The sequence below is a fragment of the Geotrypetes seraphini genome, chromosome 2 (assembly GCF_902459505.1).
Source record: "Geotrypetes seraphini chromosome 2, aGeoSer1.1, whole genome shotgun sequence".
In the NCBI taxonomy this organism is placed as follows: domain Eukaryota; kingdom Metazoa; phylum Chordata; class Amphibia; order Gymnophiona; family Dermophiidae; genus Geotrypetes; species Geotrypetes seraphini.
Genome location: NC_047085.1, coordinates 445,927,835 through 446,072,013, shown reverse-complemented (window position 1 = coordinate 446,072,013; position 144,179 = coordinate 445,927,835). Strand labels below are relative to the sequence as shown.

The 144,179-nt window shown below is 44.3% G+C and overlaps 1 protein-coding gene across 1 annotated transcript; it reads right to left on the bottom strand.

Annotated features, from left to right (window-relative positions):
* Window positions 1-54,825: 54,825 nt before the first annotated feature.
* Window positions 54,826-128,573, bottom strand: MTPAP (mitochondrial poly(A) polymerase). The gene is made up of 9 exons (XM_033931450.1): window positions 128,264-128,573; window positions 114,884-115,056; window positions 107,295-107,528; window positions 105,814-106,038; window positions 99,121-99,332; window positions 86,677-86,903; window positions 79,081-79,173; window positions 67,608-67,681; window positions 54,826-55,690 (listed from the first exon to the last, which is right to left on the bottom strand). Exons 1-9 carry the CDS (start codon window positions 128,400-128,402, stop codon window positions 55,292-55,294), a joined length of 1,776 nt encoding a protein of 591 aa, XP_033787341.1. The 5' UTR covers window positions 128,403-128,573; the 3' UTR covers window positions 54,826-55,291.
* Window positions 128,574-144,179: the final 15,606 nt, after the last annotated feature.

The following is a 144,179-nucleotide window of genomic DNA, read 5'->3' as shown; positions in this document are numbered from 1 at the left end:
AATATGCATGAGAGAGATTTGCATATAATGGAAGTAAGAGGCAGGAAAAAATGATTGAGTATCTGAATAAATTCATGTACAACTGTTCTGAGCTTCCTGGGGAGAACGGTATAGAACATTGAACAAAATATCACAGATTTTACATCAGCTTCATTGGCATTGCTGCTGAAACTGATGGCGTTTTAACTTTTGCTTGGGGGTGTTTTTTTTAAATAATTGGGAACAGAAGTTGGACCACCAGCTCAATTCACGTAGCTCATATCAAACCACTTTCAGAGGGAGTTATTTTAACTGGTTACACAGAGGTGAAACAACGGGTAGAGCTTTGGAGGAGAACATTGTGTCATACATTCCTGTGTAAATCATGCTATATTCATTTTGGGAAATACAAATTGTGGCAAGATTTTTGATGGTTTGAGTAAACTTTAGTATGAACTGGAAAACACCCCAGGGCTATTTCAGTATTGTCTGCAACCTGGTGCTGGCTGTGGTCCATCCTGTCTTTCCTTTCTAAAAACAATATACAAAACCAGGTTAAAGCTGATGGATTAACTGAGGATGTTTGAAACAGACTGCAATCTGCTGCATTCTAGCTAGGTTAGAGGAGGTTAACTTTTTCTTGCTTTTTCATCAAGTTTCAATACAGATTCTACAATATATCTGTGAGCAACGAGAAGGCGTGTCTCCTAGCTCTGAGCATTCATTTTCCCCTGAGGTTTGAGGGGGCAGTTCTTTAAAAAAATTTCAATTTCAATCCCTCAAATTTAAGTTCATTACAAATATCCTATTGGATTCCACTGGTTTTTTTTTTTTTTTTAAAGGTCCATATTTGGACATCACTTTATTCTACTTATATTAAAATACTTGTATCACTCCATGAGGAAATAAACACCATCAGATCTATCCAAAGCTAGGAATGAGCCGTAGTTTGCAATGGCATGGGAAGTGTCTGACATATTCCGTGTCAATTACATATCATTGAAAAACAAAAACAAGCATACCTAACATGGCATTTTGGACTGGATTCAGTAAATTGCGCCCAAATTTGGGCACCTCCCCAAAAATGAACTGAACACTATTCTATAAATTAGAGTATTGCAAATTGTGTGCCGTGGCAGATTCCAGGTGTGCCATGAGATGCCAGCGAGAGGGAGAGGCACTGGCACCGGCTACTACATACAGCAGGGGTGCCCACACTTTTTGGGCTTGCGAGCTACTTTTAAAACATAGATCTCAAAGTCCCTCCTTGAGGGCCGCAATCCAGTTGGGTTTTCAGGATTTCCCCAATGAATATGCATTTAAAGCAGTGCATGCACATAGATCTCATGCATATTCATTGGGGAAATCCTGAAAACCCGACTGGATTGCGGCCCTCAAGGAGGGACTTTGAGATCCCTGTTTTAAAATGACCAAGTCAAAATGATCTACCAACAATAAAATAAAATAAAAAACACAAAGCACACCGTACGTAGAAAAAATGTTAATAATCATTCCTATTCCAGGGTTTTTTCAAAGAGGTCAAAGCAGATGACTCTATGCACTGTCACCTCAGTAACAACCATACAAAAATAGACAAATACCCCCCCCCCCCCCGCCCCGGTCCCTTTTTACTAAACCACAATAGCAGTTTTTAGCGCAGGGAGCTGCGCTGAATACCCAGCCCTGCTCTCGACGCTCATAGGCTCCCTGTGCTAAAAACTGCTATTGCGGTTTAATAACAGGGGACCATAGTGAAAAATATAGACTGCAGATATAATTTCAGACACATTTTGATCACTAAATTTAAAATAAAATCATTTTTCCTACCTTTGTTGTCTGGTGATTTCATGAGTCTCTGGTTGCACTTTCTTCTTCTGACTGTGCATCCAATCTTTCTTCCCTGCTTTCAGCCTGAATGCTTCCTCTCCTCCAGACCTCATTCCCTCCTCCAACTTTTTCTTCCTCTCTCCCTGTCCTTTCTTTCTTTCTCTTTTCATGCCCCCTTTCTTTTTTTCTGTTTCCCTTCTGTCTCCCTGCCTGCCCCCTTTCTTTCTTTCTTTCTTTCTGTCTTCATGCCCTCCCCCAAGCCACTGCCGCCGCCATTGGGGAACAGGCCCCCAAACCGCCGCCGCCATCGGGGAACAGGCTCCAAAGCTGCCGCTGCCATCGGGGAACAGGTCCCAAAGCTGCCGCTGCCCCAAGCTCTCCCTGCATCGGGTCAACCAGCATTCCTCTCCCCAACGACAATTCTGCCGTCAGAGAGGAAGTTCCGGCCCAGCCAGACAGCGATTGGCTAGCCTGAACTTCCTCTCTGACGGCAGAATTGACGTTAGGGAGAAGAAGGCTCATTGACCTGGTAGATCGCCAAGGCAAAGTGAGTCTATCATGGAGCCCGGGATGGGCTCCGCAATCGATTCACTTTGCCTTGGCGATCTACCGGTCGATCGCGATCGACCTATTGGGCACCCCTGGCATACAGGATGTTCCTCTCGCAGCAAGAGGCATGTCCTTTAGTCAGTTAGCCTGCACCTGTGCCTCTCCTCCTTCTCCAGCACCTCCCACCGGTGGTAATAGAGGTTCAGGGTTGCGATTGGAGGACATCTGTGCATGCACGGATGTTGATATGATGACATCACACATGCACATGACATCATCGCATTGACATCCATGCATTCCCAGGTGTCCTCTAGCCGCGTCCCTGAAATTAGTGTGCCACAGTTTAAAAAGTTTGCGACACACTGCTATAAATTGTGCCATTTATAGAATAGCATTTGGTGCCAGGATCTGTGCCCAATTATGGGTGCAAAGATTTATACCAACTGAACCCTGGTGTAAATCTTCAGGCCAAATTTAGGAATGGACCTCCCGTAGTCTGAAACGCTGCGTCAGTGGCATACCAAGGGAGGGGGTGTGGGGGGCGGTCCGCCCCGGGTGCCAAGCCCTGAGGGGGTGCTCCTGGTCCGGTCCGGTCCGGTTCCACCCCCCCCTGTGCCGAGTGTCGCGTCTGGAAACAGCCTGCAGCAAGATCGCGATGCCAGCGATCTTTGCCTGCTTCGGCTCTTTCCTCCGCCACGGTCCCGCCCCTCCTCTGACGTCAGAGGAGGGGCGGGACATCAGCGGAGGAAACAGCCGAAGCAAGCAAAGATCGCTGGCATCGCGCAATCTTGCTGCAGGCTGTTTCCCCAGAGAAATGAAGCGGGGAGGCCGGGGGAATAAGCAGTGCTTCGTGGTGGTGGTGGTGGGGCCGAGCGGTCGTTCGAGGTAGTGGGGGGGGCAGCAGGCCTTCAGGGTGGGGCGGGCAGGCAGGCCTTGTGGAGGGGGGGGAGACAGGCCTTCAGGGAGAACAGGCAGGCAAGCCTTCAAAGGGGGGACAAGCATTCGGGGTGGTGCAGGCCTTCGGGGGGGGACAGGCCTTCAAGGGGGACAGGCAGGCCTTCGGGGGGATGACAGGCCGTCGGGGGGGGTGCAGGCCTTAGGGGGGGAGACAGGCCTTCGAGGGAGGGGACAGGCCTTCAAGGGGGGACAGGCAGGCAGGCCTTCAAGGGGCCTTCGGGGGGGGGGGGTGCAGGCCTTTGGGGGGGTGCAGGCCTTCAAGGGGGGCAGGCCTTCGAGGGGAGTGTAGGCCTTCGAGGGGGGTGTAGGCCTTCGGGGGGGGTGCAGGCCTTCAAGGGGGGGCAGGCCTTCAAGGGGAACAGGCAGGTAGGCCTTAAAGGGGGGGACAGGCCTTCGAGGGGTGTGTAGGCCTTCGAGGGGGGTGTAGGCCTTCAGGGGGGGTGCAGGCCTTCAAGGGGGGGCAGGCCTTCAAGGGGAACAGGCAGGTAGGCCTTAAAGGGGGGGACAGGCCTTCGAGGGGTGTGTAGGCCTTCGAGGGGGGTGTAGGCCTTCGGGGGGATGCAGGCCTTTGGGGGGGTGCAGGCCTTCGGGGGGGTGCAGGCCTTCAAGGGGGGGACAGGCCTTCAGGGGGGCAGGCCTTTAAGGGGAACAGGCAGGCCTTCAAGGGGGGGTTAGGCCTTCGGGGGGTGCAGGCCTTCAAGGGGAGCAGGCAGGCAGGCCTTCAAGGGGGGACAGACCTTCAGGGGTGGGATAGTCCTTCAGGGGAGGGGGGGCCCTGGTGTAGAAGTACACGGAGGGAAGGGGGAGGGGTTCAAATAGACGTGCATATGTCAGACTTTGGGTGGGAAGAAATAATGGGTCTGAAAATAGAGGAGAGAGAGAGAGATGATGGACATGGGTTTTAGGGAGGGAAGGAACAGAAAGGGAGATAAGTTGGACACAAGGGATGGTGTGGAGGGGGGGATAGAGATACTGGTTAGGAGGGTAGTTGGGAAAAGAAAGGGAGAGATGGTGGACCCTGGGGTGGTGGGGAAGGAGGGAGAGCTGCTGGATGAAAGGTGTTATGCCTATGGCCAGGGGGTAACTGAAACTCAACATACTACGTAATATGTCTCCTCAAGTCTGCTTATCTGATCAGGGTGTTGCCAAGACAACATCAAAAGAACAGTAAAGACCAGATGGGCAGCTGATTTCACACCTCCTTGACCTGAATGTTGTCCAAACAACATCAAAGGTTTCCGCAACAAGTATCTGCTATCTTGACCTTTTTGACCTGGGGGTTGCCCAAACAGCATCAAAAGGACAGTAAAACCAAACAACATCAAAGGGCTCTGCAACACCTCCTTGTTAACATCAAAAGGACAGTAAAGCCAGGACCGGGTGTGCCTGAATCGCAATAGCAGGACCAGCTGTTCTTACTATGAACTCAGCAGTCTTTTATCCTATATAAGACCAGAATTCTGCCCCTAACATAAGAATCCATTTTCGTTGCAACCAAGGGACAGCCCGTGTCCACCTACCTATCAATTGCAGGGATTCCCAATTGTGAAGGAGGTCGTCTGGGATTACGGTGATGTTTTTTATTCTTATATTCATATTTATATATATATAATAAAGGGTTATTGTTTATGCTTTTATATTGTCTGTGTGCTTTTCTGAGTGTCACTGATCATCCCATTTGACAGAAATAAGTGGCGGAACAAAAGGGTAGTTAAGAAAAGGTGGATCTGTGGAGGGAGACAAAAAAAGGAAAGATGCCAGACATCCGGGGGAGGGAAGGGAAACGGAAGGGGAGGACAGAGATGGCAGATGGATGGTTAGCACGGAGAAAGAAGGAGACCCTGGCAAGCAAGTTTTCAGAAGACAACCAGAGCCTTGGACCAACAAGATCTGAAAAATAACCAGACAACAAAAAGGTAGAAAAACTAATTTTATTTTCTGTTTTGTGATTACAATATGTCAGATTTGAAATGTGTATCCTGCCAGAGCTGGTGTTAGACCGCAAACGTGAGCTAGGATTTAACAGAGAGAGGAAAAGTCCTTTTTGTTTCTTTATTTTATTTACACCACAGCGCCAGTGTGGTTAGGAGAAGCCAAAGGGGGGTGAAAAAGCTATAAAATAAACCCACCAGGATGTTTGAAAAAAAACACCCAATTAGGTAGGAAAATCGAATCGATAAACCAATTCAATAGGCTGAATCGAATCGAAATTTTTTTTCCTGAATCTGGCAGCACTAGTTTGCGCTACTGTCTTAGACTTTAGGACCTGGGATTGGGGAGAGATGGCATCCTCAGTACTTTATAATGCAAGTGAAATGAGGATTTGGTCAGATTTTTGAAGGGTCTGCACTCTGCAGAAGAAAAATATTGTATAGGCCGGGGACATGAGACAGCAGGAAATGGGAACTTTTCTTCCTTCTATTTTTGTGAATGGAAAGGCTGAGGATGTCAGAGAGTTCAGTTAAAATATGTGCTTCATAAGAAAATATAATAATGTGTTTTATAAAGTTTATAGCATTGCTGGCCTACCCGGTGAGGTGTTCCTAGTGGTGGTGGCGGCAGCAGCGTGTCAGTGTGTTGAGAGGAAGAGGTGATCTGGGAAATTCTGCTGAGCAAACTCCGGGCCCATTTCCACCCCCCAGTTAGTCCACTCCACTCAACTGGTTCAGACACTGAGTGGGTCTTTGGGTGTTGTTCCTGGGTAGTTGTTTTGGGATCTCTTCCAGTGGTTTGTTAGTATCTCCTTGTGATCCAAGGAAGGAAACTTTGTTAACCTTAGCACTGACCTACAGAATATGTTTGTAACAGACCTTTGCACATTTTTGCACTATATGGTGGGTGTATGAGGAGATTCACACTTCCTGCACAGCTAAGTCAGTGTGAAGTTACCTTGTGCTGTATTTGACATCTAGCAAAGTCTCTGGAAGGAAAGATCTCAGCTTAAAAATGAAGTGGCCAGAAGTTATGGTAAAAGCAGATAGCGTAGCTGGTTTTAAGAAAGGTTTGGACAAATTCCTGGAGGAAAAATCCATAGTCTGTTATTAAGACATGGGGGAAACATCTGCTTGCCCTGGATCAGTAGCATGGAATGTTGCTACTCTTTGGGTTTTGACTAGTGACCTGGATTGGCTTCCATGAGAATGGGTTACTGGGCATGATGGACCATTGGTCTGACCCAGTTAGGCTATTCTTATGTTATGTTCTCATCTGTAGGGGCCTTTGTTTTCACTTATTTTAATGTATTTTTTTTCTGAGAACTTATCAGTGTTTTTTATAATGGGAACAAAAATGGAAGAGAATTAATGTGTGTGGAATGGGGGGGTAATAATTTCTTCAGCTAAATAATTCAATCCACCTCAACCAGACATAGGAGAACTCACGCACCATTCACACACCTTCCAACCAAAAGAAAAATCAGTTCGACAACCTCCAAACATTCGACCCCCAACTCTACAACCTATTGACCTCGACCACAGACTACAAAACCTTCAAAAAAGAAATAAAAACCCTTCTATTCAAAAAACACATAAAATCGAACTAACACAATCAGAACTGTCCCAAGCATCACCTGCAAGTACTCCATATGTACTTCTGATGTCATGACAATTCAGACATAATTTATGTTATGTTATGGTATGTTTGGAATAATGGTTACATATATGAGGTTCAATAAAAGAAAATTTTCACTGCCTGTTTCTATTATGACCAATTATTCAGTTTCATGGTTATTACAAAAAATATTTTTTTACATGGGGGGGGTGTCAAAAAATTATGGGCCCCGGGTGCCACATACCCTAGGTACGCCACTGCGCTGCGTTCATCTGTAGTGAATGGGCCATGACCTGCCCATGCTTCTCTCATGGCCAAGGCTCCCTTCAGCTGAACGCTGAAACATTTACATGCATTTTTTTATTTTCTTTATTTATATTTTGAACATATTATCAAGAATAAACTTCTTGTACAGAATATGATTGAGTCAACATGATATAAAACAAATGAAGTAACATCTATATGACAAAATTACTATTTACTCAATCAAAATTAAAGTCCCAAAATTGAGATCCAAGATGTTCCTGAGTGAGAAACTATTAAAAAGAAAAAGAATAAATTCAAATTGCAAATTAGGCGGTCAGATGAAAATGGACCAAGAGTAAATTTATACATTGAGATTTTCTTTATCTCCTTCAAGGCCCCTCCTGGAGAGAAATCCTGTCAGCTGAGAGGGTTCGAAGAAAATATAATTGCAAGATTTATACTTTACAATGCATTTGCAAGGATATCGTAAAAGAAATGATGCCCCCATTGCAGTGACCCCAGGCTTAAGAAGCAAAAATTCCTTCCTTCGTTTCTGAAATTCCCTTGTCACATCCGGAAATATTTGAACTTTATATCCAAGAAATTCTTTATGTCTATTCTTAAAATAAAGCTGTAATATCCAATTTTTATCTGGTGATAAAACCACCGTAGCCAATAGAGTAGCTGGAATAGCTACCTCCCTCATTGAAGATTCCAATAGTGATGTTATGTCCATTTGTTCGCCCTGACCTTGTTGTTCTGGTGGATGCTGTTCTTCCAAATTTTTTGATGTTGGCAAATAATATATTTTGGAAAAAGGAGGAAAGGCGTCATTAGGAACATTAAGAACCTCACAAAAGTACTTTTTCAAAACTTATTTTGCTGATAAAGAAGGAATCTTTGGGAAGTTCAAAAATCTAAGGTTATTCAACCGCATATTATTTTCCATCATTTCCACCTTTCTCCTAAGGTTAAGATTGTCCTTAATCAGTGTCGTTTGGATTTGAGTTACTTCACTTATCTTTTTATCTATTTTTTCCACATTATTTTTCATCGATATATTTTCCTGTTTAAGTCCATTTATTTCATTTCTTTGTTCTAAGTATTTCTCTTCTAGTACTTTAATTTGTGGTGACAATGTTTGTCCCAGAGTAATTACCAAGTCCCAAATAGAGTCTAGGGTAACATTCATGGGATTAGGAACAGAGAATATACTTGCTTGCATTGTCCCAGCTTCCACAGCATTGGCAGTCTTCTCTCTCTGGGAACCTTGCTCCATTTCAAGTCCCCTTGTTGTTCTCACCGCAGTCTCGTCTTCCTCCAGTGCTTCGCCCATTTCAGCCTCCCGGGAAACGAAGTCTGCCTCCTCGGACTGACTACTCTCCCGTGGAGAGCTAGCACGCTGCGGCTGAGGGGGCGGGGTTCTAGCGTCGGGGCTCAGAGTCGACTCTAGCCCAGGGAAGCTTGCCGCGACCTCACTCCTTCCCGGCGATTCCAGCGGACGACTCCCCGATGCAGCTGCTGCCTCTTGGTTCAGACACTGCAAAAAAATCCTCCATGGACATCTGAAGAGGAGTCTCCAGGCGCCTCGAGGCTCCAGAAGAGCCTTTCCCTCTCCTTTTCGGCATCGTTAAGGCTCTAGGTAAATATTGTTTCGTTAGAAACTCTGGCGGCGTCTCGCTCACTTTCATCATCACGCGGCCATCTTGGATCTTCCCCATTTACATGTGCATTTTTATAGAACAGCGCCTAGCAAGATACATGCATAAATTCAAATTGTTGTCAATTGGCACCAACAATTGACTGTTAATTCACTGCATTTACTAATATCCTGCTCTTTGGTACTGCCTCACAGAGGGTTCTACCCTACTGTGCTTTGCACATATGTCCTAAGTTTTGCTCTACACCTAGTTTTTGCTTCATGCCTAGGGTTACCAGAAGTCTAGGAAAACCCATTCATTTACTCTTTTTAGAGGACTGTCCGGGCTCCCAAACGGACTTTCCAAAACCCTGCATTTGTCCGGATTTTGGAGAGCCCCGACAAGGTCCAGCAGCATCTGGAGGGCCTCTGAGCATGCGCGGAGGATATCACACACATCCGCGCATACTCTAGGCCTTCCAGATATGGCCACAGCTCGTTAGGGAAGAGAGGAAGCTTTGTGGGGGCAGGGCTGAGAGCAAAACAGATCAAGGCACGGTCATGTGTCTGGGGTTTTCCAGACTAAAATGTGGTAACCCTATTCATGCCTGGTTTATGTATCACACTTACACTGAACCACCCTTCCCTGTACTTGGCTGCTCCATCTAGGCAGCTGCTCAGGGGAGGTTCTGTGATCTGGCTTCTCAGGGCAGTAAACCTAAGTGCAATTTTATAAAAGGCTTTATCCACATACAAAACGTGCTTTAACATTTACTATTTATCATTTCTATAATGCAGATACTTTCTCTTTCTGTAGTGGGTTCATAATCTAAATTTTTGTACTCGGGGCAATGGAGGGTAGGTAACTTACTTAAGGTCCCAAGAAGTTAGTTCCTCAGCATTTCAGGACACTGCATTAACAGATCTGAAAAGGTTATCATGCCGTTGTACTGGGCCATGGTACACCCCCACCTGGAATACTGCGTCTAACACTGGTCACCATACATGAAAAAGGACATAATACTACTCGAAAGGGTCCAGAGAAGAGTGCCATAAATGGTAAAGGGACTGGGGGAGTTGCCGTACAGTGAGAGGCTAGAGAAACTGGGCCTCTTCTCCCTTAAGAAGAGAAGAGAAGTCTGAGAGGGAACATGATCGAAACAGTCAAGATATTGAAGGGAATTGACTTAGTAGATAAAGAGAGATTGTTCACCCTCTCCAAGGTGAAGAGAATGAGAGGGCACTCGCTAAAGTTAGAAGGGAAAAGATTCCGTACAAACGTAAAGAAGTTCTTCACCCAGAGAGTGGTAGAAATTTGGAACGCTCTTCTGAAGGCTGAAGGCTGAAGGCTGAAGACTCAATTAAGGCACTGGTCTTTGACCTAAGGGCCACTGTAGGAGCGGACTGCTGGGCACGATGGACCACTGGTCTGACCCAGCAGCGGCAAATCTTATGTTCTTATGATCTTAATCTACTCCTCAACTCCACAATGAAAGTAGCTTTCATATCATCATACCTGCCCCTGTGTGCTGGTAAAGTGATACACAAACAGCCTGCATGTGTGTTACTTGACCTGTAGTGTGAGCAGCAATTCCCAAAAGTGGTTTAGAGTGGGGTTTTCACTCACACACATGCTTCTGAACTTTTGCTGGAGCTCTCAAATTCCCCTGTCCCATCAGGCACAAGTAATCAGAGAGTCAGCAAAACAGAAGCTGAGAAATGCTGTGTTTATGAATTGTCACGTCTGTTTTGCTGACTCATTCGTGACTTGTATTTGATGGTAAATGTGAATTAGAGGGCTTGAGTGACTTTATTGAATGCGTGGGACGATGTGGAGCCTTTTCTGAAAGTTGAATATACTCTCCTGTTTAATCATACTACATCATGAATTATGAAGCAATTCTTTTTTTTTTTAACTTTATTTAGTTTTTAATGCCAAGAAAAAGTGTAATACAATTTACATACAAATAATAATCAAATAAGCACTTATAAACAATCAGAATCTATACAAAAGATAAAAATTCCCTCCCCATCCATCATTACCATCAAGAATAATACCAAAATTAGACATCCAAGAAAAAGGTCCATAATTGAAAAGACGTCCAAGAAGAAGTAACTAAACATTTACAATATCGCCATATAAAACCCATTCTACTGGATGCCTAAAGCAGTTTCATTATACAACCCCCTACAACATCTAACTTGGACATCCTACAAGCTTTGATTATACCCATAAAATGCCCAAAGTAAAAAGTCCCTTTAAAACATCCCTGATGAGGTGAAAACGTCACCGGGGTAGTAACAGGACATTCCCGACATCCTGTACACCTATATATAGCAGCCCTACACATGGAATGACAATTCCTTGTGGGTATGGTAAGGAGTTGTGATAGGAGACAGCAGAGGTGGTTGTACAGATTGAGAGAGACAAAGTGCTAATGTGAGACTGTGAGAATGACAGCTAGAGAGACTGTGAGATAGTGAGAGATAAAGAGAGTGAGAAAGGGTGTGAGAATGAGTGACCCCCAGAGTGTGTGATTGTGAGCGAGTGACTGTGTGAGTGAAAGAGGGTGTGATGGGGAAAAGAAGGGAGCCCAATTACACCCTGAGGTAGGCAGAGGCTCTAGTGGAGGTGTGCCTCCATTACAGGCCTGGCAGTTCATTAGGAGCACCCTCTAGAGGTAAGTGTCAGCCAGTGGCCTTCACTCTCTAAGCCAAGCCTTAGACACAGTCAGCCTGGGCTCCTTAGGGCCTCATGAGCTGTCCGGGGGCCCACATAACACCTATGGCCTCCTAATATGAGGGGCCCCAATGATGTCAGCCCCCACTAGCCCCCCCATCCCACACCTCCCTACAAGCAGCCTGTCGCTATTTGTCTAAGGCCATGTGTGGAGAATTGCACAGCATGTCAGAAGTAACAAGCATATATGTGAAGCCAAGACCCATCACTTGTGTCTTGCAGATACGTCAGGGTCCAAAGGGATTTAGAGTCGTTGAGGCACCAGTATAGGCGAGTTCAGAGAGAGATCCCAGACCTCATCTGGTGTCTGAGATGGTGCCTCAGAGCTCAGGATAAGTATCCTCAACACAATAACCCTACAACCTTCCTGGTCTCCCATCGTGCCCTAAATGTGATGCGTCTTCTCTGTACCTGCAACCACCAGGACCTCAAACAATGAGATGACATGGGAAGGATCGGGGGAGGGAGGAAGGCATTTATCCACCAGTGCCCATCAGTTCTAAAGGATCCATTCTCCCACACACTCATATACAGTCCATTGCTGCAGCTGAGGAAAAAAATAAACACATTCATCAAACACCAACAGTGGGTATTGGCATTAAACTACTACACCATACAATCAGAAGGGACAGGGATGAAGGACAGTACAATGACAGAGGGCACTCACTATATTCCTGACCCCCCCCCCCCCCAAAATTAACCACTTAACCCCCAAACCATACTCATCACATGCACCAGTCAGCTCCACAGGTTCGGATGCTGCCTTGCAAGACATACCTGAAAGTCCCAAACCAGCAGCCCAGTACATATTCTTAGCACAGGGCCTCCCCTCAAATCACTCTCTCTCTCCTTCCCCTTATCCCATAGAATCTCACCTAGGGTTACCAGATTTTCAGGAACGAAAATCCGGACCCATGGCCCTGCCCCTGGGCCCGTCCTGTTCTGCCTCCAGCCCCACCCCTCAACATGGTCGTTTGTCAGGAGGGCATTTGCGCACGTGCCGGTGTGATTCAATGACATCGCGCATATGCGCATGGTGTCGCCGCGTTACATCCATGCATGCGCAGATGCCATCCCAATGTTGCTGCTATCTGGAAAGTTTTTCAAAACTCAAAGTGCCAGGTTTTGAAAAGCCGTCCAAACCCCCGGAAATGTCCTCAAAAAGGATGACATGTCTGGGGAAATCCAGGTGTCTGGTAACCCTAGCCCCACCTATAACCATATTCGTTTCTCCCCACCCCCCAAAAAAAAAATTATTTCTCAGTAAGGACCTACATTGCCAACACATATACCACAGCTGGTCAACAGTTAGCATGACTTCCAAACATAGACAGGTACCCATAAGCCATATGCCCTACCCTCAAACCACAACCGTGCCATCTTAAAGGGGTCCTCCATAGTTGGGGCAATGCTCAAGCAGTAGCACAAGTTCCCCTGGTGGGCTTCAGGCAGCATTAGAATATATGTGATTCCCAACATGCCTGCTCCCACAGCCCTGTCCACACACAATGTCCCCATCTGTGTTTCAGCTCTGGACCACTCCACCATCTGTCACACACTGCCAGGCCACTTGTCAGGGTTCTGTATTATGTCCCTAGTGCCTTAAAAAAACCCATACTTGTGTCATTCCCTGTATCCTGGTCCGCTGCAGCACTAGTATGCAATAGAGAATGACACGGGGGAAAAATTTGTCCCTGTCTCTGCCCCGTCCCCATGAGCTCATCCCCACCCTGTCCCATCTCCATGAGCTTGGTCCTTGTCCCCGCAAACCATCTGATCCCATCCACATAAGCCTCAAATAGTTTTATACTGAACTTATTTTATTAAAGTATAAAAAGAAACAATATTCTGTACAATTGTCATTTTATAAATCAAAGTTCTGGCTGCTGAACTAGAGAAAGAGATGTTCAGCTGGCAAGACTTTGTTTACAAATGTTTATCAACACAACTAATATACTACTTTATCCTAAAGCAAAAAAAAAAAAGAAAATAAATAGAAATTTTTTTTCTACCTTTGTTGTCTGGTTTCTGCTTTCCTCATCTTCTCCTCATTCAATTCTTTCCATCCACTGTCTGTCTTCTCTCTGCCTCTTCCATATGCTCTGTTACTGTGTCTCTCTCTTCCATCTCTCCCTCCACCCCCCACCACCATTGGTCTGGCACCCATCTTCTTCCCTCCGCTCCCCCTATAGTCTGGCATCTCTCTCTTCCCCATTTCCCTTCAGCGTCTTCTCCCCTCTCTCTCTTCCCCAGTTCCCTTCAGCATCTTCTCCCCACTCTCTCTTCCCCAGTACCCTTCAGCATCTTCTCCCCACCCTCTCTTCCCCATTTCCCTTTGGCGTTTGTTCCTCTCCACCCCACCCCCCTTCAGCACCCTTCAAGTAATCCAGCAGCCCCCTCCCTCCTGCCATCCATCCAGGCATTTCCCTCCCTTCCCCTTACCTTTGTGGTGATTTCTAATTTTCTTTCTACAACCAGCCGGAGCCTTGAAGTCGCGTCTGGCTGCCGGAAGGTTCTCCTCTGATGCAACCGGAAAAAGGAAGTTGCATCAGAGGAGAACTTTTCGGCAGCCACATGCGACTTCAAGGCTCTGGCTGCTTGTAGAAAAAAAAATAGAAATCGCCACGAAGGTAAGGGGAAGGGAGGGAGGGAGATGATCGGATGGATGGCGGCGATCGTTAGTATGGAGGGAGGGGGCTGCTAAACAACATGTGTTCCCTCCCTTAACTGCAGAGACAAGGCTATTCACCACTCGACCATTTTTTTTTGCCACCATTTCGGCGGGTTACCCGTGGCTAGCGATGAGTAACAGCCACCGTGTCATTCTCTAGTATGCAACCCATATATGATGTGGTCACTTTAATTTTATGTCTTTACCACACACAGACCAATGTCAGCAGGAATAAGAGGGCCAGCAGGCAGAGAAGGAGTGCCAGCAGGAAGAGAGCCAAGAGGAGCAGGAGGCCCAGGAGGTAGAAGAGGTGGCTCAGGAGGTGAAGGTGGACCTGGAGGCCTGGAAGATACCATTCCAGGCCAAGGAGATAGAGGAGAACACCTGGGCAAACATGCCGCCCCTGGAGGGGGATGAGGGAGAGGAGGCTAAGAAGCCTTGGGGGCTTGGCCCTCCAGAGTCTTCTGCAATTGCATCAGAGCTACCCGAATGACCCTCAGTTTCAACCACTTGATTGACCATTTCCTCTGAGAGGGTGTCCAATACCCCTGGGTGGGATAACAATTTCAGTAGGCTCCCCAGCCCCGAAGGCTGGCATCAGTCATCACTATGATCCAGGAGGCAATCTGCAACAGAATGCCCTTGCAGAGCAACTGCGGGAGGAGCCACTAATCTATGCTGACCCAAGCCTCCAGAGTCTAGGAAGACAGGTCTGTATAGCATCCCTGTGCAGAGCCTAGCAAGAGAGCAATGCATGCTGGAGAGAATGCATGTGCACCCTCACCCAATGAACCACATCCAACGTGGCAACCATGGAGCCCAGGACCTATAGATAGTCCCATGACGAAGGAGCCGGTTGTTCCAGAAGACAAGAAATCTAGGCACAGTTTCTGTCTGCATGCCTCTGGAAGATAGATGCAGCTCACAGCTGTGCCGAAGAGAAATCCCAGATATTCCAGCGACTGTGTGAGCATAAGATTGCTCTTTATTTCACAATCCAGCCCAGGTCCTCTAGCACCTGGATCACCTGATCCACCATGCATTGACCCTTCAGCCAGTCCAAGTAAGGGTGTACCTACAGTAAGTAAGCTGCCATGACCACATCACCTTGGTGAAGGTATGGGGAACCATTGCCAGACCAAAGGGCAGAACTGAGAACTGGTAATGATTTTCCAACCACAAATATTTGTGAAACCACAAATATTTGCAGTGGCTGTAAATATTGGAATGTGCAAGTAAGCTTTTGTGAGATCCAGAGAGGTGAAGAACTCTCCCAGGGCCACCGCTGCAATGACCAATTGCACTGTCTCTATGCAAAAGCGTGGAACCTTGAGAGCCACATTCAGGTGCTGAAGATCCAGAATAGGCCTCTAATCTTCGAAGCCTTTCTTTGGCACACTAAAGTATATAGGGTATCTGACTTAGTCTGAGAAGTCTATAGCTTGATTATCCAGCAAGCGTTGAATTTAGCAAGCTGGTTAGTTGGGCTGAAAATGTTTCAGCACCCCCTCGCATAGCCATCCATAATCAAAATGGTTTAATTGGCCAGCAACAGAATGGTGAGACGGTACAACTAATGCTCCCTTCCATGGGCAGGTCTCAATCTCAGACCTTGTGCAGGTCCCCTGAGGTAGGTTTCCACATGTGACACTGGCTCAGCTCTTGTTTGGCCAAGTCAGAGGATGCTACTTGTAGTTTTCAGCCTGTACTTTCCCTGCCAAAGCTTACAGAACTAGAGGCACCTCTGTGGCTTCCCGCATGACCTGTCGCGGATCTCAAAGCTTCCAAAGACTACAGTTTGGAAAACACTGCCTCAGGTACTCTGTCTTTCGCAAATATTATTTCTATTCTGTAAGCTAGCCTAAGCAAATAACCAAACACCTGGTGGTTTGGCTGCTGGACAGCAGACCTGAGAGTCATGTGAAGGTTTGAAGGTTGTGCTGCCGTAGGTTGCTTCCGTTTACAGAGGAAAAAGAACAGATGGAGAATTTCCCAGCTGCACAAGAAAGGGAAGTTCAGCTCTAGGAGTCTCACAATGCCAGCCAAACAATTACAGGAAATGACAAAAATAACTCCATACATTTGGATAGGGGCTTTTTGTTTTTGTTTTAAGAAAGTGGACTAAATATTGATGCTAGGTCGTGAAAGTAATTTTATAAAATAGTGAGCACAAATAAATAAAAAAAATATTTTCCTATGATACTAAAAAGTGCAAATCAACCAGTTTACAATGAACCAAGTAAACACATAATAGGAAAAAAAGGCACATATGGGATTTGCTGTTACCAAGACAAAGGTCAGTAGTACTCGTATTAAAGGTCATCTAAAGTTGATGGTTTTGTTCAGTTACCTCTCAGCATAGTTGTGAGCTGTGAAATCTTGATATCTTAAATATTGTACTAAAAAATTTGCATACAGAAAGGAGCAATAAAAGAATTCTCAGATCTCTATCATTTCAGCCATGTGTGTCGTTAGCCGTGTAACATTATGCTTCTGGAAGAAGAGACACAGAAAGGCAGTACCAGTTACTTTGCAATTTCTTTTCTCACTTCTTCCTCAAATTCCTTTGGATGATTGCCTCAATGTGATCAAGCGTCTTCAGAGCTACTCCTTCCTTAGCAAGGATTGGCACTGAGAAGCAATCTTTTCACCAATGCCCTGAAAAAAAAAAAAAAAATCACCTTCCAAGAAGCTTATACACACATATCCAGGGTAGTATCCTGTAGTCAAGTGACAGAGTGATACCACAAAAGTGGAAACAAAGAGCATAGTGAGTAAATAAGTGGAAGTGTTTTAAAACAGCACACCTGAGAGTCATGTAGTTTGGTTTGGGGAGTGTGTGGTGCAGTGGTTAGAGCTATAGCCCCAGCACCCTGGGGTGGTGGGTTCAAATCCCACACTGCTCCTTGTGACCCTGGGCAAGTCACTTAATCCCCCAGGTACATTAGATAGTGTACTCCAGGTACATTAGATAGTGTGTGAGCCCACCGGGACAGACAGGGAAAAATGCTTGAGTACCTGAATAATTTGTAATTCGCATAGAATTGTAGGATTTGTGGATTATAAATAATAAAATAAATAAAAATAAAACAGAGGATAGTGAGGTTTCTAGAATCCAATGGGTTGCAGAACTTGATTCAGCATTTTTTTTATTTTTATTTTTTACCAGAGGTAGGCCTTGTCAGACAAATCTAATTAATTGCTTTGACAGGGGGAACAGAGAATTGGATAGAAGAAGAGAACTAGAATTGCTGTACATAGACTCTGCACATGGTCCCATGCTTTTGGCTTGGCCTGACAGCATAGCACCTGAATTTGCTGTATCAGCTTGATACATCTGCAGTCTGTGAGGAATAATTTCTCTGCCCTGGTGTTGAAAAAGATGCCCACGTATTCCAGTCTTTGAGATGGTATCAGGTTGCTTTTGGTCATGTTGATCACCCAGCATAAGGAATGGAGCAGTTGAACCACCTGGGCTGTCACTAGTTTGCCATCCCAAAATGAGGAGGTGCGAACCAGCCAGTGGTTCATATAAGGGTGAACACTGATCTCCTGACACTGAAGGAAAGCTGCCACTATCATAATTACCTTGAAAAGGTCCATGAGGAAGTTATCAACCCAAATGGCAACAATCTGAATTGGAAGTGGTGGCCAAGTACTGCAAAACGAAGAAATTGTTGATGGGAATGTGCAGGTATGCTTCCTTGAAATCAAACAAGATCAGGAACTTCCCCAGTTGCATCTCCATGTGAAAGTGGGATACCCAGAGACACTGATTTAGCCCTTTGAGTAGGGTTACCATATTTATGAAGACAAAAAAGAGGACACATGACCCCCACCCCTGGCCCCACCAACATCCACCTCCAAAGCTAAAGTATTTCAGTCAATAAATTCCTTTTTTTACTTTTGTCATCTCCGCCTTGAACTGCAAGGTATAGGCGGAATAGAAGTCCCTAATGTAATGTAATGTAATGTAAGATTTATTTTTCCATCAAGTTGGTTCCAGTTTTTCTTTTTTCTGCTTTCCTGACTTCTGCAAAATCTTCTTCAAGAGGTTGCAGTCCATTGGTTCCTCCCATGGTCCAGCATTTTTCCCTCTCTCTTTCCTCCCTCTCACTGTACAGCATCCTCCCTCTCTTCTACTCCTGGATCCATCTTTCTCCTTTCTCCTCCCCTCTCCTCCACCCCCATGTGCAACAATACTCCCTCTCTCTCACTGTCCACCATCTCTTTCCCTCTTGTTTCCTTCCTTGCTGCAAAGGAAGTGGGAAAAGAGAGTGAGAGAGGGATCGAGGGCACATCTCTCTCACCCCCTCTACAGCCACGTCCATTTCTCCCTTTCTCATCCCCAAGCCCTGTACAGTATCTTTTGTCCCTCCTCACCAGCCTCATGTCCAACAATTCTCCCTCCATTCCCTCCACCACCATGTCTAACATTCCTTCCTCTTGCATCACTTTCCATCTGTCTCACCCTTTTCTCCACAACACCAAATATTTATCTCTCTCTTCCTCATCTCCAACACCATGTCCAACCATTCTCTCTCTTTCTTCTTTTCCCCATGTACACCATCTCTTCCATGCAACTCAGTCCAAACTTTCTTCCTTTCTCTTTCCTCCCCCACCAGCATCTCTCTTTCCCTCCCTTTTCACACACCCCCAGCCCATGCTGAATCTCTTTCTATCCCTTCTCACACTCCCTCCCAACCTGTGCAACATCTTTTCAGATCTTACAGGCCTTTCTCTTTAGGCTGCTGGCAGCATTCCTTCCTATACCCTACTGGTGGCTGACCTAGAAGTCTTCCCTCTGATGCATTTTGTATCAGAGGGAGGGCTTCCCTCTGATGTGTTTTGCATCAGAGGGAAGCCCTCTCTCTGACACAAAATGTGTCAAGAGGGTAGGCTTCTGGGTCAGCCACTGGCAGCGTGTAGGAAGAAATGCTGCTGGCAGCCTGAAGAGAACATGTGTGGAGGGGATCCCCATGGATCTGAAAGGGTTCCCCGTGGGATTTCCATTGCCCCTGTTCCCATGCAGCTCTCTAGGGGGAGTCAGTAGAGCCGGCTAAACCCAAACAGACTTTCCATTTTTTTAAAAAAATTTTTCAGGCACTCAGACAGTCCTCAAAAAGATGTCATGTCTGGGTTTCCCCAGGCATATGGTAATTGAGGTCCAAAACTGGGTGTAGACAACCTTCCTTTTTGGCCACCACAAAATAGATGGAGTACCATCTTTTGCCTCGCTCTGCCACTGGAATGGGTACTATTGCTCTTAGGTCCACCCCAATCTGATCTGCCTTGTTGCTTCCCAGACAAGGAGATTGTAATAAGAGTGGAGAGACCAAGCAGGATAATTCCAATTTGTACCTGTCTCACAAAATCTCCAGGACTAGGGTTACCAGATTTTCTCTTTTTTTAAAAAAGAGGACACATAGCCTTGTCCCATTTTGTCCTAGCCCCAGCCCGTTCCACCCCTAGCCCTTCCCTCATGTCTCCTTCCCCGAGTTCTGGGCCGCATTTAGAGGGCCTCCGCACATGCGTGGACATTGACACAATGACATATTTATATGCACACATACATGTAATATCATCATGTCAACATCTGCACAAGTGTAGAGACCCTGCAGATGCAGCCTCGAGTTTGGGGCCTTCCAAAACTCTAACAAACTGCCAACAAATATCTTCCTACTTGGGGCCATGACACAAATAACACTTTATGAATAACGTGACCATTTATTTTTTTTCATCAAAATGGGACATCTATTAATTGTCAGTCCCGCCCCCAATCCTATCCCCAATTTCTTCCATTCATTTTTCATGAACACATAATATCTTAATTCATAATGGTAACCATAAAATTAAAAAAAATCCCACAAAGCACACTATACGCAGATAAAATGTTAATTATCATTTATATTTAGGGGGTTTCAAAGATGTCAAGGCCCTCAAATAAAATATGAAATGTCACCTCAGTAACTATAGAAAAATAGACAAATATAGTGCAAAATATAGACAGCAGATATAAATTCTCAAAATGACACATTTTGATCACTAAATTGAAAATAAAATCATTTTTCCTACCTCTGCTGTCTGGTGATTTCATGAGTCTCTCTGGTTGCATTTCCTTCTGACTGTGCATCCTTTCTTTTTTTTATTCTTTCTTTATTAATTTTTCCAAAATTACAAACAAGCACATTAATTACTTGAGTACAGATTTTCAATAAAAATCAAAGAAAACTAATATTCCTAAACACTGTTCACAAAGGCAATGTAAGGTAATTAGAAATAAAATATATATTATTTAGTCCACAAATAAAAGTAAAGATCCAAGTATTAGAATTAATATAAAGAAATATACATAAGCATACAGAACGTTAATTACAAGAGCAGCCCAGGAGACAGTGATATAAACCCCCCAAAAGCCTGTACTTTAAACTGTAGGAGCAGCTAACGGACCAGTCACCACTCTACCCCCTTCCTTGGCCAAAATAAATTCCAACAATTGCTTAGGTTCGAAAAATAAAAAATTTTTTCCCCTGAAATGATACAAGTTCAAGTTCAAGTTTATTTGTTCTTAATGAATCGCCTATTTAAAATTGCTAGGCGATGTACAATCATAAAAAATATACAAATAAAATATTGGTGCTGACATATAAAATAACTAATGTTTTGGGCTAAAACTTAACAAACAAAATACATACATATAAAATAATTTTGTTCCGAGTTAAAACTTACAAGAATTGTGAGGGTAAATGGGGAAAAAGTTACAATGTTTAGATAGAAGAGAAGGAAAAACATATAAGGGAAAGACGAAAAGGGGGGGTAATTTTAGCTGCTTAAATAAAAAACGCAGAGTAATGTGCTAGGAATCATAAGCATCTTTAAAGAGAAATGATTTTAGGGTTTTTTTTAAATAGAATTAAATCTTTTAAATCCCTGATGTATTGAGGTAAGAGATTCCATGAATGAGGGGCCATAACTGAAAACATGTCGTGCCGTCTGGTTCCTATAACTTTTAATGAGGGAATGGAGAGAAGATTATAAGAGGTCGAGCGGAGAGATCGTGTTGTGCTATAGGGAATTAGCCACCTGTTGATAAATTGTGGTTCATTCAAACTTAAGGATTTAAAAACTAAAAGCAGTAATTTAAAAGTTATGTGATGGCTTACCGGAAGCCAATGAGAAGATATCAACAGGGGGGTAACATGATCATATTTTTTAGCGTTGTGGATCAATTTCACGGCAGTGTTTTGTATCAATTGCAGCCTTCTTTTTTCTTTTTGGGTAATGTTGATAAGGAGAGAGTTACAGTAGTCTATTCTGGATATTACTAAGGAATGAATTAGAATATTGATGGATTCTGGTTGTAAGAATTTAGCGAGAGAACGAATTAAACGTAATTTATAAAAGCAAGCTTTGACAATATTACTAATGTGGTTATGATAGGTAAGTTTGTCATCGATCATTACGCCTAAAATTTTTAAAGCATTTGGCCGGAAATTTCAATAAAAAAGATATATCCAAAGCCAAAGTTCTGGATTTATACAACAGGAATTCTTTTTTGCCTCTTTTGTGTCACTTGAGCAATATCTGGAAAGATCCGGATTGTCAAACCAAAGAATTTATCATTCATGTGTCTGAAGTAGTCTAAAAATCAAGTCTCTGTCATGCTCTAAGGAAAATGTCACCAGAACAGTAATCCTTTCCATGACTACTTCCAAAGAATTCTCCAGAAAGTCTGTTAAGTTCATTCTTTCCGAATCAGCAGGAGTTGAACTATCCTGTTTCTTCCTTGAGGATATAGTTTGAGCTGCGGAGATAGGTGGTAGATTATCTTCCGGGATCATTAAGATATCCTTCAAGTATCTATGCACCATTTCCAATGGAGATATTACTGGAGATTTAGGAAAGTTTAACAGTCTTAAGTTGTTTCTTCTCTGTTTATTTTCCATAAACTCAAGCTTTTTTTTTTTAAATAAAAGATCTTTCTTTAATAATCTCAATTTCTACTTTTTTTATTTGCACAATCTGTTCTTCATGCTTTTTAAATTCATCTCCCTGTTCTTTTAACTTTTTCTCATGGACCCCCACCTGAGAGCCGACAGAGACACAATCTGCCTGTACCTTAGTCATTGCCTTTTGGAGGTTAGAGTCCATGACTTTAATAGCTCTCCACAGTTAATCTAAGTCAGTGGTTCCCAAACCTGGGACCCCCAGCCAGTCAGGTTTTCAAGAAATCCATAATGATGGTCTGCTCATGCGTCGTGATTGGTCTTCAGCGATTCATGGGATCGCTTGTGGGCACGTTTCCAATTAGGTCATTGGCATGGGGAACCTTTAGTGAATGGGTCGCCCAGCAAGACTCAGAAATGGATCGGAATCGGATCGGACATGTAAGGGGGCTTTAGTGAATCTAGCCCTAGGTACCCAAACCACTATACTTTACACTATAAACTTAAAAAGACATCTCTTGAAAGATCCACCAGGATTCAGCACACTTCAAAAACCAATATTGTACTTGCACACTTATTTTACAAATTTGCCATTACCTACACAGGTACAATTTACACATGGGCTCAGGGCAGGATTAATTTGTCGAGGGCCCCTAGGCACACAAGTACACTGGGCCCCCTGCCCCGCCCCACACCACCATGCGCCCAGGCGGAAAGAGGAAGCTGCATCAGAGGGAAGCTTAGGGCAAGCAGCACCGCTTGCACAATTACAGTTCCCGTTGCCTTTCTTACCCACGTTGCTTGCTTGTCTTACTTTCCGTCGATTGGGGGGGGGGGGGAACTGCGTTGCTGATCGGGGTGGGGCCCGCTTTGCTGATCAGGGGGAGCCTGCGTTGCCAATTGATGCTGGAGGGGTCCATCGCCGTTTGGAAAAAACAATGTTGATGCCCTCCTTCATCGTGCCCCCTCTGACCATTTTGGGCCCTAGGCACTTGCCTACTTGGCCTATTGGTTAATCCTGCCCTGCATGGGCTCAGTGATGAAATTATCATTGAATTCTATTAAGTTACTTAAATATAAAGGTACCGTCTTATAGCATTTTTAATTCTTCAATTAATTCTTCATTTTTAATTCTTCTTTTAGGCCCTCCTTTACAAGGCCACGCTAGCATTTTTAGCGCCGGCTGTGGTGATAACAGCTCGGGCGCTCACAGGAATTCTATGAGCGTTGGAGCTGTTACCGAGCAGCTGGCACAAAAAACACTAGCGTGGCTTTGTAAAGGAGCGGTTTACATATGCTGCTATTGTTATTTGGAATGATTTACCTATACATATAAGGACAGAAGTTAGTTATTGGCAATGTCGTAGAATGTTGAAAACGTAAATATAGTACTTTTAGTTAAAGAATTGTAAGGATATCTTTTTATCCCAGGAATTGTATTTTCCCATAGAATTATTATGGCTTCTGTTTGATGTAAATTGCTTTGAATTAAATGGTATTAGAGTGATTCAGAAATCTTGTATTACATTAGATTAGATTTTTCTTGTTTGACAATCTTTATTTCCTTTAACATTGTTGAAATGGAGCCCTTAGGCAAGAAATGACCTATTTCCGTACAGCTTCTAGAAAGAAAGAATTTCCACGCAAAAAGTTATCCCAACAATATTTTTTTGCATATGTTTGCCAAAAGAGTTCAATCTGGAAAAAAAAAAAATAAAAAAATCAGGCAAAAGTTCCAGTCAGAGGGAATGGCTTGGGAGGTTTGCATAAAATTTTGCTTCAGAAAATTCTTCTGTGGAATATTTTTCCTTCCAGAAGTTGCAGGGCATCAGATACTTGAGAAGGAAAGGTGATTAGTTCAAAACTATGCAGGCAAACCCACTCGTCAAATTTTTGCACTTTGTTCCTCCTGTATGAATCTGGATGTGCAGCTAACAAAACAAGTCTGCACAAACACATATGGCTTATAACACAGCCATTGCTTCAAAGGATTCACAGTGTTTTGACAAGAATTCTGATAGTTTGCAAGGGGGCTGTTTCAAAGTCTGTGCTCTAATAAACCCTAAAAAGAAGGCAAACCTTGTCTCTATATTTACGCAACAATCAAAACATGACACCTAGCCACTTCAGAGAAGATTTTTCTTGATCAGTTTATCCTTATATAAAAAGCGTACACTGCTTTAGCTTTGATCTCTTTGAGGCTAATACTTGAATTGGGTTCAAAACATTATTTTATATAGCTAAACACTACCATATGCTGCAAACCCATGGGTTCACAACTAATTACAGTATGGATCAAAAGAAAAACTCTGGGTGCGGCCATCTGGGCTGAACCTGTCCTTGGGAACAAAACTGAAACACTGCTCCCCTTTTATTCAGAGATTACATTTGGCATACCAGATTGATTAGAAAATAACCATCCACATATTAAAAAAATAACTATTAAGGATGTGAGATACTAGGAAAATAAGTGAGGCAAGATCAGCAATAATTAGACAATTTCTGTTCAGTCTATAAAATTACTCTTTCTACTAGAAGTCCAATTTACTAAAGTGTAGCAGATTCTAACGAGCATTAACATGCCTTAAATTGGTAGTCTCAAACTCAAACCCTTTGCAGGGCCACATTTTGGATTTGTAGATACTTGAAAGGCCTCAGAAAAAAATAGTTAATGGCTTATTAAAGAAATTTTGCATGAGGTAAAACTCTTTATAGCTTATAAATCTTTCCTTTTGGCTAAGTCTTAATAATATTGTAATTTATAGCTAAAGAGACATATGATCAAGAAACTGTTTTATTTTACTTTTGTGATTATGATAAACTTACCGAGGGCCTCAAAATAGTACCTGGCGGGCCGCAGGTGGTCCCCAGGCCGCGAGTTTTAGACCACTGCCCTAAATACTGCGTGTCCTATTTTATACCCATGGGCTCTGGCAGTGGCATAGTAAGGGGGGGGAGGCAGACCACCCCGGGCACTTTCTTGATGGGGACACCAGCACCTTTCCTCCTCTCTACCCTCTGCTCCTTCCCCGCCATGTGCACACCTTCACTCCCTCACCTTACCTCTAGCTTTTCACCGGTGTGAGTAGCAGCTCCAACCTGCTGCTCACGCCGGCCTCAGCGCACCCCTCCGTTACTTCCAGGTCCCGCAACTAGGAAGTGACATCAGAGGGAGGGGCCAACACTGGCGCAGGAAGCAAGTTAGAGATGCTGTTCGCGCCAGGGAAGCTAAACAAGTATTGGAGGGGGGGGGGGAGATAGGGCACATGTGTGGGCGAGGAGTAGGAGAAGAGGGCACCACCGTCCCGAGCGCCTCAAACCCTTGTTATGCCAGAGGACCCTGTGTAGGGTTACCATATTTGCGGAGACAAAAAAAAAAAAAGGGGACATAAAATAAACATAGTTACCTGCCTCAGCCACCTTGCTTTGCACCACCACATGGACAAGGCAAGATGACTGTGCACTCCTGCTATACACAAGCACAAAGCACTGGCAGGCAACATCTGAACTCTCCCCCTCTTTTCCACCAAAATCACACTATAAGAGAACGAGGAGAGAATGAAGGGCTGCATATTTACTTACTTATTTATTCAATTTTCTATACTGTTCTCAGGGGAACTCAGAATGGTTTTACAAGAATTTGTTCAGGTACTCCAGCATTTCCCCCCGTCTGTCTCAGCAGGATCACAATCTATCTAATGTACCTGGGGGATTAAGTGACTTGCCCGGGGTCAGAAGGAGCAGGGTGGATTTGAACCCACAACCTCAGGGTGCTGAGGCTGTAGCTTTAACCATTGCACCACACTCTCCCCTTGTGCCTGCCTAGAGAGCTGACTATTCATATGTACTGCAGGAGGCTGTTCAGAGCTACCCCCCCCCCCCCCCCCGCGTAGTTCATAAGCAATTGTTCTAGGCAGGCACAGAAGAAGGAAGCAACCATTTACTCTCTCCAATACTTGCAGTGCGATTTCAGTGGCAGAGAGGGAGAGAGAGTTAGGGTTACCTAACGTGACCATTTATTTTTTTCATCAAAATGGGACGTCTATTAATTGTCAGTCCCGCCCCCCAATCCCACCCTAGCTCCGCCCCCAATTTCTTCCATTCATTTTTCATGTTCACATAATATCTTATTAATTCATAATGGTAACCATAAAATTAAAAAAAACACAAAGCACACTATACGCAGAGAAAATGTTAATTATCATTTATATTTGGGGGGTTTTCAAAGTTGTCAAGGCAGATGACTTTAAAATATGCAGTGTCACCTCAGTAACTATAGAAAAATAGACAAATATAGTGCAAAATATAGACAGCAGATATAAATTCTCAAAACTGATACATTTTGCTCACTACCTCTTCCTACCTTTGCTGTCTGGTGATTTCGTGAGTTTTTGGTTGCGTTTCCTTCTGACTGCACATCCTTTCTTTCATTTCTTTCTTTCGTTACTCAAGCCCAACAATTGTCCCTTTCTACTCCCTCCTTCCTTCCTATGTCCTTAGTGCCCCCAGTGCCTCCTTCCTATGTCCTTAGTGCCCCTCCCTTGCCAAAGCCAGCCTGTTTGCCTGCCTCCCCCTCATTACCTTCCAGCCTTTGTCCCACTCCCTCCCCAAAGCCAGCCAGCCTCCCTCCCTGCCGCGCCAAATATTAGAAAGCTGAACTGCAGGACTCCTACCTGTCTGTTTGCCTCCCTCCCTCCAAAGCCTACCCGATTCTTCTGCTCCCCTCCCCAATCTGCCAACGATGTCCCCTGCTACTTCCTGCACTTGCTGCAACCACAGGAAAGGTTTGTCCAGGCGCTGGCCCAGAAGCCTTCTCCCCGACATCAATTCTGACATCGGAGAGGAAGTTCCGGGCGAGGGAGAAGGCTTCTGGGCCGGCGCCTGGACATGCCTTTCCAGCTGTTGTTATGGTGGTGGGTGGGTAAGCAGGGAGATTACCATTCTCCCTTGATCGCCTGTCCCATTGTCCCCACACAGCTTCAGGACACCATCGCTCAAAACGGGACATTTCGGCATCCCGAAGCTGTACATGGGGACAACGGAACAGGGGTTCAGAAAAAGGGACGGTCCCGTTCAAAACGGGACGAATGGTCACCAGACATCCGGATTTCCCCAGACATGTCCTGCTGTTGAGGACATGTCCGGGGGTCCGGACGGCTTTTCAAAACCCGGCACTTTGTCTGGGTTTTGAAAAGCTTCCAACAAATTGCCATCAGGCAGGCAGCAGGGGTCGGGGCTAGGGCTAGGGCAGGACTGGGGCATAGCGGGGCGGGGGATAGGTAGAGGCCTAGGGGGTCTGGAATTTCCATTTGGAAAATCTGGTAACTCTAGAGCGAGTGAACAGCGCAGACTGGGTGTGTCTGCACTGGAGATAGTTTCTCACTCTGTGGACTTACCAGTGCTAGTCAGGCAGCATTGGAGAGCGGTACGGCAAGTTCCGGCCTGGCCTCTTCTTTCCAACCTCCTCTCCTTGGCTGTCCGCTGCATGCAGTGCATAAGGTCAAAGGAGGTTCTTTTTGATGTGCAATGGACTCAGCTACAATCATATGCCAGTAGATCAGGCGACCTCTACTACTGACATGTGTCTGTGTGATGCACCCCATTCATTTCTCAGGATGCAGGATTTAAACCCTAACCTGGCCCTGGAAACCGAACAAAAATCAACAAAATTTAGAAAGCCACCTGGATGCCAGACAGTGCCCTGGGAAGAAAGATATATCCGAGGAAACCCAGACATACGGTAACCCTAGCCATGTGGCACTCAGCACAAGCTAATGTCCAATAGCATACGCTAAGCTTTAGTTTAAATAAAAAAAGCTCCTAAATTTATGCATTTAAAAACACGCCCAACTGAGAACTCGGAGAAGTACTTAGGGAAATAGTGAGATGCCTAGCATTAGGGTTACCAAATGTCTGAATTTATCCAGACATGTCCTCTTTTTTTAGAGGACTATTCGGACAGTTTCTTGGAATGGAGGGAGTTTGTCCGGGTTTTGGATTCACTCACTCCAGTCCAGTCTCCACACTGGAAAAAAATAAGGCTCACCCGGCAGCCTGTCACCACGCCCTTGTACCTCTTCTGGCGCTGCTATTTCCAAATTTGGGACAGCTGACAGCTGGTAGTGCTAGTGCGATGATTCTGCTGCCATCAGCCTTCCCAAGAAGCCTTCGCTCTGCAGCGACTTACTGTTCCTCCATAGGCGGGAAGCTGCAGAGTGATGGCTCCCAGGGCAGGCCAACGGTAGCAGGCTCATGTTGCCAATGCTGCCCAAAGTTTGAAATTGCAGCGCTAAGGAAGTATGTGGGGACACAGGGGAGACTCAGATGGGGGGCTGGAGATAGAGGCTGTGCTTGGGAGGGGGGTGAGGCAGGGTAGGGGCAAGACTAGTGCGAGGCAGGGGGGAGCAGAGTCGGGATATGGACGAGGCTGCGGTCGTGTCCTTTTTTTTTTTTTTAAGTTTACAAATATGGTAATCCTACATAGAATACGTACTGTAACAGGGACCGTTTGGTGTAGAGCTTGTTTGAGAATACACTTAGGTGTGTAGTTGTTAATGTCAGCTTACCTTTAAGACAGTGGTCTCAAACTCAAACCCTTTGCAGGGCCACATTTTGGATTTGTAGGTACTCGGAGGGCCACAGGAAAAAAATAGTTAATGTCTTATTAAAGAAATGACAACTTTGCATGAGATAAAACTCGTTGTAGTTTATAAATCTTTCGTTAATTGCTTCTGATCATTTCAGCTATACACAGCTGAAAACAGTGCAACATGCAGAAAGTGAAAAACTATCAAAGTATGAACTGCAAGAGACAAGATTTTGGACCAACTATTTTGAGGCCCTCAGTATTATAAAAAATGATTCTTTATGGAAAATCTGTGCTTTAAGTGTCCGGTAGTCGCGTCTGCAACTGCCTTCAGCTCTCACCTCCTCCAGCACCGGACACACGCACAAGCTGCACTGCCTCCAATAGTTACCTTACGTTCTGGAACGTTGCCCGCCTCACTGCTGTAACCTCTCGCATGCGCTTTTTCCTGCATCTGTACGTGATTGTGAGGTAGAGTGGAGAGGACAATCTTGTACAGATGCAGGAAAGCGCACGCGAGAGGTTACAGCAGTGAGGCGGGCAACGTTCTAGAACGTGACCACCGGACACTTAAGGCACAAGTTTTCCATAAAGAATCATTCTTTATAATACCAAGAGCATCAAAATAATACCCGGGCCACGAGTTTGAGACCACTGCTTTATGACATTATTTAACTCGGCACCAGTCCCCTTTTAAGGCAATGAGACCTAGTTACTAATACAGTGGTGCCTCACACAACGAACTTAATTCGTTCCAGGAGCAAGTTTGTTATGCGAAAAGTTCGTTATGTGAAACGCGTTTTCCCATAACAATACATGTTAAAAAAAATAATTCGTTCTGCAGCATAAAATATGCTAAGATGACATAAAAAAAGATAAATTTGTCAAAATGGTGAAAATGGTGGTCTTGCTGAGGCCAAACTCTTTGACGAGGTCACACTGTTTTACCCCACATTCACTCCTTCTAATTATTTCCCGTTTCATTTCAACAGAAATCACCTTCCTGCTTTTTTTAGAAGCCATGATATATAAAAAATATTGAGTTTATCTTAAAAGGACGACTGTATACAGTGAGAGAGGGCAGTTAAGCGCAGTGACTAACGACTGCCTGCAATGCCTGCGCGGAAGGATGCAATACATCGGCAGCTCGGGCGACTTCGTTGTGTGAAACGAAGTTCGTTGTGTGAAACGAAGTTCGTTGTGTGAAGTTCGTTGTGTGAAACGAAGTTCGTTGTGTGAATCAAGACATGAAGTTCGTTGTGTGCAGCTTTTGTTGTGCGAGGCGTTCGTTATGCGAGGCACCACTGTAAATGGGGCTAACAGCATAATAATAGATCCTAAGAGTAGCCCACACTGGTAACTGCTCCCCTGAGAATCATTACCAATTTCATGAATATTCTGATCTCTCGCCTGAGCATTATCAGCAGTTAAACCTTTAGCATCATAGCCTCAGAAACATTACCAGGCTTGACTCAATCCTTTAGCAAATCTTCCTTTAATGTAGAGTAAAAAAAAAAAAATCATACAGTTGAAAAGAACTGTTGCCTTCTGCAAACAGTTTAACACTCTTCTAGCGTAGCCTCAGGAGACAGGACAATTCAGCGATATCCAATGCAAGAAACTGGAGATACCAGTGAAAACAAGGGGTTTTTTTTTGAATACTTTATTTTTGTGTGCACACAGATATACATTTTTTGCATTTTATTGAACTTTGGGACTGAGAAACACACTCTGGTTTTAAACGTCACCTAGTCAAACACATACCTGTGGTTTGGGATATTCTAGAACAAAGTTGGTACTAAACTAAAAAAAAAAAAAATGACATATTTGTTTCAGGTTTGAATATTATCACTAACTATAATGGTGTAATCAATGTAAATTTGACCACACTTGAATGGTAAATTCATCTATTTTTAAATTTATAATTGACCTTGTTTAAAACGTCATAACAATTGTTGGACTTACTTATTTTGTTTTCTTTCACCCTCAATTGTTATTATTTTTTTTTGTTGCAACAAATAAATGCAAATATTTAAATATTTGACCTCCGTGTTGGTGTGAATCAGTGGTCTCAAACTCAAACCCTTTCCAGGGCCATATTTTGGATTTGTAGGTACTTGGAGGGCCTCAGAAAAAAATAGTTAATGTCTTATTAAAGAAATGACAATTTTGCATGAGGTAAAACTCTTTATAGTTTATAAACCTTTCCTTTTGGCTAAGTCTTTAAAAATAATATTGAAATTTATAGCTAAAGAGACATATGATGATCAAGAAACTCTTTTATTTTACTTTTCTAATTATGCTAAACATACCGAGGGCCTCAAAATAGTACCTGGCAGGCCGCATGTGGCCCCCGGGCCGCGAGTTTGAGACCACTGGTGTGAATTGAAGGGGAAACATCTGACTACTGTACCGCCTAGATTCTGCAATGGAAACAGTAAACAAACTAAAAGGAGCCTGTCTTTATCAGCTGTGCCACTCAAACTTCCTATAAAACATTTGTTTTTTTAAGGTGGAATGAAAAAATATCACAAGCTTAAAGAGACGGCAATGTTTCTGTTAAAAAAAATACAATACAAAGGGCTCCTTTTACTAAGCTGCATTAGCGTTTTTAGCACGCGCTAAACCAATGCTACGCGGCTATAACTAATGCCAGCTCAATGTTGGCGTTAGCATCTAGCGCGCACTATTCCACGCGTTAATGCCCTAACGCAGCTTAGTAAAAGGAGTCTCAACAGAATCTCAATAGAAAAACTATATTATAAAGCGTTACTTTCTTTGAAGCCTCCCCCACCCTCCACATTTCCTCTCTCTGTCAAAAAAAAAAAAGAAAAGCAAAATCCCCCAAAGCAACCTGGCGGTTTAATTGCTCTATACATGAATATACATTCCCAACCCATTCCCAGGCTCTAAACATCCTCCAATTTGTTTTGAGTTTGCAGCACTGGGATCTTGCCATATAAAATGAGACAAGAGGCCAGAGAGCCAGCCACTCAACAAAAACTGGATTCTTGGCTATCTAAGAGTGAAAAGTTCATTGGCTTTTTGAAGCACAGAACAAATAAACTGTTTTTCCAACTTGTACCTTTTATTATTACAAAGTTATTCCAGCCACCTGCTGAGGGACGACAATCTCTGAAAAACACACATGAACTCCTGAAAATGGAGCAATGCAGGGGCTGCTGAACAATCTCTACTGTACTTCTCCAGTCTATGCGCTCGCTGGGCATGACAGAGAAGTGCACATGGAAGAATCCTTTCAGTTTATTAAACATGTTTTATGGGCGGTACGGGGGCAACTTTACCCCATTTAGGGCCCGCCATTGAAACCTTCGTACACGTGGCAGTCCTTTAAGCCATTCACAGCTTGCTGGGGATGAGAGGAAGAGGCACATTTTGATTCTACGATAGCACCTAAGGGGGCAAAGGGGGGTTCATCCATCTATTTAGCCAACTGCACTCAGTTGTTTGTGCATGAGCAAGCAGACAAGTAGGGCTTTGGAAACAGCAGAGTAGCACCACAGCAACTCCTGAAAAGGCAGGGGGAGACCCCAGGTCTCATTGGCAGAACAAAGGAAGAGCTGTGCTCAAGGGCCAATGAGAGCCCCCAGGTCCTGCTGGAAGAGAGGAAGCAGAACGATACTGAAAATGTGGCAGGTAGAGGTGAGGTAGAGCTGCACTGAAGAGCCAGCATAATAATATGTAAACCATAGAAAGACAGTAGAAACATAGAGTATGACGGCAGAAAAGGGCCGACGGCCCAACAAGTCTGCCCACTCAAGAACCCTCCCTCCTTCGAGAATCCATCTTTTAAGCATTCCTCTGGAGCGACCCCCACCTGTCTGTCCCATCGTCCCTTGAAGGAATCCATAGGTACCACCAGCAAAGACTGACTGAACTTCAGTGAAATAGCAGGATGAGGGATCAAGGTGGAAGGAAAGGGTGGGATTAAACAGTAGGGAGAAACAGCGGGCAGAAGTGAGGGACAAAACATAAGGAAAGAGATAGCGAGAGAAGGGTGGAGGAGCAGAGTTAGATAGGAAAAGTGAATAGGATACAAGGTAGACTTTATGGTTATGGAAGTTTCAAACTGATTTAGACGAGGTGACCGAAAGAAATATATTTTTTCTCCAAATTTAACTTCAATTTAAATTCCTTCATCTTCAATCACCTTAAATGAAAGATAGCAAGCATTTTTCACACCCTTATAAAATGGGTATTGTTGGTTGGTTAGCTGACAACATTGGCATGTGGTAACTTAAAGGCAAAACCAGTGTGTTCAATTTTTAAGCTAAATAGAAAAATTTGCAACATATGCCCCCCCCCCCCCCATGTTCTCACTAGAGAGTTGCGTGGGGACAGAAATCACGCACATCCCCACCAGTATTCCGCCTGTCCCCGCCAGAATCTCATCCATCCCTGCCCATCCCCTTGAGGAATCCCCTCCGTCCCACCTTTCCCCTCCCTAAAAGTTGCCTATCCCCATAAAAAGCAGCAATTACTTCTAACAGTTTTGATTTTTTTTTTAATAAGGTCTTAGTTTATATAAACCAGCAATAAAATACAATATAAACAAATAACAGTGAACAGAAATAAGAGATGCATACATCACCGGAAAGAATCAGAACAGATATTAGGTCATGTGACTGTAGGGTTGACCATTTCTTGTTAAAAGAAATAAGAGTTGGATTTTTTGGCAATATAAAGCTCATATCTGAAGAGCAAATTCCTTTCCAAATCTGGTTCCATTAACTGGCATAGGTACCGTATTTTTCCCTCCATAAGACGCACTTTTTCCCTAAAAAAAGTGGGTGGAAATAAGGGTGCGTCTTATGGAGCAAATACCACCCCCCCCAACTGTTTTTAATCACGGCGCTTCCCTCGTTAGATGGCTGCGGCAGTGAGCCGCCCCCTCCTCCCCGGCAGTAAGCTTCCTCCTCCTGTACCTGTTTTTAATCCCGGCGCTTCCTTTGTTGGACAGAGAGGCAGAGCAGCGAACAAGGCAGGCACGCCTGCATGGTCCCATGCACCTGCCTGAATGGCTGCAGGCAGTTCTCGCGAGTCGCAAACTTTTGAGAATCTTCCCTTATATCGTAAACTTGTTTCAAGTTTATTTAAAATTTCTTATACCGCCTATTCAGACTTCTAGGCAGTGTACAAAAATACTATATCTATATATATATAAAATCGGAGGTATGTATGTGTGTATGTATGTATGTATGTGTGTGTGTATATGCCGCGATCACGCAAAAACGGCTTGACCGATTTGAACGAAACTTGGTATGCAGATCCCTCACTACCTGGGATGATATGTTCTGGGGGTCTCGCGGCCCACCTGCACACGTGGGCGGAGCTACAAACATAAAATCAGATTTCACCCATTCATGTCAATGGAAAAAATGTAAAAAGCTGCCATTCTCACAGTAATTCAAAAACGGCTTGACCGATTTGAACGAAACTTGGTATGCAGATCCCTCACTACCTGGGGTGATATGTTCTGGGGGTCTCGCGGCCCACCTGCACACGTGGGCGGAGCTACAAACAGAAAATCAGATTTCACCCATTCATGTCAATGGAAAAAATGTAAAAAGCTGCCTTTCTCACTGTAATTCAAAAACGGCTTGACCGATTTGAACGAAACTTGGTATGCAGATCCCTCACTACCTGGGGTGATATGTTCTGGGGGTCTCGCGGCCCACTTGCACACGTGGGCGGAGCTACAAACAGAAAATCAGATTTCACCCATTCATGTCAATGGAAAAAATGTAAAAAGCTGCCATTCTCACAGTAATTAAAAAACGGCTTGACCGATTTGAACGAAACTTGGTATGCAGATCCCTCACTACCTGGGGTGATATGTTCTGGGGGTCTCGCGGCTCACAACTCTATGTTGCTTGCTCAAGGGTGGGTTCACCCAAGAATTTATATGTTCTTGCTCCAGGAGGTGAAACTAAAAATGTTGTTTATAATCACGTTTTGCGTTAGTTGTATTGTATTCATTTTGTCAAATATTTCACATTATAATTTGAATATTGTACTTTTTATTAAGCTGTAAAAAAATAATTTCATTCACCACTATAAAGTATCTTTATTTGAATCCATTTACAGTGTTATTGCTATAATTAAATACCCGTGCAACGCCGGGGCATCAGCTAGTAATAAATAAACAGAGAAGATACCATAAAAACAGATTAAAAATTAACAGTGCAAGACAATACCAGGGTATGTTAGTAGAACAAATGACATGACATACAGACTTACTTCAAACAACTACAGTCTTTGGAGAGAAAGAACACGGAGAAGGGAATAACAATAGGAAGGGAACAAGAATAAAAGTAATGGCCACCATGAAGACCGCCTTAAGAGTAAGGTCCTTCAAAGAGCAGTCGCCCAACGGTTCAAAAGGATGGCGCATCAGAACGGACAGAACTAGATTCATATCCCAAGATGGAACAGAGGGTCGTACGGGAGGCCTGAGCAACTTGGCCACCTGCAAGAAACAAATCACATCAGGAATGGCAGTCAAACGCTGACCTTTCAAGAACCCCCAAAAGGCTGACAAGGGCGCAAGCTGAACCCAGAGAGAAGACCAAGCCAAGTACTCTAAGAATTTTAGGCAGAGAAGCGTAAAAAGAGACCATTCCATGCGCATAACACCACTCCTCAAATAGACGCCAAACTCTAACATCAGCCCGAGAGGTGGAAAGCCTCTGGGACCCCAGTCTCGTGAGTTCCCGTAGTCTCTCGAGACTACAATGGGAGCTCACGGCAGCCATTTCCTATTGGCGATCTACATGGGGCAGGAGGGTAGAAGATCGCTCCTGCCCCAAAAGCCTGCTAGACCACCAGGTAAGGCCGGGATGCCGGGAGGAAGGCTGGAGAGAGGCGGGAATGTGCTAAACTTTGGGGGGGGGGGGTTTCCCCCCCAAAAAAATCACGAATATGTGAAATCGCGAGTGTCAAAACCACAAATGGGGAGGGGGAAGTGTACCCCTTCTTACCTAGGCGACCCCTTTCAAGAGCCAAGCTGTAAGACAAAAGGGACCCGGATCAAACACTGGAATGAGATCCTGAGTTAGAAGGTCATCCATGATAGGAAGAGGATCCACCACCAGATGCCTCACCAGATCCGCGTATCACAGACATCGAGACCAATACGGAGCCACCAAAACCACGAGACCTGGATGGCGAATTATGCGGAGAAGAACTCTGCCCACTAATGGCCACGTAGGGAACACATACAACAGCCCCTCCGTTAGCCATGGTTGAACCAGAGCATCCAGGCCCTCGGCCTGACCGTCTCTGCGATGACTGAAGAAGCGGGGCGTTTTGGGATTGACACTTGTGGCCATCAGGTCCATGAGGGGGTGACCCCAAGACTGCACTATCAACTGAAAGGCCACGGGTCTTAGACACCACTCTCCGGGATTTAGCACGTGACGACTTAGGAAGTCCGCCTGAATATTCTCCACTCCAGCTATGTGGGATGCTGAGATCTCTTGAAGGTGTGACTCCGCCCAGACCATGAGCAGAGTCGCCTCCTGCACCACAAAACTCCCTGATGATTGACATAGACCACTGCCGTGGCATTGTCTGACAGAACCCTGACTGACTTGCCCATCAGAAAGGACTGGAAGACTAGCAACGCCAGATGGATGGCTCTGGTCTCCAAAACACTGATTGACCAAAAAGCCTCCTCTGTGGACCAGGTGCCCTGAGCTGAGTGACCTAGATACTGAGCCCCCCAACTGAGAAGACTGGTATCTGTGAGCAGCACTGTCCACTGTGGTTGATCCAGACTCACCCCTTGTATAAGATGGGGGATCTGAAGCCACCAGCGAAGACTGCCCTGAGCTAAGCCTGGAAGCAGAAAAGGGTGATCCAGACTGTGCCTCTGAGGTGACCACCTCCGAAGAAGAGCATACTGAAGAGGACGCATGTGGGCCCGCGACCACCTCACTATGTCGAGGGAGGCCGCCATCAACCCCACGACTTGGAGGAAATCCTGTGCCCGAGGACACCGGGACGCCATAAGCAGGCAAATTTGAGATTGCAATGTGCTCACCCGGGCCTCCGGAAGACCTTCCCCCAAGGAGGTGTCGAACAGGATCCCAAGATATTCCAGGCACTGAGATGAAGACAACCGGCTCTTTACAAGGTTGACTACCCATTCCAGCGACTGCAGAAACTCCACCACCCGAGCCGTGACTTGAGTGCTCTCCTGGAACGACTTGGCTCGAATCAACCAGTCGTCCAGATAAGGATGAACAAGAATGCCCTCTTTGCACAATGCCAACGTGACAACCACCATCACCTTGGTGAACGTCCGCAGAGCCATGGCCAGACCAAAGAGAAGTGCACAGAACTTATAGTGTTGCCCCAAGATCACAAAGCACAGGAAGTGATGATGGGAGGCCCGAATAGGAATGTGTAAGTGGGCCTTGTTCAGATTGAGAGAGGTCAGAAACTACCCCAGCTGAACCGCCAGAATCACAGACCGCAGAGTTTCCAGGCGGATGGAAGGCATATGTTAGAGCCCTGTTGACCCTCTTCAAATCCAGGATGGATTGAAAGGTCCCTTCTTTCTTTGGCACCACAAAGTAAATCGAGTACCAACCTGTGCCCCACTCCAGCGGGAGAACTGGAACCACCACATGAAGATCCAACAATCTCTGAAGGGTCTGGCGAAAGGCCTGCTGCTTCCACGCCACCTGCGAGGGAGAAGCGAGAAAACGGTTTGGTAAGGACTGGGCGAAATCCAGAGCATAGCCGTCCCGGATCACTTCCAGAACCCACTATCGGATGTGATGTCTGCCCACTGTGGATAAAAGTCTCTCAACTGGGCGTCCACCGGAACTAAGATGGGCGCCGGCAAGGAGTCATTGTGCAGGACACAGGCAAACAAGGCACTTTAGAATCAGTGAGAGTCTGAACCAACTTGTCCAGGTCCTCACCAAAAAAGAAAGATTCTTTAAAAGGAAACTTCGTCAACTTAGCTTTGGACACCGAACCCCTCGCCGGCAGAAACTGGCCCCACAAGAGGATCCTGGAATTCTCCCCAAGGGTCCAGGTCCTCATCAATCACCTCGTGCTCCTCTGGGAAAAAATCCTCATCCCAAGAGACCCTTGGGCGTTTGGATGAGAGAAGAGTAGAGGGGGGCAAAATCACCGCTGTGTGGAACCGCACAGGGGAAGACGTTGCGGGTAACCCCCCACCCCCTGAGACCCCCGGAGTGGACACGAAACCTCCTGCCACCAGCATATAAGCTTTACAAAGTGCTAACATAAATTCAGGGGGAAAGATGCCTGGCAGCCCCAAGGGACACCCTGCCCCAGCTGGGGACCCTGACATATCTTGCCCCTGTATTTCCAGAACAGGGGGAAGGTCACCTGAGGTAACTGAAATGAATGAGGAGGTTCCCATCGAAATTGGACCTGAAACCGCCAAAATCAGAGCTCTTGCGGCATTGTGTCTGAAAAGCCTGGAACTTTCCTGATGCTGAGGCCGAGGAATCGACCAACATGAAAAGGGAATCCCCAGCCGAACCAGCGGTAAGGGAATCCTGTGCACCCTGACCGTCGGCAGCTGGGGAACCCCCTGCGTGGGCATCAGGGAAAGCCCAAGCTTCCCTACGATCCGAAGCTGAACCGACATGCACATGTGGCGGGGGTGCCCTGGCTGCCGGCATCCACTGCCAGCGAGGCTTCCCCATAGCTCCGGCCTGCACAACGCTTGCACAGGCCGGCCACGAGTACCTCGTGCCTGGAGCACTGTTCCCCTTTAAAAGAGCTCATTGTGCTGAAAACCGCCTTAGCTGTAAAGAAAGTGCCGGTTAGTTGAGAAAAAAACACAGAAAAAAAGCAGTTATATAGGGAAATGAGCCCTTTAGACCGGCACACCTCAGGATTTTTTTGTTATTTCTTTTTACTTAGTCAGAACAGACTCCACGGCTCTCAAAGCTGGAGGGCTGACCAACCAGTGGGCCAGGCCGCCTGCTGAGGCCCACTACAAAAATATGGGGAGGTGGAGGAAGGGACCCAGCACAAGACCCTTCGTATTTAACACCCCCGATGTCGGACAGATCCCCAAACAGAACCCGCCCAAGCTCCATCCGGCACAAAAAGGGGAACTAGGAATCCACAAAGTTCCAACAGTGCCAAAGAGGGGAGCTGAAAAGCCTTACCACCTGCTACCGGAGCCTGAGGAAAACTGGAGTAGCAAGAGGGGCATGCAATACTGATATACAAGTTGCTGGTAAGCAGTGAGGCATATTACCCATTCGTTAGGACTATACCAGTCTACCAAGCGATACAGAATTTTATTTTGACACCTGCACAATGAAGGGAAATCAAATTTCATAACATGTTACTGTAACTAAGATATTCAGTGCCCTCTACTGGCTGAAACATAGCATCACATTTCATTATAAGAAAAAGAAAGAATGAGAAAGTTAACATTAAAAACAAGGTATAAATTCTCAATGGAAAACCAAATATATTTTAATTAGGGCAATTTCTTAGCAAAGTCACCATCTTCTCTCTCCCACAGCAACATGGTCATGTATATCAAGAATCTAACAATGAAAACAGAATATTTGTAACTCTTCACATGTTTGAAACATTCTCTAAAATGTCCTTATAAAAACACATCATTAACAATTCCTCTCCACTTTTATTTAACTGCTGTAAATCGAGTCGAGCTATCTTAGAATGATGACTCGGTATATAAAGTTAAGCTTTAGTTTAGTTTAGTTAAAATGAGTCAACTCAACAGCTGGTTATTTTTTAAGTTCCTTTAATGTTTTACAGAAATTGAAAATCCTGAATAAGAAATCCATTTAATGTTGCACACATTCAGCATGATGTATAAATATACATGCTGCCCCTGAATATGTGTGGATAACTTTAAACTGATAACTTATCTATTTGTGTATTTGCAGGTAAATGGATCTAATCTAATCTGAAGACTTATAAATAGGGCCGGCATTAGTCGGGGGAGTGACCAGGGCTTCTACAGTTCTGAGGGGCCTCCTGTGAGCCAGCATGTCTTCTCCTCTCCTTGCCCGTCCAACATCTCTCTTTCCCGGTCTACCTGTAAAATCCATTTTTCTTTGTAGGGGGTCACCAGTGACAGCAATTCTGCTGTGCTGCCTGCAGCCCACTCTATGCTTTCCCTCTGCCGTAGTCTGCCCCAGCAGAAACAAGAAGTTGCATCAGAGGGGGGAGAAGCATGGGGGGGGAGGGGAAGAGGGCAGCAACAGCTCTGAAATACTGCCGTGAGCTACAGAGCTAAGAGTACTGGTCACTGGATCTGAGGAGAAAGAGGGAGGTAGTCATCAGCTGGTAAAGCCTGGGGATCCCCCACCAGCCACAGCAAGGGAGATGATCATTTTGATGAGGCCTAAGCTCAAAGTGGGGGCACCAGCCCCCGTCCCCTGTTTATGCCACTGACTTTTCCAAGTTTATTTCATACAGTCTATACAGACGGTTTACAATACTATATTTTAAAAGAAAAAAAAAAGGGGGGCATTTCATAGTTAAAATATCGAGGATATATCAGGCAGATACATATGGTAACAAAGGGGTCCATGGGTAAGGAGGTAAAATAAATAAAATATCGAGATAAAATAAATAAAAGGGAGGTAGAGGGGGTGGAGAGAACAATAGGGTGTGGATATTTGCTTCGTAAAAGTGGTTCTTAGTTATTACTCTGTTTGGCCATGTGTGCTGGTGGCATATTCCTTTTTTCATATCTAGTAGGCAGCCCTAAATAGGAAGGTCTTTCGTTTGCATTTGAATTTGTCAAGAGATTCTTCAAGTCTAATATCTGATGGTAGAGCATTCCATAGGGTGGGGGCTGTGACAGAGAATATAGTGTTTTGTGTGTAGAATAGTTCAATATGTGTAGAATAGTACAACATGAAGTGAATTTCTGTTTTTATTTTTCCAGAGTTTGCAGTGCCAAGCATAAGTTTTTGGGGTTTCCAGTTCAATGTTGATATTCTTATTTCAAATTTCTGATCCATTGTTCTTTATTTGGTAAAGGTCTGTGTTTTGTGTGTGAAGTCATTTAACTGTTTTATATGTAGTAGTAATGGTGGGTGGGGAAATTGGAGGAAGGGCAGAAAGGAAATTGGAGGGGGCCCTCCTTAATTTCAACCATGGGCCCCAGGCATGTCTAACACCGGCCCTCAAAATAAGAACTGCCATCTCCGGATCAGACCTTTGGTCCATCAAGTCCAGCGATCCGCACACGCGGAGGCCCAGCCAGGTGTACACCTGGCGTAATTTTAGTCACCCATATCCCTCTATGCCTCTCATAAGGAGATGTGCATCTAGTTTGCTTTTAAATCCTAGAACGGTGGATTCTGCAATAACCTCCTCTGGGAGAGCATTCCAGTTGTCCACCACTCGTTGCGTGAAGCAGAACTTCCTGATATTTCTCCTGGACTTGTCCCCCCTTAGCTTCAGTCCATGTCCTCTTGTCCGTGTCACAGTGAACATTGTAAATAATTTTTTTCCTATTCTATTTTGTCGATTCCTTTCAGTATTTTGAAAGTCTTGATCATATCCCTTCGCAATCTCCTTTTCTCAAGGGAGAACAATCCCAGTCTCTTAAGTCGTTCCTCGTATTCCAAGTTCTCCATACCTTTTATTAGCTTCATTGCTTGTCTCTGCACCCTCTCCAGCAGTTTTATATCCTTCTTTAGGTTGGGAGACCAATGTAGGGAACTTTTTTTTTTGTTTGTTTAAATTCCGATTATTTGAAAGGTGAAAAACAGTTTAAATTGACATTTTCAACCTAATTTTATCACCTATAATAGTTTATTTATTTATTTTGCAATTGCAGCCACATATTGGATAGATACTGTGGACTCTCAGCTGTGTGTGACTCTTATATAGTGTGTGACTCTTACATAGTGTGTGACTCTTACATAGTATTACAGCCAGGATTGTGTGACTCTTACATAGTATTACAGACAGGAGAGTCAGCCGAGAGTGAGCAATGGGGACTGTAGGTGGCAAAGACTATAGAAAATGACACAGTTACAGAATTTGTCACCATCCCTGTGTCCACGGATAACCATGGGAAACCATCCCGTGTCATTTTTTAGTGTCTATCTGAACCTCAGTCCTTCTACACCAGCATTGTTCAATGCAAGGTTTGAGGGTCAGTGGTTGTGCCTATTCAAACTCTGATGCTTCTCTCTCTCCTTAAATAATGACATGTCACCATGTCATTCTCTAGGAGAAAGTTAATAGAGTAGGTTGATCAGAAAGGGAAAGGAGAGAGAATAAGCAATATAGGGACTGTAGATGGCGGGGAGGGGGGGGGGGGGTTGTGATTCCAATATTTAACCAGAAAAATGTTGTTTTTTCTTCCCACCGATTCTCTTGCAGCTTCGTTCTTTTTAGATCCATTTCACCCAAGCAATAGAGCCTATTGAGGAGGATCCATCCAACTGTCTGTATATCTAGGCACAAAGACAGACACACATACAGCCCATATCCCCCGTCACCTTGAGATTCAATTTACCAATGTCTTTTCACACCTAGCCCCGAACATACACAAGTTTGTAAATTCTGTCCACGGGACTAAAAAATAATGGCTGTCTGTTGAGAGAAAAAATGAGGGGGAGGTTTGGCCATCCTAGTCAAAAACAACCTAAACATAGATATACTGGACAAAACCACCACTCCTTACATGGACCTACTTGCCTGCCAATTATCAGGTGCTACACTAAAAGGCCCCATGACCTGCCTCCTCTGCTATATTACACCAGGGAAATGGGATGTTGCAAGACCAGAATTCGAAGACTTTGTATTCCGAAACTCTCTATCGTCAGCACACAACAGGATTCTAGGAAATCTAAACCTTCAACTCGAAGACTGCTCTTCCAAACAAGAAGAAAACCTCCTTTCATTTATTGAAGCTCTTTCCTACCAGATACTAGACCTCCAAGGCCACCAACTTGACAAAGCAGCCTTCATGACCCAACAATCCATCTCGTCAGAGATTCTCATCTCAAATGGAGCCTGGCTTTGTTCCCTCTGGTCAGACCACTACACACACACCTTTAAGATCAACTGGGCATAAGGCAAAATCAATCAAACAAAAAAGAACTTACGAAACACATCAAATCATCGACCCCTCCAAATTTTGGAATAAAGCAGACTCCATAATCAAATCCTGTGATCCTAAAGAATTTATATTCCATGGCGCACATTAAGTGAAATATTTCTTTGTAGGATGATCTGGCGCCAGTATTGGAAGGGACCTTAGGCTCCTCCTAGTACAATATCGGCATGCACCAGGAGGGGCCTAAGGCCCCGATTAGCTCAACCCCGCACTAATAATTAGGCTACTCCCCAACTGTTGGCATATGTTTCCTAATTAAAAGCCTTATTTTCTGCCTTGAGTCCTGGGCAGAGGCCTTATCTTTGCACAAATTGAAAGGTTAAAGGCCATATCTAAAAGGCGATGCAGGAGGCATGCTTTGATAGCTCAGCATTAATGGCTATTAACGAGTGTAGCCTTCATCTGTTAGTGTGATTTTAATTGCACACCAAGTATGTCTGGTTCATCTCAGGTTTCACAATAAGAAACCAAAAATTGTCAAACTGAAAAAGGCACAAAAGCAAACACCACTCAGGTTAGACCACAATGAGTAAATTAAAATTACTCTATTTCTAAGCGATGGAGGAAAAGACCTCAGTGGTTGCATGCATACCTTAATGTCAAAAGCCCCCCCCCCCCCCCCAAATATATATATAAGCAGGGAGGTCAATCTCATATACCAGTCAATCCAAAGGACCTGCTCCTAGTTCCCTATATTCCTTCTTTGCACACAAGAACCTACTATTAAGATAAAGTATAATTTTGTTTAAATATAGTTTAAACAGGATGACTAATCAGTTCATGGGAACTTCATCGTAATTTCATAAGGAGTTTACCTGGGTATATCCACAGCACATGAGCACAAAAGCTCCCTACAGGGTTTTACCCACAAACACTACCTTCTATCAAGGGGTGGAGCTTACCTAAGATGGCTGCTTGAAGTTTTTTCAGAGAAGCCATCAGAGTTTTCCTGTAAAGAATTTTCTTGTAAAGAATTTTCTCTACCCATATTCATGGTGAAGAGGAAATCTAAGCTCCGGGTCTTCCCGGAGGTACCAGGATCGGTGGCTGACCCAATAGACGCCTTCGTCAAACATTGCCCAGTATATAGCAACCGGAGGGATCCTTGGCATGAGGAGGCTCGCAGGCTGAAGTGAGTGAGTACTCCCTCGAGGGCACCACCTTGTCTCCAGAAGAACGGAGTCCACCAGCGCGACCTAATGCTATGGAGCCTGCGCTGGAGGTTGAGCCGGCTCAGGTTACTTCCTTCCTACCCCAGCAGAGTGGGAGCGCCGTTTCTGAGTGTGGCCAGGAGGTTTTAACATCGAGTCCGGTGGAGGACTTGAAGCACATTCAAGCAAAGGATTTTTTACGTATTTCTCCAACTACAGTCTCAGGTACTGTAATTGCAGAGGATATCAGGTTTGGAAGTTGCCCCTTTGCAGAGACCTAAGGTCTTCAATATGGAATCTATCTGGGAAGCTATATCCAATATTGTTAATTTTAGGTAACCAAATTCAACAACTTTCTACTTGTTGCACAACGGTGCTTTCAGAAAATTTGGAGATAAAGAGCAAGATTTCTACTTTGGAAACTAAGTCGGCTGACTGTGATACCAAATTAAAAACTGTGGAAGCACAAGCTCTAACTTGGGTTACAGGTAGTGGAAATCTTCACTTTAAATATGAAATGCTAGAAAATTCAATTAGGAAGTGTAACCTTAGAGTGATAAACTTCCCCAAAATTTTTTCAACAGCCTTAGACATGTTTAAAAATATCTAAAAGAGCTTTTGAAGGTACCAGAAGCTTCATATCTGCCTCTCTCAAAGATTTATTATTTGCCTAGGAGGATAAAATCTCAAAGTCCTAACCAACAGAATTTATCTGCTGATAGTATAGACTTAACTAAATTTCTAGAGAGATCGGATACTGAGGCTCAAATATCTGCAACATTACTTGTACAGTTCGCCATAGATTCTGATAGGGATTGGATGTTAAAATTGTTCTTTAAATATAGAGATGCCCCTTTTATGTCATGTAAAGTAAGAATGTACCCTGATGTATCCTGACCTACTCAGAAGAGGAGGAAACAGTTTCTTTTGTTAAGACCACAGGTATTGCAGTTGGGGGCAACTTTCGTCCTGTGCTACCCTTGCAAGTGTGTTATAATATATAAGGATAATAGATATGTTTTCTATGAGCCACAGCAGCTCTTTGAATTTAACTACTAAACCTTAGAGTCCTTCAGTTATGAGAAGTGCAATCAAGTAAAACCGTTGCGAGAAGTTTGTTCTGGGACTGTCAAGCTATGTCTTTATTTTCCCCCTTTTTTATTTTGAATTGATGATTTCAGCCTAATATATCAGCTCAGTCTCCAGTTATTGAGGACTAAAATATACTTAGGTTTAGACTTTATTTTCCTTTTACTAATGAGAAGCAAGGATAATTAATCCTTACTAAATAGAACTTTTTCTGTTACCTTTGTATTATTTGCTTTTTTATTGTTTTATTGTCGAATGTTTGAAAAAGTATAAATAAAGAATAAAAAAACCAAAACAAAACACCACCTTCTATCATCCTGAAAACTTGTTTCAAGTGCAAAAGTGCTTTTATTTAAAAAAAAAGAAAATTTTATAATAAAGTGTCATGTGCAAATCCAGAATTAAAGAAATCAAAAATATCCAATAAAAATTGTTGTGACTTATCAGTCTTTATCCTTAGCAGATTCTACCTCTATTTTAAAATATGAAGGAAACTTAGCTTTCATGTGTCTGCATGGAGTCCAAGCCCTTTCTTTAGGGGATGCCTCAGCCGAATGCCCTACAGAGTCCCCTGTTTCGTACTCTTCCCCAGGGGCAACTCAGGGGCACAACCCGCTGCTCATCTTTCCTTGTCTTCTCTCCGCGGCTTATATAAAACTGAAGTCCAGCGTGCATTTATAATCAGGAGACCGCCATGATGAGCTCTGCCTCCTCTCTCCAACGAATGGCTACCAACCACTCCAATTTTGAGTCTAAGATTAAGCTCCACCCTCCTATTTGTAATTGGCTGCTGTTAGCCATTCAACAGCTTCATTCATATCATATGGGACGAATGATCTTACCGCATATAACCAAAACTGTTCTCTAGCTAAGAGAAAAGATTTTCTATTGCCTTGGAAGGTAAGCGATATCGGTTCCAAAATGCACCATTTCATACCTGCAAACGTGTGACCCATTTCTAAACTGTTCATTCATTTGAATTCTCACAAAATTATACTTTATCTTAATAGTAGGTTCTCATGTACAAAGAAGGAATATAGAGAACCAGGAGTAGGTCCTTTGCATGCATACCTTGTCATCAGGCATGAAAGTCTTAAATGCCACGCCAAAATACTTGTGAATCCAAAGGATCTCCACCTGAAAAGTCCATTTATGCATTTTAAAATAAAAAATAAGGTTTTGAGGCAGATGGAAGCTTTTAAAATCAAATCAGGAAATCCAAGATGGCAGTCACAATAGCAATTTTAGCGCCTAAAATGGCCCGTGGAGGCAAAAAAGAAACAGAAAAATTTCAGAGGAGTTTATGGAGGTGAGAGACTCTGAGCCTAGCCTCAGAAAATTAACTTTCAAGGACATCCCCCACCCGATTTTCCCATAGGCTGTAACAGCCTTACCACTGTGCCATGCTAGATGTTGGAAGTAGAGTTGTGAGGGGGCAGAAATCCCACCCGTCCCCGCCAAAGTCCCACCCGTCCCCGTGAGGAAACCCACCCGTCCCGGCGAGGAATCCCTCCGTCCCCACCCGTCTCCACGAGGAATCCCCTCCGTCCCCATAAACTACAGAAATAGTTATTTCATTTAATTATGCTACTGAATTAAAGGCTCTGGTAGAAACCCATTTACAAATAAGCAAAAAGACTTTATTAATTTGGAAATATTAATTGGGAAGAATACATACTTTGTAAACGGGTTTCTACCAGAGCCTCTAATGTTTATAAATTTTTATCAACACAACTAATATACTACTTTATCCTAAAGCAAAAAAAAAAGAAATATAATTTTTTTCCTACCTTTGTTGCCTGGTTTCTGCTTTCCTCATGTTCTCATTCAATTCTTTCCATCCTCTGTCTCTCTTCTCTCTGCGTCTTCCATTTGCTCTGTTACTGTGCCTCTCCCTTTCTCCCCCCTTCCAAATTGGTCTGGCACCCATCTTCTTCCCTCTGCTCCCCCCATAGTCTGGCATCTCTGTCTTCTTCCCTGCCAATGTCTTCTCCCCACTCTCTCTTCCCCATTTCCTTTCAGGGTCCTTCTACCCCCCCCCCCCCCATTTTCCCAATGTCCTGTCACCGTCCTTCCCCCCCCTCTATCTTCCCCATGTGCTTTCAGTGTCCTTCTCCCCCCCTCTTCTTCCCCATGTGCTTTCAGTGTCTTTCTCCCCCCTCTGTCTTCCCCATGTCCTTTCAGCTTCCTTTCCCCCCCGTCTTCCCCATGTTCTTTCAGCGTCCTTCTCCACCCCTTTGTCTTCCCCATGTGCTTTCAGCGTCCTTCTCCCCCCTTTGTCTTCCCCATGTCCTTACAGCGCCCTTCTCCCCCCTCAGTTTTACCTTAAGTGTCTTTTCCTCTCCACTCCACCTTTCCTCCCTTTTTCCCTCCCTGCCCCTTACCTTTGTGGTGCTTCCCCGCCCGACTGACAACAGAACAAGCCCAGTCCAACAAACCTCCCTGCCCTGTAGCCGCGAATCTAAATTACCTTCTTACAGCAGCTGGAGTATTGAAGCTGCTGTAAGAAAGTAATTTAGATTCGCGGCTACAGGGCAGGGAGGTTTGTCGGACCGGGCCTGTTGTCGGTTGGTTGGGTGAAGCGCCACAAAGGTAAGGGGACCTGGCCGGCTGTGCTGCACCCGGGGCGGACTGCCCTCCCCGCCCCCCCCCCCTTGGTACGCCACTGCCTTTTCCCTACCTGCCCTGCCGCAGCACACAGCCGACCGGAAGTCTTCCCGATGTCAGCACTGACGTCCGAGGGAGGGAGGGCTTTGCTTAAGCCCTCCCTCCGACGTCAGAGCTGACATCGGGAAGACTTCCGTTCAGCTGTGTGCTGCGGCAGGGCAGGTAGGGAGAAGACGAGCCTCATGGCTGAGTACATCCAGCCCCGCAGGAACCCCGCAACCCTCGGAGGCGTCCCCACGGGATCCCTGCGACCCTAGGGGGCGTCCCCACGGGATCCCCATGACCTGAAGGGGGAACCCGTGGGATTCCCGTCATCCCCGTTCCCGTGCAGCTCTCTAGTTGGAAGCTGCTCACAGAGAACCTCTAGTCGGAGGTATGAGATGATTTCTGCCTCAGACAAGTCTGACAAAGGGAAATTGACTTGTTTCTTCACACTGCTGTCCAGTCTCCCCGAGGGTGTGGACCCTCAGACCCCCACCAGAGCCCACATGATGGGATAGGGGGGAGAGGGGTGGAGAAATACAGTTGGCCCCAATCCTGGTACAAAACTGCATGTGCTCAAGCCCGCTGTGGACGAAACCTGGGGCGAACCTACTCCCAAAGGGACGGTCCCTGAGCCTCCGGACTGTTAATGCAGGCTGGTCCCAGAGGAATCATGAAAAGCCTGTGCCTGCAGGCTACAGGTCTCTACCCTGAAAGTCTGTATCTTCTCACAGCCAGAGATGTCTCGAGGAAGCCGAAAGCACAGTTACTTACCGTAACAGGTGTTATCCAGGGACAGCAGGCATATATTCTCACATGTGGGTGACGTCATCTACGGAGCCCCAGCGTGGACAGCTTTTCAAGCAAACTTGATTGAAGTTTCAAGTTTGCTATGCTGCACCACGCATGTGCATGCCTTCTTGTCCTCTAGAGGGCGCATCCCCACCTCGTGGTCCTCAGTTCCATAGCCAGCAAAGAAGCCATCCCCGGGGAGGAGGGCGGGTTGTGAGAATATATGCCTGCTGTCCCTGGATAACACCTGTTACGGTAAGTAACTGTGCTTTATCCCAGGACAAGCAGGCATGATATTCTCACATGTGGGTGACCTCCAAGCCAACCAAAAAAGGGCAGGTGGGAGGATGGCAATTTAGGAAAACAGGTTACGCAAAACCGACTGGCCAAACCGGCCGTCGCTTCTGGACAACGTATCCAGACAGTAGTGGGCGGTGAAAGTATGAACCGAAGACCAAGTGGCAGCCTTGCAGATGTCCTCCACCAGAGTAGACCGGAGGAAAGCAACAGAAGCTGCCATCGCTCGGACCTTATGTCCCGTGACCCGACCATGCAACTCGAGACCAGCCTGAGCGTAGCAAAAGGAAATACAAGCAGCCAACCAGTTGGACAAGGTGCGCTTGGAAACAGGACGTCCCAATCGATTAGGATCAAAGGACAAAAATAATTGAGGAACCTTCCGATGAGACTCGGTGCGTTGAAGATAAAAAGCAAACGCCCTCTTACAGTCAAGCGTATGAAGTGCCGCCTCCCCCGGGTGAGAGTGGGGCTTCGGAAAAAACACCGGAAGAACAATGGACTGATTGAGGTGGAAATCAGACACAACCTTAGGTAAAAATTTAGGATGGGTGCGAAGAACCACCTTGTCATGATGGAACACAGTAAAGGGCGGGTCCGCAACCAAAGCCTGCAGTTCGCTAATCCGCCGAGCGGACGTGAGCGCAAGCAAAAAGATCACCTTCCAAGTGAGAAACTTAAGATGAGATTTGTCAATAGGCTCGAAAGGAGGTTTCATCAGTTGAGCCAAAACCACATTAAGATCCCAAACTACAGGAGGAGGTTTCAAAGGAGGATTAACATTCACTAGACCCTTCATGAAACGAACCACCAGAGGATGAAGAGAGAGAGACCGACCCTCGAGATGCCGATGGAAAGCAGCAATCGCACTGAGATGCACCCTAATGGAAGTCGTCTTCAGCCCAGACCTGGACAAATGCAACAAATATTCCAGAACCGAAGACACCGGAACCGAACTCGGATCCAGATGGTTCGAGGAACACCAGGAAGAAAATCTGGTCCACTTCTGAGAGTAACAAAGCCTAGTCGAGACCTTGCGCGAGGCTTCCAGAACCTCCCTCACAGACTGAGAAACCTGTGAAGTCATGGGGAAAGGAACCAAGCCGTCAGATGTAAAGACTGAAGATTGGGATGCAACAGCGAACCCCGACTCTGAGACAGCAGAGAGGGAAAAACAGGCAGAAGCAGAGGCTCCCTGACACTGAGTTGAAGGAGCAAGGAGAACCAGTGCTGACGAGGCCAACGAGGCGCAATGAGAATCATCGTGGCTCTGGACGACTTGAGATGAACCAGCGTCCTCAAGATCAGAGGAAAAGGAGGAAACGCATAAAGGAACCTCCCCCCCCCCAGTTGAGAAGAAAGGCATCTGCCTCGAGACAGTCCGGTGCGTACATCCGAGAACAATAGAGGGGCAGTTTGTGAGTCTCCGGGGAGGCAAACAGATCCACCTGAGGAGTCCCCCAGCGGTCGAAGACCTCGCGCAGAACTCGGGAGTTTAGCGACCACTCGTGTGGCTGGAGAAGACGACTGAGTTTGTCGGCCAGACAATTCTTCTCTCCTTGAATGTAAACCGCCCGCAGGAAGATGTTCTGGGAGACCGCCCATTCCCAAAGGCGCAGGGCTTCCCGGCACAGAGCCCAAGAGCCCGTTCCCCCTTGTTTGTTCACATAATACATGGCCACCTGGTTGTCCGTCTGCACGAGAACTACCTGATCGTGCAGCAGGTGGCAGAACGCTCGAGCAGCCAGGAAAATGGCACGAAGTTCTAAAACATTGATGTGACAACTCCGGTCCTCTGCCGACCATAGACCTTGAGTCCGTAGACCGTCCAGATGAGCTCCCCACGCGTACTCCGAAGAGTCCGTGGTCAGGACCTTGCGATGCGGAGGAACAAGAAAGAGCAAACCCCCGGAAAGATTGGAAGAGTTGGTCCACCAACGGAGCGAGCGTCTCAAGGAAGGAGTCACAGTTATAGGGGAGGAGACAGGGTCCCGATCCTGACGCCACTGGGAGGCCAAGGTCCACTGAGGAAGCCTCAGGTGCAAATGGGCGAACGGAGTGACATGGACCGTTGACGCCATGTGGCCCAGCAGTACCATCAGGCGCTGCGCCGAAACTGAGGGTAGCAGCGAAACCTGTCGACTTAAGTGAAGCAGGGCCTCCAACCGTGGCGGGGGGAGGAATGAACGAAGGCGAATCGTGTCCAGCACGGCCCCGATAAACTGAAGGGATTGAGCCGGGCACAACTGAGACTTGGGGAAGTTCACTTCGAACCCCAGACGTTGAAGGAAGATGATAGTCTGACGGGTCGCTGAAATAACCCCTTCCTTGGAGGACGCCTTGATCAACCAATCGTCCAGGTAGGGGAAGACCTGCAGCCCCCGAGATCTCAGGGCTGCCGCGACCACCACCATACACTTCGTGAAGACTCGAGGGGACGAAGCCAGCCCAAAGGGGAGGACCCGATACTGGAGGTGCAACCCCCCCACCTGAAACCTGAGGAACTTGCGGAAGGCGGAATGCACCGGAACATGAGTATATGCCTCCTTCAGGTCCAGTGAGCACATCCAGTCCCCCGATTCCAACAGAGGGCACAGGCCTGGAAGGGACAACATACGGAACTTCTCCCGGACAAGGAACTTGTTGAGCCTCCGGAGGTCCAGAATGGGGCGCAAGTCCCCAGTCTTCTTCGGGACCAAAAAGTAACGGGAGTAAAACCCCCGTCCCCTTTGGTCGGGGGGGCACTGGCTCCACCACCCGGAGACTCAACAAGGACCTGGCTTCTGACAGGAGAAGAGGAAGCTGGTCTCGACAGCCAAGAGAAGTCCCCGGCGGATGTTCTGGCGGCAAGGCTAAGAAGTTTAGCGATTAACCCTCGGAGATGATCCGGAGCACCCAAGCGTCCGACGTGATCTCGGCCCAGGCTGGAAGAAAGGTCTGCAATCGACCCCCGATAGGAAGGGGATCCTTCGACAGTGCGGAGGGGGCCCGCCCCCAACCGCGCATCACGTCAAAAAGACGGAGTCGGCTTAGACGCCCCTTGTGCCTGAGGCTTTGGTTGGGACGCTCTGCCCTGCTGAGGGGGACGCCGGGGCGGAGGCCTCAAGAAAGCCGGCGTAGACTTCTGCGGGTATCGCCGCGGAGGTCTAAACGGCTTCTGCGGCGGGGCCCGGGGTTTAGGACGGACCAATGAGGCGATAGAGCGCTCATGTTCCAACAAGCGTTTGGTCGCCGCCTCCAAGGACTCATCGAACAACTCGGAGCCCACACATGGAAGATTGGCCAGATGTTCTTGCAAGTTCTGGTCCATATCCAGGGTACGAAGCCACGCGAGACGGCGCATCGCCACCGCAAAGGCGGATACACGAGAGGCCAACTCAAACGCGTCGTAAACTGTGTGAAAAAGGTAGAGACGCAGCTGGGACAAATTGGCCATAAAGGTACCAAAATCCCCCTTATGGGAATCCAGCAGGACCCCATAATACCTGGGCAACGCCTTCACCATCTGCCTTAAATAGGATGAGAAGGTGAATGCGTAATTAAGGACCCTGGCAGCCATCATGGAGTTGGAATAGAGGCAACGACCAAACTTGTCCAGGGTCCGACCCTCCTGCCCGGGGGGGGGACCGCCGCAGAGACCCTAGACGGCTGGGACTTCTTCAACGCCGACTCCACCAGCAACGACTGGTGGGACAGCTGCGCTTTATCGAAGCCCTTGCAAGTGACTGTGCGATACTTAGACTCCATCTTTGATGGAACTGCTGTGACTGTAAGAGGGGAGTCCAAGTTCCTCAGGAAGGTCTGGTGGAGAACCTTGTTGAGAGGCAGCCGAGGAGTCTCTCTAGGGGGAGAGGGCAAATCCTGCTCCTCCAAAAATTCCTTCGTGTAATGCGAACCTGACGCCAGATCAAGGTCCAAAGCCCTCCCCATATCAAGCACAAATCTCGAAAAGGAGGAGGGCTTCGAAGGCGGAGAGGGAGATCAAGAAATCCTCGTCGCCAAGAAGGAAGGGGAAGCCTCACGGGAGTAACGAGGTTCCTTACCCGTGCCAGACCCCGAACCCCAAGAAGCTGCACCAAGCGACCTCGACGGGGTCGGGGACCGCCCACGCCACGAGGAACCCCTGCGGGAAGTCCCCGGGGTATGGGGCACCGAGGCACGTCCCTTCCGTCTCAGCGAAGAATCCCTCGAGCGTTTAACCTCGGAGGAGCGGAAAAGCCTCGGATTATCGAGGCGGAGCTCCGAGACACGTAGCGTCTCAGCCCCAGTCGGCGAGGAGCAACCGTGCCTCCGAGGAGACCCGCGGAAACACTTGGGCTTCCTCGGCCGGCGCTTCGCCCAAGGCCGACCCGAGGGCGAGGAGCCCCGGGAGGACCTCGACGAGGAAGAGGTGGAAGAGATCCTCCGAACTCTCCGCACCTTGTCCCGAGGCCGCACACTCCGATCCGGTTGGTCGACCGAGGTCGAGGGCAAGGTCGGGGTCGAGGCCGGAGCCACCCCGGGGGCCAAAGTCGAGGGCACCGAGACCGAGGCCGCCGAAGCAGGCAGCAGGTGCGCTAAGGCGCCGGACAGCTCCGAGGCAATGAGGGCACGGAGCAAGTCCTGAAACACCGGGACCCCCATCATGGCCGGTAGATCCGGGGCCGGTGGGTGCTCCCTTGAGGGCGACCTCGGTCTCGAGTATTCCCTCGGGGCACCCGACTTCGATGCTCGGGGCGGGACCGAGGACGACCCACCCGCCCCCGTCGAGGATCCCGAGGATGGCTTCTTCGAAGTCGGAGCTGAGGAAGGAAGAGAGGACTTACCCCCTGTCGACTTCGAGGTTGAGGACGCCGGCTTCGAGGAAGCAGAATGCCTCGGCGAGGCCGAGGTCAAGGCCGGGGCCGAAGCCGAGGCCGACGTCGAGGCCCACTCCACGGGGTCGACAGCAAAGAGCTCCGCCATTCTGGCACGACGGCGGCGGAGAGCTCTAGGCTGAAAAGTCGAGCACCTTGGGACAGGAATCGGTGGGGTGCTCGGGACCCAGGCAAAGTAAGCACCACCGGTGGGGATCGGTGAGAGAGAGTAGCCGATCGCACCGGGTGCACTTTTTAAAGCCCGTCAAAGGACGGGACATGAAACCGAAAAACGGCCGGGAACGGAATGAGGTCCCGCGGCCGCGGCTACCGGGAGCCCCCGGAGCCGAACGAAAATCTGTGTTTTTTTTTGGGTTTTTTTTCGACGAGAAACGAACACACGAATAAAATAATAAAGAAAACAAGCACAGCGACCGAGAAAAACAACTCAGACGCGGTGTCAGAAGGCACAAAAAAGAGAGCACAATTTCCACAGGGCTTCTGGCGCCGCGGAAAAAACTGAACTGAGGACCACGAGGTGGGGATGCGCCCTCTAGAGGACAAGAAGGCATGCACATGCGTGGTGCAGCATAGCAAACTTGAAACTTCAATCAAGTTTGCTTGAAAAGCTGTCCGCGCTGGGGCTCCGTAGATGACGTCACCCACATGTGAGAATATCATGCCTACTTGTCCTGGGATAATACTTCTGCAGCACTAAAAACCCTCGCTTATGGGAATCTCCCCCCCCCCCCAAAAAAAAAAGAAAAGAAATGCGAGCAGAACAGAGAAGCTTCTACAACTTTGCTGTAGAGAGTAAGACTGATGCAATGAAAAACAGCCCAGATGAGGAAGAGCAGCAGAATATATAAATTAGGCTCTCTACAGACTTCGCAGTAAAGGAGGGTAAATACCTGTTGGTCAAGACTGATACTCTTGTTGCACTAGAATTTAGATTTCCTCATGCCCAAACTACTGGGCAAGAATGAAATCTACAGACTGAAATAAAATAAAATAAATATAGACTTTGGTGGTAAGACTGACTTAATTTAGTAAATAAACAAGAATTTTCTAGACCAATTGGCCCATCCAGTCTGCCCATTTATTCCTATCCACAGTACAATAAATTACAGGGCTTGTAGACTCATTCCTTATTCTGAATACATGAAAAAAAAGAAAAGACAAAACAGTTCAGTTCATTTTATTACAATCTGTACCACACACAATGATGAAAATTGTGACAACTGATAAAGTGTCATATTTAAAATGTCAACTGAATCAAACTGAGGTGGTGGGTTGTCATTCAGTTGACAACTGAATGACAACCCACTGACCCGCTTGCGGAAGTATATTTCCAACAGACACTTACGAACACAGTTTTTCATCTGTTCAGGAGTGTTCCTGCAAGGTTTCTCTTCAATTTTCATGCTTTATGTGCTTTACCCAAATCACATCTGGAATAATGACAAATCCTCCAAAATGAAGTGCCTTCCAACTCATTGGAGAAGCAGGAGAAAGCCAAAAGCCAGGTGGGAGGTACCACAAATGGAAAACTAAGTGCTATTTCCAGATCTAGCACAATGAAAGGTAAAGACAGCATAGGCATCTAATTCTTAGTAAAAAAAATACTACTCAAATATGTTTTTTTTGATTTACAACAAGTTCTTGTAGTGCAATAAATGTAACTGTGCTTGCGTACTGAAGGACCTTTTTTCATTACTGGCTGGGAGATTCCTGGATAGATTATTTTTCTTCAAAGATTCCAATAGGCTTTTAATTCTGCCACTGGCACCTGTCCGTTTTTTCTTCTTGCCCTGGTTTGCATTCTGAAACACAGATGGTAGTAGCAGTGCTGCCAGGCCCCAGGGCTGAGCACTTCCTATTGAGGGATGCCCCATATTTTCCTGCTGTAATATCCAAGAACTGTCTCTGGCTAGGGCTACAAACCTCTCCAGCTGGGCATGATTAACATTCTTGCTTATGTTGAGGGTCTGTTCTAAGGGATTCTGGATATATAATGGATAAACCTCAGGCTTATTTTGCTCCTTACCCTAAGAAAAGGGGAAAAACAATTTGTAAATTATGGTATCTATTTAACAAACACACACAAAAAAGGTGAAATGCTTATCTAATCTATGAATCGCACTTATCCAGTTCAGGTTCAAGGCAATTTACAGGGTAAGATATAGGGAAAGTTTCATTACATTGTAGAGGAAGGATACATTGTTGCAAGATGCTGTCTATAGAGTGCACTTAGGTGATTTAAGCCTGGAAGGAAGCTAAGGTGCATTTGCTATCTTACCTTAGTATGGCTTGGCTTATATTTTTCAGTGATAATAGGTTGGTGTTGAAGAGCAATCAAATACAGACTGTTATTTTCCCAGTCCTGAAGGGGACTGCAATCTTGTCCTATTTCATTCAAAGATGAAACCGTGTCTGTATCCCCAAAGGACTATGAAGAAGATACTTTTCGCATTTGCCATTCAAATTTGGAACCATAAATAGTGTGAATAGTGAAGATTTTTATATTGCATCTTATTCACAAATTTGGTTACATGTTCAGCAAAGGTACAGTTTGAGATTTTGACTTTTGTTTTCAGAGCTCCTAAGGATATGGCCCTAAACATTTCCAGAAGTTTCTCAGCAGTTACCATATACACTTGAATATAAACCGAGGCAACCTTTTTTCCCCAAAAAAAGAGGAATAAAGGTTGATTGCATCTTGCTTAAGTGGATGGAAGCGGAGGCTCTTGACTATTCTCTTTGGCGTAGTCACAAGATTACGTTGCTTTCTTGGGAGCGGAGAGGTGTTCAAGATATTTCTTCCTTGCCTGGACGGGCCTTCCAACGAATTTGGGAGCCTTTTTGGTCTACATTATCTCCAGTGGCTCGTAGCCACCTTTTGAACTGCTAGGGTATTATTCTTTTATTTACCTCACTTTGTTCAGCATCAGTGACAGGGGGAGGGTGGGGGGATGGGTTGGGTTGGTAGGGTGGGTTTGATGGTTTTTGTATACAATTTTGAGCTACTTTGTTGTTCTTTGTTCTTGATTTTGATTGTATTTGCTCAATAAAATATATTTAATGATGTTGATTGAATATAAACCGAGGGGTTTACATTCAAATGCCCTGCCCAGATCTGCACCCAGCTCCATTCCTTCCTGCCCAGCTCTGCACGCTGTCTGCCCTGCTGGGCTCTGTCCCTTTCTGCCCTTCTAGGCTCTGCACCCTGCCCCTCCTCCCTCCCAATGCCTTGCAGGCTTCCACCAGGTCCCTCCTGCCTCCTGTCCCAGCTAACTCTAATAAGTCTCACATACCTGATTAGTAAATATGGTACCTATAAAATCTCTGTTGGTCCAGCATTGAACCAGGGCAGGAGTGGTCTTCCTACGCTCCTGCCCCATGCAGAGCCGCTATCTGGCTGCCACGAGTTCCTGCAGCAACCGAGAGACTGTGGGAACTCACAAGGTTGCTGCGAGAACTCACGGCAGCCATTCAGATAGTGTCTCTGCATGTGGCAGCAGGGTAGGAAGATCGTTCCCGCCCCAGTTCACCGCTGGAACACCAAGAATTTTAAAGGTACCATATTTACAAATCGGCGAGGTGGGAGGAAGGTAAGAATTGTAAGAGTCGGCCAGGAAAAGAGGTGGGAGGAATCCCTTCCATCTCATCCCACTGCTGAACCACCAGGTCTTATGGCAGGTCCAGTGGATGCCTGCAACAAATCGGGGGGGGGGGGGGGGGTGGAACAGGTGGGTGCTGACCTGAATATAAACCAAAACCCCCATTTTTGGCCAATATCTTTGGACCAAAAATCTCAGTTTATATTCGAGTATATATGGTATTCTTGAGATCATCTACTAGGACAGAAACATAGAAATATGATGGCAGATAAAGGCCAAATAGTCCATCCAGTCTGTCCATCTATAGCATCCACTATCTCCTCCTCTCCCTAAGAAATCCCACATGCCTATCCCATGCTTTCTTGAATTCAGACACAGTCTTAGTCTCTATCATTTCTCCGAGACCCTAAAAGAGTGGAGATCACCTTATCCAAATATCCCTTCTTCCTTAGGTGAGTCCTTTAAAGAGCCAAGCTGTAAGACAAAAGGGACCCGGACTGAACATTTGAATGGGACCCTGAGACAGAAGATCGGGTGATAGGGGCAGTGGGAGATGAGAAGATGAGCCTCCGCCCATTCCATAAGGAAGGTTTCCAGTGCCACTAGATGACTATTGGTGCCCCCCTGACGATTGACATAGGCTACAGCTGTGGCATAGTCTGAGAGAACTCGAACTGACTTGCCCTCCAGTAAGGAATGGAATTCCAACAATGCTAGCCAAATGGCTTTGGTCTCCAGGACACTGATCAACCAGGACACCTCCAATGGCGACCAGTTGCTCTGAGCCGAGCGACCGAGACATTGAGCTCCCCAACCAAGGAGAAGTGTCCATGAGAAGCACTGTCCACTGGGGCTGATCTAGGCTCACTCCCTGAATCAGACTGGATGACTGTAACCACCAGTGCAGGCTGCAACGAACTAACACACTATAGTGGAGAGAGTCCAGATTGCGAACTTGCAGCGACCATTGCTGAAGAAGCACTTACTGAAGAGGGTGCATTTGAGCCCGAATCAACCTGACCACTTCCAGAGAGGTTGCCATTGACCCCCAAGATCTGCAGAAAGTCCTGCACCCGAGGGCAGCGACAAGCCATCTAGGAGCAAATCTGTGACTGCAATTTGCACACCCTGGCTTATGGAAGAAATACTATTCCTAAATTGGTGTCGAACAGAATGCTGAGATACTCCAAGCACTGAGACGGAGTCAAACAGCCCTTAAACAGGTTGACCACCCAGCACAGGGACTGCAGAAACTTGACAACCCGAGTTGTAACCTGGGAGCTCTCCTGAAACGACTTTGCACAAATCAACCAGTCATCCAGATAGGGGTATACCAAAATGCCCTCCTTGCACAAGGCCGCTGCTGCCACAACTCTCATAATTTTGGTGAAAGTCCACAGCGCCGTGGCCAGACCAAAGGGAAACACACAAAGCTGATAATGCTCTCCAAAGATCGCAAAGCGAAGGAATCATTGATGGGAGGCCCCAGTGGGAACATGTAGGTAGGCCTCCATCAGGTTAAGAGAAGTCAGAAATTCCCCAGGCTCGACTGCCAGAATTATGGATTTTAGGGTTTCCAAACGTAAAGTGGAAATCTGCAAAGCCCTGTTCATACCTTTGAGATCCAAAATGGGCCGAAAAGACCCCTCTTTCTTGGGCACCACGAAGTAAATGGAGTACCTGCCGGTGCAAATCTCCCGAGGAGACACTGGGACTACCCCTTTGAGGTCCAGCAACCTGAGCAGTGTCTGGCAAAAAGCCCTCTTCTTCCAAATCGCCTGACAAGGAGAGGAAATGATTTGGTAAAGGTCAGGAAAACTCCAGAGCGTAACCGTCCTGAATCACTTCCAGGACCCACTGATCCATGGTGATCTCAGCCCACCCCCAGTAAAATTCCTGCAACCAGGCTCTGACCACAACCGGGGGAAGGACCCGCAATAAGACACCCCCCAACCCGACAGCCCCCCCAAAAGGACAGCATGCATTGAAAGAAACGTCCTCTGGAAGGAAAAGAGGTTGCACCCCAGCCAGGCCAGTACCTCCGAAAATCACGCAAACACTCCTGGGCAGAACCACCTCATAAAGCTTGGCGAGGTCGGTCCTCTGGTAACCGAAGTACTTTAGAGTCACTCAAAGCCTGAATCATCTTATCAAACTCCTCCCTAAAAAGAAAGGAGCCCCGAAAGGAAAACTTTCTGAGCTTAGCTTTAGATTCCGCATCCGCTGACCAACCCCAAAGCCACAGGAAACGATAACTACTCCAAGAGCCATAGACTTGACCAAGATGCACAAAAGATCATACAAGGCATCAGAGAGATAAGAAGCTCCCAGCTCAATCTTAGCCACTTCCTGATCCACTAAGGACCAGTCAGCTAACTCGCAGTCAAGAACTTGCTCAGACCACCGGAAACAAGCCTGGGTTGCCAGACTGCTACAAATAACTGCCTGGACAGCCAGGGAAGCCACATCAAAACTCTGTTTAAGCAAGCCTCCATTTTACCATCCTGAGAGTCTCGCAGGGTTGAACCACCTTCAACTGACACGGTATGTCTGCGCACGATAGCTGAGACCACTGCTTCAACCACAGGAGACTTAAAAGTATCTCTATCGCCATCAGGGATGGGGTAGAGTCTTGCCATGGACCGTACCATGCGAAAAGGTGCATCCGGAACTTTCCACTGAGTATGCACTACATCCCAAATATACTGATGCAAAGGGAAAGAGCGGGATGCTGACTGTATCCCTCTCAGGAGAGGGTCCACAACATGAGGGGGGTCCTTAGCTTCCTCTTCAAAGTGAAAAACCGAAGATATCTGAAGAATGAGCTCCAAGACCCCCCTGCACTGAAGCAGGACCCCCAGCCGCCTGTAAATAAGCCTTGCACATGGCCAACACCAAATCAGGGGGAAAGAAATCCCTGGCGGCAACACAGCATTCATGATAGGAGCAGAAGACACATGTAAGACCTGTTCCTGTCTTTCCAAGATACTATTAAAGAATTGGCTAAAACACCTTAGAGGGTTTTTTCATTTTCCTGTCTTTCCAAGACAGGAGGAAGGTCGCCTGAGGCCTTGGGCAAATTAGGCAAACTTCCTGCCAAAACTGAGGAAAGGACCATTGATAAACTGTCACCAGAAAACATGTGACACCGAAGCCAGAGCCAACCCCGCTGCAACAGATAAACTTCCAGCTCCAGCTGTAGTGGAAAGGGAATCCCCAGCCTCCTTGGCGGTCCACAACACCGAATCCAACATACTGCCGGTAGCTGAGGAAATCCTGGCGTGAGTGGCAGGGGAAGACCAGGGCTCACTGATGAGCCATGTGCACGGAGAATGGGTCTCCCTCAAGGTAGCCGGAACATTCTGTGCACAAGCCAGCCGCATCCACCGCAAACACACTTTTTCTGCCTTTTTGAAGTGCTAATGATGAATGCGCCATAAATCCACGCACAATGCCGTATAAAAATGGTGGCCTCAGGCCTCTTTTTTAAAAATACAAAACTCCTTTTATTTCTTGTGTCTTTATTTGTTTCTTTTTATTTCTTCTCACAACTAATCAGCTGTATCAAGAAAAATCAGACCCCACAGGCACTCTACAACTGTAGTCTGTGCCGGTATCAATGGCCAGGCGTACAGTTGAGGCTCCTCTAGATTCAGAAAAAAACCTGGGGAGGTGGAGGAAGTGGGGAAAATGGGAGAGGGACTTGGTAGGACCCTCAAGGGAACCCAAGCTCAATCTGGACAGACAAAGGAACAAGAAAGATTCACTAACCAGTTCCAAAAGGCCTTAACAAACCTCAGCACAGACTGCATAAACAGACCACTCCACCTCTTGGAAACTGAGAAAAGACATTGTAAGAGGGATTGCACAGCCCACTTGTACCGATGCTAAAAAATTAGTGCTTTAGTCTCCATCTGCTGGCAGAGGAGTGTAAACTCATCCATTTCTGTGCCGGTCTGGAGAGACGATAAAGAATATGTGTTTGCATAGTACTTGATATAACATTAATCCAGCCCTGGGTATAATTACTTGCTGTGGATACTTCTGAAATATTTCATATTTCGCTTTGATTTGCTGTTGACTCAGCACCAAAACAGAATGTCAAGACATTTCAGTGTAACAGAGGCTGAACTTAAGAATTCTCTGGTGAAAATCCTGGACTTTATGCTCTAAATATCTTCTCCTCTAAGAACTTTTCTAAACCCCTTTCAAAACAAGCTATATCTGATGCCTTGACTACACCACGATGGCAACAAAATGCCACAGCTCACCTGTTCTTTGATGAAAGTATTTTTTTTTTCCAATTTGTTTTAAATCTGCCGCCTTTTTGTTTCATGAAGTGTCGCCAAGATCTAGAACTATATAAAGGTGTAAAAAACTGTTCCTCTGCCATCCCACTTATCATATCCCCTTCTCTTGAAGCAGAAGAATGCCAATATACTATTTACTTTTTTTTTCTCATTAGAGAGCTGGTCTAACCCCCTTCTTGTAACTATTATAGTTGCAGTGCTTCATGGCAACTGATGTTCCCTGTGACCAATATTCTACGGTGAAAAAGGATCAGAATGCAAAGTTAAGGATGATATGTGCAGGAACTGATATTAGATCGTATAAACCAACAATAACTAGGTTGATATATCAATATTCTAAGAGACTTACCGTATTTTCGCGGATATAACGCGCGCGTTATACGCGATTTTACCTACCGCGCATACCCCTCGCGCGTTATATGCCTGAGCGCGGTATAGAAAAGTTTTTAAACATAGTTCCCACCCCGCCCGACGCCCGATTCACCCCCCCAGCAGGACCGCTCGCACCCCCACCCCGAACGACCGCTCGCACGCGCTCCCACCCGCACCCGCATCCACGATCGGAGCAAGAGGGAGCCCAAGCCCTCTTGCCCGGCCGACTCCCCGACGTCCGATACACCCCCCCCCCCCCGAAGGACCGCCGACTTCCCGACAATATCGGGCCAGGAGGGAGCCCAAACCCTCCTGGCCACGGCGACCCCCTACCCCCACCCCGCACTACATTACGGGCAGGAGGGATCCCAGGCCCTCCTGCCCTCGATGCAAACCCCCCTCCCTCCAACGACCGCCCCCCCCAAGAACCTCCGACCGCCCCCCCAGCCGGCCCGCGACCCCCCTGGCCGACCCCCACGACCCCCCCACCCCCCTTCCCCGTACCTTTGGAAGTTGGCCGGACAGACGGGAGCCAAACCCGCCTGTCCGGCAGGCAGCCAACGAAGGAATGAGGCCGGATTGGCCCATCCGTCCTAAAGCTCCGCCTACTGGTGGGGCCTAAGGCGCGTGGGCCAATCAGAATAGGCCCTGGAGCCTTAGGTCCCACCTGGGGGCGCGGCCTGAGACACATGGTCGGGTTTGGCCCATGTGCCTCAGGCCGCGCCCCCAGGTGGGACCTAAGGCTCCAGGGCCTATTCTGATTGGCCCACGCGCCTTAGGCCCCACCAGTAGGCGGAGCTTTAGGACGGATGGGCCAATCCGGCCTCATTCCTTCGTTGGCTGCCTGCCGGACAGGCGGGTTTGGCTCCCGTCTGTCCGGCCAACTTCCAAAGGTACGGGGAAGGGGGGTGGGGGGGTCGTGGGGGTCGGCCAGGGGGGTCGCGGGTCGGCTGGGGGACGGGCGGAGGTTCTTGGGGGGGGGGGGCGGTCGTTGGGGGGGGGGGGGGGGTTTGCGTCGAGGGCAGGAGGGCCTGGGATCCCTCCTGCCCGTAATGTAGTGCGGGGTGGGGTTAGGGGGTCGCCGTGGCCAGGAGGGTTTGGGCTCCCTCCTGGCCCGATATTGTTGGGGAGTCGGCGGTCCTTCGGGGTGAGGGTGCGAGTGGTCCTGCCGGGGGGGGGGGATGTATCGGACGTCGGGGGGGGGCATCAGGCTTTCAGGATGGGGACAGACCTTCAAGGGGGGACAGGACTTCAAGGGGGGACAGTGCACGGAAGTCAGGGGGGGTGAACGGAGAGTCGGGACAGCGCACGGAAAGTCAGGGCGGGCGAAAGGAGCGTCGGGCATCATGCGCGTTATATGCCTGAGCGCGGTATAGAAAAGTTTTGGTACATATCATCGTGATTTCTGCGCGCTATACCCCTGTGCGCGTTTTACACAGGTGCGCGTTATATCCGCGAAAATACGGTAATCGAAATACCTCAGCCCCACCACTCCACCGCAATAATAATTTCTAAAGCGGGAGGTTTACGTGGTGCTTCATCATTGGTAAATCGTCTCGAATCGCCGTGATTGTATTCATTTAAATATTTTTTATTTTAGTTTTTCACTTTAATTATTTACTTATCAATAAATAGAAAGTTATAAAAGTGTATAAGATTGTATACTTAACATCTACACACAGCTAAACCTGGGAGTCCGACCCGACATGTTTCGCACTACATGTGCTGTCTCAAGGGTCTCCCTGTGTAAAGATAAAAAGCAACACCCTTAGGGCAGCAAGCGTGACATTTCTCTACACATCACCACCCTCCAAGTTAATCTCAATGTATACATCACTACTCCCTCTCACACCAACTCACTGAGGTCGCCGCAGTCATCCGACTCGCAAGTATGAAGTCTGTGAAAGATGGCGGCGGCGTCCTCAGTACAAGTTTAAATGTATTCCCTTAGCATAACCACTCCCCCCACAGAAACCTATTGGTCCACTCATCCTCCAATCAGCGTGCTCCAGTCAATCTCAGCATTCAGTCCCCGTGGTTCCACTGTATCCAGTGTAAAGATTAGTCTCTGCTCAATCTCATTCAATCTCCGTACATCCTTCCCGCCCTCCCTCCCCGTTATTCTCTCAACCACTCGCCACCTGAGTTGATCCACCCCATGTTTATATCTCTGCCAGTGGGTAACTAAAGGGGCCTGAGTAACGTTATTAGTAATACGCGATTTATGTTCGTTAAGTCTGATTTTAATCTTGCGATTCGTCCTACCGGTGTAAACCAACTCACATGGGCATACAATCGCATATATCACGTCTTCAGATGTACAATCCGTGATCGCGTTCGAATATAAAGATAATGATCTACCTGGAACCCTCCATACATCCCCTATAATAGTAGAGGAACACCACTGGCACTTCCCACAAGGGTTATGACATCCTCTCTCCCTCACAGCCCTCTTCCCATATTTTAAAGGGTCGCAACTTTGTCCCAAGGTCCTTCCTCTAGAGTATGCTATCCGAGCTCTAGGGGCCAAGATACTTGAATTTCTGAATATTCATTTGGAGGGTGGCATGATCACCCACAGAGAGTATAGGTATCTTTATGAGAAATATCCAGTACCCCCTAGAATTTCTTTTGTGCCAAAAATACACAAAACTTTGAATAGCCCACCAGGGCGGCCAATAGTTAACACCCGAGGGTCGGTTCTGGAACCTCTTTCTAAATTTATTGATTTTTTCCTAAGGAGTGAGGTCCCTAAGATACGATCTTATATTAGGGACTCCTCAGATTTCCTTCGAAAATTAACAACAAATGAGATTACCATGCAGGGAAAATGGATGGTGACCCTGGATGTAGTCTCCCTCTACACTCAGATCCCCCAGCTAGAGGCATTGAATGTTATATTCGACATTCTTGACCATCGTACCCCTCCCCAACGGGTGTCTACTACCTTTCTTATGTAATTAGCTAAATGGGTTATTCAAGAAAATTACTTCCGGTACCATCAAGAATTTTACCAACAGATTCAGGGGGTAGCCATGGGAGCCACTTTGGCTCCCTCGGTGGCAGCCCTCTTTATGGCTAAATTTGAGGAAGACAATATATATTCATCTCAATGGTTTGCTTCCATTGTATTTTGGGGCCGTTTTCTTGATGATGTTTTTTTCATTTGGGACGATACAAGGGAAGAGCTGGATCAATTTGTACACTATTTGAATACGATTGATGACAATATAAAATTTACCATGTTATGCCATCGTACACAAATGGTGTTTTTGGATATTGCCATTTCTGTTTTTGAAGGCAGAATCCAGACTTCGCTATATCGTAAACCGGTGACACGGAATACCATTCTCCACTACGACAGTTTCCACCCATTTAAATTAAGATTTAATCTCCCCATAGCACAATTTTTACGGGTTCGTAGGGTCTGTTCCTCGTTAGAGGAATATAAAGTGCAGGCAGATCTGTTAGCGGGCAGATTTCGCAGTAGGGGTTACCCGGAAAAATCTATACACCACGCTTATTTGAGGGCTAGATTCGCCCAGAGGGAGTTACTTCTGGGCGAGCCAGAGGACGTCGAGGGGGACACTCATGAACTATTGACATGTGTGCTACCCTATTCGAAAGCTACTAAGCTGTTGGTGGGTTATCTACACCAATATTGGCACATAGTACAGATCCACCCCTCTCTGAGTGAGTTCCCTCGGATAGCATACTCTAGAGGAAGGACCTTGGGACAAAGTTGCGACCCTTTAAAATATGGGAAGAGGGCTGTGAGGGAGAGAGGATGTCATAACCCTTGTGGGAAGTGCCAGTGGTGTTCCTCTACTATTATAGGGGATGTATGGAGGGTTCCAGGTAGATCATTATCTTTATATTCGAACGCGATCACGGATTGTACATCTGAAGACGTGATATATGCGATTGTATGCCCATGTGAGTTGGTTTACACCGGTAGGACGAATCGCAAGATTAAAATCAGACTTAACGAACATAAATCGCGTATTACTAATAACGTTACTCAGGCCCCTTTAGTTACCCACTGGCAGAGATATAAACATGGGGTGGATCAACTCAGGTGGCGAGTGGTTGAGAGAATAACGGGGAGGGAGGGCGGGAAGGATGTACGGAGATTGAATGAGATTGAGCAGAGACTAATCTTTACACTGGATACAGTGGAACCACGGGGACTGAATGCTGAGATTGACTGGAGCACGCTGATTGGAGGATGAGTGGACCAATAGGTTTCTGTGGGGGGAGTGGTTATGCTAAGGGAATACATTTAAACTTGTACTGAGGACGCCGCCGCCATCTTTCACAGACTTCATACTTGCGAGTCGGATGACTGCGGCGACCTCAGTGAGTTGGTGTGAGAGGGAGTAGTGATGTATACATTGAGATTAACTTGGAGGGTGGTGATGTGTAGAGAAATGTCACGCTTGCTGCCCTAAGGGTGTTGCTTTTTATCTTTACACAGGGAGACCCTTGAGACAGCACATGTAGTGCGAAACATGTCGGGTCGGACTCCCAGGTTTAGCTGTGTGTAGATGTTAAGTATTCAATCTTATACACTTTTATAACTTTCTATTTATTGATAAGTAAATAATTAAAGTGAAAAACTAAAATAAAAAATATTTAAATGAATACAATCACGGCGATTCGAGACGATTTACCAATGATGAAGCACCACGTAAACCTCCCGCTTTAGAAATTATTATTGCGGTGGAGTGGTGGGGCTGAGGTATTTCGATTAAGCCTCTTAGAATATTGATATATCAACCTAGTTATTGTTGGTTTATACGATCTAGCTGAGTGGGTTGGTTATACAACTACATAAATTACTGGTTCCAGATTAAAGATTAGAACTGATATTAGGGCATAAGATGACACTGTTTATGATCCCTTACCCTGCGAGGATCAAACAAATGCATCCTCGCTACAGGAGCTGAGGCCCAGATTCTGTAAATGGTGCCTAGAAAAACGACACTGGCCATGTATCAATCACACTTTCCACCGTTAACAGAATTGCAGCTACCAGCACCTAAGAAAAGTTGAGGTGCCGCTAACGTAGGTCAGTGTTATAAAGGCCTACATTTCCAGTGTCTAAGTTTTTTTGGGGTTTTTTTTTTTAGAATCACATATAGCAGTGCATAGTGATGCCTAAGGTCATCTCTGCCCCTAAACAGGTCTACTTTGACCTTAGGCACCAGCGTCTACTTTTTAAATGGTTTTAAATGGTTTTAAATGGTGTGTTCAATTACTGCGCTGATTAACCTTTAATTGGCAGATGGTGAAATGGCTGCTTTATGTATGTTAACTTGATGTTGAACGAGAGCAACAGTGCCAAGTAACAGGCATTTGGAGATGCAAATCTCCCATAAGAGCCATAGAGAACACATGTTGCTTTTAAGCAACAATGCCAAATAAAGGGTTAAAGCCGATTAATGCAATTAAGTTAGGTGCCAGTAGGTGCGATCTAGGTACTGGCAGATGCCTAACTTTTGGCACCATTTACAAAATATGGCCCTGAATGTGCAGCAAATGTTATTGAACCAGAAATCTGAGCATTTCTGGGTTGAGAGTTACAGATTAAACATAGTACAACTGTTAAATACTAAAACTGTTTAAACAATGTTCAGCGAGAACATGCAACACACACTTACCTTTCGGATATTTATAGAGTTCTTGTTGAAGGCAAAATGTCCATAAAATTCAAGAAACTCAGTCAGCAGTACATCTAGAAAAAATGAAAGTTGCTTTTTTTAAAAAAACCCAAACTTAAATTTTTATTAGGCTTCTGAAAGATGACAAATCTCTCAATTCACACAAATACTAACAAACTTGTTAAGATTTAAGTCAAAGGTCAAACATAATCCTATTTCTCCCCATCCCCAATCCCAAGTAGATATCACATTAAGTATTCTCATAATGCTCTTGTTATTACTGTTGTAAGCAACCCCAACTTTCTGCATAGAAAGCACAGTTACTTATCTGTAACAGGTGTTATCCAGGGATAGCAGGCAGATATTCTCAGAGATGGGTGACGTCATCCATGGAGCCTAGTACAGACAGTGCAAAAAGTGTATTGTCACTTTAAACTTTTTGAAAGTTTTGAGACTGCTCATACCGTGCATGTGCTGGTGCCTTCCTGCCTGACGTCGGCTCTCGGAACCATCAGGTCAGTAACAAAGCTAAGAAGCCAACTAGGGGAGGTGGGAGGGTTGCGAGAATATCTGCTGGATGTCCTTGGATAACACCTACCAGGACAAGCAGACAGTACTTTCTCACAGATGGGATGCCCTAGCTAATAGTGAAGGGTTGGAGGGAAGTTGGCATCTAAACAGAGAATAAATTTTGTACAACTATTTGTACAACTAAATTTTGTACAACTATCCCATCTGGAATGATTCTCCAGACAGTAGTGGGATGTGAAAGTATGAATTAAGGACCAGGCTGCTGCTTTACAAATGTCTTCAATGGGAGTGGAACACAGATAAACTACTGAAGTTGCCATTGCTCTAACCATTTGCTGTGACATAACCTTCCAGCAGCAGCCCAGCCCAAGTATAGCAGAAGACACAGTCTGCTAACCATGTAGAGATTATTCTTTTGGTTACAGAATGTCCCAGCCTGTTAGGATCGAATGACAGGAACAGTTGAATGGAAGTTCTTTGAAGCTTGGTCCGATCCAGGTAGTAAGCCAAAGCAAGTTTATGGTCCAATGTGTGGCGTGCAGCTTCATCAGGATGAGAATGTGGTCTCAGGAAGACGACAGGCAGAACTATAGACTGATTGAGATGAAATTCTTAGGCTACTTTTGGTAGGAATTTGGGATGTGTGTGAAGGACAACTCTATCATAATAGAATGTCATATAAGGTGGATCTAAGAGAAGTGTTTGAAGTTCACTGACTCAGCTTGCAGAAGTGATGCCGATTAAGAAAACTACTTTCCAAATGAGGTGCTAGAGAGATGAAGTCGCAAGTGGTTCAAATGGAAGCTTCATCAAAGTGGAGAGTACAACATTGAGGTCCCAAGCAGCTGGAGGAGGTCTGATTGGAGGTTTGGAATAAAATAAGCCTTTTATGAACCTGGAAACCAATGGGTGTGTACTAGCCAGAGGTTTATTGTTCAGAGGTATATGAATAGCACTGAGGCACTCTTACTAAAGTTATCTTTAAACCAGAGTCGGAGAGATATAAAAGATAATCCAGAATTGATGATAGAGGACAGGTGTCCAGAGATAATGCTTGTTGGTAACAGCATTGAGTGGATGGTTTCCTGGAAGCATCTATTATGGCTGATGCTGGAGCAGAGAGAATGAATCCATCTGTCTTTTGGAAACGAGGTACCAGGCTGTAAATGTTAGAGAGTGAAGATTGGTATGGAGAAGAGATCCATCATTCTGAGTCAGAAAAGTTGGAAAAATCTTTATTGGAATGGGATCCATTACACTACGGTGAAGGAGAAGGGGGAACTAGTGTTGTCTTGGTCACCTTGGAGCTATGATGATCATGGTGGCTGGCTCCCGTCACAGTTTGAACAGAGTCTTCCCTATTAGGGGACTTGGAGGGAATGCACAGAGAAACCTGTTCATCCGATCTAGTAGGCAAGCATCTGTCCCCAGATAATAAAGAGAGTATAGTCTGAAACAGAAGTGAGGACGCTTGTGGTTTCTCGGAGATGTGAAGAGATCTATTTGTGGAGTCCCCCAGACTGAGAAGATCTGAAGTAATACAATCGAGCTGAGTGACCACTCATGAGGTTGAAGGAATCTGCTCAGTCTGTCTACAAGAGTGTTTTGTTTGCCTGCTGGATATATAGCCTTGAAAAAAATGTTTAGTGGAATTGCTCGATTCAGATCTGTAGTGCTTCTTGGCAGAGCAGGTGCGACCCCTGTACTCCCTTGTTTGTTTACATAATACATGGTTGATTGTCTGTCCGGATCAGTATTATATGGTTGAGAAGGCAATCTTAAAAGGTCTGAAGAGCGTTGTAGTTCTAGAAGACTGATGTGTAAAGATTTTTCTTGAACACTCCAAGCACCCTGAGTGTAAAAGTCATCTAGATGGGCTCCCCATCTAAACATAGAGGCATCTGTTGTTAGTATTATCTGATGTGGAGGAATATGAAAAAGTAGGCCCCTGGACAGATTTGTCAGTACCAGTACCAGAGGGGAGATGACTCAGTTTCTGGGATAGCCAATCTGTGGCTTAAGAACATTGAGAGACAAGAATCCACTGAAGCTCTCTGAGGTGAAGAAATGCGAATGGAGTTACACGATTTGTTGAAGCCATGTGTCCTAAAAGCTGTATTACCTGTCTTGCAGTGATGGTTTGGAGAGTAGACACATGTTTGCAGAGGTGGAGTGTCTAGCCTCTGTTGAGGGGAGGTGATGGCTAACTGAACAGCTTGAGGTGACGACGCCTTAATCAACCAGTCATGGAGATAAGGGAATACATGAAAGCCATAAGAGCAGAGTGCTGCAGCTACTATAACTAAACATTTTGTGAATACCCTGGGTGCTGACACTAGGCTGAATGGCAGTACCTTGTATTGGAAATGTTGTGTTCCTATTTGAAAGTGAAGACACTTTCTCTGGGCTGGAAGGATTGGAATATGTCAGACATCCTTCTCCAAGAGTGGAAACTGAGTTCCCAAAGAGAGAATACAAACTTTCTCCTTCAGTAAATACTTAAGGGCATGGAGATCTAAAATTGGACATAGACCTCTGGTCTTTTTCAATATGAGGAAGTATTTTGAATAGAACACCTTGATTGATGACAATGAACTGCAGAAGGGCCGAGAGATCTTGTTGAAGAAGGGTGGTCTGCTGGGAAATGAAAGATGACTCTTTTGGAGGATTGCTTGGAGGCATGCTCTGCAGGTGTAGAGCATATCCTCATTTTAGAATTTTGAGAACCCAAGTGTGATGTGATGAGAGACCAATGAAGATGGAAAGGTATGAGACAGCCTCCAACTGGCAGCGTTGAAAGGAGAAATTGTACAATACTGGTTAAGTTCTCTAGAAGCTGGTCAAAATGACTACTCTTGTCTTTTGTTGCAGTTGAGTTTTCTGCTGCCTAAGTCTCCTCTGTGTAGGAGTTCTCGATGTAGTTGAGGATTGTATGTAATAATATATATCTCCTTTTGTTGTAAGAGGAGGAAGAATATATAGGATGGAAGTACTACTTGGGAGGTTGAGATCTGGAAGCTTTTGAGGCAAATAGACTGAACATATTCTGCTCATGTCTGGTGATTTTCTGGATAGCCTCCTTGATTTTTTTCATCAAACAGCTCATCTCCTAGGAATGATATGTTGGCTAATTGGTCTTGCACATTTTAGTTGAGGTCTGACACCCATAGCCAAGCTTGTCTTCTCATGTCAATAAAAAAGGCTGATGCTCTAGAGCAGGGGTGCCCATAAGGTCGACTGCGATCGACCAGTAGATCGAAGACAACAAGATCACGAAGGCAACGTGAGTTGATCGCGTTGCCTTCGCGTTCTACCTGCTTCTCGATGCAGAAGCGTTGACCAACCTTCCCCACCAGACGTCAATTCTGACGTTGGAGAGGAATTTCCAGGCCAGCCAATCGCTGCCTGGCTGGCCCGGAACTTCCTCTCCAGCATCAGAATTGACATCGGGGAGAGGACTGCTGGTCGGCCCGATGCTTCTGTGCTTGGGGTGGCGGTGGTTAGGAAGGCCTGTTCCCAATGGAGACAGCAGTGGCTTGGGGGAGGGCAGGGAGAAAGAAAGAAAGGGGGCAGGCAGGGAGACAGAAAGAAGGGGGAGCAAGGAGACAGAGAGAAAGAAGGGAAACAAAAATAAAGAAAGACAGGGGGGACAGGGAGACAGAAAGAAAGAAAGGGGGCATGAAGCGAGAAAGAAAGGGGAGGGGCAGGGAGAGAGGAAAAAAAGTTGGCGGAGGGAATGATGTCTGGAAGCATACAGCATGCTGAAAGAAGGGAAGAAATATTGGATGCACAGTCAGAAGAAAGTGCAACCAGAGACTCATTAAATCACCAGACAACAAAGGTAAGAAAAATTATTTTATTTTCAATTTAGTGATCAAAATATGTCTGTTTTGAGAATTTGTATCTGCTGTCTATATTTTGCACTATGGTCCACTTTTACTAAACCGCAATAGCAGGTTATAGCACAGGATGAGCGTTGAGAGCAGCGTGGGGCATTCAGCGCTGCTTTCTGCGCTAAAAACCACTATTGCGGTTTAGTAAAAAGGAAGGGGGTATATTTGTCTATTTTTGTATAATTGTTACTGAGGTGGCACTGCATATTTTAAAGTCATCTGCCTTGACCTCTTTGAACCCCCATCCCCCCCAGAATATAAATGATAATTCACATTTTCTCTGTGTACAGTGTGCTTTGTGGTTTTAAAAAATTTTATTGTTGGTAGATCATTTTGACTTGGTCATTTTAAAAGTAGCTTGCAAGCCCAAAAAGTATGGGCACCCCTGCTCTAGAGGTTACATCAAAGATGTCAAAAACAGGCTGGGCCATAAACTTTCTGGTTTCCCACACATTTTTCAAGATGTGTTGAAAGTTTGAAAGTAGATTAACAGGCAAAAATTGGTCAAATCTGAGTTAACTGTTGGATTAATGACTTCATGTAGGTCATGTAGAAATTATAGCTAAGGATCTGCTGGTAAGCATGAAATTCTGAAAGAGACATTTCCAAAACCTGTCCAGGGTTCTTCCTTCTCTTCCTTGTGGAGTGCTAGCATAAGATCTGGAACTGCAAGCTTTCTTAAGTGCAGACTCTACCAGGAGAAATTAGTGTTGCTAATGAGGTTTATCAAATCCTAAACAAGATTGTACTTGAAAGCCACTGGGACAAAGAGTGGGGCTTCCCAATTTTTAAGCATATCTTTCACCAGATTATGAAAGGGTACTTTCACACGGTCTTTGAGAATCTGTTGATAATCCAAGGCCTCAAATTGTTCTGCCTTGGGCTCAGACTCTACCTCCATTTTCATTGGAAGAGCCTGACCCATTTGATGGATGAAACGTGTGAAAGGCAGACTCTCCAGAGGTGATCTCCTACAAGTTGGTTGTAGAGATGGGTCAGAGGATGTACCATATGATTCTTCTGAAGAGATATCTGAGCACTCAGAGTAGATATGAAGAGACAAATCTGAATCATACTCCTCAATGCCTGGTGGTGATGAGGAAGACTGTCTTAATGTTCGATGCCTAGACATGCATTGATGAGAAGGAGAGTGCCAGCTGCAATGATGATGTGAGTGCCTGGGAGCACTCCTGGATTATCGATGATGCCGGTCTGGCGTCGAATGGGAGGAAGAGCTCCAATGTGTGGATGGGGCGTGTGTGACCCAGACCTTGATACCCTTGACAAGTGATACTCAGGCTGGGCCAATACCGGTGGTTTCACAGTAGTGGCATGAGCCGCTTGCGTTTGCAGAACGGAAGCTAACTCCCTCTGCACTAGGCCCATGATCTGCTCCTGGATCAACAGCACCGGTACTGATCAACAGTAGGCGTTGGTGATCTTAATGATGAGACATGCAGGTAAGGAGAACAGATCTCTGAGTGTTGACGCTTGGAGGGCATCGATGGAGTTGACATCTGAGAAGACTGAGGGTGGAGAAACATGCTTGCGCTTCTTAGTTTTCTTAGAAGGCATTTCTGATACAGGCAAAGGAGACAAAGCCAACGACGAGTGGGACGTCAATGCTGGTGCCGGCTTCGATACTGATGTTGGGCTCTGGGCTTTGGAGTCTGAGATGGTGGACATCCTTGATATTCCCAATGATGAAACCAAAATGTTTTACATGCTGGAGTCAACCAGCCTTTAGGGATCTTTTTTGCAATTGGAAGAAATGCTTACAGGATTCCACCCAGTGATCAAGGCCCAGACACTGGAGGCATCAATTGTGTGGATCTGTGCCCGAGACAGTCTTGTTGCACCAAGTGAACTGCTTAAACCGGCTAGAAGTCGGTTTAACCCCACTAGAAGGCTTGAACATTGAGGGAAAAACTGTCGATGAAAGGTCAAAGGACTCAATGGTCCAAGGAAGGTCGAGTAGATCATATGCAGAAAAATGGTCGATGCTCCCAGCCTAAAAATAGACTCCATGGGGCCAAACGGCCCAAAATACAAAAATGGAAATAAATGGAAGAAAAATAAAAAAAAATAAGATAAAATTTTTAAAGAAAAATGAAATACTTACGAAAAAGTCAGGAAGGTACAAAAAAAGGTATAGTTTGATACACTTTGGAGAAATTCCAAAAATACAACTTCTCAGCTCCACGGAAAACTGATGGTCCCATGAGCTGACACTGGGCAAGAAGGTACTGGTGCATGCACAGTATAGGTAGTCTTAAGACTTAAGTTTAAAGTGACGGTACACTTTTTCACCATCCATACTGGGCTCCGTGGATGACATCACCCATCTGCGATAACATACTGCCTGCTTGTCTGGGATAATGCTCTTTTAATGCAGTAAGCTTTCCATAAGTAGTACATATCTTAATGGAGCAGAAACACTGTTTAATTTCAGCAGCTGTCTCTTAACAGCTTGGGGTTAGTTGAAATTTTAGTTGAAGTGTATAGTATACCAATCCAAGTTTATTTAAAATTTACCACCCTGCTCTAGGGAATACCTTCAGAGTGGCTTACAGTCTAAAATACATTTATTAATAAAAATAGCTAAATACTTCCCTTTTGGTGCTCTGAAACCCATGATGCAGCCTGTGAATACATCGGGTATTGTTAAATAAAGGACTTTTTTCTAAATATTGAACTTGGATCTGGTCCTTTCTGCATCTGTTTCCACTGCAGATTTGTGTAGCCTCTTGTGGACGTTAGATATAGGAATTGGCCAAGAGTGTCAATGAGATCCCTAACTGAATGCTATAACCCGATTCCATAATTTCATAATATGGTATAAGCACCGCAGACTCACTTGAGTTTCAGACACTGGAGTTTTAAGTCAGAATGAATAGTTAAAATGCTAATCTGGTGACACTAATCGAAGGACTGAACTTGTTTTAGCCACCGATCTAAAACAGAGGTTAAGTCAGTCCTCGAGGCATGTCCAGTCAACCGAGTGTAATCTTGCATATACACATTCATCGTAGACAACCACAAAACCTGAAAGGGTGGCTATGCCCCAAGGACTGGCATTAGAACCACTAATCTAGAAGATTCAGATAGGAAACTATCAAATTGGTCTGTCACGAGATCAGCAATCTAATGGTAGATCCTGCAGTTCAATGTCTGGAGTATTATATTGCTCTATTTGCATACAGCATTTATATGGGTAGCGCACCTCCAATCCTAAGCATATCTATGTTGCACTGCTATAGATTATCTTAGATTTGAGACACCTAGTCCTCCCCTCCAAGGTCCCTATGCTTTATAATTATGGATTTAGAGATTTGTGGACTTGTACCCTCATCTAAAAAACTGTTATTCTTTAACAATTTTGTATCTGGCAAAGGATATAAAAAGACTTAAAGCAGTCCAGAGGAAGGCGACAAAAATAGTAAGGGGTTTGAAGCAAAAGAAGTACGAGAAGAGACTGGAATACCTAAACATGTATACTCTAGAGAAGATGAGGGACAGGGGAGAAATGATACAGACATTTAAATACTTGAAAGGTATTAATATAGAACCAAATCTTTTCCAGAGAAGGGAAAATAGTAAAACTACAACTTCTACTACTACTACTATTATTTATTATTTCTATAGCGCTGAAAGGCATACGCAGCGCTGTAACTCGAGGATTCAGGGAGGAAGATTTAGAAGTAATGTTTGGACATTCTTTTTCATGGAGAGGGTGCTGGATGCCTGAAATGCCATCCCAAGGGAGGCAGTTGAGGGGAAAATGGTGATGGAATTCAAAAAAGCGTGAGATAAACACAGAGAATCACTAATTAGAAAACAAATGGCATAAATTAAAGAACTAAGGCCGATATTGGACAGATTTGTACGGTTTGTGTCCCATATATGGTGATTCGGTGTAGGAAGGGCTGGGGAACTCCACTAACTTGGAACATGAGGATGTTACTGGCCAGACTTTACAGTAGATATCCTGCGAACAACAGGATGGTTGGATAGGCTGGAGTGAGCTTAGATGGCAACTTCAGCAGTTGGAACCTAGGACAATACGAGGTGGACTTTAGTCTATGACCCAGAAATATCAAAGAAGAGCCTTCAAGTTAATTTAATCATGTATTTTTAATGAGAATAACTAATGGGCAGTCTGGATGGACCGTTCAGGTCTTTAGCTGCTATTATTTACTACGTTACTATGTATGTAGGGAGACTGATTGAGACTGAGAGAGCTTGAAAAAAGTATAACAAATGTGGTAAAACATTAATTTTCACAAAAGCTATTCTTCCTAACCAAGAAAATTCCCCCTTGCCCCAGTCTCTCAACTTTTCCTGGAATTTATTCAATAAGGGAGTATAATTAGATTAACAAACATAAGAAATGTCTTTGGTTACTGTGAACCCCAGGTATTTTATCTGAAAGGAAACATATTTAAAAAGGAAAGTTGTCTTTAATTCTTTGCAATTCTGCACCTTCAATATTAATGTCAAGAGTCTCAGTTTTGTCAATGCTAATTTTGAAGCCTGTGGCTCTTCATCTCCTTCAAAATGACCAGCAACGTGATATGTAGTTGCATCACTGTTAGAATCACAGAGGGGCAAAATCAAAACAAACGTCTAAGTTGAATTTGGTTATATAAGTCGGCAATGGGAAAAAGTTCATTCTCAAAAAATACGTCTAAAATATATTTTTTTGAAAATTGTCTATCTAGATGTCCAGGCTATTGTTCGAACAGACCACTAGTACGTCTATCTTTATACCACATTTTCAACCACAATTTAGTCGAAGTCCCAAACGCCCAGAACAAGACCATTTGGGCATGGGAGGGGCCAATCCTGTAGTGGACCCAGACAGGGCAACAGAGCAGTGGGGCACCTTACAAGGCACTGCAGTGAACTTCACAAAAAGGGTGCCACAAAAACATCTCACCAGAACTCCCTTATAGATTATGGTGAGCCCCCCAAAACCCACTATATCCACCTGTCTACAACACTATTAGTCCTTATGGCTTCAGGTGGCACCTATATGGCAGTAAAGTATGGCTTGGGGGGTTTTGGTGGGTGCACATATTTCACCATAAATGTAGTGGTTACAATGGCTTATGGGCCTGTGTCCTCCTCTCTATAGTTCACTAGTTTCCCCCCCCCCCCCCAGGCTATTTAAGACACCTCTGTGCAGCTCTACCCAGGCTTTCCTATACCAAGTGCTGATGTTCTGGAGTCAGGTATGCACGTTTTTATTCCGTATGTGATAGGGTCAGTGAACACTGGGGAAGTGTGTGTAGGTCTTTACTTTGTCTCTGCTGTGGCTCTCTTGTCACTTTGGATACCTTTTTGGAACTTATACCTGTTTTTACATTGTCTAACTCACAACGTTTAAGTTCCATCTAGGATGTCTAGTAAAATCTTTGATTATCCCTGCAGGAAGACTAAATCTAGGTTGGCCACATCACGCCCTAACCAGTCCTCCAGATACGCCCCTTTTAGCTCTAGGCACACAGCAGAATTCAGGGAATAAAAATTCCCTCAACACGTCTAGAGAATCGGTTTGATTATCGGCACTTGGACAACCTGTCTTTTAGGTCATCCAAGTGCCAAATTGGGTAGGTTTTTAGACGTGTTTAAGTTTTGATTATGAGCCCCATATTGCCTGCAGAGAGCAAAATTTCACATGGCACATCTACACACCACCTTATTTTTTAAGATGGTTCAATTTTGATGGCAAAAAAGTAGCAGCACAGTGACTCCACCTAGTGGGAAGCTGCTCATATATATTCCATTAATAAAGGCAATCCTAGGCTAAAAGACTTGCCCTACTCTCACTTTTTCCAATACTGCAAGCATAAAATTCTAAAGGACCCTGAACACTTTTTCCAACATCATTTTCTCATGCTGGGCCACCCACACCCTATTAATTATCCTCTTTATAATGTCCAGAGTCTATTGACCTGACACAAAATCTACTTGATCTGAATCTATAAGGTAAGAAAGTAATGATGCCAACCTGTTTGACAGAATTTGAGGTCAACATTAATTAACAAGACAGGGTGATAAGAACTGCAAAAGGTGCTTTCTCTTGTCTACAAAAAAAAAAAATAATATCCACTATGTTCATTAAATCTGGTATTTTCTGGGCATCTCAGAATGAATTAAACATTCTGGCTATAATAAGCAATAAATTGGGCACCAAAGATCTTATAAAAACTATTATGGAAGTTGTCTAATCTTGAAGATTTACTGGACAGCAAAGCTTTAAGTATCACTACCTACCTTACTTGAGTGTAATGAAGTATCCAGTCTTTGACATAATTCCGTAATTTTCTTGGTCTTTTCTTACATATGTTGTAAGCATACAGAAGAATGGTACTTGGCATTTATGCTTACAAACTATATGGGACCTACGAAGACTATACTCCCACACTGGTGTTCAACACAACAATTAAATTCAGCTTTTCAAACTAAAAACTAGAATAGTGATCATTTTAGCTTTCATGTATCAGTCTACAGTGGAGATTTACAACAGTATTGATGACATCCAGAGCAGTTGCTTGCAGTTTTAACATCCAAGTTGATTAATAATAATATAATAATAATAATAGTTTATTCTTATATATCGCCATACCCATGCGAGTTCAAGGCGGTTTACATCGAGTTAGATTAGGGTCTGCATAGACAGGCAGATTTACAATTATTTGTCAGAATTACAGATTTGTTATTAGAATTACAGAGTAACAGAATTTCAATTATTTATCAGCTTTATTTGAACTAGACAGAGGATTAAGGATCCTAGCTCTCTCTCACAAGGATGCCACCTCATTTCATCTCATCTTACCTCCACAAAATGTCCCTGATAGGTTATTGCTGCTTGTATAAGCCTAAACAGGATAATCAATTCTGAGATAAAGCAATCCAATTAGTAAAACACCATATTAAAGCTAATGAATCAGCGTATTTTTAGGGAAGTACAAGCCAAAAACCCCCAACTAAATACCTCAATCAACAGATGTTACTCAAAGAGGATTAAAACCGTCTTTACTTACCTAATGTCTCTTTATTTTCAGAAAGATTAATTTGGTTCAAATCACTGACAAATGTACAATCATTGCCTTCAATTATTTGTTTATCAGCTGCACCTAAAAATGGAAATCACAAGCTTATGTTAGCTAAAAGTGAATTTCTATCCTTTTTATTAAATGGAGTCATGAAATAGATCAGGCCTGAAGTATGGACCTTGTATAGTGAATACATTTACATTTCTCACATATCTTAATCTAGAAACTAATAATACTCTCAATTTTTTAAATTGAATTTTATTACATTTATGACTGGAATAATGTAGAGCTAAAGGAATTTGGATTAATTTATTTGATTTAATATCAAAGGTGGTTTACAATAAATCAATTTAAAAAGAAAACACTTTATCAACACAACTATCAATTACTATCTGGCTTACTGCATCCTTCCTATTCTCTGCATTTAATACATTCTATATTAGAGGAGGAGCACAATTAATATTCCCTTATGAACCCTTTTGTGTGCCCCTTTCTGCAACCTGGTTTTCCCAGAATTTTCTAGTACTATCAATTTTGTTAAATCTAAGTGGTAATATCGATCAAGGAATCTAACCCCAACCCCACCCCACTACCATTATCATCTCGCCACGATGAATTAACATTTGCCCATCAGCAAACTCAGGTACTGTGACTCAAACCCATTTCATGTTGTTACTATTATTGTGGACCTCCATTATAAAGACCGAAAGTGTGTCATTAATGAGTTTGGGGATATGTTTAATTTAAAGCATCTCTAATGCACAATTGGTTATGAATAAAACCCTTATAATCTCTGAAATACCTGCTAATGAAGGTTTTGAAATACCTGCTAATGAAGGTTTTGGGCATTACAGAAATTTAGCTTACTGCTTCTGACTTAGCCAACACGTTCTCCTGGTTATGTAGTTGTTCATCAACCAAGAGTAACTGGAAGGGAAGATGCAGACAGTGTTCTTGTTTATGTCCGAGGAGGGACCAAAACACATACATAGAAGCATCTTCTTCACAGCAATCTGAAGTAGTTTGATTGCATAATAGATAGTGGAATATTGCTGTCAAGCTGACAGAGCTTGGGAATCCTCCTCAGCTACAGTATTTCTATTTTATATTTATTTACATTAGAGGCTCTGGCAGACACACATTTACAAAAGGATATATTACATAGAAACATAGAAATAGACGGCAGATAAGGGTCACGGCCCATCCAGTCTGCCCACCCTAATGACCCTCCCCTACCTTTACCCTGTGAATAGATCCCACGTGTCGATCCCATTTGGCCTTAAAATCAGGCACACTGCTGGCCTCAATCACCTGTAATAATAATAATAATTTTATTCTTATATACCGCCATACCCAACGAGTTCTAGGCGGTTTACATCAATTAGGTTAGGATCCGCATTGACATACAGATTTACAACAATATATCAGGTTTAAAACATAATTAGCCGAGTTTGGCAGATGAAGAAGGAGGAGGGTAGAAGAGAGGGGGGAAAGAAGTGATCAAGAAGGAGGAGCTGAGCCGGGCAAAGGTCAGGCGATTACCGGAAGGGGGCGGTTAGGGGTCTTATTTGCTGAATAGGTGGGTTTTGAGTAGTTTTCTAAAGCCGAGGTAGGTGGGGGCCTCCAGTATCATTTGGGCTAGCCATGGGTTCAGCTTGGCTGCTTGGAAGGCGAAAGTTTTGTCTAGGAATCTTTTGAGGTGACACAGCTTTAGCGAAGGAAAGGCGAACAGCTGAATTCTGCGGGATTTCTTGTAGGAGCAGTAGAGGTTAAAGTGGGGATTGATGTATCTTGGTGAATAGCCATTTACCGATTTGTAACAGAAGCATGCGAACTTGAAGAGCACTCTGGATTCGAAAGGCAGCCAGTGGAGTTGGTAGTAGAACGGGGTGATATGATCCCATTTCTTTAGGCCATAGATGAGGCTAACGGCGGTGTTCTGGATCATTTTTAGTCTCCTGGTAATTTTCTTCGTGGAGTTCAGGTAGATAATATTGCAGTAGTCTAGGATGCTTAGAATGGAGGCTTGCACTAGAAGGTGGAACGAGGTGTCATCGAAGTATTTTTTTATAGTGCGGAGTTTCCAGAGTGCCGAGAAGCATTTCTTGACTATGAGGTCGGTGTGATATACTAGGGATAAATTTTTAAGGTATGTTCGAGGGGGAAAGTCATTCCTTTCAGTTGAATTGTAGTGTCCCTGATTTTATCTTTGGGGGTGGCTAGAAAAAATTTTGTTTTATCAGGGTTTAGTTTCAGTCTGAATGATAGCATCCAGAGTTCAATCTGGTTGAGGATGTTTGTGATGTATTCGAGTAATTCTGGTGAAAAACTGGTTAGAGGGATGGCTATTGTGATGTCATCTGCGTAGATGAAAAATTTCAGCTTGAGGGTATGTAGGAGGTTACCTAGGGAGGCCAGGTAGATATTGAACAGAGTGGGGGATAGGGGGGAGCCCTGCGGGACACCGCAGATGTTGTCCCAGCTATATGAGAAAGAGTTATTCTTGAGTACCTTGTAGGATCTATTTTTTAGGAACCCCTGAAACCAGTTGAGGACCTGATCGGAGATGCCAATGTGTGCCAGGCATTCCAGGAGAATGGTGTGGTCGACCAGGTCAAAGGCACTGCTCAAATCTAGTTGTATGATTAAGGCACTAGAGCCTTGACTAAAGAGCGTGTGGAGATGGTCAAGAAGGGCGGCTATGATGGTTTCAGTGCTGTGATCCGCGCGGAAGCCAGATTGGTTGTCGCTTAGGATGTTGAATTTCTCTAGGTATGCGGAGAGCTCAGCTTGTACCATCCCTTCTGCTATTTTGGTGAATAAGGGGATGCTTGCAATCGGTCTGTAGTTTGATGGGGAATTTGGTGATTCTTTTGTGTTTTTTATGATAGGGGTAATCATAATGTGGCCTTGCTCTGGCGGGAAGTTTCCTGTGGACAGTAGGGAGTTAACCCATCTCATCATGTTTGCTTTGAAGAGGCTCAGGGCGGTTTTCATGATGTTTGGTGGGCATGTGTCCAATTTGCAGAAGGAATGGGTGTATTTGTTGTAGTAAGTATTAAAGGTTTGCCAGTCTATTGTTGAGAATTGTTTCCAGCTAAGGTCGGTTTTGGATCCTGGGTCTGGGTTAGGTAAACCAGGGTCTGGGAGAATGGGGAACAGTTCGAGGGGATTGGTCCTGGTAGGTAAAGTTGATCTTAATTTTTTAATCTTGGTGTTAAAGAAGTTTGCAAGGGAATTGGCGGTTAGAGTGGATTCTTCATGGATGTTTGTGATGGTTTCGATATTGTATAAGTCATTGACCAATTTAAAGAGGTTACTACTGTTGTTTTTAATGTTACCGATTTTGTGAGAGTAAAAATTTTTTCTTTTTTCGTTGGTGAGGTTTTTGTAGTTTTTTAGTTTTATTCTCCAGGCCAGTCTGTGTTCTTGGGTTCCTGATTTATGCCATAGTCTTTCTGCTTTTCTGAGTTCCTTCTTTAGTAGTAGCAGTTCTGACCAGCCTTCTTGGTTTGAAGTTCTTATTCTGCTGGTCTTAATGGGGGCGATCTCATTTAGTATGTTGGTACTATCCTTGATCCAGGAGGTCATGAGTTGCTCCGTTTCTTCGGATTGATTGGTGGTTAGTTAGAACCGAGACCAAAAATCCACTGGGTCAATCTTTCCTCTGGTAGTATGGGTTTGGATGATTCTAATTTTGCTGTTTTTGGGGGGATTATGTTGGCATCCTATTGAGAAGGTGCATAGACAGTGATCCGACCAGAGAGAGTCTGACCAGCTGCCTTGTTTCCAATAGAATATGGTATTGGCTTGTTCCTTGGAGGAGAAAGTTACCAGGTCTAGCTGGTGACCCCTTTGGTGGGTTTTGATAGGGGGTTGTTTGGCATAGCCTAGTTGGGTGAGAAGTGACCAAAAGTTCGAGATTTCTGGTTGGTCAGTTTGCTCCAGATGGATGTTAATATCCCCGCATAGTAGGTTATAAGGGCTTGTTAAAGAGTTGGTTAGTAGGGATTCCTCGAAGACCTCTTTGGCCAGGGTCCATTTTTTTGGAGGGATATAAAATAGAGTGATAGTTAGTGAGGCGGGTAGTGATTTTGAGGTTAGAGAGATGATTAGAATTTCTGCATTAGGCGAGGATATTGTGTTGAGAATGGTACAGTTTAGCCGGTCTCGGAAGATTATTGCTAATCCACCTCCTCTTCCCCATGTTCTGGCTAGTGAGAGAATCTTGAATCCTGGGGGTAGTGGAAGACTATTCTAGCGATCGACCACCCTTTCAGTAAAAAAGAATTTCCTGGTGTCACCTCGCAGTTTCCCACCCCTGATTTTCCACGAATGCCCTCTTGTTGCCATGGGACCCTTGAAGAAGAAGATATCTTCCTGTCTCGATGCGGCCCATGAGATACTTGAACGTCTCGATCATGTCTCCCCTCTCTCTACGCTCCCAATTAATATTTTCAAATTAAGTGCCTTTGCTTATTTGGAAATGTTAATTGGAAAGAGTACAAACTTTGTAAATGGGTCTCTGCTACAGCCTCTAACGTACTTCAGTAGCATAATTAAGAGAAACGGAATGAGGACTTGTATGCCGCCTTTTTGTCGCTTTGGCATTTCAAAGTTGACATTCAAAGTGGTGGGCACTGGAGGATTATTAAGTGACTTGCCCAGGGTCACAAGAAGCAGCACCGAGATTTGATCTCACAACTTCTGGGTGAGTCAAAGCCCTTCCTCTGGTTTCAATTCATAATGTTCCCCTTCAATTAGTTAAAAATATAAAAATTGTAGGTGTAATTTTTGATGATAAACTAAATTTCCATGATCATATCAGCAACATTGTGAAAATCACCTTTTATAGATTACGTAAAATTCGTTCCATCTCGAAATTCCTCTGTGCTAAATCACTCACTATATTGATTCACTCTTTGGTGATTTCTAAACTTGATTACTGCAACTCTTTATTCAAAGGAATTGCACAATATGAAATAAAACGATTACAAATTATACAGAACACAGCAATAAAATTAATAAATAATTCCAAAAAATTTGATCATGTAACACCACTTCTCAAAGAGGCTCATTGGCTTCCTGTTAATTACAGAATCACTTATAAGTTATGTGTAATTATCTTTAAAACTTTGATTAATAAGACCCCTGCTTTTTTATATAGATTACTGATTCCATATTCTGCAAAGAGAATTTTACGTTCTAGCGAACAAAATCTGCTAACGATCCCATCCTTAAAAATTATTAATACAAGAAGACAACTCATTTTTTCTTGTACGGCACCTCAAACATGGAACGCCCTCCCTATTACTTTACGGGAGGAGAAAGACCTTGGAAAATTTAAAACTGAGTTAAAAACTTTCCTTTTTAAAGATGCCTTTTCTACATAATTTTATATTTCATGAATTATTTATTTGGTTGAACATGTTTTAACTATATCCTTTTTGTATTTGCCCTTAATGTTTCTTCTTTACTTTAAAATTATATTTCATCCCTCCTTTCCTAGTGTTTAACATTGTTTAAATTTAGAATATTTTAGCCATTATTTAAATTGTATGTATTGCATTGTTATTGTTCTTTGATTTTACATTGTAAATTTTAAATGTAAATCGCTTAGAATATCCGATTAAGCGATTTATCAAGTCCCATAATAAACTTGAAACTTGAAACTTCTGAAGTATAAACAATACAGGAGCCTCATTTTGTCTACCAAACATGTTGGCTCTGTGCTGGCCTAGGTTAAGTTACTCCTCAACCAAAACACACCTACAATTACACATCTGGAAAAGTAAGTTTATCAAAGAGAAACAAAATAATTTGTTGAGGCTGGGTAGTAGAGCCTGACCAAATAAAGGATCTTTGGTTTTTGCTGAAAACAAATCTGTAGCCAAAAGTGTCCACTCAGTTTCAGCAAAACATAACATTATTTTTATTCCACAAAAACCTTCCAGTTCTATGCAAATAACAAAATAAGATAAACTGCACAAACACAGTGAGCTACAAAATCATAATCAATATAACAAAACATATCAACCAGCCATCATTACTTTCCAAGAACTGTTTGAAACAGATAAGACTTCAGTAACTTTCTAAAATGAAAATATGAAAAACAGGTTAGTATTAATGGGCAAAACTCAGATTCCCAGCTAGCAGCCTGATAAGAAAGTAGTCACCCAAACAGCCCCCAGTGCATTTTTACCAGAAATTGACACCTTCCACCTCCCACAAATCACTTTTTCCCATCCCCTTGAACCACCTGACAACAGAAGACGTTACACCCTCCCCTACTGCAGAAAATGAGTCCCTCCAAGCCCCTCTTGGGTCGCTCAATCCCTCTGTAGGTCCTGAGCACTGGTGGTCTAGTGGCTTCTTCCCGGTGCCACAGCAGTCATTTTAAGACTGGCACCAGTATAAAAGCAATCTAAAATCACTCCTGCTTATATCGGTGTCAACCTTAAAATAGTAGCCATTTCCATTAAGCAGCAGCATCAGGAAGAGGCCATTTGAACTCCAGGGCTTGTTAAGGTACACCTGAAGAGGGCCTATGGGGAGGGGTCAGACAGTCTGAGGGACCAGATCTCTGCCAGAATGGGGCGAGGCCTGGTGGCTCAGAGGGACTCCTTTTCTGTGGCAGGCGGGAGGAGGGCATGTGCGTCTTCTGCCAGGAAAGGATGGTTGGGTATGGAAGGGTAGTTTTCAATTTTAGTTCCAGCTAGAGAATGACACGGTGGTTGTTACCCACAGCTAGCTGCAGGTAACCCGCCAAAACGGTGACCAAAAAAAAGGTCACCGCAAGATCGGGGACAAGGCCATTCACTGCTCTGTGGAGCGGTGAATGGTTAGCACGTGCGGAGAACGAGTGTTCAATCCGGCAGCCCCTTCTCTCCCGCCAGCCATGCATCTCCCTCCCTCCCTCCTTTTCCCTTACCTTCTCTTATTGAAACTGGCAATTTCTATAAGGCTATGCGCTGTATTACAGCTGGAGCCTTGAAGTTGCGTCGCGTTGCCTGCTGGGAAAGTCTCCTCTGACACAACTTCCTGTTTCCGGTTGCATCGGAAGAGACTTTTCTAGCAGGCAACCCTACACGACTTCAAAGCTCCGGCTGTAATACAGCGCATAGCCTTATACAAATTGCCAGTTTCGTCACAAGAGAAGGTAAGGGAAAGGGAGGAGGGAGGGAAATGCACGGCTGGCAGGCGGGAGGGAGCTGCTGGACCGCATGAAGGGTGCTGGGGGTGGGGGGATGAAGAGGAGAAGACGCTGAAAATGGGGATGGGACGGTGAAAGAGACAGCGGGGACGGTGACGGGGCGGTGAAGAGGATGATGGTCCGGGGACGGGGCAGTAATGGGGACAGAATTCTCTAGTTCCAGCCAAACAAATTTGTCAGCCTCTAGCTGCCACAGGGGAAGGGAGGTTTGAGGGGGCTGGGCACATAGGTTCACTTTCAGCCAAAAATGCACAAAACTTTTTGGCCAAAACTGAAATAAGCCCAAATACAGATTTTGGGCCAGTCTCGGCACTGAAGCCAAAACCAGAATTTGTTCAGCCTCTACTGGGCAGAACACAGAATCACCTTACCTGCAAGATTCTTTAGCTGGTCTAGTGTTGGAATGATAGGAGGGTCCCTTTTTTGCAAGAAAAACAAGACCATCATGGTGAGTGAGAAGTTAGTAATCCAAGCACCAGGAATGCTGCTTGTGATTCCATGCACACGAGCCCAACAACGTATACTGAACACAAGCGCCCTCACACGTGGATCAAGACTACCATAGACGTACAGCAGCTCTGAACTCCTCAATGCAATCCTACGGAGAGTGGGAAAGTATTAGAAGTTGAACAACATTTTTGTTTCTTGAATTTTTTGTCCATTATATTTTGTTCTTGAAGTTTTAGACTTAGAGGCCAATTTTATATTTGTCATTATGTTGGTTTTGTACCTATAAACTTGCAAGCAGGCCGATTTGTCAAAGAGAAAGTATCTTTTGAAAATCCAGCAACAGCCAATATCATGGGAATTCTTTACATCATATACAGTAATTTGTGTACAGTACACAGATGAAAGTATGTAAAATATGTATGCAGATTACAAAATAAAATCCTTGCTTGCTGGCCTTACCTTAAGCCCATATATTTTTCCCATATGGGGGGAGAAATAATTCTACAAGCAATGTTTTCCAAAATCTAATACGCAGAGTAAGTCTTTTGAAAATTGTCCTCTTTTAAAAAAATCTCTTGATGACAATATAGTGCCAAGAACGGAAGGAGACAGCTTTACACATCTTCGATCAAGAACTGCTAAATTTGCAGATGAATACATTTGATGATCAAATAAATATTGTGCTGTTCACAGATACTAACATAGTAAATGACATTAGATAAAGACCTATGTGGTCCATCCAGTCTGCCCAACACTTACACTCATCAGCAAGGCAACGCTGAGCCAACAATCTAGTATTTATTCATTTTACTTGCTAAGTTCCTCTACAACAGTGATCTCAAACTCAAACCCTTTGCAGGGCCACATTTTGGATTTGTAGGTACTTGGAGGGCCTCAGAAAAAATAGTTAATGTCTTATTAAAGAAAAGACAATTTTGCATGAGGTAAAACTCTTTATAGTTTATAAATCTTTCCTTTTGGCTAAGTCTTAATAATAATATTGTAATTTATAGCTAAAGAAACTGTTTTATTTTACTTTTGTGATTATGATAAACATACCGAGGGCCTCAAAATAGTACCTAGCAGGCCGAGTTTGAGACCACTGCTCTACAACATGTCCTCCCCTCTCCTCTGTTTTAGGCAAGACCTGTATTCACATGATATGAATATTGTATAAAATACGCTTACTTGCTCCCAATTCATCTTGCTATATATGGGACACAGACCACAGAAGCCACTCCGGCATTTGCCACATTATCCCAGTGCTGGAGTCACCATCAAAGCGAACTCTAGCCTGTCCCAATCTGTCTTGCCATATACGGGACAAAAGACCGTAGAAGACCATCTGGCATCAATTTCACTTCTTCACTCTGGGGCTGCATTTAAGATTCACTCCTGCACATCATATAGTTGATGATCTGATGAGTTTTGTGGTTATTTAGGGTTCTTTTGTGTCTTATCTCACACATTTCTGAACTTGGTCACGGTTTCTGCCTCCAACACCTCTATAGGAAGGGCATTCCAGGCATCCACCACCCTCTCTGTGAAAAAGTATTTCCTAGCATTACTAAGTCTATCACCCCGCAACCTCATATTATATCCTCTAGTTTTACTGCTTCTCTGTCTCTGGAAAAGATTTGTAGATTAATACCATACAAGTATTTATATATCTGTATCATATCTCCTCTAGGACACTGTGTCTCAAACTTTTTAAACTGCGGCACACTAATCTCAGGGCTGCGGCTGGAGGGCATCTTGAATTGTGCGGAAGTCAACACGATGAAATCACTTGCGTACATGATGTCATCACGTCAACATCCACGCATGTGTGGATGTTCTCCAGCCACAGCCCTGAGCCTCCTATTACCGCAAGTGGGGGATGTGCAGAAGGAGAGGTGAAGAGGGGTTGGAGCAGAGGAGCTAGCGAGGAAAGGTGCAGGATTACAGGACGTGCACCCCCCGAGAGGCACGTCCTGTAAGCAGTCCTCCTTGCCGGCATCTCCAGAGTATACATATTCAGGTATTTGAGACTCTTCTCATATGTCTCTCAACATAATAATGTCTCTCAATGGAGAGGGTCCAACCTACTGGAATAGCCGACTAAATCAATCCTCCTCAATCAGACACAGAAGATCCCACTCACTTTTCTCTCACCCATCATCCAAAGATGTCAAACGAAAAAAACTTTATGACAACCTAATAGCCTCCTAAGCAGCTAAACTGGACAGACAAATCACTACTCTGTTATCTTCGACTTCAGACTACAAAGCCTTCAGGAGAGATATTAAAACCATACTCTTCAAAAAACACATAAAACCTATCCAGCACAACCAATCCCAACCAAATATCTAACACTCTATTTACCCTTAGATCTCTCTAATACTCTTTTATCTATCAAACGTTATCTAAAACCCATAATTTCACCCTATTCTTATCTCCTAAAGACCTCCACTTCCCTTTGGTAACTCTTTATCCAATGTTTATTACCTTAAAAAATTCTATGTCATCGCTTATTCTATTCCTTTTAATTTGAATGTAATTCTTGTTTTTAGTTTGAATGTAATCTGCCTTGAACCGCAAGGTAATGGCGGAATAGAAATCACTAATGTAATAAGAATAAGAATAGCTTTACTTGGTCAGAACAATGGTCCATCTAGCCCAGTATCCCGTCTTCATGGTGTCCCTTCCAAATCACAAGTACCTGGCAAAAATCCAAATAGTAACAACATTCCATGTTACCAATCCAGGGCAAGCAGTAACTTCTCCCTTGTCTGTATCAATAGCAGACTATGAACTTTTACTCCAGGAACTTGTCTAAACTTTTTTTTTAACCAGCTATGTTGACTGCTCTTACCACATCCAATGGCAATGCGTTCCAGAGCTTAACTATTCTCCAAATGAAAAATATTTCCTATTGGTTTTAAAAGTATATCCCTGTAACTTCAGCACATGTCCACCTAGACTTTCTAATTTTTGATGGAGAAGAAAAAAAAAATAAAAATCATTCCACTGATATCATTCTACACTATTCAGGATTTTGTAGACTTCAATCACACCTCTCCTCAGCCATCTCTTTTCCAAGCTCCATCCCCTTTATCATCTCAGTTGCACTTCTTTGAACCTTTTCTAGCTCTACTATATCTTTTTTTGAGATAAGGCGACCAGATGAGGTCACATCATGGAGATACAGAGGCATTATAACATTCATAGTCTTGTTTACCATCCTTTCTCTAATAATTCCTAGCATCTTGGTTGCTTTTTTTTAGCCACTGCCGATATCATCTGGACCGCCTTAAGTTTTCTCACATCCTTAGCAAGATATTGCCTCCAGAAGTGAAAATAATATTCCAAATGGGGTCTCACAAGGGACTTGTACAGGGGTACTAGCATTTCCCTTTTTCTGCTGGCGATTGCATCAAGGAATTGTTGTCTGGTGGAAACATCTGGAAGAAGGAAAGCAATGGGCAAAACTGAAATGAGCTATTGTAAGGACAACAAACTATTTTGTAAGAAAAGCAAGTAACAATAAGAGGAAAAGGCGGCTGCTTTGATTCTCAAAAGTAGTAGCTGAGAAGGTAAAGAAAAAGAAGTCAGCTTTCATAAACTACAAAAGATTGCAGAAAGAGGAAGACAGGCAAAAATATCTAGAAAAGTTAAAAGAGGCTGGTTGAGTAGTCAGGAAAGCAAAGATACAAATGGAAGAAAAATAGCCTATATGGTAAAACAGGGGGACAAGACATTTTTTAGATATATCAGTGATAGGATGAAGTACAATAGTAGCATTATGAGACTCAAAGGTGAAGAGGAGAATATGTAGAAGTAAATAAAGATAAGGCTGATTGCTTAACAATTATTTCTGTTCTGTGTTCACAACTGAAGTGCTGGGAGCGGGACCATAGAAGACAAATGCAAATAGGGCTAGAGGTGTAGTAGACCCTGATCAATTTTCAGACAATTGTGTTTGTGAGGAGCTAGCTAAACTAAAGGTGGACAAAGCGATGAGGTTGGATAGTGTACATCCGAGGGTACTGAAGGAACTCAGGGAAGTTCTGGCGGCTCCACTGGCTAATCTTTTCAATGCTTCTCAAGAGTTGGGAATGGTATCAGAGAACTGGAGACGGGTGGATGTGGTCCTTCTCCACAAAAGTGGAAGTAAGGAAGAAGTAGGGTACTATAGGCCAGTAAGTCTGACTTCTGTGGTAAGTAAATTAATGCTGCAAGGAAAGCCATGAGGATTGGCAGCTCCTGCTTCTCAACCTGTGCTGAATCATTGTGAGGTGTTTTTTTTTTCTTTTATTGTTGTGGCTAGGTTCCTTTTCATGCTCCTAGTCACTGACAAAGTCTTTTCTGTTCTGGACAATTGTTTGAAGCTAAGAGTGAGTGGGGAGAAGTTTGCCAACACCTGGGAGGGAAGTTTGAAAGCAGTTTTGTGTGCTTTTGATGGCAAACTTAATGGACTCCTCTTTACCCAGCCCTGCTACAGTTTTCAGGCTGGAGGCTTTATTTTTGTATATGTTTGCCTGGAGAATTGGAGTGAACAAGATTATCTCTGGGAACTGTTGAAAGCTATGAACTTACCTGAGTGCTGCTGAGGAGCAGACTTGTGAGAAAAGAAAGTTGTAATATAAAGCTGCTCTGTGAAAGTGCAGGGCACTGAGAGAACTGTTTCTTGAGGAATACAAATCCTGAAGGCTATCAGAGTTTTCCTCTGGCCTTATTTTGTTTTCAGTTGGAACATTTGTTGGTTACTTTGAACTGTATGCTATTTTGACTTTTATTTTGAACAAGTAAAATTTTAACTTTTGCCATTCTATCCACTGTGTTTGAGTTTTTGATTAAGTTTTGTGAAAAAGCTGCATGGTGACTCCAGACTGGGTCACACGCTAGTGTACTTTTGTCGGTAACCACTGAGAGCGCTGTTGAGCCCCGGGCAGTGTGGTTATACTATCCACATAGCAAGTCTCAGTATCTTTTAGTCTCATAATTCCATTTGTAGTCTTTTTCCTTTCTCTAATATACCTGTAAAAGTGTTGCTGGAGATCTTCTGGCTGCTCGTTGGGTTGACCCCGACCATGGACTCCCACCCTCAAAAAACCACACGACATGTCTGGGGGAGAAAGTTTGTAGTTAACTCCCTGTACTAACAATCCAGAGCAAGATAGAAACATAGAATATGACGACAGAAAAAGGCCTTCGGCCCAACAAGTCTGCCCACTTAAATAACCCTACCCCCTAAGTTCTTCTTTGAAGTGAACCCACATGTTGATCCCATTTGTTCTTAAAGTCAGTCACGTTATTGGCCTCAACTACCTGAAGTAGAAGATCATTCCAACGGTCAACCACCCTTTCGGTGAAGAAGTACTTTCTAGTGTCACCATGATATCTCCTGCCCCTGATTTTTAGCGGATGCCCTCTTGTCGCCGTAGGTCCTGTAAGGAAAAAGATGTCTTCTTCCACCTCAATACGGCCAGTAACGTATTTGAACGTCTCTATCATGTCACCCCTCTCTCTGCATTCCTCGAGAGTGTATAGCTGCAACTTACCTAGACGTTCTTCATATGGGATATCCTTGAGTCCTGAGACCATCCTGGTGGCCAACCGTTGAACTGATTCTATTCTCAGCACATCCTTCTGATAATGTGGCCTCCAAAATTGTACACAGTATTCCAGATGTGGTCTCACCATGGACCTGTATAGCGGCATTACCACTTCGGGCTTTCGGCTGACAAAACTTCTCTGGATGCAACCCAGCATTTGTCTAGCCTTGGATGAGGCTTTCTCCACTTGATTGGCTGTCTTCATATCTTCACTAATAGTTACTCCCAGGACCCGTTCTGCAACAGTTCTAGTTAAGGTCTCACCATTCAGAGTATAGGTTCTGCATGGGTTTCCGCTACCAAGGTGCATAACTTTATACTTCTTGGCATTAAAATTCAGCTAAACACAATCCAAACACAAACTGAGAGAAAGAAATTTCAAAGACAGAAAAAGGATTCAACAATAACTAATATAAAAATAAAGAATCCCCTATAGGAAAAACATTCTCATTATAATCGCATACAAAATTGGTATACTGCATTGAAATGATCAAATTTATAAATGATTTAAACATTTTATTAATTTCATTCTTATTATCAAAATTTCATCAGAGCACATACATGTAAAAAACTAGATAAACAAGCAGCTAAAAAACATGAATAAGTGCAAATCCCAAGACAGCTAAAAGTGTTCACACTGTTCATAAGATAGATATTCAAAAAGCCACTTAGCTTGAAAGCAGTAGAGCCAGAGCAACAGGTGAACACCCAGGCCGTCCAAGAGTCAGGTGAAACAAATCCAAATCAAATCCAAGTCCAAAACGAGATAAAGTGCTGAAGTGCAGATGTAGATGCAGTAAACAATCGACAGTATCTCAATATAGTACAAAAACAAATCCAAGTCCAAAACGAGATAAAGTGCTGAAGTGCAGATTTAGATGCAGTAAACAAATGACAGTATCTCAATATAGTGCAAAAACAAATGTTTCGGTGTAGTGCAAAAACACACTCAATAAAGAGTCCATAATATTTTCCAAGCACAAGATAAAAGCCGGAAAGGCAATCAGTCTTCTCACCCTTCCTCGACACAGGCCGTGTTTCGATTATATCTTTGTCAAGAGGAAGAACTAGGCTGAAAATGAAAATATGCAGGACACCAACATAAAAACAAGTAAAAGAACAAAAATTAAACAAAATAAACCTAAGTCACAGCAATCCTACCAGGCAGAGAGTCAAAGTCGAATATCCCAGAAGCAACGCTTGACTTGCAAACGCCATCCAAACTTGATGATGACAGAGAGGAGGCGGAACATTATATAGCAAATAATAAAATAACTTTAATGCACCAAAATAAGCCTACAAACGAACATTGACAAAGTAAATCAAACAAAATAAGCATCAAACTTTAATGCGGCACCAACCACTCAACCTCTCTATTTAGACCATTAGGTATAACAGTCTGCTAAGCAAATATCAAGCGTTGCTTGTGTTAAGTAAGTAATTAAATGAGAAATATCTCCCCCTGAATTGGCAGCGAATTGTCTGAGCACACAGAACCGCAAATCGGATAAATCATGATTACACTGAACCCAATGGTCTACCAACGGGGCTTCATTTTTAAGAGTTCTAATGCAACTGAGGTGTTCAGCTATGCGTGATTTAATCGCTCTTTTGGTTTGCCCTATATAGAGCTTCTGACTTGGGCAAAAAATCCCATATACAACCTGAGTGGAATTGCAATCCGTTCTATGTTGGAGAGTGACCTGTATATTAACATTAGGAATAAGAACCCTGTCAGTGCTCATTGAATGTTGACAATACCTGCAGTGTCCGCAGGGGGTATGACTAATTTCATTACTAATAGAGCTACCAAAAGAACCATGATGTTTTAAACGTTCGCCTACATTTTTTCCCCGTTTAAAGGCAAATCTGGGTTTATTACTAAATTCAGAGTGATAGTTCAATAGATGCCAATGGTGGCCAATAATATTCTGTACTTGGGCGGACAAAGGAGAAAACGGTAAAACACAAGTCATCCTACAATTCGATGTGTCACTCGGAGTAGTAGGATGAAATAGCCACTGACGTTCAGCATGAAAAGCACGCTTGACAGCTCGTCTTATTACTCCGGTAGGATAGCCACGCTGTCTAAATCTTAGTGACATCATATGGCTTTGGAATTTGAAATCACTGTTAGATGAACATAGGCGCTTAAGCCTCAACATTTGACCCACAGGTATGCTATCACGCAAAGATCTAGGATGGTAACTGCTATAATGCAACATAGTATTGGTATTAATGGGTTTCCGAAAGATAAACGTATCAAACTGCCCATCACAATAATGTAACTGAATGTCCAAAAAATTAATGGATGTGAGATGATAAGACATCGTAAATTGAATGTTAGGGTCACATCGATTGAGATACACCAGAAATCTATCCAAGTCAGTTAAAGAACCCCCCCAGACAATGAAAATATTGTCGATATACCTTTTCCAACAGAGAACATGGGAAAAAAATGCAGATGTATAAACAAAAGATTCCTCAAACAGGGCCATGAAAAGGCAAGCGATAGAAGGGGCAACAGTAGCCCCCATCGCAACACCCTTCTTCTGAAGAAAAAACTGCTGATTGAATCTAAAATAATTTTTGTTGACAACAAATTCAGCCATAGATAAGATCAAATCCAGTCGATTACCAACTTGATCTGATTCAGCTAATACCTTTCTGATAGTAAACATGGCCTTTGTTTGAGGAATACTGGTGTAAAGGGACGTAATGTCCATAGTGACTAGAAAAATTGAATCCCTTTTATCAAAGGGTATCTTCAACTTAGAAATCTGTAGAATAAAATCCGAAGAATCCCGTACATAGGAAAGAATCTTAGACACAAAAGGTGAAAGAAAAAAAATCAACAAATTGAGACAACGGTTCAAATAAAGAGTTTCTACACGATACAATCAGACGACCTGTAGGGTTAATTAAAGACTTATGTATCTTAGGAAGAAAATAGATGTGTGGAATAACCGGAAACTGATGATATAAATATTTAAACTCCTTAGAAGATAACAACCCTTCTTGATGAGCTTGAGATAACATAACAAACACTTCTTGTTGGAACCCTGCGGTAAGATCATCGGCTAAACAGGTATAAATGTCAGTGTCGGTAATTGGCGAGTTGCTTCCGCCACATACATTGCATTATCAAGAATAACTACACCACCACCTTTATCAGCTGAAGTGACAACAATCAACGTGTCCCGGGCCAAAGCCTTAACCGCCAGATTCTGTTTACGAGTTAAATTAAAGGGCAACTTCCTTTTCTCAAACTGAAGCAAGTCAACATCCTGTTCTTTTACTTGTTTTTATGTTGGCGTCCTGCATATTTTCATTTTCAGCCTAGTTCTTCCTCTTGACAAAGATATAATCGAAACATGGCCTGTGTCGAGGAAGGGTGAGAAGACTGATTGCCTTTCCGGCTTTTATCTTGTGCTTGGAAAATATCGTGGACTCTTTATTGAGTGTGTTTTTGCACTACACTGAAACATTTGTTTTTGCACTATATTGAGATACTGTTGTTTGTTTACTGCATCTACATCTGCACTTCAGCACTTTATCTCGTTTTGGACTTGGATTTGATTTGGATTTGTTTCACCTGACTCTTGGACAGCCTGGGTGTTCACCTGTTGCTCTGGCTCTACTGCTTTCAAGCTAAGTGACTTTTTGAATATCTAGCTTATGAACAGTGTGAACACTTTTAGCTGTCTTGGGATTTACACTTATTCATGTTTTTTAGCTTCTTGTTTATCTAGTTTTTTACATTTATGTACTCTGATGAAATTTTGATAATAAGAATGAAATTAATAAATGTTTAAATCATTTATAAATCAGATCATTTCAATGCAGTATACCAATTTTGTATGCGATTAAAATTCAACTGCCAAATAGTAGACCAGTGCTCCAGTAAAAATATGTCCTGTGTCATAGTTTCGGGCACGGTACCTCTGCCCACTATGTTGCATAATTTAGCATCATCGGCAAATAATGCAATTTTACCCCGAAGTCCCTGAGGCAGATCTCGTATGAAGATATTAAATAGGATTGGATCCATGTCCGAGCCCTACGGTACTCCACTGTGCACTTCCAACTTTTCAGAGGGAGTACCGTTTACCACCATCCTTTGATGTCTGCCACTGAGCCAGTCTTTAACCCATGCAGTTAATATTTCTCCTAGCCCCAACGAACTCATCTTGTTCAAAAGTCTATGGTGTGGGACGCTATCAAAAGCCTTACTAAAGTCCAGATACACTACATCTAGGGACTCTCCCTTATCTAGTTTTTTTGTTACCCAGTCAAAGAAGCTGATCAGGTTGGATTGGCAGGATCTCCCCCTTGTAAATCCATACTCAGTCTCTCATCATCCAGAACTGTGACTAATTTGTGTTTAATCAATGTTTCCATAAGTTTACACAATATTGACGTGAGACTTACCGGTCTGTAATTTGCAGTCTCTAACCTGCATCTCTTTTTGTGGAGCAGAATGACGTTAGCTGTTTTCCAGTCTAATGGAACTTTTCCTGTGCTCAGAGAAAGATTGAAGAGTGTGGCTAATGGCTCTGCCAGGACATCTCTCAATTCCCTAAGCACTCTGAGGTGCAATTTATCCGGTCCCATGGCTTTATTCACTTTGAACCTTGACAATTCTTGGTAGATGCTACTGGTGGAAAATTCAAAATTCCTGAATGGGTCTACTGAGCTCTCCCTTGTTTGCAGCTGTGGACCGGATCCCGGTGCCTCACAGGTAAAGACTGAGCAGAAGTATTTGTTCAGTAGTTCAGCTTTATCGGAGTCCAATTCTGCAAAGTTGCCATCTTACTCTCCCAACAGGCTTTAATGTAGAGTCTCTTTACAGTCCTCGAACTGCAGCAAGGCCGTATATAACGCCGATACCGAGGTATTAGACAGTTCTACCGTTGTGAAAAAGTCTTGCAGATGCTGTCCGATGGGGTACCCCAATGGGGTCTGTGGCAGGGATAATATATAATGTTTATCCTGGCAATACGCAAAAGTATTACTCCAACAATTTCCCAATTGGTCCCTTAGGGTAGCTAGCAAGAGGCCTCAGTCTACCTGCAGAATCTAATAGACGTTCCACCAAAGAAAAGTCCCTCTTCCTCCCAGTGCGAGAAATTAACATTATCTATTCCAGGTTCAAACCTCGGATTTCCCCGGAAAGATAACGGATTGGTGACTCTAGGGTACTAGAGTGTACACTAGGGTGTACTAGCATCCTCCACCCTTCGTGTAATGAAACAACACACTACTTCTCAAATCCAACATAGATCCCTTCTCAACAGATGTAATAAAGCGTGAGGTGAATAAGGAGCATAGAGAGCTGACTCAAGGGAAGTAGGAGTATACTGTTCTTCCCCCCCAACAGTCAATCCTTTAAATACCTCTCCAATCCTAGATATAAAAGGTTTGAATATTTTGTATGGCTGTACTTCAACTTTTAAATTTAAATTAAACAAAGAAAAAAACTAAATTTTTGGTTTTTAGTCATTCCTTCAATACACTTAGGGCTCCTTTTACTAAGCTGTGATAGCGGTTTTAGTGCGCGCTTAGCGCGTGCAGAATTGCTATGTGCGCTAGACGCTAACGCCAGCATTGAGCTGGCGTTAGTTCTAGCCGTGTAGTGCGGGTTTAGCACGTGCTAAAAACACTATCGCAGCTTAGTAAAAGGAGCCATAAGAATTGATAGTTTAAACCAGTGGTACCCAAACCCTGTCCTGGGGGACCCCCCAGCCAGTCGGGTTTTCAAGATATCCCTAATGAATATGCATGAGAGAGATTTGCATATAATGGAAGCGACAGGTATGCAAATCTCTCTCATGCATATTCATTAGGGATATCTTGAAAACCCGACTGGCTGGGGGTCCCCCAGGACAGGGTTTGGGAACCACTGGTTTAAACACTGATGGTGCTACATTTTCATTGGAGGCCAGTTTAAGGATTTTAGGGTCATTCTTGATTCTGGACTAACATTTGGGCCTCAGGTACAAGCAGTATCAACTAAGGTGTTTAGAGTTTTATGGAACTTAAGATGGATTAGGTCCAACTTTACTACTGATATATTTAGATTGTACAAACATTGGTTTCATCTTATGTTGATAACTGTAACAACATCATCGTATATAGGTTGTGATTCTGAAAAGCCTACAAACTTTATTAAACACTGCAGATCGATTGATCTTTAAAGTTTCCAAGTTTAAAAGAGTTACCCCTTTACTGCAAAAATTACATTGGCTACCAACAGAATCACATATCATCTTTAAATTATGTTCTTTTGTTTGTTTGTTTTTTAACTTCTGTGTGGCAGTGCTCCTAGCTACATGTCCGCTCTTATTATTTTGCTGAATAGAAATTCAAGGCCATCTGCAAGAGAATTTCTAATATTACACTACCCAAATATTACAAAAATAGTTTACAAAAAGATGCTTTTGGCACTTTTTCCCTATCAAGCTGCAACTAGATGGAATGTGCTGCAAGTCTGATCAGAGACACCAGCTGAGTTATAAAACTTATAGAAAGTTATTGAAGACAATTGTTTAAAGGTTTTGTTAACTTTAAATAACTCTAGTTTTTCTATAAGCAATGCTCCATATTTGTAACATTTTTGTATTTTTCCGAGTATGCTCAGCCTCTTAGAATTTGTTAGCCACATTGAACCTCCTCTGGGAGGATAGTATGGGATATAAATGATATAATGTAATATAAAGACTCCTAGTAAACAAAGCATGATAAAAAAAACCATACTAGCCTTCTTACCTGTTATTTGCTGTTAGATCACACTGAAAACCTGCAGGCTGGTGGGAAAACCGCACCAAGGGGCAGCGGGCATTCAGGATATTCTGCACACTGGTGCACCCTGGTCCAAAGTTTTCGAGGCATTTACCAATTACAGAGAGAATTCTCTGAGTGGCCACTCTTCCTGAGGGAACACACTTCATCTGATACTCTATGGAAAAGGCACCTGAAGCCTAGTGCAGAGAGAGACAGGCAAAGAGACATAAAGGTAAGATCTTTGCATGATCAGGCAGCAGTGCAAAACAGTGGAAAGGATTTTTTCCTACACAAGTCTTATGCATCTCTAGAATAATTCTGTTTAAACCAGTGACATTAAAACATTTTCCTGTGAGCTAAAAGGAAATGAAGGACCACATCCACTATAAAATTTTTCTATTTTGTGTCAATGTGAAAAATGCTCAATATATCTGGTCCTCAGATCCTCATTTATCATTATTATTCTGACTAGTCTTTAAGCCCGTTACATTAATGGGTGCTAGAATAGATGTGTCTGTCTGTCTGTCTTTCTTTCTCTCTCCTTGGCCGCTATATGTCTTTCTTTCTTTCTGTCTGTCTCTTTCCTCGGCTGTCCACCTCCACCCCTTTCCTGCTCCCCCTGTCCAGCAGTAGCCCTTCTCCCCAGCAATAGCCCTTCCCCCTTCCTTTTACCGCCCCCCGTTTCCAGCAGCACCCCTTTCCAGCAGCAGTCCTTCTCCCTTCATTTTACCTCCCCCCCGTCCAGCACTTCTTCCCTGCTCCCCCTGTCCATCAATACCTGTCCAGCAGCACCCCTTCCCTGCTACCCTTGTCCAGCAGTAGCCCTTCTACCTTCCTTTTACCTCCCTCCTGTCCAGCAGCACCCCTTCACTGCTCCCCCTGTCCAGCAGCACCCCTTCCCTGCTCTCCCTGTCCAGCAGCAGCCCTTCTCCCTTCGTTTAACCTCCCCCTGTCCAGCAGCACCTCTTCCCTGCTCCCCCTGTCCATCAATACCTGCTACCCTTGTCCAGCAGTAGCCCTTCTACCTTCCTTTTACCTCCCCCCTGTCCAGAAGCACCCCTTCCTTGCTCTCCCTGTCCAGCAGCAGCCCTTCTCCCTTCGTTTAACCTCCCCCTGTCTAGCAGCACCCCTTCCCTGCTCCTCCTGTCAAGTAGTACCCCTTCTCCTTTCCCTGCTCCCCCTGTCCAGCATCAGCTAGCCCAGGCAGCCTCGGGGCTTTTGCTAGGCCGGGCCACCTTGCATTATCAAAGTGGGCCGGCCTAGCAAATGCCCCATAGCTGCAAGATGAATCTGCAGTTGCTGCGTTTGCTTGTCTGGGGGTGAGAAGAGGCGTCGCGGCAGCGCAGGAAGTCAGCCGGCATCGGAGATCGGGGCAGAAGGCAGGCAGTGTGCATGTGCGGCACGGAAGCACACATCATGGCAGCAAGGATCATGGCATCGTAAGTCCGCATGCGCGCTTAGGGTTTTATTATAGAGGATTATATTTCATGTATCAGGAACAGTGAACATCAAACTTTTTAAAAAGAGCTCTAATTTAGCCATTCCCACCCTATGGATCGGGGTACTTTCCTAATCAGGATTCCATGAATCCACTGCAGAGATGCATGAAAATGACTAAAAGCACATACATTTGATGAACATATTTATGAGATTTTTAAAAACAAGGTTGCACCACACTTCACTTAGAACTCTTCACAATACAAAAGGTGGTGGGATTGGCTCTAAAGTTGGTTTTCTCCTCCATGTAACTGCTAGGGATGTTGTGGAGCTAGTACCCACAGCTTGGGAGGGAGAAACTTAAAGTTAATCACTTAAAGATAACACCTGGTGGTAGGGCTCAAGATACAGGACCATCACTCCAATAATCACGCTTGCTACAACGAAGAGAGAGATGATATAAAAGAAGGGAAAAAAACCCCTGAGGCAGTTCTTAACGAAGGCTATAAGCTGACAATTTCAGTTTTGGTGCCAAACAACAACCTGAAATCCAAATTCAAGTTTCCAAGTTTATTAGTTTTTAATATCCCGACTATCAAACAAATGTCTGGCCGGTTAACAATAAAATTTAAAAGGAAGATTAAAAATAGTAAAAAGTGAGTAGAAATATCTAAGTTGAACATAAATGACAAAGACTAGACAAACTAGAAAGTGAGGATAATAGGGGAGGAGGGGGAAATAGTTACATTATTTAGATGAAAAGGAGAAAGTGGATAGAACGTAGGGGTAAGGGCACGTTGTACTAGCAAATATTTGCTTGAAAAAAGAAGGAAGAAATAAAAGAGAAAGAAAGGAAGAAAGGAAGAGGGTGAAAAAAAAAAAAAAAGAGAAAAAGGAAGAAAGATGAGGATCTAGGTTAGGTTGAATGCATCCTGAAATAAGAAAGTCTTTAGGTTAGTCTTGAATTTGGCTAATTGTTGTTCGTCGCGGAGGTATTGTGGCAGAGAGTTCCATAGTGTAGGAGTGGTTACTGCAAAGTTTGTTTTACGGGTATAGTAGAAGTCTTTTAGGGAAGGGATGAAGAGAGGTTTTTGATCAGATGATCTTAAAGTTCAAGGGGAACATTGAGGTATAAGGAGTTTGTCAAGGAACGATGGTTGGTGAGAAAGTTTTATTTTAAAAGAAAGTAAGATGATTTTATAGGTGATGCGATGGGTAATAGGAAGCCAGTGAGCTTCTTTTAGAAGCGGAGTAACATGGTCGAATCTACCTTTTTTGTAGATAAGTTTTATTGCAGTGTTTTGTATTAATTGGAGACGTTGTAGTTCTTTTTGGGGAAGGCCGTTGAGAAGAGAGTTACAATAATCTAGATGGGAAATTACTAAAGAATGAATTAGAATGTTAATTGAGTCAGTATCCAGGATAGAAATTAGTGATCGAATAATGCGGAGTTTGAAGAAGCAGACTTTTACAACTGAACTAATATGATCATGGAAAGCAAGATCTCGATCAAAGATGACACCTAGTAGTTTAATTTTAGTTTCCATGTGTAGTGGAATAGACTTAATAGAGATAGTTCCCAATAAAGATTCAGATGTTTTGATTGGAAGTAGGAGCCCACAGGATTTATCGATATTGAGTGAGAGTTTGTTTAAATAGAGCCAGTCATTTATGTTATCCAATTTATTGTTTATGTCTTTTATGTCTGAGATGTTGGAAGTATTAATTGGGTGGAGGAGTTGTATATCGTCTGCATAGGCAAAGATTGTAAATCCTATAGATTTCAGTTGTTTTGACTTCAGCTGAAAATGCAGACTTTTTTTACTTAAACTATACTGTGTCCCTGAAATTAGTGAAGTCCCTCCATCCTCTCCTAAACAAGAGCAGTTCTTCTCCATCCCCACCCCCACCCCCCAGCATGAAAAACAGGGATGCAAAAGATTGAGATATCTACCAACTCATGTAAGTTGTAAGTTATATAAAATTATGTGATTATTATTGCCATTATTATGCAGGAAGTTATGCATTTGCATAAGGAGAAATTAGGTTCTTACTGCTAATTTTCTTTCTTTTAGTCTCTCCAGACCAGCGCAGAAACTGAAGGGTAATAGCTCACCATGACCAGCAGGTGAAGACTGAGACACAAACTTTTGACTGCAGTACAAGTAGGCTGTGCAGTCCCAAGTACAATCAATCTGACAAACAGCCAAGCAGAACTAATAAAACTAAGCAGCAACACCCCCAGAAGGAGAACTGGAACTAACATAGAGAAATACTGTTGGATACTGAATAGAATAAGAACCTTCAAAAAACATCCCCAGGGTTTGCCAGCTACGCCAGACAAACCAAACGCCGCTGTTCTTTCTCTCTTATTTTTTTTTATGTTCATGTATTATCAATCTCCCCAAACTTCCAAAAAAAAGACACTGCAGAAAAAAAGCACTCTTCGCACAACAATCCGAACAAGAGACTAAAAGCAAGAAAATTAGCAGCTAAGAACCTATTTCTTCTTCTTCTTTATCATCTCTCCAGACCAGCACAGAAACTGATGGGACATACCAAATCAGTACCCATCATGGGTGGACCCCACAAAGGGCCGCCACAAGAACATACTCCTCGAACACCATGTTCCGACACACCTGAACGTCCATACGGTAATGTCGCACAAAAGAATGGAGAGAAGACCAACTGCAGCTTTACAGATATCTACTGGAGGAACAAGAGAAGATTCTGCTCAAGAAGCTGCTGACCCCGAGTGGAATGAGCTCTAAGAAATTCCAGAACAGGCTTCTTCTGAAGAAGGTACACAGAAGCGATAGCCTCCTTGATCCATTGTACAATGTTAGTCTTACGAGGGCCCGCTAAAAGGTCAAAAAGACGATCCGATTTCCAGAACTCCTGCGTTTGCTGAACATAAGAGCGAAGGACCTTTGGGATAGGATACAGACCAGCCACAGAGCACGCAAAACAAAAGGGCATCTTCAGCGCTTTCCACTGCGCAAGCACAATATCCTGAATATCTTGATAGGAAAACAGCGGGATGCTGAGCGGATCCCCTGAAGCTGAGGGTCCACCACACATGGGGGCTCCTTCGTGTCTTCCTCGAAATGTAACACCTGAAGAATAAGCTCCTGAAGCTCTTCCCATAGAAAGATGCGTACCACCGACGCATCCTCGCCAGCTGACAGAACCGAAAAACCGCCGCCAGCAGCATCCATCCCCTATAGAGGATCCTGGAGTTTTCCCAAAGGGTCCAGGTTCTCATCAAGAGAAAACTGTTCCCCATAGAAAAAATTATCATCCCAAGAAGTGACATTCAGGACTGTCCGTACTTCCACGCTTTTTATTTTGATGGCCTGTACCATCTATATGATTAACCTCAGTGTGCTTACTTAGTACAGCCTAAAACAAGAGCTAGCAACTGGAAAGGTGCCATCTTTCTCCTCTAGTCCCCATAATAAGCTGCATGGAAGAGACTGGCTAGAACAGAAAATGAAAAAAAAATGACGCGCAAACTACTGTGAAAGGGCAGGCTATTCCAAATGCCACCATTCCCAAAGCAGAGCAATGTTAAGAACTACTCCAAGCACTCACCCTTGCACAAAGGCCCAGATTTTATAAACCGCGCTGAAGTTAGGCACCTAACTTGATTATTCAATTAGGCTTAATTGGCACAGTTAACTGAAAAGTGCCATTATGCTAAATTTCGAACAGCAATGATCTCCGTGGTGGGAGTGCAACTGTGGAACCACCTCCTTGGCATCCAGAGAACCTGTTCTGACCGATTAATGTTCAGGAAAATGTTAAAGAGTGAACTACATGTTGAGGCCTTTCTCCGAGTCTGTGTTGTAAAGTTAGCCAGGATATTTTGAATAGTGATCATGATGATTTAATTTAGTGCAGATTGGTACATATTGCTTCTCTATTTCTTGAGGGGTTATGCTAATATGTGATTGTACTGTAACTGAAAATGTTTTTATGTATTCTGTCTTGAACTATTGTGAATGTTTTACTGTTAACCGCTTAGGGACAGGCGGTCTAGAAGTTTTAGAAATAAATAAGTAATTTTAAAACAATTAATTAGCTGGTAGGTGCCTAACCTGGCAAGTGCCTACCACTTTGAGCTAGGCATCTACTCTGAGGCACCTTCCACAAAGTAGGTGTGGTTGGGAAGGATTCTGGATGGATTCTGCGCATGGTTTGACCTAGGCACACTCATTTAGGCCAAGAAAACCCTGGCATAAATGAGTGCAACTAAGGTTTCAACGTCTACTGGTGCCTAAGACCGCTTAGGCACTGCTAGATGCGACAATATAAACAGCGCCTAGCAGATGATTGACATTTAATAATAACTAATAACTTTATTTTTTGCATACCGCAATACCAGAAGCAGTTCAGAGCGGTTTATAGAGGAAGAAACAGTACATAGACAGCGAAGTTACAGAGAGTATTGTCAATTACATTAGAGAGTCGAGAATGGTTAGGGTAAGATCAGAAATAGGTCGGATATGCAATAAGTATATCAGTGGTACAATAAGGCAGGGGGGAGTCAGAGAAATTTGTCAAAAGAGATAGGTTTTGATTGATTTCCTGGTAGGAGGGTGTATTTGAAATGAGGGTGGTTAGACATTTATTCAATTTGCCAGCTTGGAATGACAGTGTTCTATCAAGGAATCTCTTGTAGATACAACCCTTCAGGGAGGGGAAGGCAAACAGATAGGTATTACGTGTGCGGGAGGTACCTGGAAGTACAAAATGGTGCGACAGGTAGATCGGGGATGAACCTGCTATGGTTTTATGCTCTTCGGCGCCATTTACAGAATCAGAGCCAAAGTGTCCTGTTGGAAGTAGCAATTTATATTTTATGGAAACTACAGTACTCCCCTGATATTCACGAGGGTTCCGTTTCAGGAACCCCTGCGAATGTTGAAAAACCGCGAATATGGTTTTTAGCAGGGGAGAGAGGAGAGGGCAGCTGGAGCACCGGCGAGTGAAGGAAATCACTTGCGGTATGCTCCAACCACCTCTTCCTGTACTAAAGTCGAGCCTCACCAATCAGAAGCTGCTTTGATACGCAGCTCCTGATTGGTGAGGCCCAACTTTAGTACAGGCGAATGATTTCTGGCTGCCCTCTCCTGCCCGGTCATTCGCCATCCTATGTACATCTGCAACACTGGTCCTTATAGATTTTTCTATTACAAAACACTGGGGAACTAAATATGAACAAATCTTTCCTCTTACCTTCTTCGTACCGCTACTTTCAACAGCATCAAGATCCAAAAACATGTCTAAATCACACCCCAACTTTCCAAAGGTGTTCACTGAAGAGCCAAAAGATTTCACGTCTGACTCTGGAAAGTATGCTGTGACAAGATCCTTAATCAGAGAACAGACAAGAAAACGGAGCCTCAGGTTTTCATCTGTCAGCTGGTGCTCCTCCAACAGGATGTACAGTTGCTGCTCTACCTAGTAAACAAAATGCCAGAGTCCAAAGGTTAAATGCCAAAGGCAAAGGTTAAAAAAAATAAACAGTTTGTTACTTTTTAAGCAATTAAGTCGTATTTTGAATAGACTTCAATTGTATACTGCCCTACCTGTTTAGGTTCTATACACTGTTTTGGGTGGGTGGGGGGGTCTTGGGGGGTTCTGGGATGGGATACTAATGCCTTGGTGTCCCTATGGGGATATGAGAGTACAATCCTCCATAGTGGGTTGATACTGTTGTAACAAGAAACCAATTGGACTTGTGATTTCGCTTTTGCATTGTTGCTCTGTTTTCTAATAAAAAGATTTAAACAAACAATTACCATAAATAACAGATTTATCCTTAATCACTTTCAAATATAATTCAGATGAAATAACCTGTCAATTATTCCTTTCATTCTTGTTGAAATTTTATTGCTGTTACATAGCAACATAGTAAACGTCAGCAGATAAAGACGTGCACAGTCCATCCAGTTTGCCAGCAAAGTGGCCAGGCTTGAACCCAGCACTCTGCACAGGTTCCACTTCTTCAAGATTAAACACTGGTATTTAATCTTTCTCTCTCCCTGCCAACTTTGGGACTGTAGAAGTCTGCCTGGCACTAGTCAAACTTATAGTAGTAACATGTTAGCACGTAGTAACTGTTACACACGCCAGATGATCATCATTTGTGTTTTGACTTCTCCAAAGAGCAAATGATGGCTGCTAAAATGTAGATGTTTAACCTCAAGACTCATTATGCTTTTCAACTGCTCCATTTTCTGCCAAGTTACTTCAATGCAGTGACCTATTGCTGCAGCGATACTGTGCGATCGAGAAACCACACAGAACTGCTTCCAACAATGCTCTTGGCATATATGCAATGTAACCATAAGAGAAAAAGCTAGTATTTTTCGTTAGACTTTTCTACTTTGGCAGACCAGAGGTTTGTCTTAGCCCCATGGCTCTGACATGGTCGGAGTATATTGCACAGAACTGCAGATGGGTGGCCTCTTAATACAAGCACTTTTTTTTTAAGGTGATGCTCAACAATACACTTTGAATTTAAAGGATATTTAAGCACCTGTTTGAATACTGGCAACTCCTGAGACAAATTGGAAGTACAGTAAGACTATATATCCTGGCTCTCTATTGAGCTTTGGGTAGGAAAGAATAGAGCAAGGTCTTGCAGGTGAAAGAACAACATTCACAAACCAGGTAATGGGGTATAAAAATGAGCAAGCAGTGATTGTACTTACACTTTCAGCAAGGCAGAGCTTTTGGATCAGCTCATTGATGGGGATGGTAGACTGCTTCTGTAACTGAATGGACGGCTTGCTGCCAGACACTTGCAGGGCACTGGTCAACTTTAAAGTAAAGAGTCTTGACTTAAATGGAACTGCGCTTTCATTGTTGCTGCTGGGGATATTGGCTTGGGCTTGAAGTAATTCAATGCTTTCTTTTTCTGAAAATTCAACCACTGCATGTGTGCCCTGGAAAAAAGAAAGCAGTACAAACTCAACATTATATATGAAACCTTAGCCTAGCACAGGCATTACACAACTTTAGTAACTACAGTCATAAAGCATGCATGAGCAAATAACAGCAGTTGTCAACTGCACTGAATGATGAGGTAGATATAATAAGCATCTCAGAGACTTCCTAAGATCTCACCATGAAGCCACCTTCTTGGCTCCTTCTTCTCTTACTCTGCTCATTTACCAACACTACTCTCTGCCTGAAACCTCTCCCCCCCCCCCCCCCCATCTACTAGACTCCATAAATATCAGTAATACCTGCCCTGGCCTCAGAATCCCCACGCTAGTGCGTATCAGAAATCACCCCTTAAAAAAACCCCAAAAAAACCCTGAGGAGTTAACTACTCCTCTTTAAAGCCCGTCCCTCCTGCCAATCTTCCCAGCCTCACCTCTGACTCTCTCACCCCAGTCCCAACTCTCTATTGTAATGCCAGATCACCTTTCAACAAGACCCAAATACTAAAGGACCTACTTGGGGACTCCGATCCTGGATTCCTGTGCATCACAGAATCATGGATCGAAAAAGACGATTTATTCACACAAAACGAACTCTGCTCCCACGGTTACCATGGCCTCTTCTCTCCCAGAATAAACCGAAAAGGAGGAGGCCTGGCACTCCTCTACAAATCTTTCTTCGACGTTCAGCTCCTCGAAAAGGGTAGCTACACTTCACTAGAATATATGTTAGCCTCAGTCAAAGACGAACTCCACCCCTACCCATTAGGTATCTTGCTACTATAACGGCCATCAACCCTCTGGAATAAATCCTCCAAACTCGTTCTTGAGACCATTACAAGCGCCTTCCTAAAATTTCACAGCCTACTGATCATTGGCGATATTAATCTCCACCTCGATGACAACACCAGCAAGGATGCAACCGAATTCAACAACTTCCTCACTTCTCTAGGTTTCCCCTCTCCTCCCCAACCCATGAAAAGGGGCACACGCTAGACCTAACCGAGCACAAAACCTCAGCCAAAGATGCCCGTTGGGAACATGTCCCTTGGTCCGATCACTTTTTAGGTTCTTTCTGCCTCCCCATCTTCATGTCCCACCTTGGATCTCCACCATGTGCCACAAACTCTATCACCTACCGCAAAAAAATTGTGAGCGAACTGTTCTGGACCCAATTCCTCAACCAACTTCCCTCTCGTCCTAAGCCTGCTGACCCAGAATTCAACTGGCGCAACTGGGTAAACCTTTCCGAGACTACCTACTGTGCTCTTGCCCCTTTATCTATTAAATCTATCTCCTACTCCCGTAAGGCCCCCTGTTATCTTCCATACCACAGAAAACTGAAACAGAAATGTCAAACACTGTAGCGCAAATGGAAAAAATCGAAATTCCCTTCAGACAGACAATCCTGGAGGGACAATATCAAGTTCTATAACTCAGTACTAAAAAAAGCAAGGAAGAATTTCTATGGTGATAAAATTTCCAGATCCAACAACCAGAGTAGTACACTGTTCAACATCTGGCGCACCTTAACCTTTAATTCTCTGGCCCCCAACAACTCTAACCCTATCCCAGCAGACAGATGCTGGACTTCTTTTGAACTCGTATCCGAACCCCAAATCTCTAAACTCTGCCTCAAATTGAAATCCTGCAAATGTGCCCTGGATCCATTCCCTTTCTACCTGTACGAGAATATTCTCACGCAGGCCATCTCATCCCTCACCAGACTTATAAATTCTGCTTTACTATCGGGCCTATTCTCTAAAGAAATGGGACATATTGCCTTATCCCCCTTATTGAAAAAAGTTGATCTTGACCCTTTCTCACCTTCTAACTACCGTCCCATAGCAAATATCCCTCTCCTAACTAAAATGCTAGAGGCCATCATTTCCACCCAGCTCTCATCCTACCTAGAGAGATTCTCCATTCTCTTACCTTACCAATATGTTTTCAGACCCAACTTCAGCACCGAATCCCTACTGGTCTCATTAATTTCAAAGGTGCAACAATTACATTCTCGTAATAAGTTAGCTGTCTTATTACAATTCGATCTCTCTGCAGCTTTTGATATCGTCCACCATAATATCCTAATTTATCAACTTTCCGAGATAGGCATCGATTCCATAGTTTTAGAATGGTTCTCAAACTTCTTACGTTCCCGCTCCTACACTGTCAACACAAATGGCACCATGTCCGCTCCGTGGAAACTGACTTGTGGAGTCCTGCAGGGTTCACCCCTATCCCCTATTCTCAACATCTACATGTCTTCCCTGAAACTCTTCCATCTATCTTCCCTTGAAACAATCTATACATATGCTGATGACATCCTTGTCCTTCTCGAGACAGACTCGAACCTTACCAACCTCTCTGAGAACATAACAGCTTGCATAACGAAACTCCAATCCTGGTCCCTCTCAGTTCAAATGAAACTGAACGAGTCCAAAACAAAACTTCTCTGGCTTGGTCCAAAATTAGAACAGCTGCCCACCCTCTTCGCACTGCCCTCTGGTGCCATACTGCAGCTTGAGTTCTCTAGCAAAGTTCTAGGCATCATCATCGACTCTTCTCTTTCCTTCAACGACCACCTAAACTCCTTGGTAAAATCATGCTTTTTTAGCCTCCACATGCTGAGGAAAGTGAGATCCTGCTTCCACCAACAACACTTTGCCGTCCTTGTTCAATCCATCATCCTCTCCAGACTAGACTATTGTAATTCCATCTATCTAAGTCTAACTAAAAAAGTCTTCAAAGACTTCAACTAATTCAGAACACTGCTGCCAAGTTGATCTTCGCAAAACGCAAATTTGATCATGTTTCCCCACTTCTGTCCAAACTCCACTGGCTCCCAATAATTTCCAGAGTTCATTTTAAATGCGCCTGCATAACTTTTAAAATCTTACACGGCATCCTCCCTCCCCTAATCCCACTGTCTTGGAACTCCTTAAGTCCCGACACCACCAGGCACTCCCAAAAACTTAAACTATCCTTCTCCTCGCTAAAAGGTATCCTCTATGTGGGAAAATCTCTCTTCTCCAGAATCACAAGGCTTTGGAATAATCTTGCTTGTGTTTCTAATCTTTTTTGCTGAGTGTCTCTGATGGTATTGATGAGGATGCCAACATTGACTGGATTGTCGATGTTGGCTGCGATACTGGAGGTGATTTTTGCATATAGGAGGTAAAAAACATCCTCAGTGTTGTCGATGTCAATGCTTTTGACGACGATGCTCCAGATGTCGATGGAAAAAGTCTTTCAAATTGGAGCTATCTAGCTTTTAGTGAACTTTTCTAGTGTTGCACAGTGCTTACAAGAAGCTGGATGGTGAGCAGGGCCAAGGCACTGAAGACACCAATTATGTGGGTCAGTGTTGAAATGGTCCTGCTGCACCGAGTGCACCGCTTAAAACCACTAGAAGACTTAGACGTGGAAGGAAAAACCATTGACGCAAGATTGAAGGACTCAATGGTCCAGGGAGAAGGTTGAGTAAGTTCGTACCTGAAAAAGATTTGAAAAAAGACCTGAAAAAAGGCTTTGTCAGGGCAGAAAGACAAAATATGAATGTTTTTACACCAGGAAAGTAAAAAATGAAAAGTAAAAAGATTATAAAAACACTGGGAAGGCACCAAAAAACCAAACTGAGTTTGACGCACTTTTGGACTGACTCCAAAAGAACACAGCTTCTCAGCTCTGCAGAAAACAGAGAACCGATGGTCCACGAGCTGATGTCAGGCAGGAAAGCACTGGCGCATGCACGGTATGGGCAGTCTTGAGGCTTGATAAAGTTTAAAGTGACACCATACTTTTGCACTCTCTGTACCGGGCTCCATGGATGACATCACCCAAGTGAGAATATCTGCCTGCTATCCTAGTATAAACAAGTTTTACATATGAATGGCTGAGGAGAAATGAAACTGAAAGTTTTAGATTGATCTTATCAAAGTCCTGATTTTAACCCAATATAGATGCTATTGCAAAACCTTAAATGAGCAGTTCATGCACATAAAACTATGAATGCATCTGAATTAAAGCAGTTTTGTAAACAAGAGTGGGTTAAGATGGGGTTGGCTTTTCTGGTTCTCGAGAGCCCCACACAGGTGAGGTTTTCAGAATATCCATAATGAATATGCAAGAGACTGGTTTGCAAACCTGAGGCAGTGCCTGCAAATCTCTTATATGATTATTCATATGAGAGATCCTGAAGACCTGACTTGTTGCGGCTTTCAACGACTGGAATTGCCTACTCCTGGGCTGATTCCTCAACAGTGATGTGAAAAACTGATATCAAATTATAGCAAGCGTTTAGTTGCCACTATTGCTGGTAAAGGTGATGCAACCAGTTATTAAGTTTAGGAGACGGACATTTTTATACAAGGATAATATGGGTTTTGGATAACTTTGTTTTATAAGTAAATTAAACAATGTTTTAAAACTTGTTATCTGTTCACTCATGCCCCTTTTGTCCAATATTACACTTTGCTTAAAGATCAGAAATAATTTAATGAGACATATCCGCTATAATAAAACCCTTAGCGCACATGCGCACTTCAAACTCTGTGTTCCATGCCTCCGTGGTGCCGTACCACCTCATGCTCAGTAGAAGGAGCCTGTGGCAATTTGTGACACATGTGGCGGTTCCACCAGCGGCAGTGGCGGTTTGTGGCACGTGCGACGGTTTCCCCAGCTGAATAAGGAGCCTGCGGCAGTTTGCATGCGGCGGTTTCCATATCACTACAAGAAGCTTGCTTCAGAAAACACGGGAGACTTATCAGATAAGACCAGGGAAGGGGTGCTGCTGGACAGGGGGAGGTAAAAGTAAGGAAGAAGGGCTACTGCTGGACAGGGGAGAGCAGGGAAGGGGTGCTGCTGGACAGGGGGAGGTAAAAGTAAGTGAGAAGGACTGCTGCTGGACAGGGGGGAGGTAAAAGTAAGGGAGAAGGGCTACTGCTGGACAGGGAGGAGCAGGGAAGGGGTGCTGCTGGACAGGGGGGAGGTAAAAGTAAGGGAGAAGGGCTATTGCTGGACAGGGGGGAGCAGGGAATGGGTGCTGCTGGACAGGGGGAGGTAAAAGTAAGGGAGAAGGGCTACTGCTGGACAGAGAGAGCAGGGAAGGGGTGCTGCTGGACAGGGGGGAGAGACAGAAAGAAAGAAAGAAATACAGACAGACAGGGGGCCAGGGAGAGACAGAAAGAAAGAAAGAAATAAATACACTTCCCCCTCCATATTTGCGGTTTCGATTATCTGTGATTTTTTGGGGGGAAAAAAAGCAGTTTAGGACCTTCCCGCCTCCTTACAGGACTTAAAATGTCTAGTAGCGCTACAGAAATACCTGTAAGTAGTAGTAGTAGTAGCAGCAAAATGTTATTTATATATTTAAGTGCCTCATTCAGAACATGACACCTAAAAGTAATTCAGATATACAGTAATTCAGCATTTCAGATTACTCCTTACCTGGTGGTCTAGCGGGCTTTCGGGGACTCACAGGAGACTATGGGAACTCACGGCAGTCATTTCCTATTGGCGATCTGCATGGGGCAGGAGCATAGGAAGATCGCTCTTGTCCCGAAAGCCCGTTAGACCACCAGGTAAGGCCAGGATGCTGGGGGGAAGGTGGGTCAGAGTCGGACGAGAAGTTATTTGTGGTATTTCACACTTCACGGTCCGGCTCTGCCCCTATCCCCCGCGAATACCGAGGAAGAAGTGTACAGACAGACAGGGGGCAAAGAAAAAAAGAAATACAGACAGACAGGGGGCCAGAGAGAGAGAGAGACAGAAAGAAAGACAGGCAGGCAGGGAGCAAGAAAGAAAGACAGACATAGAGAAAGAAAGAAATGCCTAAGTCTACACATCTATTCTAGCACCCGTTAATGTAACGGGCTAAAAAACGAGTCTAAAATAATAGGATAAATCAGGAGGCGGGTAGATAGATATTTTTCACATCACTATAATCAAGTTTAACTTGCATTCCTTTCTTTGTTTTACTCTGTACACTACTTTGACGGTGCTGTAAGTATCAATAAACAAGCATAAATGAAATACCAAGGGAATTGGGGGGGGGGGGCTTTTTCACATCACTGTATGATTATTAAATATTTTGTATACTGCATCTTAAGTTATTACTCAAAACACAGTGATTAATGGGCCATATACACAATGTATGTAGAATTCTAAATACTATACAGAAAACCTGTAATATTTTTGTATAGAATTCCTACAACACCAGATAGTGATAGCAGACAACGTCTATAGGCTCCATCTCATCTAGCCAGAATTTACCTCAAAGCTTCCTACAGCTAGACAAGTTTTCAAGATAGCCATAATGAATCTGCATGAGATAAAGTTGCATATAATGGAGGTACTGTCTTGTGAATTTCTTTCATCTATATTCGTAATGCCTATCTTAATACCCAGTGACTGGCTGTACAGTTTACAAACAGGACTGGGAAGCCTTGGAATTCCTAATCTCAACTTTGACTCATATCAAAAGATCTTCGATGTGCATCCCATGACTTAAGTTAGCTTAGGTCTCCAACACCTCCACTAAGGTGTTTCCTGCACACATCATAATCACTAAATATAAGAGGGGAGAATTGGAATTTGATATACCGCTTGGATAAGGTGTATAAAGTGATTTAAAATCAGGTACTCAAGCATTTTCCCTATCTGTCCCGGCAGGCTCAATGTCTATCTAATGTACCTGGGGCAGTGGAGAATTAAGTGACTTGTCCAGGGTCACGAGGAACAGCACAGGGTTTGAACCCACAACCTCAGGGTGCTGAGGTTGTAGCTTTAACCACTACGCCACACTCTCCTCCAGAGGACTTTTCTTCAGCAAGTCCCTGTTTTTTTGGAGTGTTTTTTTTTTTTTGCAGTAGCTCAGAAAATTCTGTGACACCAGTCTGAGAACTCTACTGCAAGTAAAGGTGTGTGATGTAATGGACTTAAGCACATTCTTGTACCTGCATCTAGTGTAAGCAATTTTCCAAAAACCCGCTTCTGTGGTAAAATAAGTTCTGCCCCATAGAAACCACTTATTAAAATTACTTAGAGGGCATAATTCTATAACTGCCGTGTTAGTGAAGAGCATGCATGTACTTTTTGCAAGATGGTCAAAGTAAAAGTGTATGCACACTTTCACTTTGAAACTTAATTCAAGGAAAGCTAAGTGCCCACATACACCTGCAATGGGGTACTTACAATTTTTCAGTGTTAAAAAAAAAACCCAAAAATGCATATTTTAAATTTTCAAATTAATGTTTACAAGTGTAAATCCTGCCCTACATAAGTTATTGTGTTTCCAAAAGTGTTGCAGAGTCTGCGGAATGAACATAAACTGAGCTCAAATGGACACTACTTACATAACTTTCAAAGAAGAAGTGGCTGTTAATCGTTCCATATTGAGATAAATACTTAAGGAAGTTCTTCTCATTAATCTTGGAGGGGCAGTTTATCAGCACTGTATGTTCTGCCTGTTTTTGTCTTTCTTCTTGCATTTCCTGGAAGGTCCTTCTTGTGGTATTACTTTCAGAACCTGTACGAAAAAATAGGAAGTGTATCATACCAAAACTACTATAAATTGCAAGGACTGAACTAACCACTAAACTTCTCCAGTATGCGCTACTAAGGGGTCAGATGGGTCCGAGAGATTATTTTCCAGGCTGGGTCACTATCACTATGTGCAAATCTGATGGCCTCACTATTAGCAACTTGTTCTGCAAGGGGCCCCACAATCTGTATTATATCAATTATGCTGCTTATTTTGATCTCTTTGAAAAGCTGAAGATTGTACAAATTGTTATAAAGTGAACAGTGATTTGCATTTTGAATTCTAATTATTGTATATTGTAAACCACTTTGATTTCTTTTTTAGATTAACAGTTAATCGAGCATAGCTGATGCAATTGTTATTAAACATCTTATGTGAACCTCGATTTGGACCCTTTCAATTAACTTTCTGGTCCCCAAGTCCTCTTTCCCCAAGAAATACTAATTAAACTGATCAGTCTTAAACATACACCCTTCATGGACATCTATATATGAGTATATATATGTGCATATAGAGTGGAACCTTGGTTTACGAGCATATTTCGTTCCAGAAGTATGCTCATAAACCAAATTGCTCGTACACTTCCCCCTCCCCATTCGCGGTTCCTGCACTCGCGGTTTCATATAATTGCGATTTTTTTCTGGGGAGGGGGAAATAAAAAAACCAGTCTTAATGTTAAAAAAAATCCATCTTTTTTTCCTCCCTGCCGCCTTCCCGGCCTTACCTGGTGGTCTAGAGGGCTTTCGGGGCAGGATCTTCCTAGCTCCTGCCCCGTGCAGATCGCCATGAGGAAATGGCTGCTAGGAGTTCCCGTAGTCTCTCGAGGGGCTGCTCCTCTCTTCGGCCCAGTGACTTTGGGCAGGTGGGAGCCCTGCTCCGCCCCCGAATTCCTTCACTCTGGCCTCTTATCCTCCTTCTCTGCTCCCTCACAAACACTTCCCACTCCCAAAAACCTCTTCCCAAACTCTCCCGATGCTACATTCCCCAACAACATCTGTCCTGGGCTCAGAATTCCCATGCTAGTATCCTCCAGACCCCATCATTTCAAAAAGCACCGAGGTGCAAACCTCTCCTTCCTAAAACCTGTTCCCCCAGCAAACCTGCCCATCCTTACCTCTGACTCTCTCACCCCAGTCCCTACTCTCTATTGTAATGCCAGGTCCGTCAGAAATAAGACCCAAATAGTAAAAGATTTACTTGAGGATTTTGATCCGGGTTTTTTGTGCATCACTGAATCATGGATCGAAAAAGATGACTTACTCACACAAAATGAACTCTGTCCCACAGGCTACCACGGTCTTTTCTCTCCTAGATTAAATCGAAAAGGAGGAGGTCTAGCCCTTCTCTACAAATCATTCTTTAATGTTGAGCTCTTAGAAAAGGGTAGTCACCCCTCCCTGGAATTCATGCTAGCCTTAATAAATGACGAACTTCGCCCCCACCCATTAGGTATCCTGCTACTTTACCGCCGACCCAACCCCTGGAATAAATCCTCTGACTTTGTTCTTGAGACCATAACAAAGGCCTATCTAAAATTCCAAAGACTACTGATCATAGGTGACATAAACCTTCACCTAGACGGCAACACCAACAATGACTCAACTGAGTTCAAAGACTTCCTCACCTCCTTAGGCTTCACTGCTTCCCCGCCCACCTCTACCCATGAAAAGGGGCACTCCATTGACATCATTAGCTTTCTTGACCTGACTGAGCATAAAACTTCCACAGATACGACCCGTTGGGAACATGTCCCCTGGTCGGGTCACCTCCTAGGCTCTTTCTGCCTCCCTGTCTTCATGTCAGCCCTTGATACCCCAACCCGTGCCACAAACTCCATCACCTACCGCAAAAAGATCTCAAATGAACTATTCTGGTCCCAGTTTCTCAACAAACTCCCTCCCTTTCCCACTCACACGAACCCTGACTCAATCTGGCACAACTGGGCGACCCTTGCCCCTCTAACCACTAAATCCATCTCCTATTCTCACAAGGCTCCCTGGTACCTCCCTTACCACAGAGAATTAAAACAGAAATGTCGGGCCCTGGAACGGAGATGGAAAAAATCAAAATCCCCCCTAGATAAGCAATCCTGGAGAGAAAATATCAAATCCTACAACTCCGTACTAAAAAAAGCTAGGAAGAATTACTATGGAGACAAAATCTCCAGGTCAAAAAACCAAAACAGTACACTCTTCCACATCTGGCGGAACCTAACTTCTAAAAATGACTCCGCCCCCTCCCCCCTCCCATCTCCAAATGACCTAGCCAAATTTTTCAACGAGAAGATCACTACCATAAAGAGCTCGTTTCCCTCAGCTATCTCCTACAACTCTCTCCCCCCGAAAGACTCCGACGCTATCCCTGCCGACAGATCATGGACTACATTCGAACTTGTATCTGAGACCCAGATCTCTAAACTTTGCCTCAAACTTAAATCCTGCAAGTGCATCCTAGATCCCTTCCCATCCTACCTTTATGAAAAAATCCCTACACAGGCCATCTCTTCCCTTACTAACCTCATAAACAAAGTCTTACTATCGGGCCTGTTCTCCACCGAAATGGGACACATTGCTTTATCCCCTCTTCTGAAAAAACCCGATCTTGACCCTTCCTCACCATCGAACTATCGCCCCATAGCAAACATCCCTCTTAACAAAACTTCTAGAGACCATAGTCACCACTCAGCTCTCCTCTTACCTAGAGAGATTCTCCATTCTCCAACACTACCAATATGGATTTAGGCCCAATTTCAGCACCGAGTCCCTCCTAGTTTCCCTAATCTCAAAGGTGCAACAACTACATGCCCAAAACAAATTTGCTGTTCTCCTACAGTTTGATCTCTCCGCGGCTTTCGACGTCGTGCATCATGACATACTAATCTACCAACTTTCCGAGATTGGGATAGACTCTTCTGTCCTAAAGTGGTTCTCAAACTTCCTTCGCGATCGTTCCTACATTGTCAACACAAACGGCTCCAAATCCGCTTCATGGACACCATCCTGTGGTGTTCCACAGGGCTCTCCCCTATCCCCTATTCTCTTCAACATATATATGACCTCCCTGAAGCTCCTTAAACTATCCCCCCCTTGAAACAATTTACACATATGCAGACGATATCCTCATCCTCCTTGAAACAGATCCAAACCTTACAAACCTCCAAGAGAACATCACATCATGCATAATGAGACTTCACGCCTGGTCCCTCTCAGTACAGATGAAATTAAATGAATCAAAAACAAAATTACTCTGGCTCGGCCCAAAATTAGCTCACCTGCCCGCCCTCTTCACCCTACCCACAGGCCCTGCTCTACACCTTGAGTTCTCAAGCAAGGTCCTTGGCATCACTATCGACTCCTCCCTTTCCCTCAACGATCACCTGAATTCCCTGGCAAAATCTTGTTTTTTCAGCCTCCACATGCTGAGGAAAGTTAGATCCTATTTTCACCAAAAGCATTTCATCGTCCTTGTACAATCCATCATCCTATCCAAACTCGATTATTGTAACGCCATCTACTTAGGCCTAACGAAAAAAAGTCTTCACAGACTCCAGCTTATCCAGAACACTGCGGCTAAGCTGAATTTTGCTAAACGCAAATATGACCACGTCTCCCCTCTACTTACCAATCTTCACTGGCTCCCAGTACTTTCCAGAATTCATTTCAAATGCTCCTGCCTGGCTTTCAAGATCATTCACGGCATCCTTCCGCCCCTAATCCCTCTATCCTTCCTCGCCCCGACACCAACTACCACCAGATCTGCCCACAGACATAAACTATCCTTCCCCTCTCTACACGGCATCCTCCACGCAGGTAAACTGGGTAGATCCCTCCTCTCCAAAATCACCGGCCTCTGGAACGACCTCACTGTCCCGCTGCGGAACCTGGACTCCCTCCAACTATTCCGAAAACAACTGAAAACCTGGCTTTTCTCTAGCATATAATAATATCTTCTCCTGATTACATCCCCTCTTTTTATGCTTTGTAAACTCTTTCTCTTCTCTCTTCCCATATTTTTTAAACTCTGTAAACCGTGTCGAGCTCCACTTCAGTGGAGAAGATGCGGTATATAAACCTAAGGCTTAGTTTAGTTTAGTTTAGAAAGCATATGAATTATATCAGATGGCATGAAAATATAATAAAATAACAAAAACATCAATAGGAAAAACATAAGAATATCAACGAAGCGTGGAAATTCAATGGACCTGATAAACATAAAGCAAGGTAGTCAAATAAATATGATTATATAAATTGGAGATAATAAAAATCGTAATAGAAATGATTTTATCATGGCCTAAGGCCATGTATATCAAAGAAAAACCTCTGGAAAACAGCATAAAATAAAATAATCTGATCTACATGAAGAACATAGTAAATGACAGCAGATCCATCCAGACTGCCCAACCATACATGTTCCATAAATTAATTATTTAGTTTAAATGGTCCTTTTTCTTAAACATTTCTGGGCCAGAAATCCAAAACTCTGCCCGGTAGTGTGCTTAGGTTTCATCTACTGGAGTCTCCATCAAAGCTCAATCCAGCCCATCTTAACCATCGAAGCCCTCCCCAGCCCGTCTTCAACTGAATGTCCATATACAGGACACAGGCCGTGCAAGCCTGCCCAGTACTGGCCTTAGTTCCTTCAATGCATACCCACTATTTTCTGATTAGAGATCCTCTGTGTTCATCCCACACTTGTTTGAACTCTGTCACCGTTTTCTTCTCCACCACCTCCCTCGGGAGTGCATTCCACACCATCAACCACCCTGTCCATAAAGAAGAATTCCCTAACATTACTCTTGAATCTACCACCCCTCAACCTCAAACACATCATCTAAAATTGCATAAAGAACAAAAAGAGAACATATGGAATTGCTTGATAAAAATATAAAAAGATACAAATGTAATAATGTAGCATTGCAATTATGTGATAAACAGTATTAGACCTACCCACTAGGTGTCACTCCAGTGTTGGGAATACAAACTGTAAAACAATACCAAAAAAAAAAAAAAGAAAAAGAAAAGATATGAGTGTAAAAAAAGGGGCTTCTTTGTAAACCATGATTTGTATGGAAAAAGGAAAGAAAAGTGAAACTTATGCCAAAGAAACTGGACAGCATTATAAAAAGTCAAGCACCAAAACAAGAAGGTAAGCTCAGCTTTTTATAATGCTGTCACAAGATGCCTCTCCACCCCCATGACAATTGACGTAAGCCACAGCCATGGCATTCTCTGAGAACACACGGATGGCTTGATGTTGGAGATGATCCCTGAAGTGGAGAAAGGCCAGCCGAATCGCCCACAGATCCAGGTGATTGATCGACCACTTGCGCACTGATGGTGCCCACCAGCCCTGAACTGGGACAGTTATTCACACTGCTCCCTAGCTTTTTAAACTCACGTCTGACAGCAGGATCATCCAATCCAAGACCTGGAGTAGAAGGTCCCTGGACAGTGAGAGAGGACGCAACTACTATGCTAGACTGTTGCATGCCACCGCAGACCAGGGCAGGGGTGCATGGAATGAGTCCTGCTGTGGATTCCAGTGTAAGAGTAGAATTTCCTGCAGCAGACATAGAGAGGCTCTGCCCCAAGGGACCACATCGATCGTTTTCATCATGGTCCCCAGAACCAGGAGATACTGCCACGCCATCAGGAACAGAGTAGCCAGAAAGTCTCTGACAACCTGTTGTAGTTTTTCCTGATGGGACACGGGCAGAAACACAGTGTTCTCACCTGTGTGAAATCAAACTCCCAGGTACTCCAAATTCTGGGCGGGCTCGAGGTGGCTCTTCCTGAAACTGATCACCCAGCCCAGACGTTGCAGCTATTGCACCACCTGCCGGACAGCCAGACGGCCCTCAAATAGCGAGGGAGCTCTGTACAACCAGTTGTGCAGGGACAGGAGAACCAGGACAACCAGAGTGCAAAGATGGGCCGCCGCCACCACCGGGGTGCCGTCGCCAATCCAAACGGCAGTGCCGCAAACTGGAAATTTTGCCCCAGAACATGGAACCACAGATACTTCCATTGGTCCAGGAAATTGGGAATGAGGAGATACGCCTTTGTCAGATCCAGGGAGGTTAGAAATGCCCCTGACACCACCGATACAACCACTGCACACACCGTCTCCATGCAGAATCGAGGAACCTTCAGGGATGCATTGACCACCTTGAGGTCCAGAATTGGTCTCCAATAGTCAGATCCTGACTTTGGAACAATGAAATATATTGAGTATCTCCCAGAGCCCAAGTCTAGCTCTGGTACAGAGTGACTACCGAAAGATCCAAACATCTGAAGAGTGGCCTACACCCAAACCCCCTTCTCGAGGTGGCCCGCAGGGGAATCCAGAAAATAGTCAAAGGACAGAGACACTCCAATTTGCAGCCATCTTTGAGACCTCTAGAATCCAGTAGGCGGAGGGGATGGCCTCCCATTCTGCCAGAAAGGCCAACAACCCCCTCCCCCTGGAGAAGGAGACATCGACCTGGTGTCAGAACTGTTTCTGAGTGGAAGCCAATTTGCTGTAGACTGCTGATGGCGGGGCCCGCTGAAGTGTGGTCTGGAAAATGAAGAGTACCGTTGACCTGTGGAAGGCCTGAGTACGGATGAAAATGCTGGAAGGGATGAAAATTAGTATGCCCAGGACTCCTAGCAGGGTGGGACCAGTTCCCAGGTAATGCCTTGGGTTTATGATCCTAAACACTGGCCACAAGATCATCCAGACCCTGGTCTAATAGGAGCTGACCCTTAAAGGGCAACTGGCTCAGCATAGCCTTAGAAAAGGAATCCCCAGACCATTGCCCAATCCAGAGTATTTTGCGAGCCGAGACAGAATAGGTGTCCAGCTTGGCGAAAACTTTCAAGATGTCGTACAAGGTATCAGCCAAGCAATCCACTCCAGAGATGAGAAAATCCAAATCACTAAGCACATCATGGCGCAGCTTGGAATGACAAGCCCAGGCCATGAAGGAGGCTGTCGCTGCTTTAACACCAGCCACAACCAAAGCAAATAGACGCTTAAGGATGAAATCCACATGTCAGTCCTGGACATCCTTCAGTGATGGGCTTGGGAGATGTGCACTTTGTGACCTGCGCCACCGAAGAATCCACCTTCGGGGAAATAAAGTGCTTGTTAAAGCCATCCGCCATGGGAGAAAGCTGTGCCATGGCTCGAGCACATTTCAAGGGACACACTGGATTATAATTTATTTATTTGTATCCTGACTTTCCCAAAGCAGGTCACAACAAACACACACATAATCCATAAGAAACAAATTAGAACAATAAAACAGAGGTTAGCGACCAGCGCTCATACATACAATTTGAAGAGCAAAATTCAAAGTTCATATTTTAATTTGCAAAAAAGATTTTTTTTTTAGAAATCTTTTGAAATTCTATACATTATTCTGCTGGCGAATATACAGAAGAAGTCTATGCCATTTTCTGGGGGGGCCCCATGCATGAGAAGATACTATCCCTGGACATCTGCAGCTTCAACTCTTTAACATTTGGAACGTATAAATATGCATGATCGACACAGAGAAAACACTTTGGTGCTAAATTGTGCACACAAAGATAAACCAGTAGCAACACTTTGTAACAGATTCTATATTGCTTTAAGCCAATATAGAATAACATACCATCTGTTACATGGTCCCGCCTCCCCAGTCGAAACAATGTCCTAATGACTGAATTTTGCACCATAGCACTGCAGTGCACATAGAGTTGATGCAGGCAAACTTAAAAGCACCAGGTTGCAATAATCCAAAATGGGTAGCACAACTGTTTGTAAGACAGCTTTAAACATGATGCCAGACAAATACGGCATCATATTATTCATCATTCGCAGTTTGAAAAACAGCTTGCGAACCATTGCCTGAACATACCCCTGAAAAGTCAAACCGGAGTCCACTATAACTCCTAGGTTCTTTACCTCCACCACAACTGTCACTTTAGTACGCAGAAGTTCAAGCATAGCCGGTACGTCAGTTCCCAAAACTCTACCAATACACATAGCTTTCATCTTCTGGACACTCAACTCCAATTTATTGTAGTCCATCCATCCCTTTATCTTTGTCACGACCACCTGCAGCCGCCGAATCGCTTTCTCAAAATCTCCATCTACAGAGATAGAGAATTAAATATCATCTGTATAAAGTCTATATGAGACCCCCAGGCTCATAAGCAGCCTACAGAGTGGAATCAGATACAGGTTGAACAAAACTGCCAAGAGCACCTGTCGTCGTCATCCAACGACTGGACAACATCCCACACTGCTCCTTGTGACCCTGGGCAAGTCACTTAATCCCCCATTGCCTCAGGTACATTAGAAAAGAGTGTGAGCCCACTGGGACAGATAGGGAAAAATGCTTGAGTACCTGAATGTAAAACCACTTAGGCTATAAGTGGTATATAAAAACAATACAACCTTGGATTGCAAGTAAATTGGTTTGCAAGTGTTTTGCAAGACAAGCAAAACATTTTATTAAATTTTAACTTGATATACAAGCTATGTCTTGCAATACAAGTACATACAGTATACACACATCACAACTTAGCAGATGGTTCTTCTCTCTCTGACGATGCAAGGGTGTACTGACTGTTCTAAACAAGGAAAATCTTGCAATTCAAGTACATACAGTACACCAGGGGTGCCCAAAAGGTCGCTCACGATCGACGGGTAGCTCGCCAAGGCAAAGTGAGTCGATCACCCAGGACTCACTTTGCCTTGGCGATATATTGGGCCGATCAGTCTTCCTCTCCCCAACGTCAATTCTGCCATTGGAGAGGAAGTTCGGGCCAGCTAATCGCTGCCTGGCTGGGCAGAACTTCCTCTCCGACAGCAGAATTGACGTCGGGGAGAGGAATGCTGGTCGGCCCGAAGCAGGGAGAGCATGGGTCGGCGTCGGCTTTGGGGCCTGTTATCCATTGGTGGAGGTTTGGGTCCTGTTCCCCGATGGCAGCGGCAGTGGTAGTGGCTTGGGGAAGGGCAGGGAGAAAGAAAGAAAGAAAGGGGGCAGGCAGGGAGACAGAAGGAAAGAAGAGAAACAGAAAAAAAGAAAAGGGGCATGAAGAGAGAAAGAAAGAAAGGTCAGGGAGAGAGGAAGAAAAAGTTGGGGGAGGGAATGAGGTGTGGAGGAGATGAAGCATACAGGCTGAAAGAAAGATTGGATGCACAGTCAGAAGAAGAAAGTGCAACCAGAGACTCATGAAATCACCAGACAAGGTAGGAAAAATGATTTTATTTTAAATTTAGTGATCAAAATGTGTCTGAATTTATATCTGCTGTCTATATTTTACAATATGGTCCCCTTTTACTAAACCGCAATAGTGTTTTTTAGCGCAGGGAGCCTATGAGCGTCGAGAGCAGCACTGGGCATTCAGCGCAGCTCCCTGTGCTAAAAACTGCTATTGTGGTTTAGTAAAAAGGGAGGGGGGTGGGTATTTGTCTATTTTTGTATGGTTGTTACTGAGGTGACAGTGCATAGAGTCATCTGCTTTGACCTCTTTGAAAAAACCCCGGAATAGGAATGATAATTAACAATTCTATGCGTACAGTGTGCGTTGTGTTTTTTTTAAAATTTTATTGTTGGTAGATCATTTTGACTTGGTCATTTTAAAAGTAGCTCGCGAGTCAAAAAAGTGTGGGCACCTCTGCAGTACACACACATCACATCATCACAACTGAGCTCTTCTCTCTCTGACACTAAAGAGTGTAGTGACTGTTCTAAATGAGCAAGGTCTTGCAATACAAGTATGTAGTATTTTGTATTAAAGTTTTTGGATTGTGGAACGAATCATCTGAGTTTCCATTATTTCCTATGGGGAAAATTACTTTGATATACGAGTGCTTTGGATTACAAGCATGCTTCTGGAACGAATTATGCTCGTAAACCAAGGTTTTACTGTACTTAAATAAATGAAATAAATAAATCACTCCCATCCACCATCACCTCTTGTTGCCGGTCACATAAAAACGACATAAACCATTTCAGCACTATTCCTCCAGGATTATCCGGAAGAGAGGCAGATTGTGGCCTCTGGACACTCATGAGGGAACATTCAGCAGTGACCGGCTGTTCCGTCTGCAGCTTCAATTCTTGCAGAGATTCAATATTAAATCTACAAGGTGCATGGGCTTAAAGAAACTGCATACTGTGGGACCTCCCACAAATCACAGGCTCCACCGAAGTGCCACCCAGCAAAAGCAGAGGAATGGAGTGTCTGGCGCAACTGTGGGCATAGCTGGCTTACTCCCTAGTACCTCCACAGGGAGGCAAGAAGATAAACCCTGGTCGCTTGGAGCAGGAATCCCTGTGACCGGCATCAAGGCCAGTGGAAGGGAAACAAGCATAGACTTTAACTTATGCCTAATAAAGCATATTCAGAAATTCTGGTGGGAAACCCTCCTCCGTGGGTAGAAGCTGACTTCTGTACAACAGATTTAGAATGCTTGGAAGATATATGAGGTTTATTGCTGGAGATGCACTTGCGTTTCACTGAAACGCTGCCAGCGCACTCCCCAGACACCCGATGCCAATTTCGCGGGAGTCAGGGCATAAGGCGCTTAAAAATCTTCTCTGGAGGTCAAAGGCACCACATTCAAGCAAATCTTGTCCCCCTTGCGGGCCACAGCACAAGTAGAACACAGCTATCCACTGCAAATGAGGCATGAATTCATCCCATCCTGCCCTGCAGAGGTCATCTATGTGGTTTTCTTTCAAAAAATGAAGCTGGCAAGTATGAAAAATAACCTTAAAATCAAATCTTGGAAAAATCCAAAATGGCCACAAAAATAGCCTGAGAAAACCACAGAGAACCCTCAAAAACATAGATTTTAAGATTTTAGGGGTATGGGGCATGCAGGGAAACCTAAAAACCCCTTTTTAAAGACCCCCCAAAATCTCTGATTCAAGCTGTTAGCTTTCTCTCACATAACCTTTACTCACTGTGATGAATGAGAGAAACTGCAGATAGAGCTGAACACAGCTTACAGCAGTGGTCTTAACTCAAACCCTTTGCAGGGCCACATTTTGGATTTGTAGGTACTTGGAGAGTCTCAGAAAAATTAGTTAATGTCTTAGTAAAGAAATGACAATTTTGCATGAGGTAAAACTCTTTATAGTTTATAAATATTTCCCTTAATAATAATAATATTGTAATTTATAGCTAAATAATAATAATTTTATTTTTTATATACCGCCTAACCAAGTAATGGTTCTAGGCGGTTCACAACAAGTAAATCTAAACATACAGCTAAAAGTACAGTTTAAAAATGGAAATACATTAAACAAGAGAAGAGCATAAAATTTAAGAGAAAACATCAAATTGACATATGATCAAGAAACTGTTTTATTTTACTTTTGTGATTATGATAAAAATACCGAGGGCCTCAAAATAGTACCTGTCACTGCTGTCAGGGCTTCTGCTGTTTTGTTTTTTTTGATAAACAAAAAGGAGCAAAAACCTCTCTAAAGCATCGAGAGGAGAGTGATTAGAAAAAATATCAAAAAAATATACTAAATAATCAGCACACTATGAGGAGGCAGCTCTAATGAAAAGCTTATATGAAAACTAGTCGTTAAGTTGAGTTTCACTGCGCCCTTGCTTTGAGCATTCTTACAACTCTTTTTCGGTTCCCTGAAGCAGGAACGAAACGGGCCACGTCCATCAGAACCCGCAAGCCAAAGTTAAGTTTGCTGTTCCACACTTAAATCATTATATTTATTATTTTGAAATAGAAGTAGCTTTGAGCACTTTTCAAACTGACAGATTTTACAACAGGCTTCTAGAGTTGAAGCAATGATTGGGCGGTGAGGTGGTAGTGTTGGGATTTTCCCTGTTATCACCTCCATTTCTCTGAGCAGAAAACTCTATGAACAGTTGTTTGGTTATAAGCACCTTATTTACTTATAATTGAGTGATTATTTAGTATATTTTTTTATATTTTGGGTTTGTTTTTTTTTAATGGCAGAGATATTTTGCATGTATTACAAAGGCAAAATATCTTGCCAAGAAAAAAAAAAGCTCCCCCCCAACCCTCCCTCAAATGCCCGCCGCCGCATGCTGGTCACCACACACAAATGGCAGGAGGGATGCCGACTCCCGACTGCGCCCCCTCCCGTAAAAAAGTTGGGGGCATTTTAATACATTTATATTTTTAATAACAAATAAAGACCTCAGATTACAAAAACCCACTCATACTGTTCCCTCAATTACTAGTCACAAAAGCCTCTAGTACTATAATATCCTAAATGGAAAAATGTATTTTCATTTCAAATATTGCAAAAAGATTTATCTAGACTCAAAAGTTTTTTTCCTTAGTCAATATATTTTTATTGAAAATAAACAATGAAGTAAAGGAAATAAGAATACACTGGCTACCAACAGAATATCACATCCACTATAAAACCATGATGCCAGTTTTCAAAGCACTAACAGGCATGCTATCTCCAAAACTAACAGCCACACTACAGATACATCAACCTACTAGACAACTTCGGTCCTCAAAAACAAACTTCCTTGACATACCCTCCCTACAAACAATTCACCTTGAAGAACACAGAAACTTGATCTTCTACATATTAAAGGTCCCCAGTGGCGGAACCAACTCTCTGAACAATTATGGTTGACAACTGACCTCACAGCATTCAAATCCTTATCAAAAACATACCTGTTCAAAGATGCTTTTTCCACCTACTAATCCTGAACCATATGCCAAAAGACAGATGTAAACGAACAGACTGAATATCTAAAAAAACCAAACTTGTGATATGTTGCCACGAAGTCTCTGAAATGTTATAGCTTAAACTTATCTTTACACCTCTGTATAAGGTACCCCCCTGAACCTTTGAAAACACTGTAAGGTCACGTCTTAAATTATGCATTATGTAATGAATAATGGCTTCACCCATCTGTATAAGGTACTCCCAGAACCCCTGAAAACACTGTAATGTCAAGTCATAAAATGTGTGTATGTACTGCTGTAGCACTTAAGTTAAATCCAATAAATAAGAACATGAACACGAAAGGAGCAATGGATCCATTATACAATATCTGAGTTTTGACTCCCCCCCAAAAAAAAAAAAAAAAAAGAATTGTTGATCATGAAGAAGTGGCTCAACGTCCTTCTGGTGGGGGTCACCACTCGCCAGTGGTCAGTTACATGCGCCCCATCCCTCTCCTTCCCTCACCTCTAACATCCTCTTGCTTTTGCTGCTTCTTTGTGGCTACTGTGCTCGCGTCGAGGCTCTGCAGCCTTCCTCTCGCCCCGGAGCGAGCCACTCTCACGAGTAGCCCGAGCCTTCGCAGCGCCATGCAGCAGCAAGCCATGGATCACTTCCGTCTGCACTGCGCATGCTCAAAGGCCAGTACAGAGCGTGTCATGGCCCAAAACGCGTATCTGATATGAACGTACAGCGCCACCCTGAAATGAACATGGGCGAATTGTGTCTTCAAGGGTACCGATTCTGATGTCAGACACCTCAGCTAATGAATGGCATTACTCTGCTCTTACTTTTTCTCATACAGCTTAGTACTGCTACCCTTGTTTATGGGTTTCCTCAGGAACGTGTGCACAAATAACTCGTGAACAAGATTTGCTGCTGAAATAATGGCCTTGTAATCAGTGATCTGTTAAAGGGGCCCTTCTGGATCATCTTAGTTAAACAGTTTAAGAATGTAGCAAAGGCAATGCTTGCGTTGGCCGTTGTATGGTAATATATACATGCACATTCTGTGAGCTGATATCACTGATATGTTAAAGACATGACAATTTCCTTTTTTGCAGAAAATAGGATTTTGACAGAACAGGGAACCTGAAAGGCTGATTATTCTTTTTCAGTAGAAGATCCTGTCAAATGGATCAGTGCAGTAAGGGGACCTTTTATTAAGGCGCTAATGTACACATAACTGCTTGAATGCCATATAGCAGGATGGACTAAGGCAGTGTTGCTCAACTTCTTCAAGCCAAGTACTCCCTATGTCTAACAAATATCAATAGAGTACCCCCGCCCAAGCTCCACCCAGACCCCACCCCCATAATAATAGTACTAACTTTAATGCAATTTCTTCCATTCATTTTTCATATACACACAATAAAATCGTATTAATACATAATGGTAACCACAAAATTAAAAAAAATACACACAAAGCACACTGTATGCAGAGAAAATGTTAATTATCATTTATATTAATTTTTTCCCCAAAGAGGTCAAGGCAGATGACTTTAAAATATGTAATGTCACCTCAGTAACAACTATAGAAAGATAGACAAATATAGTGCAAAACATAAACAGTAGATATAAATTCTCAAAACTGACACATTTCAATCACTAAATTGAAAATAAAATCATTTTTCCTACCTTTGTTGTCTGGTGATTTCATGAGTCTCTGGTTGAATTTCCTTCTGACTGTGTATCCAATATTTATTTTTTTCTGCCTGCTGCACGCTTTCACTCCTACGGACCTCATTCCTTTCCCTAACCAACATCTCTCTCTTTCCCTCCATGAGTCCAAGTTTTCTTCTCTCCTCCACCCCTATTGGCAACATTTCTCCCTCTTTCGTCTCTTGCATCTCTTGGTGCAGCATTTTTCACCACTGCCTACCAGCCCCATGCCCATTTCTCCTTCTATCACCCCTTTCCAGCATCATGCCACATCTCTCCCTCCATCACTATGTCCAATATTCTTCCCCCTTGCATCCCCTTCAATCTATCCCTCTCCACCACCATATCCAACATTTTTCCCTCTCATCCGTCTCTCCCACATGCATCTCTACCTCTTTGCCCAACAATGTTCCTCTTTCTTCCTTTCTCCAAGTGCACCATCTTTTTCCCTCTCACTCACACCCACCAACTCTCCCTTTCTATTCCCTCCCTCCTATATCCCAAGTTAGTGCCCCTTTCCTCCCTCCCTTTTGTGTCCCATGTTCATGCCCCCTCCCTTCCTTCTGTGTCGAGATTGTGCCCCCCTCCCTGTCTTCCAGCCTTTGTCCCAAAATCGTGTCCCTCCCATGTCCCAATGTGCTCTTTCCCCCTCTTTTCTCCCTTTGCCCCAGATCATGTCCCCTTATTTGTTTGCGCCACACTCGCTCTTTCTGCCTTCAGTGGTACTTGGGGGGATGTGCAGGCAGCAGTTCACATGAAGGTTTCTGGGTCAGCTATATGCAGCATGTAAACTGCTGCCTGTGCATCCCCCCCCCCCAACAAGGAGCTGAAGGAGGTAACTGGAAACCCCCCCACCCCACCCCGGTAACCCAGAAGGCTTTCCTCTGATGGGCAGGAAGGAGGGATACCCGGCAGCAGCTTCAGCGGAGGGGGGTGAACACACCTCTTCTTCAGCCCCCTCAGCACTCATCTGCAGTTTCCTCCTGCCTGGGCTTGGCTGTGTCTTCAAGCTGCTTCTGCTCCTCTGCTCAGTTCTCTCCCTCCTGCAGCAGTTTCCTCCTGCACAGACTTGCCTTTCTCTGCCCAGGAAAAAAGATCTGCCACAACTACAGTTCTGCTGCATGGCCTCTTCCTGCCTTCTCTCTAGCTGCTTCCTGGTCTCTCCTTCAGCCTTCCCTGGGGCCCCTCATGCCTCTGGGACCTGATTTGTGCAGGTTATGGCTGCCAGACAGGGGATCTCCTTCTTCCATCTCTGACTGGCTCAAATTTCACACTGTTCCACTGGATTGACCATCTTCTGGTTGGCTCCCTTGCTGTGGCCAGACTCCTTGCTGATTCTGGGCCCTGATTGGCTCTCCCCACAGCACTGCCTCTTCAGCCAGCTCCTGATAGGAGGCAGAACCCTTGGCCTAGATTGGTCAGATCCTCATACAGGCCCCTCCTCCTCTGGTGCTGGCTTCTGACTGGGCCTCTTTGGCTTCTCTGCCCCTTCAGACGGTTCTGCCTCTCTTCTCCTCTGTTTACATTATACATGAGAATGGAGTGGATACCATGTAGTGCTGCCCGATTCACGATTCGAATCGGTTCACCAGATTTTTTAAAAAATTTAAATCGATTCAAATCTATTCAACCGATTCACTTCGGGTGAATAGATTTGAATCGATTTAAATTTTTTAAAAAATCGACTTCCCGATTCAGACCCTCTCAAGTTTCAAGTTTATTAGGATTTTATATACCGCCTATCAAGGTTATCTAAGCGGTTTTTACAATCAGGTACTCAAGCATTTTCCCTCTCTGTCCCGGTGGGCTCACAATCTATCTAATGTACCTGGGGCTATGGAGGATTAAGTGACTTGCCCAGGGTCACAAGGAGCAGCACGGGGTTTGAACCCACAACCCCAGGGTGCTGAGGCTGTAGATCCAACCACTGCGCCACACACTCCTCTTGCCCCCTAAAGCAGGAGCGGCAGCGCTGCTCTTGCTGGCTGGCCGCTGCTGCACCTGTTTTAGAGGGCAAGGAGGGAGGGTTGGTCGTGAAGTGCTGCTGTCTGGTTTCCCTCCTGGCCTCCCCAAAGGACTGACCCCCCAAAGACTGTGCACCCCCCCGGGAAGGCCTCCGTGTTCCTCCTGGCCTCCCCGAACCGTTTACCTTATTGCTTGAGCCTGCAGCCAAAGATCGCGGTTACAGCGTCTTTGTGCTTTAAGCTGTTTCTTCCACCGCGATCCTGCCTCTGATGTCAGAGGAGGGGCGGGACCGAAGCAGAGGAAACAGCTCAAAACACTGCAGTGCAAAGACGCTGTAATCGCGATCTTCGGCTGCAGGCTGAAGCAATAAGGTAAACGGTTCGGGGAGGCCAGGGGGAACACTGAGACCTTCCCGGGGGGGAGTGCGCAGTCTTTCGGGGGGGCAGTCTTTTGGGGGGGCAGTCCTTCGGGGGGCAGTCCTTCAGGGGGTGGGACAGGCCTTGGGGGGGTGAAGGCCTTCGGGGGGGACAAGCAAGGGATGGTGGCATAGGCCTTCAGGGGGGACAGGCAAGCCTTCGGGGGGAAGTCCTTCGGGAGGGGCAGTCCTTCAGGGGGTGGGACAGGCCTTCGGGGGGTGCAGATCTTTAAGGGGTGAACAGGCCTTTAAGGAGGGGTGCAGACCTTTAAGGGGGAACAGGCCTTCAAAGAGGGGACAGGCCAGGGATGGTGGCATAGGCCTTCAGGTAGAACAGGCAGGCCTTCAAGGGGGGGGAACAAGCCTTCAGGGGGGAGGTTCAGGCCTTCAGGGGGGGACAGACCTTCAAGGGAGGGGGGCCCTGGTGTAGAAGTACATGGAGGGAGGGAAGGTGGGTTCAAAGAGACGTGCATATGCCGGTCTTTGGGGGGAAGAAATAATGAGTCTAAAAATAGAGGAGAGGGAGAGAGATGATGGACAATGGGATTTAGGGAGGGAAGGAACAGAAAGGGAGAGAAGTTGGACACAAGGGATGGTGTGGAGGGGGGATAGAGATACTGGATAGGAGGGTAGTTGGGAAAAGAAAAGGAGAGATGGTGGATCCTGGGGTGGTGGGGAAGGAGGGAGAGATGCTGGATGAAAGGCTAGTTAAGAAAAGATGGATCTGTGGAGGGAGATGAAAAAAAGAAAAGATGCCAGACCTCCGGGGGAGGGAAGGGAAATGGAAGGGGAGGACAGAGATGGCAGATGGATGGTTAGCATGCAGAAAGAAGAAAGAAGGAGACCCTGGCAAGCAAGTTATCAGAAGACAACCAGAGCCTGGGACCAACAAGATTTGAATAATGACCAGACAACAAAAGGTAGGAAAACTAATTTTATTTTCCATTTTGTAATTACAATATGTCAGATTTGAAACATGTATCCTGCCAGAGCTGGTGTTAGACCGCAAACGTGAGCTAGGATTTAAGAGAGAGAGGAAAAGTGTTTTTTTGTTTGTTTATTTTGTTTACACACCAGCGCCAGTGTGGTTAGGAGAAGGCAAAGGGGGTGAAGAGGCTATAAAATAAACCCACCAGAATGTTTGAAAAAAACACCCAATTGGGCAGGAAAATCGAATCGAATTGAATCTAAAAACCAATTCAGAAGGCTGAATCGAATCTAATCAAATTTTTTTTCCTGAATCGGGCAGCACTAATATCTTCATGGAAGAAAGTGTTTATGAACAACTTGGGACCAGATGGGATCCATCCCAGGATATTGAGGGAGCTCAGAGAAGTTTTGGTGGGTCCTCTTAAAGATTTGTTCAATAAATCTGTGGAGACAGGAGAGATTCAGTGGGTTTGGAGAAGAGACCACAAAAGTGGTCACAGAGATGAAGTGAGAAGCTACAGGCCTCACTTTGGTTATTGGGAAAATAATGGAAGTGTTGCTGAAGGAAAGGATAGTGAATTTCCTAGAATCTAATGGGTTAGAAGATCCAAGGCAATATGGCCTTAATAAAGGTAAATCGTGACAAACAAATCTGATTGAATACTTTGACTGGGTGACCAGAGAATTGGATTGAGGACATGCGCTAGATGTAATTTACTTAGATTTCAGCAAGCCTTTGACACGGTCCCTCATAAGAGGCTCTTGAATAAACTTGAAGGGCTGAAGTTAGGATCCAAAGTGGTGAACTGGATTAGAAAATGGTTGATGGACAGACACCAGAGATTGGTGGTTAATGGAATTAGCTCCGGAAGAAGGGAAGGTGGAGTACCTTAAAGATCGATACTGTGGCCGATTCTGTTCAATATGTTTGTGAGCAACATAACCGCAGGGTAAGAAGGTATGGTTTGCCTTTTTTCAGATAATACTAAGATTTGTAACAGAGTGAACACTCCAGAGGAAGTGGAAAACATGAAAAAGGATCTGCAAAAGTTAGAAGAATGGTCTAATGTCTGGCAACTAAAATTCATTGTAAGGAACTGTAGAGTGATGCATTTGGGGAGTAGAAATCTGAGAGAGCCGAATGTGCTGGGAGGTGATAGGCTGATATGCATGGATGGGGAGAGAGACCTTGGGGTGACAGTGTTTTGAGGATCTGAAGGCAATGAAACAGTTTCTGTAACCAATAGGACCTTAGACACCAGGGCCTTATGCTCCATCCCAGTGCATCCTGGGATGCACTGGGAGGGGCATTAGATTCTGATTGGTCCAAGCACAGGTGCCTGGAGCAATCAGTCTTAGGCTCATCCCAGTACATCCTAGGATGCACCGGGAAGGGGAAGGCCCACCATTTTGACAAGGCAGGCCTGCTAGCAGGAGGAAGTTGGCATCCCTCCTGCCAATTTTCCTTCAAAGGTACGAATGAGGGGAGTGTGGAGGGGTGTATGAGAGTATTGGGCTTAGCGGGAGGGGTCACTCTTTGAGGGGTACTGGGGCGTCGGTGGGTGGGAGGGAAATAGAGAGCAATTGGGGATCTCCCTGCCGGTTCAGCTAATTGTGGCAGGGAAATCCCCGATCAACTGAGCTGGCAGGACTCCCCAAAGCTGTGGTTTCAGAGCATTCTGCTGGCTCAGCTGATTGGGGATTCCTCTGCCGCAATTAGCTGATGGCAGGCTGTGGCATATTTTTGGGATCCCCCAGCAAAGATAGCACCAGAAATGTAAGTCAGGATTTTCTTGGCCTACATTTACAGCGCATATCTTTGCATGAATCTCACCTATGTAGGTGCTTTAGGCTGACTAGCGCCACTTCTGGGATTGGCCTTGCTTACTTTGATGTTCGGCAGCCTAAAGCGCCTACATAGACCTGATTCTGGCGCCTTTTATTTGAGCGCTGGTAAGCTCTTCAACCTTGCTATTTTTTGCCGTTCTAACAGCATTCTTCAATTAGCTTAGGCATCGGTAGGGCTTAAGTTAATTGAAATTGTGACAAAACTAAAACATAACACAGTACAATTGTCACATATATAAAATCATTCTTAACATTAGCTTCCAATTCCCTCAAAAGTTTTAGGGCCTTTTCTATCAAACTGCGCTAGCAGTTTGTAGTGCGCTGAATGGCCTGCGCTGCTCTCAACGCTCATAGAATTCCTGTGAGCATCAGGAGCAGCGCGGGCCATTCAATGTGGCTCTCTGCGCTAAAAACTGCTAATGCAGTTTGATAGAAGAGGACCTAAGGGGTCCTTTTATCAAGCCGCGCTAGCGGGGTTAGCGCATCGGACATTTCATCACGCGCTAACCCCCGCGGCCAGCTAAAAAACTAACACCTGCTCAATGCAGGCATTAGCGGCTAGTGCGGCAGGCGGTTTAACATGTGGATTACGCTTGTTAAACCCCTACCATGCGTAATCTGGTAACCTTATGTTCGGGGAAGGGGGTAACTGATGGGACAAAGCATACTTTTTCAGCTTCCACTAAAAACACATTTTAATTTTTCAGCTGACACTAAGAAAAAAGGATTTTATATTGGATTCAGCACTGTAACCAAAACATAGAAACATGACGGTAGATAAAGGCCAAATGGCCCATCTAGTCTGCCCATCCGCAGTAACCATTATCTCTTTCTGTAACCCTTTAGAAATGTCCTCTTCTTCTGGTGGTTTGGATGCAGGTTTAAAATAAGGTAGCTGAGGACAATAAGGACTTCCCTCCGGGAACTTCTACTTACCCACTTTCCGTATGGAGATCTACCAATATCCAATACATTTTCCAGGTAGTTGATTCGCAAGGTGTTGTGCCATCTTTTACAGTGATGCAATCAGATTATCAATGGACGCCTGGAGATTGGCTAGCATATTCTCAGATGGTTTCCTATGTGCGGTCCCTTCATAAGACAGGAATGACTAGCCGGAGTAGAGAAGCTCTTTCGGAAGCATTGTGTTTGTCAGCTCAAGACCACATTCCCCTGAAGTTCCATATTAGATACCTTCGGGAGAGCCTGGGATCAATTTCTTATGATCATTACGCAGCTCTTTGGTCTAGAGATCTACTTTGTGTGGTTACTGGATTGCAAATTCAGACTGGTCTTAAGCGAATGCATCATATTACAACTCATGTTACTTTGATCGAACTAAACTACAAATTTCTCCTTCGACTTCACCGGTCTCCGGTTTACCTTCATAGAGTCAAACTGAGCGCTACTGATACATGTCTTAAGTGCCACCAGCTTCAGGCTTCTTTGGGTCACCAATACTGGACCTGTCCTCAAATTCAAGATTTTTGGACCCAACTACACAGTCATATTACAGCTATGTGGCATCATAGTTATTCTCAAGGCCCCGAGCTGCTTTTCACATTGGATCATCTTCCTACACCATCACCTAAAGGGTTTCGGGCATTTCTGGAGAGGGCCTTCTTGCTGGGAAAAAAATCAATTTTACACTGTTGGATTGTTCCTGAATCGCCAACTTTGTCTCTTTGGCGTGCTCTCATGCTTCGGCAGGCATCCATGGAACGCTTGTTTATATACTCGTTGGATTCACCTAGGGGACGCACTTACTGTTCCATTTGGGAGCCATTTTGGCTTACTCTCACGCATAGAGCTCGGAGTAATTTGCTAAACCCATGATATTTCCTTCTCTGGAAGACGGTTGTTTACTTTGTACCTGTGTTTTTGGGATGGGATGGGGGTGGGAGGGAGGGTGATGGGGGGAAGGGGCGTGTATACTTGTACTGTTATGTTGGCTATTTCTTTGCTGATTTCTGTTGAAAAATTAATAAACAAATTTGAACATAAAAAAAAAATAAGGTAGCTGAATGTGGAAGATGTCTGGCACTACAGTATTCCTGAATAATTTGCATTATTAATTTTCCTAAATATCTGAAATTCCTACTCTCTTGGAATTTCATTTGTCCCCTATTTCCTTTAATTGAGACTAATGATATTTCTTGTATGTGTAGTTTTAATGTTTCCTATGGATTTTTTTCTTACTGCAAGATTTATCTTTCTGAGTCAAGTTTGTATGAAATTTGATGGAAATGTAATAAAACAAATTTAAAAAAGAGTGGAGTAGGGAAGAAAAGCTTGTAACAGCAATCTTCAGCAATTCTGAAAGATTAGGTTCTTACCTGGATAATCTTTCTGTTAATCATCTCAGGAGTCTGTACGTTAGGTGATTAATCCATTCCCGTGAACTGGGTTTTGTAGAAGTGTGATACTTACAACTTTCAGCATCTCCCTCATTGCCAGTGGAGTGGAGTGCCCACTTCAGTTACGTCTTAAAGCAATCGAGCTCCACTGGATTAGAATACAAAGAAGGAGAAGTACTGGCCATACCTCTTCCTCTTATATAGGGGCATCAATACCTCCTTTTTCCTACTGGCCATACCTTTTCCTATGCACCCTAGCATTCTTCTAGCTTTTCAACCTGTTTGGCCACCTTAAGATCTTCACATATGATCACACCCAAGTCCTGCTCTTCTGTCATGCACATAGGTTCTTCATATATACTAATGCAAGGAGCCTAAGGAACAAAATGGGGGAATTAGAAGTCATGGCCACAACTGAAAACCTAGACATCATTGGAGTATCCGAAACATGGTGGAATGAAGAAAACAAATGGGACATAGCACTACCGGGGCACAAACTCTATCGTGAAGACAAGACAGGTCAGGTCAGAAAGGAAGAGGAATAGCCCTATACATAAAAGAAAGCATACACTCGACCAGAGTGGACACAGCAACGACGACCAACAAATTGGAATCGCTATGGGTTAAAATACCGGGAAGGAAAGATGGGTCTGTACTATTGTCCACCCGGGCAAACCGAAGCTATCGATGAAGAAATGGAAGCCGAGATGAAACGAGAATGCAAAAACGGTAACACGATTATTATGGGAGACTTCAACTTTCCCGGGATAGACTGGAGTCTTGGAAACTCAAAATGCACTAGGGAGACCGGATTCCTGGAGGCTATACAGGACTGCTTCATGGATCAGCTTGTCAGAGAACCGACAAAAGGGAATGCCACTCTGGATCTAATCCTTAATGGGCTAAGAGGACCTGCAAAGGAAGTGGAAGTAGTGGGACCGTTGGGAAACAGCGATCAACAATATAATCAAGTTCAAAGTTGAAGTAGGAATATTGAAGGGAAAGAGAACCACAGCGACAACTTTTAACTTCAAGAAAGGAAAGTACGAAGCGATGATGGTAATGGTAAGGAAAAAACTTAGGAACAGCTCAAAGAATTGGCAGACTGTAGAGCAAGCCTGGTCTCTATTCAAGGACACGGTGAGCGAGGTGCAAAATCTATGTATCCCCAGATTCAGAAAAGGGTGCAAGAAGAGCTGAACAAAAGACCCGGCGTGGATAACTAAAGAAGTGAAGAAAGCGATAGGTGATAAGAAGAATTCATTCAAGAAACGGAAAAAAGGGTAAAACCGAGGAGAACTGGAAAGAACATAGGAAGTATCAAAAAGAATGTCACCTCGTGGTTAGAAAAGCAAAAAGAGAATATGAGAAGCTAGCCAGGGAAGCACGAAATTTCAAACCGTTTTTCAGATACGTTAAAGGGAAGCAGTGGGACCGTTGGATGACGGAGATAGGAAGTGGCAGAAAGACTAAACACGTTCTTTTCATCAGTATTTACAAATGAGGACACATCCAACATACTGGAACCTGAACAAATCTTCAAAGGAGAACAAGCAGAAAAATTAACATCAATGGAAGTAAACCTTGAAGACGTACACAGGCTGTTATAAAAATTAAAAACTGACAACTTACCGGGCCCGTATGGAAACCATTCTAGGGTACTGAAAAAGCTTTTTTTTTAAATTTATTTATAAATTTTTATTGTTACATCATAACAAACTCAAGCAAAATACAAAATGTAAAGAAAATAATTCAAAATTAAAATATAAACATTAACAAGCCCACATTATTGAGGGTTGACTAATCCTGTCGCAATTTATTCCTCCAGAAAGTAAATTAAGAAACTAAACATCAATATTCAATAAACTATAACACCAGGCAATAAATCTCTATATTTCATTCCTTCTCAGCTTCTGCACTAGTAACAGGTAATATATCCAATTTAGGTTTGTCTAAAAGAAAATTCTCTAAATGAACTGGGTCTAAAAATATATATTTAGTATTCTGAAAGGTCACCAAGCATTTACAGGGGAACTTAAGAAAAAATGATGCGCCCACACCCAAGGTTTTTGCCTTGAGTTGCAGGAATTGCTTCCTCCTGTGCTGTGTTTGTCTAGAGACATCTGGAAAGATATTTATTTGTTGACCACAAAACAGGGCATTTTTGTTCAAGAAATACAATTTAAATATATCTTGCTTCTCTATTTCAGTCATAAAAGTGACTAATAATGTTGCTCTCTTGGCTATATAGTCTTTTGATGATTCAAGAAATTGGGAAATGTTTAAACTATCAGGGGATACTAATTGATCTCCCCCCCCCCCTTCTTCTGATATCTTTTTAATGCCGCTAGGCACATAATAAAGATTATCTGGGGTAAACTTTTCTAAACCTGTATAGGAAAGTATATCTTTAAAATACATTTTTAGTAATTCCAAAGGAGAGAGAAAATGAGAAATAGGAAAATTCAAGAACCTAAGGTTTCTAGATCTCATAACATTTTCCATTTTTTCCAACTGGAGATGTAATATAGTATTATCCTTAACATGAGATACAACACATGATTGCATTGCAACAACAGATGTTTCTATTTTATCCAGTTTCTTCCCCATAATTGCCAATTGAGAATCATGCTCAGCCACTTTATTTGTTATTTCTGAGGAAAATTGACAAAGTTGAACTACTGTGCCCTGTAATGAGTTCTCAATTCTATTTACTACAGTCCAGACATCTTGCAAAGTAATTTGTTTATTGCCTATCTCAGGCCTAGAAATAGGACCAATAGGCATTGATACAGGAGATACCATGAAAGATTGTTCCCCCTTAGATACATTTTTAGAGTCCAGTTCTAAAAGTAATGGGGAGGCTGAATCTGACCCTAGTATGGAAACAGAATCTGCCTTCTCCCTTAATACTGTAAGAGGCTGAGGTGGAGGCGTGGGTTCGCCAGACGAGATAGAAGCAGATTGGGATCGAATTTCAAGCCTACCTTCTGTAGGAGTTACAGTTGAAACGGAAAGATGATGATCCATTGGTCCAGTCACATTCAGGGAAGAATATATAATCTTAGCTTTCCGTTTTCCCATGATAATTCCCTTTAATGCTCCTCACTCCTCGTGGCTCCGAAGGGGCTTCAAAGGGGCAGGTCCTGCCCCTTTGGCCACGCCCCTTCGGACACGTGGCCTTGGGCACACGGCCGCGTTCCGCGGCTCACACTGTTCTTATGTGGGGAGAGAGGACCTCCTCTCCGAATTGGCAAGTGCCGGGTGGTGGCTGCAGGGGTGCCTGACTGGAGGAAAATCGCCGGCAGGCTCAGTCAGCCCTCTTTTCTCCGCGGCTCACACTGTTCTTATGTGGGGAGAGAGGACCTCCTCTCCGAATCGGCAAGTGCCGGGTGGTGGCTGCAGGGGTGCCTGACTGGAGGGAAATCGCCGGCATGCTCAGTCAGCCCTCTCTGAAAAAGCTTAAGGAGGAAATAGCAGAACTACTACAGCAAGTTTGTAATCTATCTCTGAAAACAGGCGTGATCCCAGAGGATTGGAAGATAGCCAACGTTATACCCATCTTTAAAAGGGATCAAGAGATGACCCGGGGAACTATAGACCGGTAAGTCTGACCTCGGTTTCAGGAAAAATGGCGGAAGCTCTGATAAAAGATAGCATCGAGGAGCATCTAGAAAGGAATAAACTTATGAAAACAAGCCAACATGGCTTCTCCAAGGAAAGATCATGCCTAATGAACTTATTGCACTTCTTCAAAGGAATTAACAAATGGATGGACAAAGGGGACCCCATAGACATTGTATACTTAAACTTCCAAAAAGCTTTTGACAAGGTACCCCATGAACGCCTACTTCGGAAACTGAAGAACCATGGGGTGGAAGGAGACGTACATAGATGGATCAGGAATTGGTTGGCAGGTAGGAAACAGAGGGTAGGAGTGAGGGGCCACTACTCGGACTGGAGGAGGGTCACGAGTGTTCCACAGGGTTGGTACCTGGACCGCTGCTATTCAATGTATTTATAAATTATCTAGAAACAGGGACGAAGTGCAAAGTAATAAAATTCGCAAATGACACCAAACTATTTAGTGGGGCTAGGACTATAGAGGAATGCGAAGCTTTACAAAGGGACCTGAACAGACTGGGGGAATGGGCGATGAGATGGCAGATGAAGTTCAATGTAGAGAAATGCAAAGTGTTGCACATAGGAAACAGAAACCTGAGATACAGCTACACGATGGGAGGGCTGTTACTGAATGAGAGTACCCAAGAAAGGGACTTGGGGGTAATAGTCGACAAGACAATGAAGCTGTCGGCATAGTGCGCAGCGGCCACTAAGAAAGCGAATAGAATGCTAAGTATAATCAAGAAGAGTATTACAACCAGAACAAAAGAAGTTATCTTGCCGTTATATCGGGTGATGGTGCGCCCACATCTGGAGTATTGCGTCCAATATTGATCGCCGTACCTAAAGAAGAATATGGCGATAATCGAGAGGGTCCAGAAGAGAGCGACACGTTTGATAAAAAGTATGGAAAACCTTCCATACGCTGAAAGACTGAAGAAACTAGGGCTCTTTTCACTGGAGAAGCGGAGACTTAGAGGGTATATAATAGAGACTTACAAAATCATGAAGGGCATAAAGAAAGCGGAGAGGGCTAGATTCTTCAAACTTTCGAAATCTGAAAGAACAAGAGGGCATTCGGCAAAATTAAAAGGGGACAGATTTAGAACCAACTCTAGGAAGTTCTTCTTCACCCAACGGGTGGACACCTGGAATGCGCTTCCAGAGAGCGTGATGGGACATGGTATGATATTGGCTTTCAAGAAGGGATTGGACAATTTTCTGAAGGAAAAGGGGATAGGAGGGTATAGATAGAGGGTTACTATACAGGTCTTGGACCTGGTGGGCCGCCGCGTGAGCAGGCTGCTGGGCAGGATGGACCTCGGGTCTGACCCAGCAGAGGCATTTCTTATGTTACCCCTAAACTGTACCATTCCTTTGGGGTTTTGCAGCCCAAATGCACGGCTTTGCATTAAATTTTAGCTGCTAAATTTCAGACCAAGCTTTCTAGGTTTTTATTCATGTTATTCACACCATGCAGGGTGTCTATTGCAGAATTTGGTATCATCCGCAAGAAGCAAATCTTACCTGACAGCTCTTCAGCAATATCGCTTGTAAAAATGTTAAAAAGAATAGATCCAAGAACAGAACCTTCAAGCACACCACTGTTAACATCCCTTTCCCTGGAGCAATCTCCATTGACCACTACCCTCTGTTGTCTTCAGTTCCTGACCCAGCCTGTCACTTTGGAGCCCATCCTGAGGGCACTCGGTTTATTAGACATCTGTGTGGAACACTGTCAAAGGCTTTGCTAAAATCTAAATACACCACAACTAGCGCACTCCTATCCAATTTTCTGGTCACCCAGTCAAAGAAATTGATCAGATTTGTTGTCTGACAAGACCTACCTCTAGTGAATCCATGTTGCTCTGTTTCTGTAATCCATCAGATTCCAGAAACATCACCATTCTCTGTTTTAAAAGTGTTTCCATTAATTTGCTTACCACAAAAGTCAGACTTACCTGCCTGTAATTCCCTACCTCAGTGTCTTGCAAATGTTGTCATTAGACATAGTGGCCATGGCTCGAGGCATCCAGAAATATGCAGACATCAACAGGAGGGGGGGGGGGGGAGAAAAAGGGGGAATGAAAGTGACCTGGACCAAAATGGAGGGTGGAAATGAACAAATTCTCGACTTACAAGTGGGGGTGGGAGGATGATAGAGAGAGGAAAAGAGAATGGCTCAGACCAGAAAGGGGAGGTGGGAAGGGAAAGGGAATTGAGACTTGTATACCGCCTTTTTGTGGCTTTGGCATGTAAGGGAGACAAAACTGCAGTTGGAGTAGGGTTGCCAGATTTTCCTTTCAGAAAATCTGGACCCCCTAGCCCCGCCTCCAGGCCCGCCTAGTTCTGCCCATCCCTGCCCTAATCCCGCCCCAAACCTGCCCTAGCCCCACCCCTGCTGCCTCCTCTTGGGCAGAAAGTCCGCGCATGCACGGCCGTCACGTGATAATGTCACGTGTGCGTGTGACATTAGCTTCAGGCCGGTTCATGGTGCGATCAACGCAGGGTCTTCGGGCTGGCTTCCTGAGTGCTGCATTGCACAAAGCTGTGGGAAGCGGCTCCTCGCATGTGTGCCACACCTCATCTGGAAGCCTTTCCTATTACGTTGCGGAGTCAGAGAGAAAGCTTCCTGGTCAGGCGCAGGCTGTGGGTAGAAGTCTTTTCCCATGGCTTTGTGCACTGCAGCCCTCAGGGAGCAGGCCAGAAGATGCTGCATTGAATGTACTGAGGACCAGCGGCTACAGAACAATCTCTTTGGCCCGATGGAGGTGTCGGTCCTGTGGACCGGCAGAAAATTTCTGCGGACCGGCACTGGTCCACAGAATGGCGGTTGTAGAACACTGATGTATATAATATTAGTTAGGCCTATTTTTAATAGCAACTCTCAAGCAACCATAAACTATATTTATCTGACATCTACCAATCTCTATGGGTGCTGAATAACTTGAGAGTCTACTACTGTATCACACTTCTGCAAAACTAGGTTTGCAGGATTGGATTGATCACCTAAGAGCTTGGACTCCCGAGTAGATATAAAAGTTAGCCCGAGAGCAAGTCTCGATGGGCATGGGTAACACGGGGCTGGATGGCTCCCGTGTTGACCCATCGGGATTGGCTCTGGGAGGGCAAGTAGGAGGGACAGGCTAGTGTTAGCTGTTGGGATTGGGCTAGGCTGTCCCTTCGAGTTTGTGAGTCAGGGATTGGTGGGGAATAGGATGCGGGGCGGGGTTAGTCTTTTAATGTAGAAGCAGGCGCAGAGGTCGGGGTTTTGCTGGGTTCACGGCAGTGGGTTTTTTCCCACCCTCCCTCCCTCATTGTTGGGTTTTTGGTTGGCTCCCGGGTTGGGAGCTCACGAGTTGCAGGCGGGGTCTGAGCTACAAAAAGCCGGGGCTCATCTGGAGATGAGTGGCAGAGGGGCAGCTGGTTCGGAAGCGGGTCCCAGGTGGGCTGGTGACCCGACCAAAGGGGCAGGGTGGCACCTGCCACCCCCTTGACCCTTGCTGACAGGGGCAGGGTCATGGGGCCAAAAAGCTGTTTATGGTACTGTGTTGTAGCTTGATGGTATAATTGGTTATTTGTT

Excerpts from the sequence above, each read along its gene's own strand:
- MTPAP (XM_033931450.1), bottom strand. The coding sequence starts at position 128,402 with ATGGCTTGCTGCTGCATGGCGCTGCGAAGGCTCGGGCTACTCGTGAGA. Across the intron at positions 106,039-107,294 it reads AGCTCTGCCTTGCTGAAAGT|GTAGAGCAGCAACTGTACAT; the intron begins GTAAGTACAATC and ends TTTGTTTACTAG. Across the intron at positions 86,904-99,120 it reads GATCTAACAGCAAATAACAG|GATTGCATTGAGGAGTTCAG; the intron begins GTAAGAAGGCTA and ends CACTCTCCGTAG.